Below are 126,422 nucleotides of genomic sequence, written 5' to 3' on the forward strand. Positions count from 1 at the left end.
ACCTGGAACTTACCGTAAGGAAGAGTAATAAGGAAACTAACTCTCACCACACAGTGGGTAAGAGTTGACATGGTGCTGTGCAGAGGTGGCCATGGGAACACTGAGAAAACTTCAAATCAGATTGGGGTCAGGGAAGATTTTTCTGGAGGAGGTTTCAGTGGCCTGTTTTTCTGCATATGTCTTCTTCTGCCAGTCCATTTGTCCCCCCATGTCCTATTCCATATTTCCATTTGCCCAATTCATCTCTGTCCATCTGTCTCCTTACCTAGTGTCCATCTACAAGCCATCTGCTCATCTCTTTGTCAGTTGAAGAATTTGGTTATTGTCTAACTGTTGATCTATTGGTCATTTATCTGTGTGTCTCTCTTCTGTTGGTTGGTGTATCTCCCCAATCCTCCATTGCTTGTCTGCTAGTTTGTCAGCTGATTTGTGTAGCAATTGGGGTGCTTCTGGCTGCAAGTAACAGATAACCCTACCCAAAGTAGCCAAGATGATAAGAAAAATATTATCTCACGTAACAAGAAGTTTGGGAGGAAGATTCCCAAATTGGTTGATGTGGCCTAAAGGCATCATTCAGCACTCAGATTCTTTTCACATCTCTCCTCTGCTGCCGTTGGCATGCTAGCTTCTGACTCAGGAGAAACCTCAAGGTTTTGAAAAGGCTGCAGCACCTCAGCACAGTACCTCTTCACACAGCAAAGTCCAAACTTTGAGAGAGAGCACATCTCTCCCACAGGTCCTTCTATAAGTGTGAGGCAAAATTTCTCCAAAGGAAGTCTCCTTAACAGACCTCCTTCCACATTAAAATGGTCAGAATTATATCATATGTCCATTTCTAAATAAATCCCCAGCAAGGGGAATGGAAATTACCATGATTTTTCTGAATCAACTAAGAGTAACCTCTAGGGCACAGGAGGGGTTCAACCCTCCCCAAAGGACTTGGTCTCCAAACACCAAACAAAATAGTGAATTCCATTAGTGAGGAAGAAGGATGGAACATGGGGCATGGTTGTTGGTTAGGCCTATTCTGTATGCAGAGCTGAGCTATATACCCATTTTTTCTGTGCAATCAGCTGTCCATCTATCTGTCTATCAATTGGTCTACCTGTCTGTTGGTCTTTCAGTCACTCCTGGAGATAGTCTGCCTGCCTGACTATTCATGTCAGCCTGTGTGTCTATCTATATATCTATTTATCTGTGTCTCTATTTGTCTTTTGGTCTGTCTATAAATAAATCTGTTCATCAGTTTGTGTTTAGTCAGTATGTCTATCTGTCTCTGTCCATCCATCCATCTTCAGTTTCTGTCCACTACTGCCCTTCTCTCCCTTACCTATCCCATGTTTAACAAATGGATAGTTCATTTCCTTTTTCCCACCACAGAATAGTCTGAAATAACTCTTCAGACTCATTGCTCCAGACAAAGCACAGACCACGCGGCCCGCAACGCCCAGCAGGAGAGATGGCGGCAGGAAGAGATCACCATAGCTCCCCCTGGCTGCCCCAGGGAGCGGTGTCCCCCTGCTTTCCAGGTCCTGCCCAGAGCACAGCTGCCCATGGTCCCTGCCAGTGGTGGCCAGGCCCTCCCTAAGCTATCAGAGCTCCCAGAGTGATTTTCTCTATTCATTCATTCTTGAATGAATATTTATGGTGTACCTACCATGTGCTAAGCCCTTTCTTAGGTGATAGGGATACAGAAGGGATACAAGGGTTCTGTCCCCATAGGACTTAAAGTCTATGCATAGACATAGCCACACTTATACAGGCGTATACACCATGATGGGTGCACACACAAGTTCACCAATATATATTTATAGACATACACAGACACACAGACACTGCCAGGCTCTGTTGAGCCTAATATGTGTATGGCCCTTAAGTTAGTGCTATTCCAAAGCACATCTTTTTTTTTTATCCTCACCCGAGGACATTTTTACATTTTTTGTTCAGATAGAGTGGGAGGGAGAGAGAGGAAGAGAGAGAGAGAGAGAGAGAGAGAGAGAGAAACATTGATGTGAAAGGGACACATCTAGTGGCTGCCACCCACACGACCAACCAGGGCCGGGGACAAACTGCAACCTAGGTACGTGCCCTTAATGGGAACCAAACCCGGGTCTCTCTGGACCGCAGGACGATGCTTTAACTGCTGAGCCAAACTCGCAAGGGCCAAAAGCACACCTTACACACACACACACACACACACACACACACACACGTGCACACATTTATACAGTTGACTGCCCTGGGACCCCAACAGCAAGGCACAGGAAAGTGGTAAAGGATTATTTCTGTCCCACATCTAGTCTTAACTCCCTGCATAACCTTGACCATGCAATGTACAAAAGGGGCAACATGTGGCCCAGAGATGACCAAACCCCTCATTCCCTTGACCGACTCGACTCACACTTCTTTATATGTAAACGCTGCTTCCGATTTGTCTCTCACTGAGAACATTTCTCTCTCTCCTCCCCTCTCTGCCTGTCTGGATCCCTTCATGTCTCTGGAGGCTCCCCCCTGACAGTGCTCCTGTGTCTGTGTTTCCCTTCAGAGCATGACTGAGTCTGGGAACAGCGCTCTGTCTTTGTGTGGTATTTGAGTATTAGGGTAGAGTGTTTGAGTTCATGTCTGAGTATATGTGTGAACTGCTGTGTATTCCCATGTGTTTCTGCTGTGGGTCTCTGAGTATTTTTATCTATGTGTGTATATCCACACTCACACACACACACACACACACACACACGGATGCGCACTTGGCTCCCCTAATATGCTGAACGGGCCATTACGCCTCTTGCATGTGGGGCTGGGAGTAGGTGGGGAGGGGGGACAGAGGGAGGCAGCAGGATTCTGTAAGAACATTAAATCCCAAATAAAGTAGAAATATTTTTTAAAATTACCGACTTCCCGTTTTCTCCGAAATGGAGTGAAACGAGGCTGGTCCCGAGGCAGGGGCTCCACGGGGCCAGCCACTGGAAAGGGGCAGCGCTTTATTTTTTATTTTTGTAATAAGAGGAACTGAATTAGAAAAAACGGGGAAGGAAGAGCAGAGTCAGATTGTTAAAGGATTCAATGAGCTGTGGCCAATGTATTCGAAAGGTGCTTAAGGCAGCAGAGCCGCTCACCAAACACACACTCGCACGCAAACGCACACACACAGCCACACACAGCCACACTAAGGCACCACACACCACCATCACACTCACACGACCGAGACAAAGGCACATTCAACCACACTGGCTTTGGGACACACACCCAGAGACACACACAGGGCACGGGGACACAGCGCCCATCCCCACACACAGCCAGTGCGCATTCCAAGATGGACATGTCCATTAGGTGCCAGGGAAACTCACAGACACCTCGAGACACAGACTCGTCTGTTGCAAACAGATACACACAATGAGGCAGACACCCAAAGGCAAACACACACATTCACAGTCACACAGATACACTCACCACTCTTGGGTCCACACAGATATTTTCATATGTTTTACTACAACTACGAAATACACATCTAACACCTGTACACCCACTCACACCGCACACAACTCACCGCACACAGCTCACACTCACTCAGATACAGGTTCCCTCACCCAGGCACTCCCTGTGACTGACACTCAGACACTCAGGCCCCCAGACACACCCACACCATCACACCGTCACCCAACAGACCCACGCGCAGTTATTAACCATGATGACGCACGTTCATAGAGAGATTTACAGTTGACCATTTATTTCAGTCTATTTAAGCCCCACAATCATCCTGTGAAACAGAGACCCTCTCCCCCCTTTCGAGAGACTGCCGCGAAGCTCGGGGAGGGTAAACGACCTGCCCAAAGCCACACTCCAGCAACAGGCCAAGCCAGGACGCCAGCCCCCAGTTTTAAAATTTAAATTCCCACATGCAGGGAGCTGAACTAACAAAACACACGCAGTCTTGCTCATATGGTCTCATGAACCCAGCCGCACGCTCATTTGTTCACACAGGTTCGAACGCACACCCCCGACAACAGCCAGTGTGTGGCGCCGCACAGTGCCACAGTCTCACGCGGGCCTCCCCTTCCACCTCCCTTTCTGGTTTTCTAGTGGCTTCTAATCCTGCCTCCCCAGATAGACTGAGCTCAGGAAATTTCCCAGTGGGCAGAGTGGGGGCAGGAGCCAGGCCCTTCCTCTGAGCGAGCCCTGCGCCCTGCGAGCCGCATTCCTCCCGCTCCCCCAAAGAAACCCCGCCTCGTGGCCGCGCCGGCCCCCTCCTCCAGGGCCTGGGAAAGGTGAGCTCCCGCTTCCCTCGCCCACTCCTCCCACACATTCTAACCAAGGGGACATTAAAAAGTGCTGACAGGGCAGGGGAGAGCCCACCTGCCTGCCCGCCAGTCGGGCCACTTTCATCTCCACCGCCTCCTACCACAGCCGCCTTCCCAGGCCTGCCCTCCCCCAGGTCCCTCTTTATTAATCTGGCCCCGTCTAGCCAGTCCCGACCCGCCCAGTTGCCCCCAGCACCCTTCTCCCCTCCAGTGCCAGAGGGGGGGTAGCTCTTATGCCCCAGCATCCCAGGCCACGCCAGGCAGAGGCTCCACTCCCCACATCAGTCATCCCGGGGCCATGGAGAGGACCTCCAACAGTCTCAGAGGGGCTCGGTCTCCTGTAGATTTAACAGCAGGAGCTGGAGGTCTCCTAAGCACCCCACAGACACAGCCACATCACACCAACCGAACCTCACCAAGCCAGGGCACGCGTGCCACACACCCACAGTGCCACGTTCACACCACACACAACACACAACCTCCCACCCAACCCAGCCACAACCACTGTTGTTACATAGAGTGATACACAGCACCCACAATGACAGCCACACACAATGACACCTAGAGGAGACTTACACCGACAGCCGTACGATAAGTTACCCACATGGCCATCATTTATGGCGCCACAGTCAATGCATTCTCCTACAAGCGCTCACACACGATGACACCAGCATCACACACCAGAACATATTATCACCCATCGTGTGGGCTGCCCGTATCAATAATCAAACGGTTACTGGCTCATAGTGGCACTTAATAACTTAATATTTATTGAAGGAATAAACGATACAGTAACAACAGGTTCACCTACCACACTGCTCATGTGTACCTTAGAGCCGAAATGCACACGCCACACAAGTGGAAAGAAGCCCTGTGAAGAATGCCCACGCAGCATGTGACTGACTGATGTCGGGAAGGCAGACAGAAGCAGCAGATAGAATGAAAGGAACCCCGCTTGGACAGGGTGGGGGACAGGGCATTCAGTTACCTTTTGCAACTGGAGACATCTTTTTGAAACCCAAATCTAATCCTAGAATAAAGCTCTTGCACGTTTTAACAGCCTGCGCAGCCCGTCTGCTCTGTGACCCCTGCCTGGCCGTCTGACCACAGCTCCCAGCTCCCCTCCCTCCAGCCTCACTGGCCTTTGCTCCTTCCCTCGCCACTTCATTCCCTTCCGCCACAGGGCTTTGCATGTGCCGCTCCTTCTACCTACACTGCTTTCTCTCCTCTAGTCTCCTGGTTTACCTTTAGCTCTTGGTTCCAGGTCGCTTTCTAACTAGGTTAAGCCCCCCATGCTATAGACTGAACGGTGTGTTCCCCAAAGTTCATATGTCGAAACCTAATACCCAATGTGATAGCGCTAGGAGGTGGGGCCTTTGGGAGGCAAGTAGGTCACGAGGGCAGAGATTAGCGCCCTTATAAAAGGGCCTCCCTCACCCCTTCTTCCACGTGAGGATGCGGAGAGAAAACAGTCATCTATGAACCAAGATAGGCTCGCACCAGGCATTAACTCTACTAGTGCCTTGATCTTGGACTTCCCAGCCTCCAGAACTGTGAGAAATAAACTTCTGTTGTTTATAAGCCACCCAGTCTTTTCTTTCCTCATTGTCCTAGCAGCCTACGGACACCCCACTTACAAGTCCTTCTTATCACACGGTTGATCTCCCCTAATGGCACTTTTCACAGGAGGTTTTTCTGGCCCCACTGCTAGACTGAAGCCCTATGAGGGAAGATAGTGTCAGCCTTGGCTTCCATTGACTCCCAGAACGGGCACCTACTAGTCCTGAGGGCGTACTGTGTGTCCAGAGCACAGTAGGTACACAATGAACATTTGTCAAGTGAGTGAATGACAAACACACAGTACGTAAACAAACACTAGAGGCACAGCTCAGCCAGAAGTTAGTAAGTCCCAGAATGCCAGAACTGAGAGGAATTTGAGATAATCCTGGTTTTGCTCTTGAGTGTGAACTTGGGCAAGTCCCTTCATCTCTCTGGGCCTCACTATTTCTCATCTATAAATAAAGACGTCAGACTTTCATCCGGCCCTTGTGGCTCAGTGGTTGAGCATCGACCCATGCACCAAGAGGCTGCCAGTTCAATAGGGCACATGCCCAGGTTGTGGGCCTGATCCCTAGTGGGGGACATGCAGGAGGCAGCCAATCGATGTTCTCTCTCATCAATGTTCCTATCTTCTCCTCTCTCTAAAATCAATAAAGAAAAAAAAAAGACGCCAGACTTTCAGGGTGTGCTCTGTGGAGCTCTAGGGACTCCAGGAGCATCCAGAGCTGCTCTGGGCAGGAGCAAGGGCACGTGAGCTTCAGCCACAGCACTTCTGTTCTTGTCTGTGTGTGTGTGTGTTTTCAGAATTGAATAGACGGTTCTAACGTTTAAAATATTCTTTGAAATCCCTGGGCTAGTTTCCTTCCAGAATATAAAGCAAAAAATGGTTCTAAAACAGCAAGGAACCAGAACACGTGCTGCTTTTTATCTGCAAAGTTATCTAAGTGGACCCCCCATCTGCAGAATCGACAGAGGAAAGGAGCAATAAGAGTTGAATGAGCCCAATTGGAGGAGGATTCTTAGAGGAGAGGAGTTTTCAACATCCTCTGCTGATTCCTAACTCTGGTGACAGACTCAAAGAGACCAGGGAGCTGGGGGTGGGGGCAGGGATCAGGGCATCACTTTCCAGAAGGGACTGTGATCAAAGCAACAGCCAAAAAAGGCAAGGCGGGCCTGAATAGGGGTAGCAGAAGACACGGGGAGGGGGGGGGTAGAAGGGCACAGGGTGGTCCACAGCTTTGTAAGAAGCCCACATGCACTGAGGAAGGCAAACAGGAAACTCTAGCCCTGTCACCTAATGGGAGCTGAATTCTCCGGGAAAGGGAAAGTTGAGGGTGCAGGAGTCTGGACCCTCCTGAGAACCGCTGAGTCCGGAGGGCAGGGTAGGAAAGCCAGACAAATCAGGAGGTTACAGAACAGGGCTGGTTTTCTGTGTTCCTTGAGGCTGGGGCAGAGAATTTAATCGAGCTGGAGAAATCCACTACTTTGTACCTAAGGTGGGGGTGGTGCCTTGGGAACCCCTTAGCTCCGAGAACCACGCCCCCTCTCTCGGGTACATCCTCTTCAACCCGCCTTCAGAACCACAGCTCTTCAAACTCTCTCCAACTCCCAAACCTGTCCTGCCCACCAGCCATCTGTGGCTCCACTGTTGATCTCCGGCCTCCCCCCCACTACTGTCCCGAAGTCACTTGCTTCGGAAGCAGCCAGCCCCTAGGCCTCTTCTCTGCTAGTGATGTCCTTCTGGAAGCTCCCTGCTCTCTCCTAGTGGCCTGGCCTCGCCCGTTCTCTCCCAGCAACTCTCTCTCCCTTATCTGTGTAAAGGGCCCAGGCTCAGTCTGAAGGTCTTCAGTGCTTCCCCTCCACACTGTCTTCCCAGGACCAACTTATCTATAAGCAGGACTCAAATTCCACTACAATCCCATAGGAATGGCCCTCAGAGGGTCCTGTTTTGTATGTGTGTTGAGCAGCATGGGTCCTCAGTGGATGTGGATTAGTGACTCCCAAACTGGCACTTCAGTCCTGACTTCCAACTGGCATCTCCAGCTCCTCACCAGAGGTCTCCTCCCAGACTCTCCATCATCACCTTAAATTCACTGTGATCCCTTAAGTCATTAACAAGCCTATCCCTCCCAGAATTCCTTCCCAGGCCATGTGCCTACTAGATTCAGCCCAGCCCACTCTCCAGTCAGGCATCTTCACACTGGGCTCTCTTTCAAGTGACCCACGGTATTGCTACTCATTTGCACACTCCAGCCCCAAACCCAACCCAGCTCATGTGCCTTTCCTGCCAGGGTTTGGCCCCACTCCCCAAATGGGTCCCTAGATTCTCCTCCTCCCACCCAACCTCTCCCTTAGCTCCATGAGAGATCTTCCTAAATATGTCCTGACCCTCGTTCAGAACCCCATGGCTTTCCACCTGGAATACTTTTCTCTCCTCCAGTCTCCTCCTTTACCTTTAGCTCCTGGTTCCAGGTCACTTTCTAACTAGGTTAAATCCTCCATGCTCTGGACTGAATGTTTGTGTCCCCCAAAGTTCATAGGTTGAATTCTGCTTCCTGTCCACACCCTTCCGCCTGGCCCTTTGGGGTTTGGTTCCAGCCTACTTTTGCAGCCTTGCCTCTGCCCTCTCCTACAGGAAGCTTTTCGTCCGATAGGTTCTGACTCTTCCCAGGCCCTGATAGACCTCCAAGCTCATTCCAAATGCCCGACACTCGCTAAGCTGCTCTCATCTCGGAAACTGCTAGTCCTCTGAGCAGTTCAGTCCCCAGCATCCATTCCTGCTGTTTCTCCTGTGCATTCTCCACCGGGACATGACTAACCACTGTCAATACTCCTGGCTCCTGCCCACTGAAAACCAGTAGCTCCTCCAAGCCCTTGTGACAATAAAAATGTTCCTGGTTGAGAACAACCAGTTGGATGCTATTCTCTCACCTTTCCCTCCCTACCTGACCCTCTCTAAATTACCAATATGCACCAGAACCTTCTTTCAGTTTCCCCCGAGTCCTTAGCTTCTGGCTGGAGTAATGACAACAACAACAGTAATAATGATAGTAATAATAAATAGCATCCCTTTAAGTAGTACTTTCACAACATACTGCTTTAAGTCCATTCTATGTATTAATTCATTTAATCCTCACAAAAATCTATGTAATAGTATTACTATTATCCTTTTCAGATGAGGAAAGTGAGGGAGAAATTAAGTAACTTGCCCTTTTTATCAACTACTACCTACCTAGTAAGTAGTTGATAAAAAGGCATATCAGAAAGCACAGGCTTTTGCCCTGGCTGGTGTTCTCAGTGGTTAGAGCACCGGCCAATGCACTGAAGGGTTGTGGGTTTGATTCCTGGTCAAGGGCACCTACCTAGGTTGCACGTTCAATCCCCAGCCCCAGATAGAGTGTGTGCAGGAGACAACCAATCTATGCATCTCTCTCAGATCAATGTTTCTCTCCCCACCCCTCCTCCTTCCCTTCTACTCTCTGAAAATAAGTGGACAAAATATCTTCGGGTGAAGATTAACAACAACAACAACAAAACAGCACAGACTTTAGAGTCTGAAAAAACTTTCAAATGCCACCAACTGGCTGTGTGACCATGACCAAGCTACTACTTCTCTCTAAACCTCAATTTCCCCATTTGCAAAATGGTAATAATAACACCTAATTCATGGGAGGGGGGCAGTCCTGGGAGGATTAAGTTAGTTAATATAGAATAATGTTTGGCACAAAGCAATGCTCCCTTTCTGCATCTCTTCCTGTTCTTCTCTCCACACCAGAGCCCACCTCAGATACTTAAAAATAGTAACAGTGGTAATGCCTCACATTTGAACTCAGGCTCTTGACCCCCACACGCATGGCTGCCCACATTGTTCCATTGAGCCCTCCCAGGCTGGGCTCCGGCAGCTGTCCCCCAGGGAGGCCCCTCACTGCTCTCGCGGTGTCCTGGCCTCTAGGCTTCTAGGATTGTTGTAATTTGGTTATACCATGGCTTGCTGCTCCATCCTGCTCCCCAAATGCAAAGCATCAAATGTCCAGACTGTTCCTTTGATCCCACCCCTTCCTCTGTGTCCTTTCAGCCCAGCCCTACCCTGGCCACCCTACTTGAAGGAGCAGATCTTAACCTTGACTTCAATTTTTTATTTATTTGTTTATTATTTATTTATTATTTTTTAATCCTCACCTGAGGACATTTTTGCATTTATCTTCAGATAGGGCAGGAGGGAGAGAGGGAGGAAGAGAGAGAGAGACATTGATGTGAGAGAGACATTGATGTGAGAGTGGTTGCCACCCACATGACCTCAACCAGGGCCTGGGACAAACTGCAAACGAGGTACGTGCCCTTAATGGGAGCCGAACCCAGGTCTCTCCGGTCCACAGGCCAGTGCTCTAACTGCTAAGTCAAACTGGCCAGGGCTTGACTTCAATTTTTAGATCAAAGCTTTGGCTCAGCCAGAGCCCCATAACTTCACCCCTTTCTTCCCACCTGAAGACTTGGCCTCTTCCAGGCCTTGGCTCCCTGTCCTTCCTTTTCCTTCTAGAACTTGGCTATTCTCCATGTCTACTCTTTCCAGTAGCTTGTGTCTTCCTCTCCAATGGCTCCTTCTCCTCTGTCCTCTGTCCACACATGTGCTCCTCTCCCCTTGACTAGCAAAGCTTTGCTGCAACTTCTTTTTCAAAATATGGGCCTGTCTCCAGTCCTCCGTGTATTTCTCAAAGGATAACTTACAGTTGTCTACCCTTGCTGCCCCTATTTCTTCTCCACCAACGCACTCTTTAACTCCTATCATTCTGTTGACCTCTTTAAAAAATTATTTTTTTGCATCACCATTTATTCCCTCAATGCCCTTTTCCCCCTCCCCCCATAAATCACAACACTGGTGTACATGTCCGTGAGGTCTCTGTTTTGCTCAGTCCCTCCACCACCTCCCCCCAGAGCTGTCTGCTTCCTCTCTCTGAGTCTGTCACTATTTTGCTTGGGAGTTCATTTTGTTCATTAGATTCCACATGAGTGAAATCACATGATACTTGTCTTTCTCTGACTGGCTTATTTCCCTTAGCATAATGTTCTCCAGGTCCCTCCATACTGTCGCAAAGGGTAAACCTTTCTTCCTTTTTATGGCCGAGTACCATTCCATTGCGTAAATGTACCACAGCTTCTTTATCTGCTCATCTACTGGTGGACATTTGGGCTACTTCCAGATCTTGGCTATTGTAAACAATGCTGTAATGAACACAGGGGTGCATATATACTTTTGAATAAGTACACAAGGGATCCCTTCTCTCCACATCCTTTCCAACACTTGTTTATTGCTTTATTGGTTATAACCATTCTGACAGGTGTGAGGTGGTATCTCATTGTGGTTTTAATTTTCATTTTCTTTATTAGTGATGTTGAGTATTTTTTCATATGCCTACTGGCCGTCTGTATGTCCTCTTTGAACTGTCTAGTCAGGTTCCGTGCCCTTTTTTTTTTTAGTGAATTCATTTATTTATTTTTAATTTTAATTTTTTATTTATTGTTGCAGATGTTTCTCCTTTCCCCCCCGACACCCTCCTCCCTATCCCACCCCCCACCCCGACCCCACAAGCATTGTTGTCTATGTCCATTGGTTATGCATACATGTATATAAGTTCTTTGGTTTATCTCATCCCTCCCTCCCACCCCCTCCTCTGAAGTTTGTCAGTCTGAACTGTACTCCTTTCTATGTCTCTGGGACTATGAACAAAAAAAGATGACGAACAAAATAGATTGTTGACCTCTTAATCACCAACTCTAATGACTTTCACTGGGTCCTCAGCCCCACCCTCCTACACCAAACTCCTCTTCAGAGTTTGAGTGTGTGACCACCCTCCTGTGTCCCCCTCCATTTCAATGACTTCCAAACCCTTGGTTCCACTGCTGCTTACCCGGGAAGTGCTTCTCTGGCATGTTCTTACCTGGCCCAGAAACTCTCCTCTCCCCCCGTCTCGGGGGTGCTCTCTTCTGCTCCTCTAGCTTCAGTCCTCACTGTCACTACTATGAGCCCAACCCTAAGTTTCTTTCCCCTGGCTTCCAGCCCCGTACCTCCTGCTGCAGCCAGATCTCTCTGCCTCTCTCTCACTCTGCTCTACAGTGGTCCCAGCCCCCTACCCAAGCTGGTCTCTTTACTGTCCTCCAAACCTCAGATGAATTCAGGGCTCTGTAGAGTTCCTCTCATGTAGACAGACCAACATGCCCCAGTCGCTCATCCCAATATTTTTTTTCCCTTCATTTTCCATAAAATCATAGTCAGAAAACACTAAAAAGAAATCCTACCCATTATAAGATGCAGCTCGTGGCCCTTGCTCTAGGGAGCCTTCTTGTAGGTGTTCACCCACCTCTGACCTCCTAGGTGTTTACAGGCAGAGCCCAGAGCCCACACAAGGTATCTGCTCCCCAGCACCAAGCAGAGGGAGACTGCATCAGATGGAATCTAAGTTGTCTTCCAGTTCCAGTGTTCAGGGATTTGAGATCTGAGGATTCTTTCTGGAATGTTCCTCTGGGAAAGTCTTCAGAATTTCTGGAAAGTGTTTTCAGTGAGCAGACATCCACATATGTTCATGAGCTACTGATAAGAGTGCCCTCTTTTGGGGAGTTGAGACCCGGGAGAAACCAGGCAGGTCAAACATTATTCTGTATATGGATGGAGGTAAAGGTGAGAGGAGTGTCTTAGAGACCGAGGCCCTCTCCTCCAGTCAGTCAGGAAATCCAGAAAGGGGCTTAAAAAATATCACTGAATAAGCTAACCTTCCACTACACACACACACACACACACACACACACACACACACATCCCACCCATATCCTCTGGGGACAGGAAAGTTCCCTCAGATTGCTCTTAAGAAACATTATTCTCCCCTCTTACACCAAAAAAGAAAACAGTCATAAGCCTGGGCTCAAGTCCTCACCACAAATCCCAAAGCATGGCTGCCCCCATGGGGCTTCGTGGAGCATCACAGTCTCCGTCAGTCATCTGGAGAGCAAGCCTGTGTGCTCTTGTAAGCCCACCACCCTCATCGCCACACTGTCCCCCTGCTGGGCTCCAAGAAAGCAAACTAAAGCATTCTAAGCAGCCTTGTATGTCCTAGGTCAGTTTCTCAAAGTGTGATGAGAGGACCGTGGACATTAGAACAACCTGGTTAAAATGACAGATTCCTGAACTCCGTCAGGAACTATAGTGGCTGGTGGTGAGGCCAATAATCTGCATTTTTAACAAGCTCTTCTGATGACTCCTTAATAGTTCAGAATCATTGCCGTAAATGCCTTGTTCAGTCAATCCTAACAACTGCATGCACTTGGCAGTGTTATTCAACTTAGGACAGTAAAGGAACGCGGGGAATTTGTGCTTCTCCATGAACCCCACAGAGAGGTGCCTGGGAACCCCCCTTTCATAGGAGCAGCCCTCTGCACTGCGAGCTCCGTGTTGGGCAGGCAAGAGGCCAAAAGCAGAGTAGCTAAGGCCAGAATGCATGGCCCTAACAGGAGCCACATCTGGACTCCACGTGTCTACTGCAGGCAAGCTTTTCCACGCCCAGTTGTCTTCTTGCCACAGGAGAGTCCCCAGGCCAACGGCACCTAAGCAGAGACCCCCACGGGCTCCCCGCAGTGGGCAGTGTGGAAAGTGCAGCTGCGGCCTAGCTGCCCAACTGGCTCCCAACAAGGTTCAGGATCCTCTGCATGGAGCGAGGGCGCCACACTGTGACCGAAGTGGGGACTGCACGACCCCGGGGCGAGTACTGGAAAGTTGGTGCTCCAGCTCCAAATTTGCAGGTCTTTTCCACTTCACCGCCCCATTGTCAACTCACTCCCACACTGATCCCCATTCTTAGTAACTCCTAATTTCCAACTTCAGGAAGACCTGGGATGAGATTTACAGGCCAATGCCTTTGAGTCCCCACAAGAAGTGAAGAAAAGCAGCCCCCATATTTTCTACCAAATCCCAGAAAAGTGCTCCAGATACAACTGTATTTCCCTGAGGTGTCAGATTACACACCCCTGCCCTTCATTCCAGAACCTCAGCGTCATAGAATTTCGGGCAAGTTTCTGGTAGTATTCAGAATTATTGCCATGCTGGCTGCTTGTCCAAAATTTTCTCATTTGTCACTGACCTTTAAAAAAAAAAAAGACCTCAGCATTGAACCCAGTATTCCAGAGGTAGTCTGACAGTCTCAGAAAGCAGTGGGGTATGCGCCTCCCTTGATCTGGCTGCTCCTTTTTGGTTAATGCAATTCATGACCGTGTTAGAGGTTTTAGCAGTCACATCACACCGCTGACTCATATTGAGCTTGCAGTCAACTAAACCCCCCAGGTCTTTTCATCATGAACTGCTGTCAAGCTGGGCCCACCCCCCACCCGGTACTTATGTCATTGATTTTGTTTTAACCTAAGTGCAGGACTCTACATTTATCCCTGTTAAATTTAATCTTGTTGGTTCCAGCCTGTTGAAATCGTTTTGAATCCTAACTCTTTCATGCAAAGTATTAGCTGCCCCTCCTGGCTCTATCACCTGCAAACTTGATGAGCTTGCCGCCTCCGTCAGTTGTCAATAAAAATGTCAGACAGGACACAGGCCCCGACTGAACCCTAAGGCATACTGCTGGAGACTTCCCTCTACTAGGCTGACATGGCTCCATTAATCAACCCTCACTGGGTCTGGCTCTTTACCAAGCTACATCATCCTTTGGTTCAGATGTTCCTGCTACATCTATAGATATTTTGAGAGGCTGTCAGTTACATTGCTGAAATTTCTCCTGCCACAGGCTGTGGCCCCAACTCCATGGCCATGCCTTTTTCTACTCTCTAAATCTCTATCATTTATTTAACCATACCTACAGGGGCTTATAGACTTCAATGGTGCCCCCTCTGGCATCTCTTGAGGTGTTAAGATGTTTCTGACCTTCAGGACCTCTCTGGACATAAACAACTGTTGCTATTTCCTATCCCATCACCTGACCTCTCTGAGACCTTATTCCCAACACTTAAATTCTCTCTCCTGCCACCTTCTCTTCTGCCTACAAATGCGTGCAGTGGCCTCCCTTACTTAAACAGCCTTCTACTTACTGGCTGCCTTCTTAAACTGTATTTGACTTCTGTCTCCCATCCCAATCACTTCCGACTTCAGCTGCCATATCTCCTGAACCTTCAGCAATCGTCCAAGTCTCACTTGAGTAACCACCCTGCCCAGTGAGCAGTAATGGGGAAGATGGGGCCAGGGCTTAAGAGTCTCTCAGAAGACTCACAACCAAACCTGAGAGATCAGAGAAAATCAGGCTTGGAAGCTTCATAAAGCAGAGAGCCTGGGAGCCCTCACACACCAAAGTGAGGCTGTGGTCAAATTACAAGGTGATTAGAAAGTCCACAGGAACTGAGACGTGAGGTTAGAGCCCGGGCAATTGTCCGGGCAAGAGAAGAGCTACAACCAGTCTGGTCACAGACAAGCGCAGCAAACACGAAGAAGTCCAAGCCTGGGAACTTCTTAGATATTTCCTATAGGGGCTGACACCAGCCCTGGGCCCAGGTCAGATGGGAAGACAACCCAGGTGGAGTGGGAAAAATTAAACTATAGTGGGCGAGGACTGCACTTTTCCAGAGCCCTTATCCCATAATATAAATCAGCTGTTGGAACCTCAGAGAACCTCTAGTTCAGGGATCACACGTTCAAAAATCTGTGTGGGACAGAGGTCACAAAAGTCAAATAAACAAGGTATAAAGTACCAAAATGAAGAGTAGCGACAGTGGTGAGCTAGAAGGAACACGCCCAAAGGGGTAGTAGCTACTCAGCTCCAGACTATTGTAGTCACACGGGAAATGTGATTTTATTGTTGCCAGATTTGATTTTCCAGAGAGGCCAAAAATCTAGTTTTTTAGATGAAAAGTTTACCTTAAATGTTGCCAACTAATTTTTTAAAAACTGTCAAAAACATGCTGTAGCTGATTCGACCCATGGCAGACATCTTGTCTGCTGCCAGTTGCCAAGTTCTTTGACAGGCTTAGTGACTTGGGTCTGTGGGAATACTACTTTGAGTTTCCCTGTGAGACTTCTGATATTTATGAGAGTTACTTTTGTGCATAAAAATAATCATCCAGAAATTACTTTGGTTTTAAAAGTTATATTCAATTTTCAAAGTTACATATTCAAAACCTAGTTCTTATCTAAGCTTTTAAGTCCAGCTTTTACAAACTTTATTATTTTGCTTATAAAACAAAGTTTAAGTAAGATTAATATATTGCATTTCCTTAAGTACTTCATTTATCTAAAACAAACCTTCACAATTACTGTGTTCCCAATAAATTAAGTTTACAAGTATAGCAAATCTTAAATCATTTTAAATGTTCCAAAAGTATACAGAAACTTAACAAGACTTCAACTTAAAATTCAAGTCAAAATAAATTACTCAACACTCTTTTGTTGGTATTACAAGGTAAACCTGTTAAACTTGAGGCAAATTCTCTTCCACATGTCAAAGATAAAATACAGTCTATATTCCTTAGAGCACTGAGAAATGCTGTGGTTAGATGCTCTTAAACTTGTCTATCCTTCATTCTAAGTCCTCCAACAATAAAAGATGCTTAGTGGTCAAGGAAACAACTGATGTTGCCCCATTATTTTTTGGAGGTTGCCTTCTCAGATGGCTGAGATTATAAAGCAATCAGAAACATGGGTCGGGCCACTGACTGGATTCTAAGTTTTATTTGTGGCCTGTGAAAGCCCTATCACAGGACCTCCATTACTTAGAGAGGTGGTCACCAGATCATACCCCTGGGTTTGATGCTCTTCATTGCATAATTGCATTTTCTCACAGAAGTCTAGATCCCCACCTAGGCTTCCATATACCTTGATTGGGTGATGCATTTCCTTGGTTCTGAAACACTTGTCTTTTCATCTTGATTTCTGCTTTGTTTCTTTTTTTTGTTTTTTATCCTCACTTGAGGACATTTTTGCATTTATCTTCAGATAGAGCAGGAGGGAGAGGGGGAGGAAGAGAGAGAGAAACATCGATATGAGAGAGATACATTTACTGGTTGCCACCCACACGACCCCAACCAGGGCCAGCGACAAACTGCAACCGACGTACGCTCCTTAGCGGGAACCAAGCCCAGGACTCTCTGGTCCGTGGGCTGATGCTCTAACCGCTAAGCCAAACTGGCCAGGGTTCTGCTTTCTGCTTTCTTTTTATATTCTTCCTTTACGGGAGGGCCACTCCTCCAGGTATTAAGATGACAGCTGGCTGAGTGCAGGACTTCTCACAACTCTGACTTGTAGTCACGATTCCCAAGGTTCTCCTGCAGACCTGCCCTGTCCTCTCCTCCACACTGCACCTCCTTGATTGGCTTTCCCTCTAGCACTCAGAACCTACTTTCTTTCTTGAAACTCTCGTCTCTCAACATCACCCTTCCTTTACCCACGCCCATGCCAACTAGATGACCATAATAAGATCCCCACTCCATTTCCAACGTCAGAGTCCTGTCCCCTTCTCCGTGATTCTTCCCCATTCACACTCCTATTTCTTTAAGGTCATGAATCTCAACTTCATCTCATGTCACACCTAAATTAATTAGTATAATTCTGTGCCATACCAAAAATATATTTTTTGCCAATCTGACAAAAAAAAAGGTATAATTTTGGTTCATTCACACTGGATGGTTGTGTTGGCTATTGTAATTTTTTGACAATCCAAGGGAAAAGAGGTCAGCGCCCCTGACTAGTAAGGTATTGCAGGTTTTAAAAAAACATTATTTTATTTTATTTTTTTTGGTACCTGCCCCTAGCAGGAACGGAACTCAGGACTCTCTGGTCCGCAGGCCAACACTCCAACTGCTGAATCAGGGAGCATGCTTTAAAAATTCTTAACATACCGGTTGAAAATTGCTGTTTTAGGGCAAGTGACCTCACCTTAGAAGATAAGGGAAAACTGATATTACTTGTTTACACTAAGGCATGGACAACTGAGTCCCCTTTATGCTGGGTAAACTGGACGCTTCCGAAGGAGAAAATAAGTGAAAGAAAGGGAACTAACATTCACTAGACACTTCCTAGGTAGGCACTAGGCACTGGGTTGTTCCACTTGAGGTGTCTCATTCATTCTCCACAGTCACATGAAGAGGCCCTGTTGAGAAATCAAAGCTCAGAGACAGTGAATAATCTGACCATCTCAGTTTGGGGAATGGTGAAACCAAGATTCAATGCTAGCCCATGTAATTCCAAAACGTATGTCTTTCTGACCACACTGTTTTTCCTCCTTAAATCAAAACAAAACACTTACTAGTCAAATGTTGGTAGAGTGGAAAAACAACATTTCAGTTGTAAATGCCACTTTACTGTTTCCTGCTAGAAGCATGGGAGACTCGAATCTGGGGACTCCTAAAATTCTGTGACCCACCCACTCTGGAAAAGCCCTCGTAAACCCCTAACATAGTGCCTAACTTAGACAGCATTTTCACAAACATGGTCCCAACCTTGTAAGGAAGGTAGCAGTAACATTAACCAATTCTAAAGATGAGGGGACTGAAGTAGAAAGACAAATATGCCCCAAGTTACCCAGCCTGTGAAAAGTACATCTAAGATTCACACATAAGTTCACTGTCCCAAATCTTGTGTTCTTTCCACTCAGCCAGTGTCCTCCACAGACCCCCTCCTGCCCGTCTTTGTTCTTCTAGGAATTAGGTGGTAACCTAGAGCCTAGGTCTCTGCTTCTGTTCAAGACCCCATCCAAGCATCTTTCTCTCGTCTTTCATGGATTTTCGGTCTCTTTTGCAACCTTATACTCTTCTCCATTTTGCCTCCCCCACCCCAACTCATCTCTGATTCCACTTTGAGCATCTTGAGAGTCAGAATAGGATCAAAAAAGCCCTGTTGCCAGCAGTTTCTTTCTATTCAAGCACTAACTAAACTGTCCACAGATACCCGGTCTGGTAGTAAACTGTTTTCTGGTGCCCACACTGAACAAGGTGTTTTAAAAACATCACCACCACCCTCATAATGTTGCAAACCATGTGCTATTTCCCACCCCTTACAGGTGAAGTGGCCTAGACCTAGTCACCTTAACTTACCTAAGGTTAGAGTCAGGAAGAGGCAAAAAGAGATTCAGACTCAGGAGTCATATCCAAGGCCTTGTTCTTATCAAGACATCACACAAACCCTTGTGAGAAGAGTGGCCACACTGATTGTAAAGTGGGTGGGGTTTTGCTCAAATATAGTCACAGGCTCACTATTCAAAATCTCAAAGGGAACCTTCTCAAGCCCATGGTCCTGCTGCCTCTACACCAGCACGGCAGCCTCTGCACCAATCTCCTGGGCTCCTGCCTGCGCCTCCACCTGCTGTGCGGCCAGCTCCCACCTTCAGTGCCTCTCATCCCTGGGGGGCAGCAGGTCTGAAGTCTTCTATTATTACTGACAGTATGTTTCATATATTTTTAATACTAAAGAAATTTTGTAAAAACATTCTCCAGCTAAAGGGGGTGTTAATTAGTCTCTGAGTCAGAGGTCATTAAGAGGGGGTAGGAAGTGATAACATGAACTGGAAAGTTTATGCTAGTATGTCTGCTCTGCTGATGAGCTGACTAGACTTTCCCTGATTCTAGAAGCAGGACCTTAAGTTAGAAAGCTAGATGGGAAAGAGAGGTAAAGGCCTTGAAAGAAAGAGGGCTGGGGCCACTGGAAGCCAAAGATGACTGGGTCTTTGCTATGGGAGTTGCTCTGCTAAACCTTTCTTAACACATTTTATTTCATGTAACCCTGACAAAGTAGGTAATGTTACCCCCATACATATAAAGACAAGTTTCAGGCAGTCTGTCATTGCCTAAGGTCACACAGCCTACCAGATTTAAGATTCAAAGCCAGGTATGCAAAACCCTCATTCTCAACCACTACCCTATATTGCTATATACTCAAGATACTAAAAACCTAGCCCAGATGTTGGGTTAAGGAGCAGAGCTTCCCTGAAGGATAAGACTGGCCTCAATGACCAAGTGAATAGGTTTCAAACAAACTGAATACAGGAATATTTTCTGGGGCCAGAGGCTTCTAAGGCCAAGGGCCCAATAAATCTAGAAGCAAACAGGTGAATGTAAGGTGACTATAGAATGGCCTGTAGTCCAGAGACAGCTTAGCACAAGCTAGAAAGGGGTCCTTTTCACCTACGGACTAGGGACCAAGGCAAGAGGATGCAAGTGGCTACAGAGGGGAACTATAGAGAAGCTGATTCCAAGCGGGTAGGGGGCAGAACCTAAGAGACCAGTGGGACCTAAGTGTGGAAGAGGCTGAGAATTTCAGGCAGCCAGAATAAATCTCAGGCCAAGTTCTGAATAACTGGGTCCGGCAGCTCTTCCAAGTAGGGTGGTAGGGTAGTTCCAGAGGCCAGTCTTCTGAGGAAGAGGGACTGCAAATGACCAAGTCCAATCCATCTGGACCCCAGGACAAACCTGGGCTGAAAACCAAAATGATTTTCAAAGCTTTCTGTGGCTAACCAAAGGGTTTTCTTCTTTGTGAGGTCGATTGCCTGGTTGATGATCCCTTCCCAGGATTAACAACACCCTTCAACACGGAGGAGCAGAATGTTTTAGGACTGGGAGAAACAGAAGTCAGAGGAGAAATTCCTCCCCAACCCATGGTTATCTTTCAGGTGTATCAGCTTGAAATGTATGACTTCCTGCAGGAAGCCTACTGAGCTTGTCAGGTGCTGCTCCTCTGTGCATCTGTAATGCTAACTGCCTGCTTGTTGCCCCCACTAAATTCTCAGAGCACGTGGGTAGGAACAAGCACAGGATCTGGAACAAAAATGCTCAAGGACACGCCACAAATGTTAGCTATCAAGATCCCCGTCTTGCCCTGGTTGGTTTGGCTCAGCGGTTAAAGCATTGGTCTGTGGACCAAAAAGTCAAAGGCTTGATCTGGTCAAGGGCATGTACCTCAGTTGCAGTTCAGGCCCTGGTTGGAGTCGTGTGAGATGCAACCAGTTGATGTGTCTCTCACATCGATGTTTCTCTCTCTCTCCTACTCTAACTGAAGATAAATGGAAAAAGGGATTAAAAAGAAAAATTCCACGCCCTGGCCGGTTTGGCTCAGCGGTTAGAGCGTCGGCCTGCGGTCCTGAGAGACCTGGGTTTGGTTCCCGCTAAGGGCGCGTACCTTGGTTGCAGTTTGTCCCCGGCCCTGGTCGGTTGTGCGGGTGGCAGCCACTCGATGTGTTCCTTTCACTTCGATGTTTCTCTCTCTCTCTCTCTCTCTCTCTGTTCCTCTCTCTCCCTCCCACTCTACCTGAAAAAAAAAAAATTCCTGACTTAGTTCTCTGAATTCTCTTCTGAATGCCCCTCCTTCCTAGAACAATCCAATTTAAATATATCAAGGGACATGGTATAAAACTGAACAAAGGGGACCCAATTTGACTGCCACGGTGTCTCACAGAGGTTGGCAACAGCTTCTCCAGCTGTAAGGGGAACTCATTCAGCTGCCCTCACCCCTCACACAGGGTAAGGCGAGCTCTTACCTGACAGCTTCTCACCCTGTCCCCGGGCTGGTATGGAGAACAGTCAAGTCTGACTGATGAGCCAGAAGACATCAGGCACTTTCTTTTCCCACCCTCCAGGGCCAGTTTAGGTACCAAGGCTCTTCTGTCTGCCCCCCGGCTCAACATGGGTTTCTCTAGGGTGTTTACTTTATTCTTCCTTATGCTTTTATTGAGAAGGGAGGAATCACTGGAAATCTTAGGAATCAATGAAATCAAGTTTTGAATAAGTCACATAATATAACTCTAATCACCACCACCACCACACCATTTATTAAATGCTTGCCAGGCAGGCACTGTGCTAAAGCTTTACATGATTTCGATTAATCCAACCACCCTGAGGTAGATCTTTTCAACACCCCTTCCCTACCACACATACCACTAGAGTGAGGAAACAGGATCAGAGAGGTTAAGTCAAACCCAGCTGGCAAGTAGGAAAGCTAGAAATCTGAACCAAAGACATCTGACTCCAAAATCCATGCTTTTAAACACTATTCTAGAATGTTTCTCACTAAAGTTATGAGGACACACCCTGCTTCCCAAAATACTACCCAAAGACCAAATTTTAGGTGGGGAAGAGGTGAGGCCTATTATTAGCTATTATACTTAAAACACCTGGAGGAGTGAAGAGACAGTCTGGGTATAAGCTGACCAATGGGTCCATCTCCTGCTGCTCCATCTTCCAGGGCCTTTCTCATCCAAGATCTCTACTCCTAAAATGAGACTACTCAATATATGCTGTTTCCTACCAGCAAATACTGAAATGCAGAGGTAAGCTAAACTTGGTGACTCAGAGCATCGTCAAAAACACCTGAGAAATTAGGAGACATTCACAAAATGCCCCCAATCCTTGAAATGCTTGACCTAAGGCACACAGATGCATTTAGATGGAAATACTTTGGTTCTTCCACCCTGACTTACCAGGCCACACTCCTGGGGATTCTCCTGTCCAATCCCCCCTCACTTGTTTTCCACTGTTCACAACTCTCCAGGTACCCTCCCCTCACCCATCTCTGGAGGCCTCACTGACCACAGGCCCCTGAACCTCAAGGCTGCCAGAGTTAGAGGCTTCATCCCCCAGAAATGCACCCAAAGTTTTCAGCAGGGCTCTGCTGAGGATCTCAAGACCTGTGAGGATTACACAGAGCTGAAGAAACAGCCACCGGAGTTAGAAAAGCTAAACCGAGATGCACAGAAAGGATAAAATGGCAAGAGGACAAAAAACACAAAGAACAAATGGACTAACCTTGCCCTGGCTGGTGTTCTCAGTGGTTAGAGCATTGGCCCGTGGACCAAAGGGTCGCTGGTTCGAAGCCTGGCCCTGGTCAGCATGCATGTGGGAGGCAACCAATTGATCTCTCGCTCATTGTTGTTTCTCTCCAACCCCACCCCCAAAATTAATGGAAAAAATATCCTTGGGTGAGGATTAACAAAATAACAACCAAAAAAAAAACAGAATAAAAACAAACAAATTAACTTTGGGTAAATGAACAGACTTTCACAGGTCAGAAAAGGAAGATGACTCTAAGATTAATAGCAATGAGAAAGTCTATCCAAACACTTGCAATCTGGAGCGTCTGAGAAAAGGGCAACTGTTTAGGAAAAAGGACCTTGGTGAAGGGGTTGCTGAAGAGACTGGGCAGGGAAGGCTTAGGAGGAGAAAATGGGGGAGCTCTGGAAAGGGAAGCTGGAACATCTATTCAGCAAGACAGCAGGGACTGGAGGACAAGCACTTGAGGTACCAAAGAAAAAAACATGGGCTGAAATCAGGCCAGGGGCTCTGGAACCCCGAGTCACTTCCAGGTACATCCCAGCATCCACCCCGTTAGGGTAAAACTGGTCACTGAGGCCCATTTCCTGCAGCCCTACAAACTCTACACTGGACTGTGATGGGTAGAAAACCCAGAGAGAGTAAATTTACCAAGGGAGCACCATCCTTGGGAAGTTAACATTTTGAGAGAAACAAACACATTCCAACACCTGCCCCCAATCCTTGAGGGCGCCTCGAAGGAACCCACCACATACCAAGTCACAAAACAGGAATGAATACCAACTGGTGCAAATTAGTAGTCTTAGAGTCTGAAGAGACAGCAGGATGAGAGGAGGAAGTGTGGAGACCTCAGAAGATCCAAGTTGGGGCTCCCCACACCCAAGACTAAGCCTTTTGGTTAATCTCATCACCTGCTCACACATCTGGGCAAGGGCCTCCGTGCCCTCCATAGAACTACAGCTGCACTGTGGGGACAAATCAATGTTGCTGGGAGTCCTGGGGCTCTTTCTACTGATCCTCTTCCTCAACAGTCTCTAACCTTGTCCTCACAGGGTGCACGATACACAGTTTCATAACCTCTGGTGGTTGCACGTGGTTTCTTCTCCAACTAAGATAAAGACCTGGAAGATAAAGACCAGGTTTTCTCCACACACTGCAATGTAGGAAAGGAACAAATACTTGCCACTGATTGGGTGTCTGGGAAATTGATTACAAAAACTTTTGCAAACAGCACTCAAAATGACTTCACTGTTACGCTTTACCCTATCGTTTGCAATTGACACCATCTCTCTCTGTTGGCCCACGCCTGCAGATGTGTTCCTGTATCCACCTCAGGCTGGAGACTGGGCCCACCCAGTCTTTCTTAAGAAATACCAGCTCAGCCTGATTGTAGGAACAATAAAAGGGTACATGTTGGGAGGGGGGGGGTGGCGCAGAAGGGTCTCCCCACACTGGCTGGTCCATTGATAAGGATCCTTCCCCTCTCTGTCTCCTAACAGATTCAGATTAATGATGGCTCATTCCTAATTGTCAAATTTCTTTTCCTTCATCCTGTGTCTAATCACCAGTGACAGAAACCATTACGCAAATGAGAGCAGACGACTTCCCCCAACTGTTCATGTTGGTAAAAACCTTGTAATTTAGAGCTCAGATTTGTAAGGGAAGCTGGTCTCCCCCAGGCATCCTGGGCATCTGCTCAACTGATGCCCAGAACAGCCCCTCCTCCATCCCCAAACTCCAATGTCCCCTCCCCCTAGTATGACTTCACAAAGTATAGTTTCCTCTGTACCTGCTGATGTAAAATGCAAGGTTGTAACATGACTGACCTCCATACAGGCACAAACCCGACTTTCCCATGCTATCTGCCTCCACAACAGGGGTAAGCAACAGAGCAAAAATGTTTCCTCTGCCCCAAGTAGAATTTGAGCCCAAATGGCCCTAACCTAGGTAAGTAAAGAGCTTCAACCTCTTACTTGGGGGAAAAGGAAACAGCAGAACATGAATCAATGTTCTTAGTGATCACCTAGAACTAGGTCTTCAATTCTACCAATGCAGAAGCACGCTGGGAGAAGTTATGAAACCTATTCAATGACACACTAGTAACACAATGGGATCTAGAACTCAGTCTCCCCATAGCTCCTTCCAGCACTCTTAACTCATTATATGGCTCCCTGGCAGTTTTCCCCAGATGTCTTTACTTCTCACACTCTTGGGCTAAGCCTGCCTACACCAGACAGTGCCCAGTGGACTGAGACCTGAGGTTGGCCTGTAGTACAAGGGAGGAGGTAAACGAACCAAGTTTGGTGAAAAAGGAGCAACGGGGGGTTTGTAGCCAAACAATACTAGGTTGGAATCCTGATTGCTGCTAATCACTTAACCTCTCTGAGCCCTGTTTCTTCCACTGTAAAATGAGAACGCCTACCTTGCTGGATAGTGAGGAACAAAGGTAAAAGCACTAGGCACACATTAGGTGTCTAACAGTCAGGGTCACTATTATGTTATCCAAGGATCACAACCAATCCTGTGCAGTACCTGCCCCTCAGTCCCCTTAGGTCAGACCTATGTCAGCACAGCACCCACCAGGGACCGGCTGAGTGGCACATACCTCCCTGCTGCACATCACCCACATCTTTGCAGGCTGAGCCAGGAATGCAGCAGACCTGCTAAGGAGAACAAAAACTATCTTTCAAAATGTGGTTGTGGTCAAGTTTACCCTCTTTCTGCCCGTTTTCTTTGTGCATTCCTCTTTCCCAAAGAGATAGAGGGAGGGAGATCACTGCAATCAGATTTCCCAGCATTGGCTATATTTGAAAGAACTACACTTGAGAAGGTACCGTGTTTGCACACACACTGCATCAGAGAATCCCGGAATGAGGTACTAAACACCTCTCCCTAAAATACACACAGGTGCACATGCACACGCACATCCTCTCAATCTATCAGTGCACTGTAACTGTAAACTGAGCTTTGGGGGTAAGAACCACAGCTCAGACACCAGAAGTAAACCTTTGGCAAAAAGAAAAAGGAAATAAAAGAAAAATATATATATAAATCCAGAGACTCCACTCCCCTTTCCTTCCAGAGAGAAGGGACAGAGAGATGGAAGTGGAGGTGACACGACACAGGACCACCACACCACCCGACTCCAGCGGCCCCACTTCCACTGAACAGATGTGAATGATGGCCCTTTGAGTTGCACAGTACACAGCTGCCCAGTTGTAAGCTGCAGCCCTGAGAGGGGTTCCCGTGAGTAGATATGAACAGAAAATTACACTTCCGTGCTCCACCAGTTTACCTGACTTTTGAGGGTGTTTGTGGAACATTACAGTGGGATCTGGCAGAGGCGCTGGCTTTAAGAGACAAGGCTACATTTTTGTCCTTGCCATGAGGTGGATGACAGGTGGTGAGTTAGCTGCCAAACCTGACCCGATTTTGTGCCTTCATCTAGGAAGCTCCATAGACACAGAGGATGTAGCCTGGGCAGAAGAGGCTCTAGCCAGTCAGCCTCAAGCAGGTTGCAGTGATACCTGACCAACATCCAATGACTATAGCTGAGTTTTAAATCTTTAGGTTAGGTCAGGCAGTACTGCCCTGGGATTCCCACTGTATGCCCCACTGCACAAGGTTAAGCAGTAGAGAAACTTGGTAGAGAGGCAGGCCAGTGTGTGTACACACACACACACGCTGCACAGAGGCGTGCACCCATAGAACCTAGAGAAGCCATTGCTAGGAGGACTCCCTTGGCACCCAGTATGTGGAGCAAGAACTGGTGCTGAGAGAAGCTGTATGTGTCTGCAATTTGAAACTTACGCACAAGTTCTTGGGTCCAAAGACTCTATGTATGGCTTGAGCATGAAAATCCAAGTTGGAACTTAATTCTCTCTCATAGGAAACTCTTTAGGCTCTCAAAGCAAACCTTCTTCTCACTCTCCCCATTAGTCCCAGTAGCCATTCCCACCCAGCTTAGAGGCTAATTCTGTCAAACCTGAAGAAAGCCGACTGACCTAAACATCAGGATAGCTCTGCCCTGCAGCCCAGATGTAGCAGGCATCCAAGAGCATCTCCTCTATCTCAGGCTGAGGCACAGAGGTTGCAGGAGATAGGTCTGAGAGCCAGAGTGGGATCTGGACCCAGAACGGTGCAAGGAACAGAGACACATGTGTGTGTGTGCATGCACATACACGCATACACACATCCCGAGGTTGACAGACTGACACACACAGACATGATGACAACCAGAAGCTGGAACTCCACACACTGAATGCAGAACTTTAGGGGGGGGCAAGGAGGAAAGGTGCTGGGGCACAGAGACAAGGGTACAAAGTCCCTCCAAATAGGAGTGGCATGCCAACGCACTGCCTTGCCCCAAACACCTGCCTCCAGGGCTATGGCAAGAGTCCAGTCCATTAAGTGCTGCGTGCAATACTAGTGCTTGGAGTCTCCTGTCCTCATCAATGGAGCGGTGTAGACGAGTTAGCAGTCACCTGGCAGGAGGCTTTGACTCCTGGCAGGCTAGTTGTATCGGCCCTTGATCATTGTGTTCAACAAGGGCCCCACCTGTGAAAAGACATGAGGAGCCAGTCAGAACTGCCTGTTCCCTGAATGTGGAGCTGGACAGGGGTGTGTCTAGAGACATCCAATGTCCAGCCAGGGCAGGGACAGGCCTTTCATTCAATCTCACAAACCCTCTAACCAATTCTCTTCCTGTAGGTCAATTCAGTATCCTGGGGCATAGCTCTCCCCTCTGGGTTCATTATCTTCCCTCTCACAATACCCTTATCTGTAAGCAGCACCAAACTGACAGACATAAGGTCAGAGGAGTTGATAATTCCCAAACACCTAAGAGTGTTTGCCTGCATGTTTCTTAAATGTGCCTAAATATGTTACATGTCTTTATATTCTGAACCCTGTAATTGACACTAGCACCATCTCCCAACCCCACAGGTCCTCTGGATTGCTGAGGATAGCCACGGGGCGGAGGCAAGAGTGTTACAAATACAAAACTCCCCCATTTGCCTGATGGGCCACTGGCATACCTGTGTGAGAAGCAGGTCTCAACATTACCTAGAAGAGCCTTGGCACAGCTGGGAGAGTGTGAGATGCTTTACTGTTCACTTCCTGTTCCAGAAGAATTCCCTCTGGGGTCCCCAGCTGGCACACAAGCCCCATGGGGAACATTACCACTAGCATGGAACAGATTTATAATTGATCCGCCAGTCAAGCCCAGCTCTCACCAGAAAATAAGGCGTTTCTGAATATACTCATAACCTCTATGGAGAGGACACCAGATACTAAAACAGAGGAGCTATGGAGAATGTGACACCGATCCTAACTTTCCCTGGTCACTGCCCACTGAACCATAAGAGTGCCACCTTGGGGCAGCCACATACCTCTTGTGGGTTCCCCAAGGCTTCTCCAAGCATCTTCTCAATGTTTCTCATTATGGCCACTTTCTGATGGGCTTTGAGAGGATATTCAATTCTCTTAGGGGTGGGGGCGCCCTGCAAAGGAATCAGCAGCTCAGGAAGGCTTCAGTGTCACCCGCTATTCCTAGGCACCATCCTCCCTTCTAAGAAAACACAGCTCAAGCCCATCCCTCTTCATATCCCCAAAGACCTGGGAATCACTCCAGAGATAGCCAACCTCCCCACTCTGCCCCCAACAATGTATTAAACCTACCTCACCCCAGTCCCACCTAGGAAAAAAAGCCGATATTCACCTTATACCAGAAGTTCACAGTGATGGTAATCCCCCCATTTAATAATGACTCTATGTGATGCCACCTGCAAGAAAATAAATAAGCTTCTGTTTGCCACCAATACTTTTCAGATGGGGGGGGGGGATTACAGTGGGGATGGGGGGTATGGAAACCTAGGTGGAGTCCAGCTAAGGGAAATAATGAAGATAGTTTCTTGATGCTCATCCTCTTAAACACACCCTGGGCTAGAAACAGGGTTGTCATTTCCCCCATGGCCATTTTGCTCATACCTGGATATGCCAACCTTCCTGTAGATCACATAAGATCAATCTTGCCACAACTCATAAGAGACACAGATAAGGCTTTCCAAGAAATGGGAAAGAATCTCCCAAGAAGTCCCCAGTCCTAACCCCCTCCTCACCAGTACATTGGGATGTAAAGAACATCACCAGGACCAACCACTGTTTCGTAACCAACCACGTTCTGGAAATTGGGGAACCTCTCGTAATCAGGATTGTCAAAGTCCACCTGAAAGGTCCAAGAGAAAAAAAGAAAAAAGAATCAGTCAATTACGAAATTTTTATCATTAACTACTATGTGAAAGTTACTCTGGTAGTACAAAAAGTTGCCTTAAAAAAAAAAATTACTTTAAAATTTATATCCAGCAGAAGACACAACACACATTAAACATACACACACTCTCTCAGAGGATGATGTAAGACAGGCCAGGCTCAGTGCTGAGTGATAAAGAATCCTAGGCTTCAGTGCTCCTGAAGTCAGAAGCCAATCATCACAGTTTTCAGGTCAGAAAACCTACGCATGGCCTGCAGATATGAAGAATTAGGACTCATCCTTCACCCAGACCTTCAGAAACTTTCTCCCAAACACACATTTTTACCAGTCAAGACTCCTACATGAAGTAGTTAAGCAGCTTTCACCTTAAGAAAAGAACCTCTCTGGTTAGCCACAAAGTCAATCATATACCTCACTTGGATCCAGAAAAGATATTAAGTTTCACATCTCAATTCTATTCGCCCTTTTTATCAAAAAGTAGTAGCATCCATGACAAAAGAAAGTAATTATTAAATCCAAATGTCACACATTTTGTTCCAGTCAAACAGCGCAACCTGACTCCATCAGCATCAATGACAGGGTCTGCCCTCCAGAATTACCTCTATGGGGCTGTTTACACTTATAAACATCTGGGGACCACTACAGGGGGCCTAGAATATACAGGGCGGGACAGAAGTAGGTTTACAGTTGTAAGTACATGAAACAGAGTTTATTCTTATTAATTACTGCATTATTTTCCATATGAAAAACTATAAATCTACTTTTGCCCCACCCTGAACGAGCTACACTGTGAAATTATCTTGAGTTTGTCCAAACCTGATATACTACCACAAGGAAGGGGAAAGACATGCCAACCTTGGATCCCCAAGGACTTCTATACCTTCCTCAGACCACGAGCTCACCTGGCTCTGTCTGTCACATGGATGATGAACAGGATATGGGTAGAGGCACTCAAACTGATCCGGAGGGAATAATATGCATCGCTTGTAGCCCTTTATCTGAGCAAAGAAGTTCTGTTGTTCATCATAGTGAGCAGGTGTCACGTTTCCTGTAAGAAGAAAGACATTTTCTTATTCACAGCAGTGCCTCTATTGCACAGACTGGGACATAGGACCCAGTGCTGGAGAGAAACCAGTCTGCCCACTCAGCTAAGGGTTCCTAATAAAAAAAATTAGGCAGAATCAGGAAAATGGCATTAAATTCTCAGCAAATTAGGTGTTACACTTCTTTAAATATATACATTTGAGTGCATATCTTATTTTAAAAAACTTTATTGATTTTTAGAGAGAAAGGGAGAGGGAGAAAGAAACAATGATGTGAGAGCAGAACATCAATCAGCTGCCTCCTGCATGCCTCCTACCAGGGATCGAGCCTGCAACCCAGGCATGCGTGCTGACTAGGAATCAAACCAGCAACCTTTCAGGGCATGGGATGATGCCCAACAAACTGAGTAACACCATCTAGGGCAGTGTTACACTTTTATTCAATAATAAGTCTAGCAATAAGCATTCAGCATCAATTAACAAAGTAGACTTTCTTAATAATGGCTACTGCCTTATTGGAAGCAATAGCACATTGAAATGATACAAGTCTAGCAAAGTAATACATTACATATACTTATACTCTTCTTGACTATGGCAATAATTCAAGGGCAGCAAAACAAGAGTTGGAAACAACTGAAATGACTGGTATCAACAATGCATGCATGATCTTCTTTGATGGAATTAACCAGTCATTTTTTAAAATTACTAACCAGTAATAACCAGTCATTATTGATTTTAGAGAGAGAGGAAGGGAGAAGGAGAGATAGAAACATTGATGAGAGAGAACATCGACTGGCCACTTCCTGCATGCCCCTCACTGGGTATTGGGCCCACAACCGGAGCATGTGCCTTGACCGGAAATCAAACCCGTGACCTTTCGGTGCATGGGTCAGTGCTCTGCCACTGAGCCACACCAGCTGGGTTTAATCAGTCATTTTAAGTTGTATGAATACATACTTACTTTGGGTGGCTCTTTTTTTATTATTTATTTTGAGAGTACATTTATTAAAGCTGGGAACAGCCCTGACTGGTTTGGCTCAGCAGTTAGTGTTGGTCCGCGGACCAAAGAGTTGCGGATTCGATTCCAGCCAAGGGCACATACCTTGGTTGCGGTTCATCCCCAGCCTTGGTTAGGGTCATGAGGGAGGCAGCCAGTCGATGTGTCTCTCTTACATCTATGTTTCTTTTTCTCTCTCTCTTACTCTGTCTGAAGATAAATGGAAAAATATCCTCGGATGAGGATTAAAACAAAGACTGGGAACAGTAAAACAAAGAAGAGCCTAAGATAGAAGAAGCAATAGGAGAGAGAGTATGCGGGGCTACCTCAGCTCTCCAGAAAGGTTATGGGAAGTGAGCCAAGGCGCGACTGCTGTCAGGTCACTGGAGAGTCAGAGAAAAGGAGGCCTTGGAGACACATTCAGGGGATTAGCCTGGGATGAGCTGCCACTGCCCACTGCTACCCTGGTTGCAAGTCTATGGAAACTCATAGTTTAGGAGATACACACCTGTGGGGGAAGAGGAGGAGGAAGGGAAAGGCAAGGGCATGCTCCTGGGTGGGAGGGAGTGCGGGACTGGGTAGCTCTTTTGGAGTGTAAGGATTCTAAACCTTTCCTCCCACTTCAACTCTTCTTAGAGAAGCACTGGGGCCGTTGATTCTCGTAGGGGTAAGCATATCAGACTCCTAAAGAGTGCTGTATAATTTGAATAAGGCAAATTATTTTAAATGCCACCTTGAATTAGTTCTGCCCTACTATGTGCTCTATCTACTTTTTAACTGGGACCATGTCTGTTGTTTATCCTTGGCACAATCCTGGAAAACTTAAGGGCCCTCTGCAGGGCACAGAGTGTAGAATACATTCTCCAGGTCTGCCTGGGTAGGCCAAGACACCTGCCTTCTTAAGTGCTGAGAGTCCCTAGCATCCCGAATGGGGATTTCCTCTCTCAACTCTACCTAACAAATTCACTTGCCTGCACTCTACCACAGGATTAGAAGGCAACAGAAAAATGCAGTCAAATAAATCAGAACTGGATCCCAGTAGATCAACCAAGAGTTGGTTTCAAAGGGACAGGTTAAGGGTCAATCCATAAGCTGCATCACAATCTGAAGAAAAGATAATCAAAGGGGGAAGAAAGTTCAGAGCTCAGTGGTGAATGACAATAAATAATTACTCTGCTTCCTTGTTCAACCCAATTTATTCACCATTTACTAAGTATGGGCCTGGCAATGAACTAGTGCTGGCAACAAGTAGTGAGATAAGTAGCTCTCCTTCTTCTGACTGGAATTTAAAGGTTTCCCCTTTTATTCAAAAGAAAAAAAAACACACACACAAAAGAACATATTCACATACTTGCTTATGTGTGCATAATATTCTCTAGCAGGACACACAAACAACTAATAACATGCGGTGCCTCCAGGGAGGGAAACTGGAATGCTGGGAATTGGACTGGAAGAAAGATTTATTATTATATACCTATTTATACCTTCTGAATTTAACCCCATGAATGTACTATCTGTTCAGAAGTTAAGGTACAGTTTATATTGGAAAAATACAATCCTTCTTCTACTGGGATAAAAATCTTTTGAATACAGACAGATCCAACAGAGAACAGCAATATTTCAGAGATCCTTAATATCTGAGTATACCATTCACACAGTAATTGAGGAAAGGAAAAGGAAATTTTTTTTAGAGTGTATAAAACTAGCTTAAAGACAACATAAATTATCTTATTTCATCTTCATAGCTATTTATAAAATACTATCATGGTCTTTTTGCAGATGAGGTGGCTGAGGCTTGGAAAAGTTAACTGACCTGTTCAAAGTCAAGGGGCGAATAAACAGTGCACACAGGATTAGGAACCAGGTTTTTATGACTCCAAGCTATGCTGCTTTCTGAAAGATTTCTTACCTTCCATGCCGATGAGCAGCAGATTGGAGGTCAGCTGCCCCCAGCCACGCTTTCCCTGTTGCTTATTAATCCAGTTCCAGTTAAAACCCAAGAAGTCCATGACAATCTTCCTGCCCACAGTGTCATTGAGTGTTTGCTGCAGATACAACCTATGTTCCCCAAGAAGAAGATCCCATTAGTGCACATACACACAGTCCCTTGGCATGGCTTCCCCAAATCTGGAAATCTGAAGCCACAGAGAACAACCACTGTCATGTGAATCTTAACCAAAATGGATTCTCACAGAACTGAATCCTTACCTATCCTTCTTTGGACTCTGTTCAACACCAAACTTATTTTAAAGAAGTGATTCTTAACTTTTTCTGGGTCACAGCATAAATCCTTTAAGAACACAAGGAAGGATACCCATAAAAATGCACATACACACAGAACTTTCATACAATTTCTTTCACAGATTCCTCAAAGTCTATTGAGGCCCTACAATGATGAATCAGCCTTCCTCCAGAGACTCTTAGGGCCCAACACGTCCCATCTGGCCCTCAATGGCTGTTGTAATAGAACATATTACTCTTCACTAGGAGCTAATTCCTTCCCTGTGGGAGAGTTATTCTTTTGTACCCCCTTGAAGCCATTTAACTAGCTTTGCTTATTTAACTTGGTTTGGCCTATGAAATATCCACAGAAGTGACTTGTGTTGCTTCCAAACTGTAATTTTAATAACCAGTACACACTACCACCAAATCTTTTTCCTCTGCCACAGCAACAGTTTCAGATAGTAGCTACTGGGCCAATATGGGTTCCAAAGTGAAAAAGATGATGTAAGAGCAGAGCTTCCTCCTGTGCTTGCTAAGGCAGCACATACACTAAAATTGCAACAATAGAGAAGATTAGCATGGACCCTGCACGAGGATGACATGCAAATTTGTGAAGCGTTTCATATTTAAAAAAAAAAAAAAAAAAAAGAGCAGAGCCTCCTCTAGGTGACCAGTGATGAACGTGTAGTGTGAGTGAGAAATCAAGTGGCAGGGCTCTGGCTCTAAGCCCAGTTTATCTTAACTGATTCAGCTACCTACAACTGAAGGAAGATACCTCATCGGGCTTTCCACAGGCCCAAGGCTCCTAACACACCTGAGGAAGATCAGAAGTTACTTACAGTATGTGAAAACCCAGACACACTTAATCAAGCCTCACTAGAGACATTAATAAGGGGACAAGCTGGAAGACAAGATAACAGAAGCAGCCCTTTCCTGTTCCTGAGAATGTAACTTCAAAAGGCTCAAAGATATCTCAGTGCCTAGAATCAGGATATTTAAGGCATCTTTAACTAGAAATCTTAATAAGCTGGAAACATCAGCTAACTTTTTGGGGAAACCTCAACACTCAAATGTAACCTCTGGACTCTTCCCAGGGATTATAATATACATACATATACAAAAATTTGGTTAAATAACTTAAAAAAAAAGACAGGACCACTTACGAAACATGAATCTAAACAATTTCTGTTATACCTAAACAATAAATACTCAAAAAAGCTCACAGAGGATGCTAATACCCTTTACCCCAGAATCACAACCTGTACAATTATGCGTGGAGTTGGCTGGTGCTAAAGTCAGCCGGCAGGGAAAAATTTGCACAGGAAAAAATTCTTCCTTGAATCACCCATAAATACAGACTATATTCATAGCTCATACAAAGTAAGGGGAAAATGCTATCATGATAACAGATAAAAAAGTTAAAGTGACTGAGAATCCAGAGGATTCATGTGTCTTATCTCATGCTCATTCCAGTGTATGTGTTCATTAAATGGAATTAGACTCCACCAGCACTGTTTAAGTAGTTCTCAATCTGAACACTGATGTGTGTATGTGTGTGTTCACACGTGTACATGTGCACATTTATTTACATGCTGTCAATTTTGAGGAAATTAATCCATGAGATGACTCAACTAAACCAATCTTTATAAGACAAAAATAACAGATCAATCATAGTTCAGACTCTGGAAACTCTTTTAGTCATTAGTCAAAGTCCTATCATTGTGATAATTGCTAAGTGTCAGGAAGATGGAAAAAAAGATATTTTAAATCTATTCACTTAGCTGCATAAGGCTAACAGGGAGTCAGGAAGAGAACTGAGGCAGGAAGGCCAGGACTGGGCACCAGATGTGAGCTGGAGATGGTCATTCACCATGAAGTACTTAGTGAAAGCAGACACTGTGTTGTATAGGACCTACCTAAGAAACTGTCCTCATAAATAGGAATAAAAGCAGACAGAAAGAATCACTCCTGTGTGTCGTTTGCTATTGCCAGTACAACGTGGAACATCAACAAACGACCCTCGCCCCAATCTAATCTGATCTTCCCTAACCTAGAGGACCCTAATATCCTTCACCCCAGAATCACAATTTATATAACTCTTCAGCTTGAACCATCCCCAGCCAGCCTAATAATTTAGGCTGCAAACTGTTTATCTTAAGGCAAAAATCCAACAACAGACATTTCTGTTTGGCCCCTTGCAGTATTTTTAAAAATTTGAATTAGCTGCACACCTTTAAAAGTAAAAAAGATTTTAAGTAAAAATCCTGACTTCTGGCTTCTCTTGAAAAATCACAATTATCTGGCAATTCTGAAAATGAACTCCCAAATGGAAACAAGTAATGACTTCCCACTTTGAACAGGATGTATGCACTCAGCCTCACAGTAGTTTTTGCCCAAATAACTTCACTCATGTTGTTCACCTACCTGACCCTTGCAAGCAACTGTGACTCACTTTATGAAGATGACAAAGAACTAGAAAGTCAGTTCAAGTATCATCGTTCCCTCATCCCTCAATTTAGAGAACTCACCCAACTCCTCCATATCTTCAAACAAGTACAAGAAATTAAAATATATGCGTTACAGCCAACAGAAAACCATCACCTGGGAACTTACCTCTCTTCCCCTCCTCGCTGCTGTATATCCTGCAGTTTCTCAACAAACTCATGGAATTTCATTTCCTCCCTGTTGGACCTTGGCTTAAAGTTCTGGAAATTGGCCATCTTCTTCTCGTCGTAGTACAAGAACTTGTGGGTACTGGCATTGTACACAGAGAAGTCTCCGTTGCCAATATTCTCTCGCAGGTATTCAAGATCCCATTTGAGGGCAGGATACACAAGATTTGTGTCGGTCAGCACCACAGGCTCCTACGCGAAACCACCAGGTGAAAAAAAAAATCAAATGAAGTCGTCCCGAGGAACTGGGTTGGTGGATTCTGGTACCATGATTCCAGCTACTTCCCAACTTCAGAGTAATTTCTCCTGTTAACCAACAGGAACCCCTCAAGTCCCATTTCTTCTAGCATCCCTCTCCAGCTCTCCTCAGGCCCTAGTTCCCGGCCCAGCCAGTCCCCCACTTCTATCAACTGCGCCTTTGACCTCTCCTCCTAACCTGCTCCCTCCTCCTCTCCCACTGGGGACGCGGCCCCGCCTCCTACCTCATTCTCGATGAGCTCCTCCGCCCGGGGGTCGCTGTGACTCAGACGTGGGATGGGCCGGGTCGGGAAGCTATAACTGCGCAGTTGGGACTCATTCCAGGCAGGGCCGAGGGCTTCAGCCTCTTCCCGGGGGTCTTCAGAGCCTGAGGCCGCAGCCTCCGTCGCTGCAGCCGCCATTTCCGCCGCTAGGGACGGCCCCACCGGAACCGGAAGCTCCGCCTATTCCTGATAAAAACACAACAGAAACCGTAGAGATGGGATGCGAGAGAGAGAGCGGTCCAGAAGCACTGAAAACGCGGAGCCATGACCTGGGGGAGCGCCTCCTAAAGGTGACCAACAGCTCTACACCCTAGGCTCCGCCTCTGAAGACCTGGGCTAGATATGAGTCCCGTTGTATAGGGTAGCTAACCTGGTTAACCAATTCACAAAATATTATTGCTGCCTCAGTGTGCCCAGGCCTACACAAAAGGCAAAGAAAGAATTAAGGTCAATGAGCCATTAAATTTCACACTAATGGATTGGAAGAGAAGCAAATTCTTGACCTACCTAAGGAAGTCAGAAGGAAAAGCAATTGTCAGATTGATAAATGTTGGGCAAAGGTTGGGCTCTGAAGCCCTAGGCAAAAGATATATGGCAAGTTGAATTCTTTTAAAATCAAATAAGTTTTTTGTTTGTTTGTTTGTTTGTTTGTTTAGCATCATTTGATTTTTCTGTGTCATCTCTTCTACATGAACATATTTTTTGCTGTGGGACCAATGTTATTATAGTTGCCAAGCATGAGCATCTCACATATTCAAACAATTCATATTGATTATAAAAGGCTCTATCGATTACCTTTATTGCTTACTTAGTTTTATGGCTGGCTGTCAGAGCTCAAATTCTAAGATGGATCCAAAGACTTTCATCCCATGGGGTACATATCCTATATAAGTTTCTCCCTTTGAAGAAGAGCAAGGCTTATGAATATGATTGGGTCTCACTCCTACAATGAGGTTATGTTATATGGCAAAATGTAATCAAGGTCCCTAATCAGTTCACTTTGAGTTCATCAAAAGAGAAATTTACCCTGGGTGGGCCTGACCTAATCACTCTAGCTCTTTAAATCCAGGTCTAGAGGGCAGAGACAGAAGTGAGAGAGATTGGAAGCCACAGAAGATGTCCTGCTGGACTTTAAGAAACAAACTATATATATGGCAGAGAATGCCAGGTAGTCCTAGGAGCTGAGAAAGACTCCTGGTTGACAGCCAGCAAGAAAGCAGGGACCTTAGTCCTACAACTGCAAGGAACTGAATTCTGCCAAAAATCAATGAACTTGGGAAAAGACACAGAGGCTCAGATGAGATAGTAGCCCCAACCAATACCTTGATTTCAGCCTGGTGGGGCCCATCCAGGACTCCTGACTCATGGAAAATGTGAGATAATTAATTTGTGTTATTTTGGGCTGCTAAATATATGATACTTTGTTTATGCAGCAATAGAAAACTAACACACTGGCTTAACTATGTAATTATGCCACATAGTAATTATGCTACACCAAACTGATAATGGGGTTACCTCTGTGGAGGGTTTGAGGGTGGGGGTGGCAATCAAGGCTTTAGTTTTTATCTGCAATGTTCAAATTTTTACAATAACATATTAATATAAAATATTGGGAATTACAAATAAATTAGACTGAGAAGAGTCAAGTGACTAAAATCTGGAATGAAAGAAGGGACATTGACTGCAAAAATGAAAAGGCATATAGGGGAATACTATATGCACACATTTGTATGCCAAAAAAATTAGATAACCTAGATAAAATAGAAAAATTCTTAGAAAGATACAAACTATCATAACTGATTTAAGAAGAAACAGAAAATCTTAATTGATTTATAACAAGCAAAGAGATTGAATTAAGAATTTAAAAAATGCGCCCTGGCCAGTTTGGCTCAGCGGTTAGAGCATCGGCCTGCGGTCCAGAGAGACCCGGGTTCGGTTCCTGCTAGGGGCATGTACTTTGGTTGCAGTTTGTCCACGGCCCTGGTTGGGTCGTGCGGGTGGCAGCCACTCGATGTGTCCCGTTCACATCGATGTTTCTCTCTCTCTTCCTCTCTCTCCCTCCCGCTATACCTGAATAAAAAATGGAAAAATGTCCTCGGGTGAGGATAAAAAAAGAATTTAAAAAATGCTCCACAAAGAAAAGGCCAGGGCCAGATGGATTCACTGATGAACCCTATCAAAGATTCTTTTAAAAGTACTGACACTGCCCTGACCAGTTTGGCTCAGTAGTTGGAGCATTGGCCTGCGGTCCAGAGAGACCCAGGTTCAGTTCCCGCTAGGGCATGTACCTCGGTTGCAGTTTGTCCCCGGCCCTGATTGGTCGTGTGGGTGGTGGCCACTCGATGTGTCCCTTTCACGTTCATGTTTCTCTCTCTCTCTTTTCCCCTCTCTCTCTTTTCTCCTCTCTCTCTCCCACTTTATCTGAACAAAAAATGGGAAAAAGTGTCCTCGGGTGAGGATTTAAAAAAAAAAGCGAAAATAAAAGTACTGACACCAATCCTTCACAAACTCTGCTAAAAAAAAAGAAGAGGAAGGGACATTTCCCAACTCATTCATTGAGTCCAGCATTACCCTGACACCAAACAAAACAAAGACATCTCAAGAAAATGAAACTACAGACCAATATCCCATATGAATATAGATGCAAAAATCTTCAACAACATACTAGCAAATCAAATCCAGCACCATATAAAAAGATTATATAGCATGACCAAGTGGGATTTATTATAGGAATGCAAGGTTGGGTCAACATCCAAATATTAACAATATTAATAGAAGAAAAAACACAAAAATCTTAATAGACACAGAGAAAGCTTTGACAAACTCCAACACCTCTCAGGATAAAAATGGAGTCAAGAAAGTGAAAAGAGTCCATTTATATAAAATTTCCAGAATAGGCAAATCCATAGAGACAGAAAGTAGATTAGTGGTTACCAGGGATTGGAAGGGTGCAGGGAATATGCTAATGGTATGGGGTTTCTTTTTGGGGTGATAAAATTTTTTAGAATTAGTGATAATTGCACAACTTTGTGAGTATACTAAAAAATAACTTTATTATACACTTTAAAAGAAGGGAAATTTGCCCTGGCCGGTTTGGCTCAGCGGTTAGAGTGTCGGCCTGCGGTCCTGAGAGACCCGGGTTCGGTTCCCGCTAAGGGCACGTACCTCGGTGGCAGTTTGTCCCCGGCCCTGGTTGGTTGTGCGGGTGGCAGCCACTCGATGTGTTCCTTTCACATCGATGTTTCTCTCTTTCTCTCTCTTCCTCTCTCTCCCCCCAACTGTATCTGAACAAAAAATAGAAAAATGTCCTCAGGTGAGGATAAAAAATAAAATAAAATAAAAAAAGAAGGGAAATTTTATGCCATGTAAATCATATCTTAATAAAAATAAATAAATAAATTAGACCAACTCTGTTTTTTGACCCAAATTAGATCAGGGCCTTTTTATTGATTGAATACAGATAGTGTCCAATCATTCTGAACATCAACTATTTATTTTATTATTATTTTTATCTTTATTGTTGAGTGTATTACAGATGTTCCTCATTTTTTCCCCATTGACCCCCTCCTCCCCACTTCCACCCCCATCCTGCCTTTTCCCACACTGTTGTCTGTGTCCATTGGTTATGCATATAGGTTCTTTGGTTTATTTCTCCCCACTCCCCAACCACCTTCTCTTTGAGGTTTGTCAGTCTAGCAACCAATTTGTTCTTCTTAATTTTTTCACCTTTTGCACCCATTCTCCCAAACCCCCTCCCATCTGGCAACCAACAAAATGTTCTCCTTATCTATGAGAATGTTTCTGTTCTGCCTGTTCATTTTGTTTGTAGATTCTATTGCCGATAGATATGTATTCATTGCCATTTTGTTTGTTCATATATTTTATCTTTTTCTTCAAAAACACCCTTCAACATTTCATATAATAATGGTTTGGTGGTGATGAACTCCTTTAACTTGTTCTTGTCTGGGAAACTCTTTATATGGCCATCGATTCTAAATGACAGCTTTGCAGGATAGAGTAATCTTGGTTGTAGGTTCTTGCTTTTCATCACTCTGAATATTTCTTGCCACTCCCTTCTGGCCTGCAAAGTTTCTTTTGAGAAATCAGCTGACAGTCTTATGGGAACTCCCTTGTAAGTAACTAACTGCTCTTCTCTTGCTGCTTTTAAGATTCTCTCTTTATCTTGAACCTTTTGCATTTTGATGATGATGTGTCTTGGTGTGGGCCTCTTGGGGTTCATCTTGCTTGGGACTCTGTGCTTCCTGGACGTGTATGTCTGTTTCCTTCATCAAGTTAGGGAAGTTTTCTGCCATTATTGTTTCAAATAGGTTTTCAATTTCTTGTTCTCTCTCTTCTCCTTCTGGCACCCCCAAGATGCAAATGTTGGCACACTTGAAGTTGTCCCAGAGGCTCCTTACACTATCCTCATTTTTTTGGATCCTTTTATCTTTTTACTGTTCTGATTGGGTGTTTTTTGCTTCCTTGTATTCAAAATCGATGGTTTGCTTCTTGGCTTTACCTACTCAACTATTGAGTCTGTGTAAATTATTCTTTATTTCAGTTAGTGCCTCCTTTGTTTCTGACTGTGCATCCTTCATTTCTGACTGGTCCTTTTTAATGCTCTTGAGGCCCTCACTAAGTTCATTGAGCATCCTTATAAGCAGTATTTTGAATTCAGCATCTGTTAGATTGCTTATCTCCATTTCGCTTAGTTCTTTTCCTGGAGTTTTGTTCTGTTCTTTCATTTGGGACTTGTTTCTTTGTCTCCTCATTTTGGCTGCCTCTCTGTGTTTGTTTCTGTGTATTACTTAACAAGAGGTATGGGGCTATCTGAGACCAGATGCTGCTCGTTTGAAAGAATTTAGGAAAACCTGAAGCAGGATCTAAGACAGGTCAATCCTATGGTTAAGTAACTGGCAACAGCTTGGGTGGGCCTGAAAGTTGGGTGGGGTGGGGCAGGGCCTCAGGGAGTGACCAGAGCAGGGCTACCAGTGTGAGCCAGGTTGCTGGAGTCCCAGATATGGTGGCTGTCTGCCACCCCAGGGGAGGGCTCACCAAAGGAACAAAGGCCTCTGACAGCTATTTGTCCTGGAGAAAGCCCCCTCTCCAGCCCTTGCTCCAATACCAAACAGCTCAGTTCTTCCCTGTATGTCTCTGGCGCCCCTCTAGCTGCCTCCCCTCCAAGCTTAAAGGGAGCAAGTCTGATAAGTCTGTGCGCAGGCCCTTTAAGAGGAGCTGCCTGGGGCTTCAGCCACCTCAGCCTCACTGTGCCTGTTTCTGCTGATTTTTCCAGGCAGAAGTTATGGGGACTGCTCTTCCTGGCACTGAAACCCTGAGCAGGGGGCCTGGTGTGGGATGGGGACCCCTCAGTCCTCAGGGAGGACCTTCCCAGCCGAGGTATCCTCCTGATTTTTATCCGCCACACGTGGGTGTGGGACCAGCCCGTCAGCCTCCACCCCTCCTACCAGTCCCAATACAGTTGCTTCTTTAATTCCGTAGTTGTAGGACTTCCATTCAGCTTGATTTCAGGCCGTTTTGAATGATGGTTGTTCTGTAGTTTAGTGGTCGTGGAGGATGTGATACCGCGTTTACCTACACTGCCATCTTGACCGATTTACAGGAGGGCAAGTTGCTGTGAAGAAGTCCTCCCCAAAATTTATATACCGAATAGTAAATATATGTCTTTATTGCTCTGATATATATTTGAGAATATCTACAAGTTCCTGGAAATATGTGCATATTTACACTGTGTACACTATGCAAATTCTACTTGTGAAATAAAATGAAAACATATTCATATGCAAACATAACAATGTCCCCCATTCTTCTATTAAGCTAGTGTTTGTTGTGTTCCGGTTTGCAATGTATTTGTTTATCCAAGTCCGGGCAAATCTTTGAGGCTTTATGCGGGCTTGGAAAAGCTGCCTCTGGAGATAAGATTGATTTTATACTTGTTGGGTTAAGATGACTGGGACATTCGTATGTAAACAAAGGACTGAAAATGAGAAGCCAGTTCGAGGCTGATTTACCCGCTGCACCGCACATCTAAGTAAAAGGGATCAACCAATTTGGAAAACAGAACAAGAAAAAGCAACACCAAGAGTTTAATTTGAAGAATGATCACTTTTGGGGATGAATGGAGCAAGTGCCAGTAAAAGAGAGGAAAAGGCAAGCTGTCAGAGATTAACACTGTCTCACTTTACTTGTACAGCTCCTGGGGCAGGTGGGCAGCTGTCCACATGAGGTGCTCAGGTTCTGAGTCCTCACTATCCTTGGATGCGTCTAAGTCAACTGAGGGAGAAAAAGAGACACTACAACCTTAAATATCAAAGCAGTGACCTGCTTGGTTTCCTCCCCTTCCAGTTTTCCCTCTCCGCCTCTATGCCTTCGCACATCTTACCTTTGGCTTCTCAACACAGCTTAAGCCCCGCCCTGTTGAACCCTGAAGACTTTTCTTCACTACTTGCTTTGCCGTCGCGTTTGGCCCGGCTCAGCCACCGTGACAGGCCTTTGCGCATGTGCGGAGTGAAACAGAGAGAAGGTCAAGATGGCGGCGGCCGGGGCGAGGGTCCTGGGAGTCCGATGGCTGCAAAGGGCAGCCCGGAACGTGGTACCGCTGGGTGCACGGACAGGTCCGCGAGAAAGAGCGAGGCCTCAGTGTGGGAAGGGAATGCCTCAGGGTTGGTGTGTCGGGGGAGGGTGGAGTTGGTATATCCAGAAAAGCGGGTGGAGGGTCTCGCTGGTCCCTGGAAGTCTCGGGCTCCGGGCTCCGCAGCCACTGCAGCTTGAAATCTTCGGGGCGACAGGCAAAACGAGGTGCCTCTGACCTGCCCTTGTCTGCCTTCCAGCCTCCCACATTACCAAGGACATGCTTCCGGGGTCCTATCCCAAGACCCCAGAAGAATTGGCTGCCGCCGCCAAGAAGTATAATATGCGGGTGGAAGACTACCAGCCGTACCCAGATGATGGCATGGGGTGAGGTAGAGAGGGTCTGCTTGCACCTGGGTAGTGATGGGGGAATGCGGCTGGGTTAGGTAGTTCGACTCAACCTTCCCATGACCCCTCAGAGTCAGTGGTGTGGGTGCTTTTCTCGGTGGAGAGAGGTGGGAGGGGGAGGGGGAGCAGCTGCAGCCGAGAGGACTTTAATTTTCTCCTTGGCTCGGGCGGTTTCCTCAAATGAGGATGCGAGGTTTTAATAGCTCCCCGAGGACCCCTGAATAGCAGGAACCTTCCTTGGCTCCTTCCAGAGCGCAAGGTTTCATTTGGATTGAGCATCTGCTGGGCTCAGGTGCTGTCGTCCAGGCACGTGACCAGGCTGGAACTGGAATCCTGTCAGGAGAACCTTATTTGTAGATGGAGTGCTCTATGTTTGTGTATATTTCCCCTTTTAAAAATGTCACTACTGTTAGGGCTGTGGAAATTCTAGCAACTGTAAAGCAGATTAAACAGCCAGTTCCCTTATTCCAATTGATGTTACCGACCCCCCCACCCCCCACCCTGTGCGCGCCGAGCCACATAACATGTCTATGGTTAATCATCTGAAGTGATTACTAGCACCCTCATTTTCTGTCCTAGCATTACTCTTTCAGTTATGATTTCAGCAGCTCCTATTTATTTTGTTGTTTTCCAACTACCTCCTGTGATATATGTCTGGTTGTCATCATTTCCTATGTCTTTTATTGTGGAGAAGAGCACCCTTGATAGCCCTCTGTATAAGTTGAACCTGGATTTGTTGGGGAAAACCCAACTTAGCAAGAAGTCCTATGAGGTGTTTGAAACATGAAGATATATGCCAACTCGGTGGTTGAGGAACACAGATGCTATGAAAAGAACACTTTTGTAATCTGTATACCCTTTTTGTTTTTTCCAATTAGCTGGGTGGCCTTGGGTTCAGACCCTAAACTTCGGTTTCATTCTCTGTCTAATGAATAAAACAGAGTGATGGATAACTAGATGCCCTTCTAGGCCTAATATAACATTATGTGACTTTTTGTTGAAAGAAGGTAAGAAAAACTTACGATATTATATAATGTTTCAGAGTTTGACATGAACTTTAAATACAATTTGGACTTCTGTGGTTAGTTTTGTGCTTAGTGACTACAAATTGAGATCTTGATTTCAAAGTCAGTTCCTCTGTCCTTAGGTAAGGCAGTTATCTCTGTCAGTTGGTTTCTTTGAGATGAGACTGAATTATCTGAGAGACACTGCCCAGAGCCCCTTCCAGAAGTTCTTGCTGTCTCTCAGGTATGGCGACTACCCAAAGCTCCCTGACCGCTCACAGCACGAGAGGGATCCATGGTATGAGTGGGACCACCCAGACCTGAGATTGAACTGGGGTGAACCGGTAAGAGAACTATATCCCATATAACCTTTCTTCCTTCTCCCTAATATATTCCTGGATTCTTTCTTTAGCTCAAATGGCATTTCTCTGTCCAAGTAACACTAAGGTTTTCTGCCCAAGGAAGCAAAATCCATTGATCTGAGATCTGAGGTTCTATATGTGGCATGTGGAATGGGACTTCTAGGAATTAACAAGCTCTGTAAATTTCCATGATTGAGCTGTCTCTGGTCAGCAGTACCTAACCATAAACAAGCATCTAGTCCTGTGGGCCAGAGTATCTCAAATTTGGCTCTCAGAATATTGCCCAGGGCAGTAGAATGTCTTTGTCAAGCCCTTTATCAGGCTCTGATCATTCTGCTTGCTTTTGCAGGAAGAGCAGTATGTGACAGTTATCTGCCTTTCTGCCTTAGATTCACTGGGACCTAGATATGTATATCAGGAACCGTGTGGACACGTCCCCCACGCCTATTTCTTGGAATGTCATGTGTAAGCACCTCTTCGGCTTCGTGGCCTTCATGCTGTTCATGTTTTGGGTGGGGGAGACGTATCCCTCCTACCAGCCCGTGGTGAGTATCTGAAAAATGCTTTCTTGGGCACATTTACTTAGCCCTGTTTCCTGAGGGAATGAATTCTTTGGAGTAGAGATCAGCCAGTACCAAGTTTGACTTCCTTGTAAGGCCTATAGAGGGCCTTACGCATTGGCCTGGCACAAATACCAGAGCACTGCTCTATGTCTACATCTTTGATCAGCCTGAATTTGAAGAAACAGTTTAGGACTCCGTGAGGAATGAGAATGTGGAAGCCAGCCAGTCTCTCGAGTTGCCATTTGGGGACTGTACCTTACCAATTATATTCATCAAGTGATCTTTCAAGGTAGAGTCATGGAATCTAGAGTTGAAGCCTTATCCTTTTTGGAGGTGTGAAGAGCACCTCTTACGGGGTATTGGAAGCAATTAAATGTTCACCACAAACGTAGATGGTTATATTTTGGAGAATGTAAAAGACAGAAATAATTCTGTCTAGCTTTAAGGAAGTTGAATTTGAGTAAAAAGAAAATTTAGGTAAATGACATGATGAGCAACATTTGAACAGATATATAGGAATTTGGCAGTTTTTGTGTATATATGTGTGTAGTGAATGTGCTAAGGGATTTGAGGTGCTGTTAAGGAGAAGGGTTAAACTAGATGCTAAATATATATATATATATATATATACACACACACACACACTTTAGGTGGTAGGGAAAAGTTGGAGAGAACATTTGGAGCAAGAGAAGACAGAATGCAGGAAGGAAAAGGAGAGTGAGTTAGCTGGAGTGGAGCAAGCATATAAAATAATTCCTAGGTAACTAGCTGCATCGGTTACCTGGAGAGCTGCTAAAAATTCAGCTTTTATTGCATTGCTACGGGATTTGGACTTGATGGTGTAGTAGCACATTAATTCAACAAATATTTATGAAGCCCTTGCTGTGTACCAGTTCCAGACCCTGCTAGGGGTTGGGGATACAGTGATGAGTTGGTCTGCCTCTAGGCAGCCAGGAGCGATGTTGGGTTTTTTAACAGAAGAATGACATAATGAAAGCTAGGTTTTTAGTAAGATTAATCTGGGAGTAGTCTACAGGATAGATTGTAAGGAAAGGAACTGAAAGCAGGGAAGCTGCTGTATTTGCAGTTGGCTACTCATTGCTACCTCTGCAGAGATAATCAATGTCCTAATGGTAGCTGGTATATCTGTGTGCACTGACACGAGCCTTCCTACCAAGCCCCAGGGGCCCCAGGCTAGAGAGTGCACATAGGGCTGGTGTGAGCACTAACTTCACTTCAGGAGACCAAGAAACACAGTGGCTCTTCCATTTTTCAGTTCTGTAAGCACATCACCCTTTTTTCCTCCCCTTGAGCTGTGTTCTCTGACAGCTGTTTGTTGGTAAAGCCAGCAGCCCCTAAAGCACGTCCCAGCCGTGTCTCCTCTGTGCTTTCCCTCACTGCTGCTCCTGCACGCCTCATTTGCTAGGCCACTTTAGTGGTGGAACCATTAGAGGCTGAGTGACTTAAAGGAGATTGAGTCTGTCTTGACCTCGAGAGAGTGGGATGGATGGATGCATCATCTCATTTAGAAAGCTCTCCCTGGTGCTCTCTCTCATTCTTGCTCTCGCTCTTGCTGTCTCTCTGTCTCTCTCTGTCTCTCTCTCTCTCTCTCTCTCTCTCACACACACACACACACACACACACACACACACAGTGTGGGCACCACTTCTCTTACAATCTAGGCTTTCTCTCTGCCTTGGGCTGAGCAGGGAAGAGGAATGCTCTTTCTGCCATTCTAGCACAGCTGGGTCTGACCAGAGGCTACCACACACCCATTTACTGTGCATGACTATTAAACTCAGAGTGGGATGTAGCCAGGTATTGGCTGGATGTATGTTGTTCTTGCTGACCTGTGTTTTTTCCTTAGGGGCCAAAGCAGTATCCTTATAATAATCTGTACCTGGAACGAGGCGGCGATCCCACCAAAGAGCCTGAGACTGTGGTTCACTATGAAATCTGAGGAGGCTTCATGGGCTTTTTGCCCCCTAGTTGACTCCCTCATTCCTAGTTTAACCTTAATGAAATCTCTAATAAAACAGTGCGTGGTATCTGTGCCTCATTTTCCCAGTAACTGCCATAAGGAACCTCATACATTTCTCTTTTTTTCTGCCTGCATTGCCTCCCCACCCCAGCTCCCACCCAGAGATTGAAAGGGTTGGGGGTGAGGGTAGTTAAGCACAAGAAGATGTTAATTTGTTAACTTTGCTGGGCCTGTGACAGTAGTTGAGATGCTAAGGGTAGCTCCTTTTCTCATTTACAGAGTTGAGGAAGAAGGAAGATATGTTCCTTACTTCCCAAGTTGGAACAAAAATTATTTCCCATAAATAAGCCTTTTCAATAATAGTGGTTAGCTAATAAAAAAAATTGTACTTGCCCTGGCCGGTTTGGCTCAGCGGTTAGAGCGTCAGCCTGCGGTCTGGAGAGACCTGGGTTCGGTTCCCGCTAAGGGCACGTACTTCGGTTGCAGTTTGTCCCCAGCCCTGGTTGGTCGTGCGGGTGGCAGCCACTCGATGTGTCCCTTCACGTCGATGTTTTTCTCTCTCTCCCTCCCACTCTATCTGTATAAAAAATGGAAAAATACCCTCGGGTGAGGATTAAAAAAAAAAAAAAAATTGTACTGTAACATGTTGTAAATACATTATAGGATAAATAGGTGTTTTTGAACTGGCCTAGGGCTGTGACTGCCTCTAATTTTACTTCTCTTATATAAATATGTATCTCTTATTCCAAAGCAACTTCTGAATCCTAGCTTCTTATAAGCTAACATTACCTATATTTATGAATTAGAGGACAGTTCAGTGAGTTACTACTGAACCTATGGCTTTTGTTGCCTTCATGATTCATCCAAGCTCCATTATAGCCTTAGAAAGAGGAAAACCATGTTTTTGAGAGTCTGTCTCAATGCAACTTATGTTCTTTTCTTCTTTTGGTGACAGTTTCTTAAATTACAATCACATTGCTGAAAATCTGACCCATAAAAAAAAGCATACATTTAATAGCCCTACAGAAGCAAGTCCATTCAAGTTAGGAGATGAGGGGTCCTTTAGTGGTTGTCCAGGCAGTGAAAAACTTATGAAACCAGGGTGTGGGTACTTCTCATGAAATGCGTCTTTGAAAATCTTTACTGTCTTTTTCTGTCTTCATTCTCTGTCCTTTAGAGCATTTGGTAATCATTTAACAAACATCTGTGTGCCTCATATATACCAGACACTGAGGCCCTGGGGATATAAAGTTGAACAAGACAAAATAATTGCCTTCTAGTAGTTACCTAGAAGAGGAGACTGGCAGTTTAGAAACAAGGTGAAAAGAATTTATAAAATGGGTGAATTGAGAGAAAAGTACACTAGAAAAACAAAAAAACTATGCCCTGCTTGAAACTGACCTTATGGCTTAGGTTCAGATTTCTTGCAGAGCACTTCATCAGTGACTCTTCTGCCTCATCCCCTAATTTGATGTATTGCCTGAGGTTCAGTTATCAAACCTGTTTACTTCTCTTCAGGTCTCATCCACTGTTGTGGTGCTAAGAAGTTCAAGAAATACTTAAGTACTTAGTGCAAAGAGTGGACAGGCACAGATAATGCCCTACATTGTCTTCTGTCCTGACTTGGAAACTCCTAAATCTGCAGGAAAGGAAATCTAGAGTGATGTCACAATGACTCGAGGGTCTGTTGTTAGATAACCGGCTCACCATCCCTGGAAGATATCAGGCAGGAGTACGGTGGAACTCATGCATTAAATGGAAGTTTTGAATCAAATAACTTAGATCTAAGATTTTCAGCTGCCTACAGGACACTTTATTTGGAAATGCCATGATTCCCTCAACCAACGTAAGAAATATATATGATCTTTCCACCTCCTCTTCCCCAAGTCCTTTATCAGGCACAAAAGCCCATCCAATTTTCCATTGCCAACATTGCCACTATATTAATCCAGGCTTCTATCACCTGATACCTGGGTTCTGTTAGTCTAATTTGGGTCCCTGCCTCCAGCCCTCTGTTCTCTTCCTGAGTGGATCTGTATTGCTAGTCTCAAAATACAATCTATATCTTATTGCATCCTTACCCATAATTTTCAATAACTCCCAGTTATCTGAGTTGAATTGGTATTTCTCAACCTGTAACCAGCCTATTCCCTAACCTTTAGCCTCTTTTATACATGGTATGAGAAGTGACAGGGCAGCTATTAGCTGGTTGGGCCCCTTCCTCCTTATTGAGACATTACCCAACTTGCAGTTCAGCTCAAGGTATAACACCTGTCTTGTGTCCCTGAAACCTAGGAAGCCCCTGGTTTACAGTACCTTGCACTGTGCACGCCTATAGCCTCTTAATTATTTCAACCAATAGTTTTGGTCACCAGTTGGGCTACAGTGTGTCACAGCTATTTATGGCCTCGATTGCTTTTTACCTTTCAATTAGGGTTCTACTGCGAGCTCCTGGAGCTAGGGCCCAGTCTTCTCTACTTAAATAAGGAGAAAATGAAGGAGTATTTTCCCTTTTCAGAGGCTGGCTTCCGAGCCTAGCTCAAATAGAATAAACCAGAATTTCCTGGTGGCAGGATCTGATCCCCTGTGGCAGAACTGTTCAATCATCATAGGACAGGTGAGGGAGGCATATTAGCGGTTGGACCAAAGAGTCCTGGGTTTGGTTCGCGCTAGGGGCACGTACCAAAAAAAAAGCTACAGTCCTAGCCCTGGCCGGTTTGGCTCAGCTGTTAGAGTATCGGCCCAGAGAGGCCCGGTTCTGCTAAGGGCACCTACCTCTATTGCAGTTTTTCCCTGGCCACTGTTGGGGTTATGTGGGGGCAACCAGTCGATGTGTCTCTCTCCCTCCCACTCTATCTGAAGATAAACACAAAGATGTCCTTGGGTGAGGATAAAAAGAAAAAAGCTTCTGTCCTATTACATCCTCTTGTTGGGTCCCAGCCCAGTTCTCCATTCCCAGCTTCCAGGCGCGTGTGGGCTGCGATGCCCTGCGGACCAGGACTACTTTTGGCCCTCCACAGCCGCCGTCCACAGCGCCCAGCTGAACCCCAAAGCCCTTTGAGAAGACCCGCACGGCCTCCGGCTCCCCCGCCTGAGCTCTCCCGGCAGGTTGGTTTCCCCGCCACTCTGGGGCCCTAAGAGCAGAGACCGAGCTCGGAACCTGGAGCGCCGCTTCTCCCTCGGGAGAGCGCCCGGGGGCAGCGCGCCCTCTGCGGAGACCCCAGCTTTGGCTAGTGTGCCCTCACCCTGCGCCCTCCCCTGGACCCGGCTCCCCTCCACCTGCCGCGCCTGGTCCCTCTTCAGCGCTGCCCTCGCGCCTTCCCATGCGCCCTGGGCCCTGACCTGGCTCGGCCCCGGGCCCGCTCCCAGTCTCTGCACCTGGTCGGGGGGAAGGCCGGTCACCATTGACCCCCGCGCGCCGCGCTTCGGGGACGGCTGGGAGGAGCTGTGCTGACCGCCCTCCATGGAGACGGGACTGCCGGGGTAGCAGGTGCCCTCCGTCATTGCACGAGTCTGTTCGCTCTTGGTTAAGGGTCATAGCTCTCCCACTTTCAACGCCCCCTCCCCAGCCGTTCTGACCCTAGCGGGAGTACTTTTTTGTGAACAGATGTCTTTGAACAAAGTAGATTAAAAGCCTATTCCCAATTTCTAGACTGTCGGGATTTAAACACTTTGTGGAGTTTAGTTTGGTTTAGACTATTATGATGGTTAAAAGCACTGGGCTCTGGAGGCTGATAGGGGTTCCTATCTTGACCTACCCAGTTTTTTTCTTCGTCAAATGGGAATGATAATAGTATTTACCACATAGAACCATAGTGAGAATTAAATTAATTATATATGTCAAGTGCACAATGCTAATAGCAACTTCTACTTTTGTTACGATCTTTTCCCAGAAACGTGAAAATGGTTTTGACCAGCAAGTGGCACTGGTAACTATATAGTATGATGTGTAGGGAGTGTGTCAGAAGATTCCTGATGTAGCCTCCAGTGTTCAGAGACTTACTGGAAATCTTGGCTAAACTTTCTTCAAGATAGAAAGTACATTAGAGATTAAGTAATACTACTTTCTGTTTTTGTAAATTGAGAAGTAATCTGAGTGTGGCTTGCTAAAGCATGTGGCAGTGAGTCCCAAGTTTCTTCCCACATGTTGTGTTACTTTTTTTTTTTTTTTACTTTTCTGCTGCTTTGAGAGCTCATTGGGATGGTACCTTGAATGTGCGTTAGAATTAGGTTGGAAACCACAGAGTTTAAATGGATGTCTGCATTCAGCAAATATTATCAAGCACTTACTGTGTGTCAGATGTTATTCTTGCACTAGTTATAACATGATGAAGAAAGCAGACACAGTGCTGGCTCTCATGGGGTTTACTTAGTGGATGAGACCACCAATGTAAATGTAAATAAATATATAATTATAAATTGCTACAAAGAAAAATACTGAGGTTGTTTTGATTGGGTGGCTTACCTCTAAGGCAGTGGTTCTCAACCTTCCTAATGCCTCGGCTGTTTAATACAGTTCCTCATGTTGTGGTGACCCCCAACCATAAAATTATTTTTGTTGCTACTTCATAACTGTAATTTTGCTACTGTTATGTCTTAGGCGACCCCTGTGAAAGGGTCATTTGACCCCCAAATTGGTTGTGACCCACAGGTTGAGTACCACTGCTTTAAGGGGATGAGAAGCCGAGCCCAGAAAAATGTGATAAGGAGCCAGTCATGCAGAGAATAAAAGGAAGAACATTTAAAGTACAAGGAACAAAACTCGAAAAAGCTGTAAAGTGGGAAAAGGCCAGGAAGTTTACAAAAGCTAATGCAGTTGGAGCACAATGAGTAAGGGGAAAGTAGCAAGAGATGAAGTGGTAGGCTAGAGCCTTTGAGTGGAGCCATAATAAGGGGTTTGAATTTTATTCTGAGTGTGATAGAAACCATTGAAAGATTTTAAGCATGGAATGCCAAAATTTCATTTTTTATTTTAAAAGTTCACTCCTGCTGCTATGTAGAGAATGAATTGGGTGATGGTATGAGTAGCAGGGAGATAACCAATTAAAAGATTATTGAAGTAATCTAGGTGAGAGATGATGGTATCCTCAAATAGAGTGGTGGTGGTGGAGATGGAGAAAACTAGACAGATTAAGATACATTTTGGACGTAAAATCTGGAAGACAATGACGGATTAGAAGGAGATAAGGGAGAAGGAGGGGATCAAGGATGATTTTCAGGTTTCTGGGTTGAGCATTTGGGTAGATAGTGGTACCATTTATTGAGATGAAGAACACCAGAGAATAACAGATTTTGGGGGGAGAATATGTGGGATAGAGAATTCCATTTTAGACAGACTAACTTTTAGGTATCTGCTAAATCCAAGTGGAAATATTTGATTAGCTGTTGTATATAAAAACTTGGAACTCAGAGAGGTATGTATTGGTGATATAAATTTGAGAGTCATTAGCATATGGATGATAATTAAAGCCAAGGGAATTGACAAAATCACTGAGAGATTATCTGGTTTGATTGTTATCATTACCATGGGGCCTGTGGCAACCAGTGTGGTTGATTATATTTTTGGATTTAAAGCATTAGATTTTAGTAATTGGTTAATTGAACTGACCTTACAGATACGCAGATGGTCATGTGTTTATCACTCTGTGTTGCCCTGAGATGCCCTATCCCGTGATGGAGAGAGGGAAACAAGATCTTGTGTCCACAGGTACTCCCTGGATCTGGCCCTTAAGCTTGCTGGTTTCCGTTTTCAGTGAGCTAAGGGCCATGTCAGTTTTCTGCCACCTACAGGTCAGACCATGAAGCTCAAGGAACTTGAGAGGCCAGCTGTCCAAGTGTGGAGCCCAGCCAGCCAGTACCCTGTGTATCTGGCCACAGGTATAGTAATACTGTGGACAAGAGCCACGGGAAGAACATAGATCAAGGGAAAAGTTAGTATGCAGAATTCTTTTTCTTTTTTTTTTTTAATCCTCACCCGAGGACATTTTTTCATTTTTTGTTCAGACTGAGTGGGAGGGAGAGAGAGGAAGAGAGAGAGAAACATCGATGTGAAAGAAACACATCGAGTGGCTGCCTCCCGCACGACCCAACCAGGGTCGGGGACAAACCGCAACCAAGGCACGTGCCAAGGTACGTGCCCTTACGGGAACCGAACCCGGGTCTCTCTGGACCGCGGGCCGACGCTGTAACCGCTGAGCCAAACTGGCCAGGGCTAGTATGCAGAATTCTTTACTGAACATGAGAGAAAGCTTTAGAATCATGGGGTTGGCTCACAGCATAAGCAAGGGGATATTAGATGGTTTTGGTACCTGGAGGCAGCCTTAAACTATGGCTCAAGGCTAAGGCACCTCCTGCTTTTTTTGCAGTTACCATTTGAAAAAGAGTATACTCAGTCTTATCCTGTTTCTCCTCCTTTCCACTCACTAACCATTTTTACCCCAAATCCATGCATATTTTGTTGCTCATACGCTGCCTCTTCCTAACTTTTCTTGTGCCTAGGAACATCTGCCCAGCAGCTAGATGCCTCCTTTAGCACAAATGGCACATTGGAAATCTTTGAGATTGATTTCAGGGACCCTTCTTTGGACTTGAAACGCAAGGGAGTCCTTTCTGCCTCAAGCAGGTACTATGTCTGTAGTGTTGACGGGTATGCAGGGCAGATCCTGATGCAGACCCTGATGGGGAATCCTGGGAACAGTGTGTGCTTCTCAGGGCTCATGAGGAGACAAGTGAGGGAAGAAGGACCCTCACTAAATTGGAGAGAAGTTAACTCTGGGTTTATTTTACAAAATGACTTTAAAAGCACCCACTCCTTCCTGGTCAGCAGTAGCAGTGTTAGGTAGAATCATGTGACAAAGATGCTTTACATAAGCCTGGACCTGGTCTCTCTCTGGACCCAGAGATATTGACTCCACCCCTCAGCTCTTGTGAAGATAAAAACCTTGCACAATATCCTCCTCTTCTGCCAAATGAAGGAGGACAAGTGATCCTGTCCTCAGGGCTGTCAGGGACTGATTGGTTCTCAGGGATCTCATGGCTCTGGCAGGCCAAAGGGCTGGCATTCACTAGCATTCACTGAGCACATGTATACATGCCAGGTCCTCAAAATTAGCCTAAGCAATAAATAATATTATCGCCATTTCACATAGGAGGGCACCAAAACTCTGAGAAGCTGGGATTTAAGTTTCCACCTGTCTAACTCCAAAGGCTACCTTCTTACCATTATTCAACTACTCTTTTATAGGTTCTGTAAAGATGCCCTGGCCGGTTTGGCTCAGCGGTTAGAGCATCAGCCCTGCGGTACAGAGAGACCCGGGTTTGGTTCCCGCTAAGGGCATGTACCTCGGTTGCAGTTTGTCCCCAGCCCTGGTTGGGTCATGCGGGTGGCAGCCACTCGATGTGTCCCTTTCATGTCGATGTTTCTCTCTCTTCCTCTCTCTCTCTCCCGCTCTATCTGAATAAAAACTGGAAAAGTGTCCTCGGGTGAGGATTAAAAAAAATAAAAAGGTTCTGTAAAGATGACGCTTACAGTCTGAAGCAGTGGTCTCCAAATTTTTGTACCATCGGAAAAATGGGAATCACTGTACTTAAGTCATATATTCAATATAAATAATGTACATTTATTATTGTCCTATTAATAAAATTCAATGTATATCATTTTTTAGATTAAAAATATGAATCTTTTTCTTACAGCTGAGAAAATTATCTTGCCCATCCCAGTTTAGAATACAGTGTTCCATCATCTTGTGAATTTTTGGGCCCATCTGCGAGATTAGTGAGGACATTTAGAAAGAAGTATCCTCTTCTTTATTTTCATGGTTTAATCTAATAATGAAGATTAGTTATTTTTCTCTTTTTCTTGAGCCCCTGTATTACTTTATGGCAGTATCCATATTTTTCAGTTTTTTACATATCTCTGTATTTCCAGTGTTTGTACCTTTTGACGAACAGGCACTAGAGTGTTTACCAATAATGATGAGATATTCTTAGCCTCTAAGCAAGCAGTTCAGAAAGGGCTCCTGATAGGGGTGAGCGAATTCAATAATGTTTGTACTCTTGGAGGTAAGAAAAGGGGCAGTGGGCAAGGGGGTCTTATTCTTGACCAGCCAAGCAGCAGCTTCAGTACAGTAGTGATTCCTTAGGCTTAGAGTTACTAAAAACGAGGCATTATAATTGCTTAAGAAACCTTGAAATTGAAACCTAAGATCCACGTGGACAGAGATTTTTGTCTGTTTTATTCACTGCTGTATATCTAGCACTAGAACACAGCTCTGCATTAGGTGCTTATAAATATTTGTTGAATGAAGATAGAGTGGGAGGGAGAGAAACATCCACAATCGATGTGAGAGGGACACATCGTCTGGTTGCCTCCCGTACGACCCTGACCAGGGCCAGGGACGAATGCATCCAAGGTACGTGCCCTTTGCTGGAATTGAACCCGCAACTCATTGATCTGCGGGCTGATGCTCTACTGCTGAGCCAAACCAGCCAGGGCTCAAACTGAGAATTTACCTACCACTTCAGTTATAGTTAGTCTTCAGTTAGTCTAAGAGCTTTTCAAGGGTCATGACCTGTTTGTTTTGCAGCCAACTAGGTTGAAGGGACACTTTTTGAAATGTTGGCACTGAATGTGGGAGTCATTAACTTCACCTCATATCCTGCTGGAACCTGCAAGGATTTATGGACTGTCACCAAAGTAAATAGCACAGTTCACTGTGTTATAATTGTTTCCAAAGATTTGTTCTCATTCCCAAAGACCTAAGGAATTACCTTTGACACAGTCCTTTTAGGTCCTTTCTGAAGTAATCATCTTAGACACCATAGGGTATAAGACACCCACTTCTCTCTGTTCCAGCCTGGGTTAGGTCACTTACTCAAAAGTTAAGATCGCGAACTGTTGATCAAGATGATCAGGGTAGATGAAGGGCTGCCCATCCTTTGCTTTATGCTTTCCTCTTTTCTTTTGTGTCATCTGCATGGTTAAGTGGAAAGCACAGTTGTGTTGGGTTGCAGCCTTGATGAAAGCAATGTAACTTTGGGCAAATGGAGTTCTGTCAGTGGTCTCAGGTTTACTCACTTATATATAAAGAAGAAGCATTACAAGATGACTTCTAAGAACCCACTGAGCTTGAAATTTAGGTCTTAGGTTCTTTTTCTAGCTTAGTCCCCCCACCCCCCTTTTTGGCCCACTAAACATATACTTTTCAAAATCTCCTTTCCTTTGCCTGCCCTTTTCACCAGATCCATGCCTTAACCACATTTGAATCCTGAAAATCCCCTTCTCAATCCATGATGCATCAGAGAAATATCCATTTAGAACTACCTGACTGAAGAGAAATGTTCTGAAATACTGGTATGGATGTAGATTAGGGACAGCCAAAGAGAGTATGTGGATAAATGTCACTGGATGCAATCAGGATCCATATGGATTAGCATGTGCATTTGACTTGTTAGATGAATCTCACTCAAGAAGCAAGGTTTCTGGGAGAATAATACATTGTTTAGGTGTTGACTTTTGATCTGAGAACATAGCTGCTGAGGCTGAATGATGTCAGAGGCCTACTGTCCACCTCTGTCTATACCGAGGTTCTAGATCTCTGAGTGGCCTCTGTAACCTCTGTAGGACCTATCCTGTAGTAACATGGAGAAAGTAGGTGATCTGTCTTCCAGTAGTTTTACCTCAGTTCCACCTTCTTTGGGAGCACTTTGACCTCTCTTTGGGTGCCTGTGTAAGGGACAACACCAAGCAGAAAAAGATCACTTTGTATACTTTTCTCAGTTTTCCTGATTCTAAGATTTGCCTTCTTTCTAGAAGACACCAACAGAATAGAAAGAGCGTGGGCTTTTGCTGTTGGACAGACCTGGCTTCGAATCCCAGTTTTGCCATCTACTGTCCTCTCGGGCATGTTATTTAACTTCTTTGGTCCTGTTTTCTCTGCTGTAAATCCAGGATATATAGTAGGCATGTAATAGCTGGCACATACTATGCATTCAGGAAAGTAGTTGTCTCAAACAGCCATTGCTCCACTCCACTGTCTTCATTCTCGAGCTTGGAGCACAGCCTTCACCACTCTACGTGTCTGTTAAGGAAACTTGGAGTTCCTCAGCTATTTTGGACTGGAGGTGGACAAATTCATTTTCACTTTAGGTTACTCACACAAGACTGAAGTTTTCCAAAAGGAACCTTTCTAAGCAAATAAAAGCAAAATTTAAAACAAAAATGTACATAAATTATAGCAAGAATACAGTACATATTCCTAGTCGTCAGGTAACTAAAGCTTGGCCTCGGATGAGCTTAGCTGGTATGACGTTATGATCTCACAGGCTTCAGTTTATTCTCTTCCGCCTTGTCTTTTGCTTTTCACCAGAAGAATAGCAATGAGCTGGTTGTTAGGGCCAGTTCTATCCTTATGAAGTTCAACGTCTTCCCTGACCGGCATGCAGTCTGATGTATCTAGCACAGTTGTTCTCAATCCTGGCTGCTTGTTAGCGTTACCTGGAGGGTCTTGCTAAATATTAAGGTTCTGAAGTCCTGTCTCTGGAAATGCTGCTTTACAAGATCTGGGTAGGCATCAAAAAACCTGTATTTAGGTGCCATCCATCATTCTGTGATGTCCTTTGGTCTCCATTGTTGCTCATTAACCTGGGAACTCTTTTTTTTTTTTTTTTTCCTTTATTGATTATAGAGAGAGGAAGGGAGAGGGAGAGAGAGATAGAAACATCGATGAGAGAGAACATCGACTGGCCGCCTCCTGCATGCCCCTCACTGGGGATTTGGCCCACAACCTGGGCATGTGCCTTGACCCGGAATCAAACTGGCGACCTCTTGGTGCATGAGTCAATGCTCAACCACTGAGCCACACTGGCTGGGCAACCTGGGAACCTCTTTAGCAGAGAATTCCACTTCTATTCTTATGTTTTGAAAGTTCCCATCTTCCCATACAAACCCCTCTTCCTATACCTTCCCTTAAATCTCTTAGTTTCTATTTTCAGGCCAAGGTCATCTTTTTTAAAAGTATTCAAACATAATAAACAAGTTGCAGATTAGTACAATGAACAATTGTGTACCTTCACTTAAATTCATCAAAAGTTATTAACATTTTGTCACATTTGCTCACATGCTCGTGTGTGCTGTCTTTCTTGACACACACCCACAGCTATTTCTTGTCCCCTGTCCATTTGCAGAGCAGAGATGATCAACACTCCTGAATGATCAAGTCCCTGTCCTTACTTGAATTGTCCCACATGTTCCCACTCTCCCAGGTGTTCTCTGTCACATCCTATTCAGGTTCCAGCTTCACCCTCACTAGGGAAGTGACTAACATAGGGACTATAGTTGCTACATGCTTACAGAAAGAAAATCTTTTTGTTACACCGTGTTCTGCATTTCAGCCACCCTAGAGTAACTGGGTCCTCTTCTCAAACCCTTTGGTGACTGTCCCCTCTTTGACATCTCAGGTACCTTTTACTCTGGTTTGTAGGTCATGTATTCTGACCATAGTGAGGTCATTGCACTTCTTCTACCATTCCCATGTGAGTTTTTCACTGGCCATACCCCCCTCTGGTTCCCACACGACCTCTTATGGGCTTCTCCAGTTATTTTGTGGACTTGCCCTCTGCCCACACTGACCTCTAGCCCCAGAATGCCCTGGCAGCCTCTTGAGTGCGTATGGAACACATTCTTCTGCCCTACTAAGACCAGACAACCTTAGAAAACAGCCTTTCTGACAGTAGCTTTAGAGCCACCATTTGTGTCACTTCTACTATTTTTTGTTTTTCAGATCTGTTGGGAGTGGCATTCATTAAGAATATATAAACTTAAAATGTACAATTCTATAATACATCATCTGTATATTGTATTGTGTGCTCGCCACCCAGAGTCTCATCTCCTTCCATCACCACATAATGAACCCCCTTTACCCTCTTCATCTTCCCCCCACTCCCCTTTCCCCCTGGGAGCCACAATGCTGATGCACAGCTTTGCTGTTTTGCTTCCGATGCTAACCTAGTTTGAAATGGTGCTCAGCTCTTTACTTCTGGCAGGTTGGCTCTGCTCTTAGGACTGGCCAAACAGGTTCCCGCCTGGTCACCCCACTCAGTTGTTTTTTTTTGCTGACTGTTCATACAGTGTGAGAACATTTTATTTTATTAAGGGATCTGTGAAATCTGACTTCTCTGAAGGGTTGTGTAAATTTCCTTGGCTAGCAGCTGAGAAATGGAGGATAGACCTCTTAGGAGGCTATGGGGATTTCACATGCCTTCTCCAGGGGTTTGGCAGAGGACCTACACTTGTTTGTAGGGGACCCAGGGTTCATCTTTTTTAGTTTTTAAATTTTTGTAAGACGCTGGCAGTGTCTTGTTAGAAGCATCCTCAGAAAACCAGAAAAGTGTTTGCCAAGAGGTGTGTTTATTCTTCATGCCTCTATGTCTCTAGGGCTGGCCCACTGTTGCCATGTAACAGCTTTTAAGCTAGTCACATGGGAAAGATTTGGGGTGGGGAGAGCCTTGGGTTTGTTCTCACTTCTAGTTTGAGAGGGAAGAGGGGACAGCAGTTCTTGGTCTAGGGAATCTGCTTCTCGACAGGTACAGGAAAGTTTGGATCTTCCTCTAAACAGAAGACAATATAGATCTCAGGCATTAAAATAAAATGGGCCTGACTTTGATCATTGATTCTGTCACTTCCTAGCTGGAAAATGAGGATAAAATTACTAGCTGTATATGCAGAAGCGTCATAACTTCTCTGTGCCTCAGTTTCCTCAATTAAAAGTGGAATTACTAATACCTTATGGGGTTATTGAATATTAAATCAGTTAATACATGTAAATCATTTAAGATAGTGCCTGGTACATAGGAAGTATTCAATAAATGGTAGCTATTGTTATTTGAGTTGTGAGGATTGAGTGAAGTAGTCTATTTGAAGTATTTATCGCTAGGCCTATATAATATTAACTTTAAAAAAAAGCATCCCCACATAACTTTGAGGCAGTGGCTTCCCAGCTTCTAGTGTAATATAGAGGGAATATTTTTTCAGAGAAGGAGCAGGACCAGGCAGAGGAGACCTTCATTCTGTGTCTGGGATATGAGGAAGACAGGCAGGTCCCAGCTAGGGGTGGGGATGCCCGTATAATGGCAGAGGCTGGCACAGATGCTTACTGACAGGGACCTGAATTGGTGCTAATGCTAGTTTCTCCTCTTTGTAGGTTTCACAAGCTGGTTTGGGGAAGCTTTGGCACTGGGCTTCTGGAAGGCTCCGGGGTTATTGCAGGCGGTGGAGACAATGGCATGCTTACTCTATACAATGTGACCCATGTCCTGTCTTCCGGGAAGGAGCCTGTGATTGCCCAGAGACAGAAGCACACGGGGGCTGTCGGAGCCCTTGACTTTAATCTTTTTCAGGTACTGCATTTCATTTGGTCCGACATGGCCAAGCCCTCAAGCAGTAGCTCTGAACGGAAGCATTCGCTCATGATCTTCATTCTGTAACTCTGAGCCCAGCGGGGAGGCTTTGGAAACCTCACACGTGGGTCTCTTTTGCCCTCTCCTGCTCCCATCTCTTCCTGGGATGCTGGTCTCCAAAGACCTGTTATTCACACAGGGTAACCTCCTGGCATCAGGGGCCAGTAATTCTGAAATCTTCATTTGGGATTTGAATAACCTGAGTGCGCCGATGACCCCAGGATCCAAGTCACAGGTGAGGAGGCTCCCGGGGCTACTGCTGACATGTGCAACTTGCAGCTGACTTTCCCAGGCACAAGTGAATTTGGGAGGCAGCCAGACCATAGGAGATTTTAGGCTTTACCACTGGAGGGCAATAAAGCTCCACAGACAATGTGCCACCAGCCAGATGATAACAGGGATGGGCGTTGGGGGTGAGAGGTCTGTGGTCATTAACTATTTTAGGGGTTTCTGGAAGGACATAAAGGAGAGCGGGGGGAGTAAGACATAGAGAAAAGGAGTGAGGGTGCTGTTTATCACTGTATAGCTTCGGCAAGGTTAAGCAGGCTGTGCAGAGGGGACCAGTGTAGGACTCCCAGATATACCCTTGTCCTTTTTGTGGGGAGGGTCAGCCTTGTCTCTGTATCTCATTTTCCCGTGCAGTTGGGGTCTCATGTGTCTCTGTCTCTTGAGTGTACCTATGTGTCAGTCTATAACTGGGCCTGTCTTTTTGCTTCCTGGCTTTTCTCTGGCTATACTTAACAGTATCGTGAGGTAAGTTAAGAATGAATTTGCTAGCACGTGTGCCCTAAAAGTAGCAGTGGCTTTTCTTCCTGCATCATTCTGGGGACTTGGGGTGTTTATGTTTCCCTCCCTTCCTCACCTTCCTCCACCTGCCCCTGAGGGCTCTTTTCAAGACTTGACTCTGGCCTCTTAGAAGCACCTGAGGGTAGGAGTAAACCCCAAGTGTGCCTACCATTGTCTCAGCTCCTCCATCAGTACCCGAAAGGATCCTCTCTGGAAAACTCAACTCCCAGCTCCCTGAGACTGTCTTGGTTTGGGTAGCACCATGGCTACAGATGGGCTGTCTGTGGGTGGGTGGTCCAGGAGCTAACAAGTTGTCCTTCACCCCCTACTCCCATCCTGTCTCCGCAGCCCCCGGAAGACATCAAGGCACTTTCTTGGAACCGGCAAGTTCAGCACATTTTGTCTTCTGCTCACCCCAGTGGCAAGGCAGTTGTGTGGGATCTCAGAAAGAATGAACCTATCATCAAAGTCAGTGACCACAGCAACAGGGTGAGTTATGGAGCAAAATACAGGCTTGGGATGTGGCTCTTCTCTTATGCCTCATCATTGCATTGCCTCCTCTCTAGGCCAGGGTTCTGTTTTCAGCTGTTGCACATGTGGATTCAGCCCCTAGCAGATTTCCTAACAGGAGTGAATGCTTAGGGGAGCTAAACAGAGCTGATATGGGGGCGTCTAATGCCCCTTACTTATTCAGGTCATCAGTAATTTGTTGATGGCTATGGTGTTCCCAGTCACCTAGAAGAGACACAAAACCTCTCCTCAGAGTGGTCCTATTCCAGCTGGGCAGAAAAGGGTTATAACCAGAAGAGGCAGGTTACATACCCACTGGAGTCTGCTTTGTTCACAGATGCACTGCTCAGGCCTGGCCTGGCACCCAGACATAGCCACTCAGCTGGTGCTGTGCTCCGAAGATGACCGTCTCCCCGTGATTCAGCTGTGGGACTTGCGCTTCGCTTCCTCGCCCCTGAAGGTGCTGGAAAGCCATAGCAGGTAGCATCTCAAACTTCATCTACACCCTTGGTGGAGAGCTGGTGATCTGGGGAGGGGACAATGAATGCCTTACTTTAGCTACCAAACATCCTCCCTATCTTCAAAACCATCCCAGTGAACACACAGTCACTCAGTCCTAGTTTTAGCCCCAACCAAGAGGAGTTCCTTTAGACCCAGAAGTTATGGAGAAGAGCCTGAGATTTCATCTGGCAATGGGAGTGGAGATGGGGTCATGAAAAATATTAGAGCCAGTGTTTAGTCCCCTAGGAGAGTCCCTAGGGCCCCACCTAAGGATAATGCTTTAGGTGATGAGGTTGTCCCCTCCAAGACTTCTCCTTAATGAAAGAACCTTGGCTCCTGTCTGTCCTGCACACAGCCCTGCTTCTGAAGCTGAGCTCTTGGTCCCACAGCAGAGAAAGCAGCCCCACAGTCTGTTCTTTCTAACTAAAGGGCTATGTTGCCTTTATACCTCCTTGAGGACTTTTGAGAGTTAGGTCCTCACTACCCTCCTGAGCTAAAAAGCACCCATAGGGATGAGTGCTTCTCTGATTCATGGTCCCTACTCTACAATCAGGAGAAGAAGGCCATCCTACAGTGACCTACGGGGGGGGGGCAGAGTGTTATAGTTACATTACATAGGCTCTGGAAATTGACTTGGGTTCTGGGGGCATGACTGCTGAAAATCCCTTAATTTTTCAAAGCCTCATTTTCCTCATTTGTAAAATGCAACCAGGCTGCTCATTTTGTAGGGATGAGATTTATCAGAGATATATAAAGTACCCTACTCATAGTAGGCATTCAGCAAATGCTAGTTCCTCCTTCCTTTTCAGGGGTATCTTGTCAGTGTCATGGAGCCAGGCTGATGCGGAGCTGCTGCTCAGTAGTGCCAAGGACAACCAGGTTTTGTGCTGGAACCTGGGGAGCAGTGAGGTAGGCTAGCCCTTCTGTGGGTGTGCTGGGTTGGGAGGTGAGACGGACGGTAGGGGAACCCAGCAGCAGCTGTGTGTTCTGGCCTTACCTATGTCAGGGTTTCCCTCCTGTTAGGTGGTATATAAGCTACCCACACAGAGCAGCTGGTGCTTTGACGTGCAGTGGTGCCCTCGGGACCCTCCAGTGTTCTCTGCTGCCTCCTTTGATGGTTGGATCAGTTTGTACTCTGTGATGGGTAGGAGCTGGGAAGTCCAGCAGATGAGACAGGCTGACAAGGTTTGGAGGGCTTAGTGGAAAATGCTGGAGGGAAGGGGAGGTCTCTCTTTGTGGGGAGAGAGCAGGACATAGGGCCTGGGAAGAAGTGAGGGTATTGCAGAGTGGGAGGGCAGGGCCCTGGGTTTCAGAGGGCACACTTTTGCTCCAGTGCCCATCTTCCTGGGGGGTTGTCAGTTCCTGCTACACTACAAAGGAGGCCTTCACTTTGACTTTTGTTCTTGGATGTTCCCTGTGGCATTTCAGGGACATCGGACCTCCATGCTGGGACCATTCTTTTGGAAGTATGAGTTGTCTTACCTTCCTGTCTTCTATATATCCATTTTGTGTCCCATTTCTCTGTAGATCTTAGAAGCAGAAGCCCTGAGGGAATCCCACAATCACTGTTAGTCTCCTGAAATGGGAGTCTGGTCTTTGTGGGCCAGATTAGGTATCTCAGGGATTCCTCCCAAAATGGAGTTTGTAGGTGGAGCTCCTGGCTAGGCCACCATTTCAGGCTGGTGATGCACGTGCCCTTTTGCCCCCAGATCTCTTCTTCCTTCAGTAAAGGCCAGCCTCTCCCACCACTGCAAGTGCCAGAGCGAGTGGCCCAAGCATCACTGATACCTCCTCTGAAAACAACGCCCAAATGGATGAAAAGGCCAGCAGGCGTTTCGTTTGCTGTGAGTGTAGTGTGTGTATGTGTGTGGTTGTGTGTGTGGGCGCTTATGAAGCCTACCGTGTACCCAGCATGGAGCTATGTTCTGCAGGAGATGTTTTTTCCATCTACCTACATCTCAGATTAGATCTCACTTTATTGCTCAAGCAGAGAGTTACGATAGCTTCCCCCTCCACTCCTTCAGCTGCTTACAGTCCTGTACAAAAGGAATTGATTGCTTTAGACCTCCTGGTTGTGGAGAACTGCCAGAGATTCCACCTGATTTTTCTCTAACCTTCATGTATCTGGAATGGGAGTGAGTTCAGCTATGCAAGGGTTAGAATACAAAGCAGGAAAGAAAAAAAATGTAGACTTTATTCTGTCCTCTTTGCGAAAACTTTGACCCCCTGACCCCATTGCCATGTAGGCTCAAAAGCCAAATGCACACAGAGCCCCGTTTACCCTTCCAGTTTTTTAAAAATATGTTTTTATTGATTGTTTTTTTAGAGAGAGAGAGATAGAAACATTGATGAAAGAGATAGAAACATTGATGTGAGCCCTGGCCAGTTTGGCTCAGCGGTTAGAGCGTCGACCTGCGGTCCAGAGAGACCCGGGTTCGGTTCCCGCTAAGGACATGCACCTCCGTTGCAGTTTGTTTCCGGCCCTGATTGGGTCATGTGGGTGGCAGCCACTCAATGTGTCCCTTTCACGTCGATGTTTCTTTCTCTCTCTCTTCCTCCCACTCTATCTGAACAAAAAAATGAAAAAATGTCCTCAGGTGAGGATTAAAAAAAAAGAAACATTGATGTGAGAGAGAGACATCGATTGGCTGCCTCCTGCATGCCCCGCACTGGGAATCAAGCCCGCAACCCGGGCTTGTGCCCTGACTAGAAATTGAACCGGGACCTCTCAGTCCAGGGGACGGCGCTCAATCTCCCAAGCCACACCAGCTGGGCAACCGTTGCAGTTTTTATTTCCACCTTATTCTCATGTGTTCTCAATGATCCAGATAAATATGACTCTCTTTTGTTCCACGAATAGCTCCCCAACTCTGCTACCTCCACCTGTACCCCACCTTTCTGCTTCTCTTTATGCCATTGAATCCTTCTACAGCCTCTAAAGGCCTCTTGCTTAAATACCATCCCCTTCGTGAGGCCCATCTTTAACCCTAGTCAAACTTAACCTCACTTCTGTCATCTCACAGATATACACTCCTGTAATGATTCGTTCTAACTGTACTAAACTTATTTATATGCATGTCTCGAGACCCTAGTCATAGACTCCTTGAAGATAGTGTTCATTTTTATCTCTAAAGCAGTACTTCTCAACTTTAATGTGCACACAGATCACCCGAGGGCCTCATTAAAATTCAAATTCTGGTTCACTGGGTCTGGGGTAGGGCCCAAGATTCTGATTTTCCAACAGGTTTCCCAGATGATGTCCTTGCTGCTGGTCTGAGGCATAGCCAGGCCCTAAAGTACCTAGCCCAATGCTTTCAATATCAGGTTTGAATTAAAAACAGGTGCAGCCCTGGCCGGTTTGGCTCAGCGGTTAGAGCGTCAGCCTGTGGTCCAGAGAGACCTGGGTTTGGTTCCCGCTAAGGGCCGTACCTCGGTTGCAGTTTGTCCCCAGCCCCGGTTGGGTCGTGTGGGTGGCAACTACTCGATGTGTCCCTTTCACGTCGATGTTTCTCTCTCTCTCTCTCTCTTCCTCTCTCTCCCTCCCACTCTATCTGAACAAAATATCGAAAAATGTCCTCGGGTGAGGGTAAAAAAAAAAAAAAAGTGCATAAAAGTAGAGGCTCTTGTTTTCAGAGCCAGCAGTTTTATTAGGGAGGTAAGACCAACACACCCAAGAGGCAGTGAAGTGAAGGATTCTGAGGTAAAGAGACCTGAATTCTTATTATCAAACTGTTGCTTATCAGCTGGGTAACCTTGGGCCAGTCACTTAACTCAGGACTTCAGTGTTCTTATCCGTAAAACAAGGATAGTGATACCTGCCTAGCTACGTTAGTGAATTGACATGAACCTCAAATAAAAATATATGTAAGCACTTTTTCCAGTACTATACTGGACACTGGCGACTTTGAACAGCTCCCTGGGGGATTTCAACATGGAGCCAAGGTGGAGAATTGCTAGAGTAAAAGACCTTTACTAAGCTCTGTGTTTGTGCTGAGAGCTTTACATAAAGTACCTAATTTGGTGAGAGGATGCTTAGGTTGAGGTGTTGTGGTGGGTAAGGGCACAGAAGCAGGAATGAACTGGGCACTCGGGGGATGTGGAGCAAGCACATACATGAGCAGGGAGAGAGGTGCTACAGGGGCAGGTCTGCCCGGGATTTTGGAGGATTTTGTGCATAACAGGCAGAGGCGCTTCAGATCTCTCCTGTGGCTTTATGAAACCATTACAAGCTCCTGAGTAGCAACAGGTTCAGGTACAGGTGAGGCTTGGCTTGGAGGAGGAAAAATCCTAGAGGCTAGCAACCGATTCCAGTAATCTGGTGTACTAGCAATGGGAACGGGACAGAGGGACCTGCATGAGACACATGGAACAGGAAGAGGTAAGACTGTGTTGGTTGGCTGTAGTGAGTGTAGAGACTGCTGACGCCCAGGCGTGTGGTCCAGGTGACCGGGAGAGGGGCAGTGCCAGGACAAGTGAGGAGGAGATGAGTGCCATGTCACCACGTGCTGATTTAAGCTGACGGTGCTAAACATGCACAGGTGGTTTTGGTATGGGGGCACATTTGCTGCTCAATTCCTGACCCTATTCCATCCCCAGGAGTTTTTTTTATTATTGATTTTCTATCCTAGGGTTGACCAATATATAGCCTTTCCTGTGATGTTGGTGTTAAGTTTCAGCTCGAAGGCATAACCTCTGCCCTTCTTGTTTTTCCTCACCAGTTTGGGGGGAAGCTGGTTACCTTTAGCCTTCCCAGCATCCCTGCCCATCAGGTGCCACAGCCTTGCCTCCGCCTGGTCTTCATCAGTCAAGTCACCACAGAGTCTGAACTCCTGATGCGGTCAGCTGAGCTGCAGGAGGCCCTGGGGTCAGGAAATCTCCTCAGTTATTGCCGGAACAAGATCCAGCGAGCATCAGTGCAAAGCGAAAAGATGTTCTGGCAGTTCCTGAAGGTAGGAAGCCTGAAGGCTGGATGCTCAGAAGTGTTCCCCAAAGCTTGGTAGTCCAGCCTCTGGCAACACCAGGAGGCGCATAACCAGGCTGTGACCCAGATTTCAGAGGCCCTAACTCCTGTTAGGTTTTTTCTATTTAACACTCACTCTGAACACAAAATCTCAATCTTTTATGAGACAGAGGCTCAGAGACCATTTGCGCCTAGGAAAGGTGAGGAGTACAAGTGACATTTGCTCTTTTTGCTACTATTGCTCATGTCCTGGATGCTCGACCGGAGTCAAGGTGAAGGCTTTCATAGTGCCATGCAAAAGGTCAGACAAGGGAAAGGAGAAGACAGGAAGTGAAAGGAAGGGAAGAAGATTAGCTGAAAAGAATATATATCATAAGAAGGCTTTGAGTTTGTTTCAAGTAACCCAAGGCAAGTCACTGTGGTGGGACTCGGGGCTCAAGCCCCACTCTGCTCTGGAGGCATGGTTCAGTTACTGTGCTAATGTAACTTCAAGTTGTTTACGACTCCAGGAGGAGTGCTACAGCGATCAAAGGAAATGAGCAAATGAGAGGAGAGGGCAAACGGGAGAAAGAGAAACACCTGATCAGACAGGCAGTGAGAGGGTTATTCAGACCTTTAGGCTTGTAGACAAGAATGCAGCAAGGACAGGGCCTTGTCCCAGGGCGTTTGAGAAGGATTTGGAGTCTGTGCTTCAGACATAGTAGAAGTTAATAAAGGTAGACACCAAGAATGTGGGAAGGAGGAAAGGATTGACAAAGATCATCAACTGTAAAGTGAAGCTAGAAAACATGTGGGAAGAAAAGAGAAAGGATGCCTTAGTTATAAGCAGGATACAGGTAATAGCTCCAGGAATGGTGAGGTGGGAAAGAGAATAGAGGGAGTGATCAAGAGAGAGGGAATGATCAGTTCAGCCTTTTTACTCAGGCAGTGGTGTCCATAGGGCAGAGGGAGTCTAGTTGAAAAGCTACCCAAGAGCTATCCATCAGGATGGTCCTGAAACTGACTGCGGATGAACATTTCCAAGGGAAGACCATGGAAGAAGGAGGGGCCTTGAAAGACTATGAGAAAGATGGTAGTCAGTTCATGGCCCAGTGTAGGATAAATGAAGGGCCCAGACCAGTGAACCAGATTAGGGTATGGCTTCAGGAATACTTGGCCCTCAGTATCTGTACACTGAGTGGGTAAGCTGACTTTGTTTACTGTATCCATGCACCTTCCAGTAGGAGCCTTCTCAGCTAGACATTTAGACTCAGGAGACTGACTTGATAGCGTCTCCTAAGAAAGATGTAGGACAGGAACCACAGCCTGTCAGCTGGGCAGCATCAGGTGCTCCCTTCGGGGGCAGTCCATGCAGCAGTGCAGTTTTCTTCAGCTCCCTGAAGGTAGTGCAGGTCAAGGAGTTGAGATGTACATCAAGCAGTGTAAGTTGCCCTGGCTTAGAAGCCTCAAGCCCACAAGAGCCAATATCTCTTGTACCAACTCTAAAAGTATAGCTTCTAGGGTCTCTGCAAGGGATCTGTTCAGTTACAAGGATCCTTGCAATCAGGGAATCCTAGAGCATGATGTCCACATTGATTATAGTTTATACAGTTCCAGTCCAAATGCAATTTACTAATCACAAGTAATGCTGCCTAGAAACATAACTAACATTTTATTCTTATCAGGTTACCAGGGTAACAAATGTAGGAAGTCAACTGAAGATTCACTTCTCATGCAGAAGAGGGAAAAGGTTTTGTTAACACTATGCCCACAGCCCAGCAGGAATCAAATCTGGGGAGAAAAAAAGGGAGATGGTACTGACCTTAGTAGGGCACTTAAGGCAGTACAAAGAACTATGTCCAGTTTTAGCAGGAGAGGGTTATGTACATTCACGTAATGGAGGCTTCTGTGTTCTGTGGTTCCTTAGGTGACCTTGGAGCAAGACTCCAGAATGAAATTTCTAAAGCTCTTAGGATACAGTAAAGATGAGCTTCAGAAGAAGGTAAGCTGCTTTCACATTGCAATTATGTACTTTATATGCAGATGAGAAGAGAATCCTGTCAATAGAAACCATCTCAGAATACCTCTTCTTGAGCTTCACTAATGCATATACAACATTTGACCTGGAGTTAGGCAATTTCCCAGGAAAATAGCTCAAGGATCTATTAGAGAGTCTAGTTGGTGGGGTTCAGAGGTGGGAAGAAAGCATAATGCACGTTTGACCTTCTGCTGGGGAGAGTGGTACTCGTAGGTCTCTCCCTACAGGTGGCCACGTGGTTGAAGAGTGACTCGGGGCTGGGTGAGAGCCTTCAGCCCAAGGGAGATGACCTCAACAGTAACAGACGACAGGCCTTCTGCAGCCAGGTGTGGTAGGAGCCCAGCCAGCCAGACCTATGGTAGCACAGGAGACCTGCTTTTAGGTCATTTTCCCCTTCCTGGCCCTTTGCTTTGCTCTAATGAAGTGCTCAGCTTCTGTAGAAGTCTTCAGACTCCTTTCTTTCTTGGAACCACAGTGAGATACAGAGTCCATAAGCTTTTGGGCTGGGAGTGGAGCTGTGTTTTAACCATGAACTAGAGCCCTTCCCAAACCTTATCTGTGTATTCTTTTAGCTTTACCCATTGAGGGCCAAATAAGAGTTCCCAGAGAGAGCTACTAAGCCAGCTCTCTGTGTTTGGGGTTCATTTTCTAAGTAGCCACCTCTGTCCTTCCTTGTACAGGCCTCCAAACACACCACAGAGGAAGTCTCTGCCTCCTCAGCCTTCTTTGATGAGCTGGTCCCGCAGAACATGACTCCATGGGAGATCCCCATCACAGAAGGTACCCCGATCCTGAGGGAGAGAAACCCTCTGCATGGGAGTAGGTGGGCTCAGAGTTCTCAGACTTGAGGACATTTCCTTCTTGTCCCTTGCCTCCCGCCTCCCTTCCACCATCACAAATGCTGGGTGGTTCTGTTACTGGTTAGAACACTCTTTGTTAATTTTCATGGATTAGTAAAATATTGTTTTCAATTCCTCTGTGTTCTTGCTCTAAGGATTGGGACCCTGTTCTTGCTGAGCAGTCACACATCACACCTGTGTAACTGCCACATGAGTTACTCCCTCATTTGGGGTTCTCTCCCTAGAGAGTAACCATTGGACCTGGCCACCCCAGGATACCCCACTACATTTTATTGTTGAGGAATTTAACTTAGGAGTTTGTTTGGAGCAAGAGAAGCTGAGTGATGCAGATGCAGGAGGTGTGCTGTGGGCTCTGCAGGTGACAGGAAGCTGTGGTCTGAGGGCAGGTTAACGTGGGGGGGTGCCTCTGCCCGCAGACGTGGATGGACTCCTGAGCCAGGCTCTCCTGCTTGGTGAACTGGGCCCTGCTGTTGAGCTGTGTCTGAAGGAAGAACGTTTTGCTGATGCCATTATCCTGGCCCAGGCTGGGGGCACAGATCTGCTGAAGCAAACACAGGAACGCTACTTGGCCAAGAAGAAAACCAGAATCTCCTCGGTAACTGCCCACCATGCAGGAGAGGCGAGGAGGGCATTAGTTGGATTTTGTGAGGTGGATGTCCACACCCTGGGCCTGGTGTTTAGAGGATCTGCCGAATTCTCTCTCTTCCCACTCTACCCACCCTGACCTCACCCCGAGCCCCTAGTCAGTAGTCTAACAGGAAGCCTGCTCCTGCTGTCTGTGCCAGATAGGTGGCTGATAGCTTCCTTCCCTCTCTGCCATTACAGTTGCTAGCCTGTGTTGTTCGGAAGGATTGGAAGGATATGGTGTGCTCCTGTAGCCTGCAGAACTGGAGAGAGGCCCTGGCCTTGCTCCTGACATACTCGGGGCCAGAGAAATTCCCTGAGCTTTGTGGTAGGTGGCCTTAGGTTTCAGGGTGGAGTGGTGTGACTTCAGTGTGGAGTCAGTGAGCATGCGGATGGAGGAGGCAGAAGAGCAGCCCAAGCCCTGGGAGGCCAGGCCATGTTATCAGAGCCAGGTCCGGTTCAGCGGGGAGCCAGAGAAGGCAGTGCATGCCTCTACTTTCATTCATTGTCCTGTTTTACTTTTTCTTGTCACATCTTGAAGCAAGAGCTTTGCCCTTCATTGTAGAGCAGGGCGAGCCTCTGTTGTCCAAAGCCACTGTGGCTACTTTCCCAATAGCTCATGCTTCCTCCACCCATTTCCACACAGGAAAAGGAGAAAGAGCAAAGGGATGCTGCGACATTAAAGAAGTTTCTGTCTCTCTACAGACATGCTGGGTACTCGCATGGAGCAGGAGGACGGCAGGGCGCTTGCCTCCGAAGCCAGGCTCTGCTATGTGTGCTCAGGGAGTGTGGAGCGGCTGGTGGAGTGCTGGGCGAAATGCCACCCGGCCTCATCCCCCATGGCTCTACAGGTACCCCCCTGCAGGGCACTGGCCCTTTATTACAGGCCCTTAGGAGAGGCTAGAGGTAGGGATGTGCAAGGACATCAGAGCGAGTCTTCTAGGCCCCCAGGCTGGAGTCAGGATATCAGGGAAAAGAGAAGGGCCCTTAAGTCTGGGACCTTCTCTCAAGGATGAGCTATCACCCCTCCCCTCCTTTTCAGTCAGATTCTGAGCAGAAGCTACTTAGATATTAAACTTCATAATGTTTTTCTACTTCAAATTTGGTTATACACGTTTATTCTATATTTGGATAATTGTGAGCCTGGGCCTTCTATTAGGTGCTATGAAAAATTCTGTGGATCTAAATAGTACCGGACACTCTGCAGGTGACCAGAGAAGATGGGGGTCACAGACTTATGGGGAGACAAAGTCACACATAAAACAGTAGTATAACTGAGCCTGAAATTGCTGATGACCTAGCAGAAAGGGTAAAGAAAGCAAAAAATAAGAGAGGCAGAGATGTAGGAGAATCTGAGATCCCGATAGCCCCACTTGAGGCCAGTGCTAAGAGCTCAAGAAGCGAGGCCAAGTGGCCCTTCTTTCACTGTCGTGTCTGTTACATATCATCACCTTCACCTATTGCCAGATTCCCTCCTCCCCACAGTGCGGGTGTCCCCAGGTGAGCTGCCTGGGCTTAGAGACCAGGATATGCTTTGAAGAGGGCTGACTACCCTCATCCTTATTCCTCTAGGACCTGATGGAGAAGGCAATGGTTCTGAACAGGAGCTTGGAGCTACTGCGGGGTCCTGATGGTATGAGCCCAGGCCCTGCCACAACCTACAGGATCACTCAATATGCCAACCTCCTGGCCGCCCAAGGCAAGCTGGCCACTGCCATGAGCTACCTACCCAATGACTGTGCTCAAGTGAGTGGGGCCATGTGGAAAGAGCAAACCATTTAGTTCGATCATCTAACACTGGCTGAGCAATTCCATGTTCTAGGCACTTTACAGAGTGCTGAAACTCCCAGACAAATAAAAACCAGTCCCTCAGGAAACTCTCAATCTTTTGGGGGAAATAAGATGTCACTAGTGCATAGTGCCATAACAGAAGCTTATACTGAGCACTGTGGGACTCCAGGGAAGGTGCTGGTTTTGCCTGCAGAAGTGAAGGAAGGCTTCTGAGTGGTTAAAATTGTTGAGCTGAACCTTCAAAAAGAAGTAACTTACCAGCAAGCAGATACAGAGTGATCTAGGCCCATAGAACAACAAGGAGGGAGGCTTTGCAGGGAGTAGGGGTCTGTGAGTCATCTAAAGTGGCTAGAGTGAGGGTCAGCTGCAGTTTGAATGCTGTATGGGCCAGGCTTGTAAGAGAGGATGTTTGCTTATTTTAATTTCATTTAACTCGCCTCTTCGTTATTATAGCCACCGATTCAGCAGCTGAGAGATCGGCTTTTTCATGCCCAGGGTGCTGATGTCTCGGGCCAGCAGTGCCCCCCTTTCCCCTTCCCCCGAGTCATTGTGGGAACTACTCCCCACTCTAAAGAGACATCATCTTGCAAATTGGGATTCCAGCCTTCTCACCAGGTAACACCTTGTTTGTTCATTGATTTGTTTACTCATTAAAAAATACTAATTGATGTCTACCAAGTGCCAGGCATGGTTCTGGGCACTTGGGATACATTAGTAACAGAAATGATAAGAATTCCTGACTTCACAAAGCATAGATTTAGTTATTTTTCTAGTAAGTGTTTATTGAATAAATGCTAGGCTCTTAGAAAGGTGCCCAAACCATGATCCTTGCCCTTAATTAGCTCATAGTCTAGTGGAAAGGTAGACATGTAAAAAATACAGTAAAATTAAATGATAGGGGTATGATAAGATGCCACGGGATCATACAGAAGAAAGCAATTTACTCTATGGCAGGTGGGACGTTTAGGACTTTTTCAGAATGAGTATAATATTTCATCTCAGTCTTAAAGATTAAAAGTTATTTAGGCAAAGGAAGGGGTAGGTGAAGGCTATTTCAGGCAGAGGGAACAGCATGCACAAGAGCATGAAGAGAGTGAGCAAAGCCCATTTGAGGAACTATTAATATTTTAATGGCGCTGCAAAACAGGTCTTTGTGGCAGTGGAGTGGGCTTAGATGAAGCTGGGGTAACAGGAGTTATATCAGGAAGGACCTGGCAATCTGAGCTAAAGAGCTTAGACTTGACCCTGAAATTGATAGCAGTCAGGAGCCATTGAATAGTCTTATGCAGGGGAATGACTAACTCTGTTTAGGAAGGGCAAGGCTAGAGGCAGGAGGCTATATAGAAAGATATGATGAGTACATTAAATAACCTGAAGCTGGAGAATGAGGTTGGATTTGAGATATTTCGTAGGTAGAATTAACAGAAATTGGTGATAATTTAAAGGAATGTGTGAAGTAGGGCGACAGGACCTTAGGTTTCTGGCCAGATGGATAGGGTGTTGTTAATTTATGATACCAGGAGCCTACTGCAGGGGCTGGGAAACAAAATCCAATGAGATTATAAATGAGGTATCAGGCAGAAGCTCTGATGATTGATTCATCCTGTGCATCTTGTCCCACCTTCAACTCCAATCCTAATTTTCTTTCTGCCCTTCCCCTTCTTCCTCCTCCCTCCTGTTCCTTATTCTTCTCTTTTTCCTCTGTCTTTCTATTCTGAAATAATTGTAGAGTCACAGGAAGTCGCAAAGGAATGTACTGGGAAGTCTCATGCATCCCAACCCCACCCCGCCCCATGCCAACATCCCACAACAACCACAGTACATATAATAACAAAACCAATAAATTGACATTAGTACAATCAATCCACAGATTTAGATTTCACCGGTTTTACATGTACTCGTGTGTGTGCGCGTAACTGTGTAAGAATTTGTCTTTTCATCTTTTTAATAGGGCCCTTCACAGAGCAAAAAATTTTAATTTATAGCATCCAATTTATTATTTTCCTTCTATGGATCTTGCATTTTGTGTCAAGTTCAAGAGCTCTTGGCCTAGTTCAAGGTCCCCCAAATTTTATCCTGTGTTCTTTCTAGAAGCTTTGTTTTACATTTAAGTCCATGTTACTTTGAATTAATTTTTATGCAAGGTACGAAGTTTAGGTTAAGCTTCATTTTCTTGCCAATGGATTTCCATTTATAGAAAAAGCTGTCCCGCCCTGGCCGGTTTGGCTCAGCGGTTAGAGCATCGGCCTGCGGTCCGGAGAGACCCGGGTTCGGTTCCCGCTAAGGGCACGTACCTCGGTTGCAGTTTGTCCCCGGCCCTGGTTGGTCGTGCGGGTGGCAGCCACTCGATGTGTCCCTTCACGTCGATGTTTCTCTCTCTCTCTCCCTTCCTCTCTCTCCCTCCCACTCTATCTGTACAAAATATGGAAAAATATCCTCAGGTGAGGATAAAAAAAAATAATAAAAAAAAAAAAAAAGAAAAAGCTGTCCCTCCTCCATTGAATTGATTTTGCTCCCTTGTCAAAAATTCATTAGGCAGCCCTGGCTGGTTTGGCTCAGCAGTTACAGTATTGGCCCCTGACCAGAGAGACCTGGGTTCAGTTCCCGCTAAGGGCATGTAGCTCAGTTGCAGTTTGTCCCTGGTCCCAGTTGGGGTTGTGTGGGTGACAACCAGTCGATGTGTCTCTATCACATAGACGTTTCTCTTTCTCTCTTCTTCCCTCTCTCCCTCCCGCTCTATCTGAAGATAAATGCAAGTATGTCCTCAGGTGAGGATTAAAAAAAAATTCATTGGACATATTCATATAGATTTATTTCTCAGTTCTCTATTCTATTCCATTGATCTATAAGTTTATCCCTCTGCCAATACCACTCTGTCTTGATTACTACCTCTGTATAGTATGCCTTGACATGAGGAAGAGGAATTCCTCCACTTTGTTCTTTTTCAAAATTTTTTGGGGTATTCTAGGACCTTGCCCTTTCCACACAAATTTTAGAATAAGCTTGTCTATGTGTACAAAGAAACTTACTAAAAATTTGATAGGAATTGTATTAAAACTATAGAAAAATGGCCCAGCCAGTGTGGCTCAGTGGTTGAGCATTGACCCATGCACCAAGAGGTCGCCGGTTCAATTCCTGGTCAGGGCACATGCCCAGGTTGTGGGCCTGCAGGAGGTGGCTAATCAATGTTCTCTCTCATTGATGTTTCTATTGCTCTCTCTCTTCCCCTTCCTCTCTCTCTCTAAAATCAATAAAGAATAAAATATTTAAATATATATATATAGAGAGAGAAAAATGTAAGGATAATTGACATATTTACCATGCTGAGCCTTTCTATCCTTGAACATGGTATGTCTCTCCATTATTGTCTCCATCAGCATTTTATCATTTTCATCATATAGATCCTAACATGTTTTGTTCATTTCAAACCTAAGTACTTAATTTTTTCTTTAGCAATTTAAAATCCATTGGCATTGTGTTTTTAATGTTGGTTTCCACTATTCACTGTCAGTATATATACAAATGCAGTTGATTTTTTGTGTGTTAATCTTGTATCCTGTGATTTTTCAATGTTCAGTAATGAATTTCCAGAACTCACTTATTCTAGTATTTTTTTATGGATTCCTTGGGATTTTCTATGTAGGCAGTCATGTTGTCTGCAAATAGAGTTTTATTTCTTTTTTATTCTTACCAAGTAGTATGCTTTTAATTTCTTTCTCTTGCCTTATTGTAGTACTAAAATGAGAATGGTCATAGTGAACATCTTTGCCTTGTGTCCAATCTTAAAAGGAAAATATTCAATATTCCACCATTAATTATGATGCTAACCATAGGTTTTTTGTATACACTCTTTTCTCACTTTTGAATATTTTTAACCAAATATATAAAAATGTTATCTTTTCAACAAGTGGTCACAAAATATATTTATAAGATATTTTGCATCATTTTCTCTGCTAGTCTTCCATATCCATTGTGATTTTTACATGTATTCACTCTTATTGAGGCTGAGGAAATTTCCATCTATTTCTGGTGTACTAAGTCATAAATCAGTGTTAAATTTTGTTAAATGTTTTTCTGCATCATTTTATGTAATCAAATAATTTTTCTTCTTTAGCTTGTTGTTATGGTGGATTACATTGATTGATTTTTAAATATATTGAACTAGCCTTGCATGACCAGGAACAAATTCCACTTGGTTGTTGTATATTATTTTTTAATATACATTGTTGGATTTGATTTGCTAAATTTTACTGAGGGTTTTTGTGTCTAAATTTATAAGAAATACTGGTCTGTAGTTTTATTTTATGCTGTTTTGTCTGGTGTTCGTATCATGGTAGAACTGACCTCATAAAATGAGTTAGGAAATTTGAAGAGATTGTGTAAAATTTGTGTTAATTCTTTGATGTTTGGTAAAATTCTCCAATGAAATGAGGCCTCTAGGGATTTATTTGGGGAGGACCTTTTTAATTACAGTTCTAATTCCTTTAATAGTTATAGAACTATTTGTTATCTATTTAATTTTGACTGAGTTATAGTAGTTTTTAGTTCTTGAGGAATTGGCCCATTTTTCTAAATTGTCAAATTTATTAATGTAAAGTATTTTTGTAGTATTCCTTTATTATCCTTTTAATGGCTGCAGGGTCTATTGTCATATTCCCTGTTTCTTCCCTGATTTTTAAAAAATTTCTTTTAATAAAATTTTTGGGGGTGATGTTGGTTAATAAAATTAAATAGATTTCAAGTGTACAATTCTATAATACATCATCTGCATATTGCATTGTATGTTCACCACCCAAAATCAAATCTCCTTTTGTCACTATATATTTGACCCCCTTTACCTTTTACAGCCTCCTCCACACTCCTCTTTCCCTCTGGTAACCACCATACTGTTGTGTCTATGAGTTTTTGTTTGTTTATTTGTCTTGTTTGTTCATTTGTTGCTTTCAGTTTTATATCCCACATATGCGTGAAATTGTATGGTTCTTGACTTTTTCATCTGACTTATTTCTTTTAGCATGATATTCTCAAGATCCAGCCATGTTTTTGTAAATGGTTGTATTTCATTTTTTCTTATGGCTCAGTAGTATTCTGTTGTATGTATGTATATCTTCTTTATCCAATCATCTATCAAAGGATACTTTGGTTGTTTCCATGTCCTGGCCACTATGAATAACGCTGCAGTGAACATAGGGGTACATATATCTTTATGAATAAACATTTTTACATTTTTGGGGTAGCTATCAAGAAGAGGGGTTGCTGGGTCATATGGTAACTCTATTTTTAATTTTTTGAGGAACCTCCATACTGTTTTCCATAGTGGCTATACCAGTTTATGTTCTCACCAGCAGTGAATGAGGGTTCCTTTTTCTCTACAACACTTGTTATTACTTGTCTTTTTGATAATAGCCATTCTAATAGGTGTGAGGTGGTATCTCACTGTAGTTTTGACTTGCATTTCCCTAATAGCTAGTGAAGTTGAACAGCTTTTCATATGTGTCTTGGCCATTTGTATGTCTTCGTGGGAGAAGTGTCTGTTCAGGCCCTCTGCTCATTTTAAGGTTGGATTGTTTGGTTTTGTTGTTGTTTGAGTTGTATAAGTTCCTTATATATTTTGTTTATTAACACTTTATTGGAGGTGTCATTTACGGTATCTTCTCCCATTCGGTTGATTGCCTTTTTGTTTGTTGATAGTTTCTTTTGCTGTGCAGAAGCTTTTTAGTTTGAGATAGTCTCATTCATTTATTTTTGCTGTTACTTCTGTTGCTTTTGACGTCAAATTCATAAAATCCCTCCTGTCCAAGATGAAAGTCCAGCCCTGGCTGGTTTGGCTCAGTGGTAGAGCATCATCCCATGGACCAATGACTCGGGTTCGATTCTAGCCAAGGGCATGTACTTTGGTTGCAGTTCGTCCCCAGCCCTGGTTGGGATTGTACAGGAGGCAACCAATCTGTGTCCCTCTCACATCGATGTTTCTCTATCTCTTCCTTTCTCTCCCTCTCTTTCCCTCCCACTCTATCTGAAGATAAATAGAAAAATATCCTTGGTTGAGGAATGAAAAAAAAGATGAAAGTCCATAAGGTCTATGTTTTCTTCTATATAATTTATTGCTTCAGGTCTTATATTTAGATATTTGATGCATTTTGAGTTAATTTTTGTGTACAGTTACAAATATCAGTCTAGTTTCATTCTTTTGCATGTGGCTTTCCAATTCTCCCAGCACTGTTTATTGAAGAGGCTTTTTTTTTTCTCCCCACTATATGTTTTTGGTTCCTTTATCAAAAATTATTTGCCCATATACATGTGGGTTTATTTCTTGGCTCCCAATCCTGTTTCATTGGTCTGTGTGTGTGTTTTGTGGCCCGTACCATACTGTTTTGTTTTTTTAACCCTTACCCAAGGATATTTTTCTATTTATCTTCAGATAGAGTGGGAGGGAGGGAGAGAGAAGGAGAGAAGGGAGAGAGAGAGAAACATCAGTGTGAGAGAGACACATGGACTGGTTGCCTCCCACACAATTCTGACCAGGGCCAGGGATCAACCGCAGCTGAGGTACGTGCCCTTAACCAGAATCAAACCCACAATTCATTGGTCCACGAGCCAATGCTAACCGCTGAGCCAAACTGGCCAGGGCAACACCATGCTGTTTTGATTGTTGTCACTTTGTAGTATAATTTGAAGTCATCAAGATCAGTTATTCCTGATCTTGATAACTTGTGTCTTCTCTATCTTTGTTCGTTTTTATAGAGATTTACCAATTTTGTTCATTTCTTTTGAAGAACTAGCTTTTAATTTTTTTCTATCGTTTTTCTATTTTCAATTACTTACCTTTTTCCCCTTTCTAAGTGCTAATCCTTTTTGCTCTTCACAGGTTCCCACTCCATCTACAAGGCCAAGGATTTTCACACTTCAGTCATCACTAGTGACACCCTTGGTACCTTCTCATCTTGGCCCTAATCAAGGCTCCAGAATGCAGAATATAAGAGACTGCAGGGCACCTGAGTCCCAGGGAGCTCAGCCTTTGCCCCTGAGCCCTGCAGTAAGGCCTGGTGAGTGAGTGAGTGATCTGTCTGGGTAGAATATAGAGGAAAACATTTGGCATGGCCAGCATGGATTTGAGAGTCAGTGTGTCTACGTAGTGAGAGGAGCTTGGAATTTGAAGTCAGAATTCCCAGTACTATCACTTACTGACTTTGTACCTGTGAGCAATATACTTAGCAATATACTATTTTTTTTTTTTTAAAGTAAGAGTAGTTGTTATATTGTGGGTCATTTTAAACCCACAGGATTGTTTTGAGGATCAAATAAGTAATACAGTTAAAAGTACTTTGTATGTGGTATATATCCATACACATGTATTAATTAATCATTTATTATTATTATTATTATTATTATTATTATGTTTTTAAAAAATTATTATTGCTATCTATTCTCCCATCATGTTCTCTGAGTCTCTCCAAAATTGAAATTTGGTGGCAAAAGACCTGTTTCTGTTCTACTTCAGCTTTATCTCAGCCACAGCTGTTAAGAGGGCAAAGGGTGCAAGCTCCTAACCCCATGGGATACCTTGGAACATGGCCTCTTCCTGGTCCCCCTCCACCCATGGCACCCTCAGACATTATGCAGCCTGACTATGCCTCCCTGCCCGAGACCGCTCGACTGCTCCCTTTCCTTCCTGTGAGACCACCAAGTCTCATCCCTATGAGCTCCCAGCCCCCCGCCCCTCCTGTCAGCTTCCCTGCAGCACACCCTCCTGGAGGACCAGGTGCTCCATGCTCTAGCATCATCCAAACCACTGGCATCTTGACTCCACATCCAGGTCAGTCTTCTTTCCATGGCCTTCCTTCTCTTAGTCATTGCCTCCCTCTCCTTCCCTCTCCACTACCGCCTTGGGAATCTCAAACCAATGAACTGGGGCCCCTTGGCTTGGAGAGTATGACTGGTCAGAGGGAGGTGTGGTAGAGTCCAACTAAAATAATTTTGATGGCCTTCAGACTAAGAATTTCCAGTGTTCCTGACCATGTCTCTAAATACTTATAACTTTGTATTATATAGGACCTCAAGCTTCCTTGAAAAATGCTCCAGCTCCCAGAGCAAACCTCCAGAGGAGTCAGGTCAGTCCACCTCCTCACCCGTTTCCTCATACGTTTACCAATGACCCACATTTTAGTTCCTTACAGAATTCAGCCCAGTCCTTCCCATTCTCAGGCACGCATTCTTCCCTCTCTTCCCTCACTCTTCTCCCCTCAGCTCCCTCCTCTTTCCTTCTTACATGTACAGGGTGGAGCAAAAGGCTTATGGTTGTGAGTAATGAAACACAGAGTTTATTCTTATATTATTATTTATTAATTAGTGTATTATTTTCCATACAAGCAACTATAAACCTACTTTTGCCTTTTCTGGGTTTCCCACTCGCTATTCTGTCCCCTGTTCACTCATAACTCCTGCCACTCTCTCAAACCAGGCCTGGGGAGTCTCTCAGCTTAGACTCATGTGCCTCTCTTTCTCTCTCTCTAGTTGCCAGAGACATTTATGTCCCCAGCACCAATTACTGCTCCAGTTATGAGCCTCACCTCTGAGCCACGACAGATCCTCTCCTCACGGCCTCCCGTCCCTGGTGTGGATCATGCTCCCCCTGGAGCGCCCGGAGAGCTCGGCCTGCAGGTGAAAATGTGTTCTCCTTCCCTCTTCCAGCCTTCCTTGGGTATAGAAAAGCAGGGGGCACCCTGGCCAATGTGGCTCAGTTGGTTTGGTGTTGTCCTGTGCACCAGAAGGTTGCTAGTTCGATTCCCAGTCAGGGCACGTGCCTGGATTGTGGGCTAGATCTGTAGGGCACGTGCAGGAGGCAGCTGATCGATGTTTTGCTATCACATTGATGTTTCTCTCTCTCTCCCTCTCCCTCCCTCTCTCTATAAAAATCAACAAAAAATCAGGAAGGGGAGTGAAGGAGAAGGGAAGGGAGGGGAGGGGAGGGGAGGGGAGGGGAGGGGAGGGGGAGGGGAGGGGAGAGAAGCAGGGGGCTTGGTAGAAGGACTTTATTCCTAAAGGTGGAGTCAGCTATGAATTGGGGAATGGGGAATTCAAATGTCCTTAATGTAGAGAGTGCCCCCTCCCCGACTCTGCTACGCTCTAGTGAGAACAGTGTTATGCTGTGTCACTGAGGACTAGTCTTAGGGAATCTACGAGGACAGCTTGCCTATCTATTTTGTCACCCCACCTCTTCAGCAGTGGCCACCAGAGAAGATGGACAGGAAGGAGCTGCCCCCAGAGCATCAGTCCTTGAAAACCAGCTTTGAGGCGCTTCTACAACGCTGCTCCCTGTCTGCCACTGACTTCGTAAGTGCGAACCTTCCCCACAATGCCCTCCTCATACCCTTAGCCATTTCCAGGACCCTTTAGCTCTAGGTCAGGTCTTTGTGTGACTTTTTTCTCACTATCCCTTGACATGCTGTCTGTATCTTATACTTATTTGATGTCCATTCGGGGGGTTGGAGCGGGGAGTACTTGTCTAGTCTGAATTCCAGCTCCTTGTTAGCAGGACCCAGCAGCGTTGAGACTTAACTCTGGGAAAGGCAGCAGGGAATACTCAAAGGAGGGTGAAACCAGAAGTAACCATTCATTCATTCACTGGCTGTCAGCTCAAGCAAGTCACTTACCCTCTTCAGGCCTCCATTTCCTCCTCCGAAATGAAAGAAGTAGCCTCAAGTCATTCTGGCTCTAATCTACTCTGATTCTTTTGTTTTCTTTTAATTTATTATTTTATTTATTTATTTTGTTAATACTCACCCAAGGGTATTTTTCCAGAGTGGAAGGGAGGGAGGGACAGAGAGAGAGAAACATTGATGTGAAAGAGACACATCGATTGGTTGCCTCCCACATGACTTCAACCAGGGCCCAGGATTGAACCTGCAACCCAAGTACTTGACCTTGACTGGGAATCAATCTACAACCCTTTGGTCTGCAGGCCGATGCTGTAATCACTGAGCCAAACTGGCCAGGGTTACTCTGCTTCTTTATAGTCCTGTGTAGTATTAGGCTTAGGGGCTAGAATCAGAATACATTTTCCTTCCTATAGAAGACAAAACGGAAGCTGGAGGAGGCAGCCCAACGTCTAGAATGTCTGTATGAGAAGCTCTGTGAGGGGACAGTAAGTACACTTAGTGATGCTCCCCTGCCTCCTGCCCTTCCACCATCACCCATGTGTCCCCTTCGTTACTCAAGTGTCCCCTCCTCTTAGGTCTCACCAACCTGGGTTCCCCACAGAATACATGCACCTTGCCTGGACTGGGCTCCAGAACTTAAGTCCTCTCTTATCCCTTCCATGCAGCCAGGGTAGGGGTGGTTTGGGCTTACTAACCTAAGGGCAATCCCTCCACAGCTTTCTCCTCATGTCCTGGCTGGGCTCCACGAGGTTGCCCGATGTGTGGACGCAGGAAGCTTTGAGCAGGGCCTTGCAGTGCACGCCCAGGTGGTGGGCTGCAGCCGCTTCAGCGAGGTCTCCAGCTTCATGCCTGCCCTGAAGGCTGTCCTCACCATTGCTCATAAGCTGCACGTGTAAGCCAGGCAGCCTCTCTCACCAGGAGGCCACTTCTGCTGTTACTTAACTGTTCTCCCTGCAGAAAAGGGAATTTCAGAACAGGTTGTTTGTTTTTTTCAGCCTTCCTTCTTGCTACCAGGTATATGATGCTGTAGGCTTGGCTCCAAACTGGCAGAGTGCCTGCTTTCTTCCCCTGTATGCCTGGCCTTCTAGGATCTGTCCAAGTCTTGCTCAGCCCCCGAGGCTGAGCACAGAGGCAGTTCTGTACTTCCCCTAGTACTGTACTCTGGGCCAGGACCTGAGGAAGGACCTGGGCAGGCTCTCTTCTCCACCAGAGATACTCTGAGTGGCTTCTAAGAGGGTGAGCAGGATCCAAGTCTACCTCTGCTGTACCTGTCTTTTGGGTCTTTTGTTTTTCACCTTCTGTGGGTTATGAGCCTGACCTTACCTTCTCCTTGCCTCTGACTTCATATTTCCAGGTCTATATTTCTCTGAGCCACAGAGGCTGGAGTAGAGTTGACTGTTCATTCTTTGAACAAGTCATGGACATGAGGGATGGGTGCTGAGCAGAACCAAGAGAAGGAACTATGGCCCTTTTCAAAAGGAACATCTCATCTGCCAGCACTATGAAGGGTGGGTGAGGTTAGGTGGAAGGGGGTACACTGCCTTTTGCTGGGAGCTGTCTTAGCCTTGAGATAGGAACAGAGGGACCGCTGCCAATGGGAAACAGCCCCTGACTTGACCTGTCTGAGCCCTGGTCCAAGGTCATGGACCATCCATTCTGTGCGTATGAGCCCAACTCTGGAATAGGAGCCATGTTAACAAAAGACTCTTAGCACTACTCCTCAAGGTTGGGAGGCCCTTCCCCCCTCAGCCTCCACATGTCTCAGGGCTGCCTTCTCTGGCTGTACTTCCACGGTTGGATGCTGCATTTGAAGCACTGGTGTGCAATAAAGCGGCTTTGATTTGGTTTCCTCAGTCGTCTCTCATTAATTGCCTCCTGGGCCCTATTTTGCCCTTACCTCTCTTTCTAGCCCTCTTGGTTCTTGTTTCCTGTACCCCAATAAGGAAGAGGAGAGGCTTGGGGACAAATGGGGGAGTCAAGAGAGTTGAAGAAAGGAGGGTGTCACCGAAATACTCTCTCCTTGCAGCATTTGTGGCCATTTTGTGTGTGTGTGTGTGTGTGTGTGTGCGCACGCGCCCGTGCACATGGGTGTATCTCCATCTGTGCCTGACAGTCGGCTCCAGGGTTTTCCCCACACCACTTCAGGGCTGAGCTCAGCTGCACAAAGGGGCTGGGTGTGAAGCCACTGGGTCCTATCTCTAATCCTATGTCGATCCTGTCATGTCTGCAGGCTAGATGTGTGTTTGGGAGGAAGGGATTGTTAGGCAGTATTTGTTTGTAAAGCCACTTGCTCTTCAGATAATACTTGCACTAACTTCTATTGATGAAGCAGTGTGAGCCCCAGCAAAGTTCTTTCCCAAAGTGTCTTTGAAGCCAAGAGCCCATTGAAGGGAAGAAAGGCTGGGAGAGGGGATTAGTTTGTTCAGCAGCTGTGAATTTCAGTGGGAGGTTGATGAACTCTGAAGTCTTTGTTTAAATTAAAGGGGGGGAGAAAAAAGCCGCTGTTGGAGCAAGAGCCCCACTTGGGGCCCTGAACTAACACAAGGAGAAGTCTGAGCTGCAGGGAGCTGTGTACTGACTGCGAAGACTTTTCCCAAACACTTTCGGAAAAGGTGTTGTGAGAAGAGAAGGGGGCGGAGTGGGGGATTAGCATGTGAAATGAAGTTTTCATTGACTCCAGTGGGGGTAAGAAGGCTATTTTAATGGCATTTTGTTCTCTTATTTTCTCTTCTTGAGCTCTTTAGAGATATTGTTTTGCTAAGGCAGGCTTTCTTCCCCTTTCTTTCCAGTCTGCGGATTGCCTCTATGGGAGCCAACATAAATATTTCTCCTCCAGGAATGCGGGTTAATTAAAAGGAAATGAATGAGTGGAAGCATCCAATCCAGATCCACAATAGGCGAGTGCCCTGTCCTGCCCTCCCCTCCTACCACCACCAGCACCACCAGCGCTGAGCGCGACCCTGTCTCTGTCTTTGCCCTAACCTGCTGCTAAGGCCAGTTGAGGCTGGGATTCTTTTCAAGGAAAGAAAGCCCTGCCTGTGTGTAGGCGTACAGGCCAGGGACAGGAAGGAGACAGTGTTTTGCACCTCCCCACCCCCAGTGTCCTTGTCACTTCTCAGGACCTCCCTTTGCTTCTATCCTCCTAAAGGGTTCACAAGAGGAGGAAAGGGGCCTGGGTTTCACTAAGCACCCCATGGTAACTTGCTGGTGGAACAAGCCAGACATCATTCGCAGCATCAGTTTAAATCTATAAAACAAGAGGTTTGATTAGCTGACTTCAAGGTGTCTTCCCAAGCAGCCGTTCTGGAGTTGTCCATGTTTGTAAAGGGGTCACAGCCCTGGTGACTGAGTCTAACAGAGAACCTAGACTCCATGAATGCAGGGAGGGCGGTGTGGCTCATCACTCTACTTCCACTCCAGTGTTTGTTGAGTGCACGAATGAATGAATAGTTAAAGCAAGAAGTGGGGTGGAGAGCAATACAAATATAAGGTAATTCAGTAATGTTCCCTTTATAGCACTCAAATGAATCTGGTATCAATCATATCCATTTGGGAATACAAAACAACTCATGAAGGAACTTGCTGGCAGTATGACATGTTTTGACCTGCGATAAGTGACCTGGAGTTATCAAATATGAAGCACAAAAGTTCTCCTACTTTTATGCCGAGAGACTCCCCTGGAGAATGCAGCTTTCCTTTACAACATTGTGCTTTTTTATATTTTCTAGCTGCCTTGCCAGGTCTTCTTACTGCACATTATCAAATAACGCCGTCAAGTGGGACAGCCAGGTTGGCATATGCTGCTGCTTGATGAGAGAAGGAGGGCAAGTTGGGAGACTTAATGAGGCCCAGGTCAGAGCTGGGGAAGAAGCAAAAGCCTTTTGCTGATAGAGCTGAAATGAAGCACTAGGAAACCCTGAAGGGAAGATTGTCCCCAATAAGGAAGGAAGGGGAACCTGTCTTCTCATAAGTATTAGTAGGACCAGGAGAGGTGTAGGAATGAGGCCAGGGCTTTGGGGTCTGCCCTGGCCACTGTATCAGTTTGGAACATGGGAGCCCTAGCCCTCTGACATTTTGGCCCCAAAAGTCTTGGCCCCTGGTACTTACTTGGAGTCACACTGCCTCCGTGCTTTCTCCTGCTCTGGGAGAAGCAGGATGAGGTTGTCTAGCATCTGACCAGTTCTGCTGCTGAAGAGCAGACCCAGGGCTGGCCTAGGGGAAGAGAGATGGCTGGGAGGCTCCTCAGGCTGCACAGTGTCTGTCAGGGGTTGGCTCTTTCCTTCCCAGAGCCCTCTTTAATAAGGAAGTCCCTGCTGTACTGCTTCTCTCCTGAGACAAGAACCAGGAGACTCAAGCACCACAGCAGCAAGCTCTTACTACTGAGTGAATGTATTAATGGGAGATTTATGTGGCTGGTTTACTAAGCCTTGGCAGATTAGCCTCAGTCAGGCCAGAGCAACTACTTAGCTCATCAGGGAAGTGAGGCCCCAGGAGGATGGTATTCTGGCAAGGTAGGAGGGAAGAGAGGGCCAGGCCTAGAGGTTGTATCTTCCACCTGCCTTCCCTGTATTCCCAAGAATAAGTTCAATACCTGGAAAAAATGGGGGGGGGGCACATATCACAGTGATTGCAATAAATTAAAAAAAAAATTAAGGTACTGAACTTCCTATTAGTACTAGTTTCATTGCAGGAAGTTTACTTATTGAAGGAAAGCATCCAAGGCCCTGAATCCTACCTGTTTGAGAACCAGGTTACTGAAAAGGAAGGGTCTTAGCTTCTTATGACCTGCCTTAGAGGTGCAAACCAGGGAAACTGGCTTTGTTGAGCTCAGTCTTGGCTCAGATGAACAAGGATCCTTGGGGAAGACGAAGAGGTAAAGATGGTTGCTGGGAGGAAATAGGTTAGGGGCAGGGAGGTTACTTCAGAGGGTAGGAAATGACTGGTAATCTGACCTTACATAGTTCCTAGACATTGTGGGTATATGTCTGGAACACCCTGGGTGATTGTCAGGAAGGTCACTGTCCCACTGGTAAAGTCCATTAGAGACGCTGTCACGAGAATGAGTAGCACCCTTGGTTTTCAGCAAGGCAGCACCCAGGGTTCCCGCTTTCCTCATCGTCAACCCTTCCTCTAGGAACCGTGCCCAAAGACATGCTTTTTCCTGGGTCAGTTTTCTCACTTTCTCTTCGGAAGAAGAGGGTAAGGGAGTAGGGGAGAGAAAACAGCGATTCCTGGGGCGTCTATGTCAACAGTCAGCAGGGAATTAGAAGCACAGGAATGGCTCTGCAGAAGGAAGATGTGGTTGTGATAGAGACCTAGCAGCAGAAAACGGGGTGGGGGTGGGGGGTCAAGAAAATGGGCAAAAGAGAAAAGCCATGGCTTTCCCTGGACGTGTCCTGTATATTTGAGGAGTCTTCCTGTTCCTAAGGTTCCATAGGCTAAGTCCAGAGTTAGGGCACCTAGGAAGGGAGGAGGACCACCTGTCTCATACTCGTCCAAAAGTCACAGTTTCAAAGAGTTCTCAGACTAAGTGTGAGCTGTGAGGACGCTTCAGACAGCTCCAGAAGAGCGCAGCGGAATTGGGAAAACAGGTGGGAAACGGACACGCTCCGGAGACTGCATCGTCTCTCTCGGGACCCCTGGGCTTGCAAGTGCGGGATCCGCATTCCCTAGGTTCCTCTATTACTGGGGTCTCTAAAAGAGGCAGGGGCAAGTGGGGGAAGGAGCCAGGAGAGGAGACCCTTAGGGTTTTCTCGCGGGTTTGTGCGCTGCGCCCCCCCGCGGCCGCTCCGCGCGGCTGCAGAAGTACTTGGTGACTCGCCGGCGGCACTGCTCGCAGCGGACAGCGCAGCACCAGTGGAACTTGCAGTTGCAGCTGGACACGGTCTCGGCGCGGCGCTCCTCCACTGCTAGCCCGCAATCCCCGCAGAGCCGGCGGCAGCTGCGACGCTCCCAACGGCCCAGGGCCCGCCCGCGCCGCAGGCACTCGCGGCCTTCCGTGCCCAGCAGTCCCAGGGTTTTGTTCTCCAGGCAGTAGTCTGGGGAGTCCTCCAAGTGCACCAGCTCCCGCGTGGAGATGGAGCGAAAGGTGTCAGCGATGGCGCCGCGTCCTGCGGCGCTGTTGCCGGCGCCTTGCAGCAAGTCCACCTTGAGAGCTGCATGGTACTTCTCCTTCAGGTGCGCGCCCACCTCGCGGAATTCCGGCAGCTGCAGCCAGCAGGTCTGCGTGGTGCAGCTGCCAGACACGCCGTGGCATTTACACGTGCGTTTCATGGTGCCCTTCACCGCCTGAGGAGAGAGGAGTAAGCGGGCCAGGGATTGAGCGTGTGGGGAGTCTCTGCCTGGGGGGCAGGGCGGGAGAGGGGGTCTAGTAGTCTACATCGGGTATCTCGTTTTTCCAAACTGTTAAGAGTTGTCCTCACTTAAGGGGTGGTAGTGGATGGAGCCAGCTGCCTAACCCCAGGGGCTGCAGGATTCACCTTGCGGCCAGCCTCGTTGTTGTGCAGGTTCATGGCTGCCCGGGCGTCCTGTCCGGTCTCCAGGGCATCGACGAACTGCTTGGATATCGCCTCTCCAAAGCCCACGTTGTCGCTGCATCCTCCCCACAGCCAGCCTTGACCTCCTGGAAAAGAGCAGGGGAGGAAAGGTCGTTGAGCAGGCGGCACAGAACCTTCTAGGCAGCTGTTTCTGATTGGGTTTGGGGGATTTGGGATGAGGAAAGATTAGTTTCAGCCTAGATTTGTTTTTGCATTTTTGCGCGCCCACGTCCAGACAATCCTCTGCTGAGGACTCCAATAATGTAAGTAGTCGCCTAATGGAGTCTTTGCAATGTGCCCACGGGTCTTTCTACAGCCAGAGTTTCTGGCCTTTGGGCAGACTGTGCACGTGCCCGACAGCGACTGACTCTCGGAAAGGACAAACTGGCGTGAAAGGGGGTGAGGAAAGCGCGAGCATTTGGGGGGAAAGAGGAGCAATTGAAATAATATGGAACAACTCAGTTGGAAGTAGAGTTGGAGGGCAGAGAGGACAGTGGAGGTAAAGGAGACAGACAGGCAACATGGAATGATGTCCCCATTACGTTTGAGAGAGTGACCGGATTGATTCCACAGGGAGTGTAAAGGACAAAGACATGCTATGTGAACATACAGCAAAATTTTTCCCATTAGGCAGACCTTACCCCCTGGACTTTAAGAGAATAGTAAGAACTAGCTGTTAGAGTTAATAGATAACTACTGCGTTGTATAGATAACCACAGGGGTTTTAAGTGAATGGCAAGAACTAGCTGCTAGAGTTAATAGATAACCACTGCATTGTATAGATAACCATTGCTTTGTGTACATCGAAACTGCTGGCTCCCTCAGGCATAACAGCTAACCGCAAATATCTGCTTCTGTACTGCTTGCTTGCTCTCAAACCTTTAGCCCAAATTCCCTAACAGAAGCTAAGACAACTATATAAGCAACCTTCCCCTTGAGCTCGGGCTGCTCTCTCCTCTGCGTAGGATGGGGCAGTTGCGGCACGGTTAATAAAGCTCTCTTAATTTGAACCCAGTTCAGAGTCTGAGTCTGGTCTGTCTCGTTGGTCTACATTTGGAGATCTACAGCATTTTGACAAGTGAGGTCCCCCCTCTGGCAGGTTGACCTCCTCAGACTCCGGGAGACAGGTCCATCCCGGGAGCGGACGGGCGGTCTAGGGGAAGGCCTCGGAGAGACGTTCCTCCGCCCCGGACGCCATTCTGCCCTGGAATTGTCTCGACTCCAAATTCCATCTAGAGAGCATCTGGAAACCCTGGGCCCAGGTTCGGTTCAGCAGACGGGACGTCCCTCAGTAAGTCTGTTTCTGGAAACTCTGCAGAGTGAGGGGAAGTGGATCTGCTGGACGCAGCACAGAGATCCAGCCCCAGGGCCACAGCGAGACTTTGTTCGCTCTTGGCCCCGGTTCGGTTTGTCTGGCTTTTTGTCTGGCTTGTTTGTTTGTCCTTTTGTGTTTTGTGTTTCTGTGTTGTGCTGGTCTGTGTCCTTCAAAATGGGTCAGGAACTAAGACCCCTCTTCAATGTCTCCTTGATAACTTCTCAGACTTTTCCAATTGCGCCTCAGGTTACGGCATCTCGGTAGACCCTGGGTTCTTGTGCACTTTGTGCGAATTGGAGAGGCCCACTTTCCGGGTCAACTGGCCCTCCCAGGGCACTTTTGATTTAGGCTCTTTGTTTGCAGTCTGAGGCGTCATCTATGGGACTCCCGGACACCCAGACCAAACTCCTTACACTGATGTTTGGATTGACATAGCTACTGACAAACCTAATTATGTTAAGAAATGCTCTTGGCCTAATAGGAAGAAGATATTACTTGCTCAGCCACCGCGGAAACCTCAGAAGCCCTCGGCTCCTACTCCCTCTGGGAGACTTTACCCTGTTCTTTCAGGTCCCCCAGAAGACCCTCTCACTGACTCTTTGAGGCCACCCCCTTATTGGTCTCCACCACCCGCCACTACCGTGGCCGGAGAGGCTGAAGCCCTTCAGCTGCTCAGTCCTTCCCATACACGTGCTGGCAGCCAGCACCCCTTATAACCGTCCTCCACAGGCACCAGACTCCTCGGCTGCCGTCCTGCCCCTCCGTCAGGTTGCTCCACCACCGGGTGGAGACCAGAATCGGCCCTTCATCGTCTATGTCCCCTTCTTGACTAGTGATCTGTATAACTGGAAACAACAGAACCCCTCCTTCTCTGATAAACCCCAAGGTTGAATCTCTGTCCTAGAGACAATCTTCCACACCCATCAGCCCACTTGGGATGACTGTCAGCAATTGTTGTAGGTGCTGTTCACCTCCGAGAAGAGGGACAGGATCCACAGAGAGGCAGCAAACTCTGTCCTCGGGTCAGACGACCAACCCCTCACGAATCCAGCCCAACGAGGGGTCTACCTCCATACCCTTCGACCTGACTGGGACCCGAACACCGATCAAGGTAAGGAAGCTTTAACCCAGTATCGCCCATCTCTACTTCGAGGCCTCCCCGGAGCTGCTAGAAAGCCAACTACTCTGTCTAAGGTAAGCGAGACTGTTCAAACCGCAGGGGAGTCCCCAGCGGCCTTTCTTGAACGTCTCATGGAGGCTTATCGCCTCTTTACTCCCATAGACCCGGAGGCCCCTCAGAATAGACGGGCCATTAATATTGCCTTTGTCACCCAGTCGGCCCCAGACATTAGGAGGAAACTCCAGAAACTAGAGGGTTTTGAAGGAAAGAATTTTAGTGAGTTAGTTGAAATAGCTCAGAGAGTATTTAACACCAGGGACGACCCAGAAACAGCTAATATCAAAGGAGTCACAAAGGGATTCATAACCGCTCTTCAGGAGAATCAGAAAGAACAACGGGAAATAGGCCTAAAAACACAGGACAAGCCCACGGAAACCTCGGCCACCTCTTGACCCTAACCAATGTGTCTACTGCAAATATGGCCATTGGAAGAAAAACTGCCCTAAGAGGGGGGCCCGACAGAAACCTAAGGACCTCATCCTCCTGGAAGACACTGAATGAGGGGGCCGGGGCTCCTACAGATTAGGCCCCTGGGAACCCAAGGTAACATTACAACAGGGCTTTGAGAAACTAAAAACGGCCTTAATGTCTGTTCAGCCCTAGCTCTGCCTGGTATCACTAAGCCCTTTCAGCTCTTCCTCTCTGAGACTCGAGGCATTGCCAAAGGGGTCCTAACCCAATCATTAGGGCCTTGGAAGAGACCAGATGCCTACTTATCTAAGAGATTAGACTCGGTAGCCTCTGGCTGGCCCAGCTGCCTGGGAGCCATAGCAGCTACTGCTATTTTAGTTAAAGAAGCTTCCAAGCTGACTCTAGGGCAAGGCCTCCAGATTACTGGGGCGCACTCTGTTGAGGCTCTCCTCAAGAGCCCTCCAGACCGGTGGATGTCTAAAGCCCGGATCACCCAATACAAGGTACTCCTCTTGGACTCCTCCTGAATCCAGTTCCTGAAGACCTCTGCCCTCAACCCGGCCACCCTGCTGCCTGACGATGGCCCTCAGGCTCCCTTCATGAGTGCTCAGACATTCTTGAGACTCTAACTAACCTGAGGTCTGACCTACTGACAACCCTCTTCCAACTCCAGAGCGTGCTCTCTACACAGATGGAAGCAGCTTCATCCGGGAAGGGGTCCGGTATGCAGGAGCGGCGGTAGTCATGCAAGATAAGGTCATCTGGGCCCAGGCACTAGGGCACGGGACTTCAGCTCAGAGGGCTGAACTAATTGCTTTAACTCAGGCTTTAAGATGGGCAAAAGGGCACTGGCTGGTTTGTCTCAGCGGTTAGAGCATCGGCCTGTGGTCCAGAGAGACCCGGGTTTGGTTCCCGCTAAGGGCACGTACCTCGGTTGCAGTTTGTCCCCGGCTCTGGTTGGTCGTGCGGGTGGCAGCCACTCAATGTGTCCCTTTCACGTCGATGTGTCTCTCTCTCTCTGTTCCTCTCTCTTCCTCCCACTCTATCTGAACAAAAAATGGAAAAATGTCCTCAGGTGAGGATTAAAAAAAAAAAGATGGGCAAAAGGCAAATCAGTAAACATCTACACTGACAGCCGGTATGCCTTCCCCACAGCCCATGTCCATGGGGCCCTCTACCAAGAAAGGGGACTCCTAACCTCAGGAGGGAAATAGATAAAAAATAAAGAAGAAATTCTTGCCCTCCTAGAGGCCATTTGGCTACCAACAAAAGAGGCCATTATCCACTGCCGGGGCCACCAGAACTCTGACACCCCTGAAGCTAAGGGGAACGCCTTCGCCGACCAGACAGCCAAGGAGGCTGCCCTAAGACCAGTGGGGCCATTTGACATCCTTCCTGTCCTTGTGGGAAAAGCCTCCCCAAGGAGCCCTCCTATCCCCAAGAGGAGGAAGAACTTGGATGGAGGCTCAACTACAACCAGGGGCTGTGTGGCTGGAGGCTTCTCCCCGACGGGAGGATCCTCTTGCCTGCGGCCCTGGGCCTAGAGCTGATCTCTCAGCTCCATCAGGGCACCCACCTTGGCAAGACTAAACTCTCCAGTCTCACAGCTCAGGACTTTTATGTCCCAAACCTCAACAGATGGGTAGAATCTGAAATAAGGAGATGCCCTGCCTGTGCCCAAGTCAACTCTCACCCTTGGGAAACAACAGACCTCGGGACCCGAGAACGAGGCACAGCTCCTGGTGACCACTGGGAAATTGACTTTACTGAGGTGGCCCCTGGCCAATATGGCTGTAAATATCTGCTTGTTTTCATAGATGCCTACTCCGGCTGGACTGAGGCTTTTCCTACCAAGACTGAAACTGCAACCATGGTAGCCCGGTCACTGCTCTCTGAGATAGTCCCCCGATTTGGCCTCCCTCTAGCTCTGGGGTCTGACAACAGCCCAGCATTCATTGCTAAAACCACAAAATTGTTAGCTAAAGTTTTAGGGATTACTTAGAAATTGCATTGTGTCTACAGGCCGCAGAGTTCAGGACAGGTAGAGAGAATGAATAGGACATTAAAGGAAACGTTAAGCTCCATCTTGTGACGGGCGACAACTGGGTAAAGCTCCTTCCTTTTGCCCTCCTTTGTGTATGCTATACCCCCTTATCTTAAGGGTTTCGCCCCATTTAAAATCATGTTTGGCCGACCTCCCCCTATTCTACCCAAAATCGGGGACGAGGTCTTAGCCAACCTGGGTAACCATAACCTCCTCAGCTCTTTGCAAGCAATCCAGAGGCTGAGAGAACAGACCCGACAGCTAATCAAGGATGCCAGACCCCAACCGGGGACACCCCAGATACCACCGCACGACTTCGCCCCAGGTGACTGGGTCCGGGTCAAAAACATCAGCCTGCTTCCCTCGAGCCTCGCTGGACTGGCCCTTTTCCTGTTATCCTGACTACGCCCACTGCTCTGAAGGTAGCAGGACGGGAATTTCGGATTCACCACACTCAGGTAACGAAAGCACACCCTGAGCAAGGGGCCTTACAGCGGACCGAGGATCCCCTGAAGGTAAAGCTCTCCAGGGTTTCCTCCCAGTCTCTTTCCTGACTCTGATCGCTGGTAAGGCGCCTACCCAATTTAGATGCACTCAACGGTGGCCACTGCTATGAAGGTACGGCCCCGCCTGACCCTCGGAGACCTACAAGGACAAGGGACATGCTTCATCATCGGCAACTATGGCCTAAGCTTTTCCTCTTATGCAAACTCATGGGGGGACACTACCACCCTAACCCCATTAAGCTCCTCATCACAAGAGCCTTGAGTCCTAACTGTACCCCCCAGGACTTGGTTTGCTTGCACCTCAGGACTGACTCCCTGCGTCTTTCCCGTTGAAACCAAAGACATGTATTCTTGCTAACATCATTCCACAGGTTTATTTCTTCTCTGTTTAGCCTTAGGAGAAACCTGTTGCTTTTATGCTAACCACTCTGGTGTTATTAGGGAAAGCTTAAGCCTGGTCAGAAAGCAGCTGAGCAAAAGAGAAAAAGCCCAGTCAGCCTCAGCCTCCAAGGTTTAGTATGAGGACTTATTCGGTTGGTCCCCATAGCTCACTACCCTTATCACTAGCCTTGCGGGCCCCTTAATCCTCCTCCTATTAACATTAGCTTGTGGCCCAATCCTGATTAATTGCTTAATGCAATTTTTTAGAGAAAGAATACAGGCTGTTAAGCTCATGGTCCTTAGCACTCCCTATCAAAGGCTAGCCACAATAGAAGGAATTAAAGACACCTTAAAATCAAGGATTTGATTTAACCCTAAGACCAGTGGGGAATGTAAAGGATAAACACATGCTATGTGAACGTACAGTAAAATTTTTCCCATCAGGCAGACCGTACTCCCTGGACTTTAAGAGAATAGCAAGAACTAGCTGCTAATAGATAACCACTGCATTGTATAGATAACCATTGCTTTGTGTACACCGAAACTGCTGGCTCCCTCAGGCACAACGGCTAACCGCAAATATCTGCTTCTGTATGTGCTTGCTTGCTCGCAGACCCTTAGCCCTTAACAGGGGCTAAGACAACTAACTATATAAGCAACCCTTCCCCTGAGCTTGGGGCTGCTCCCTCCTCTGCGTAGGATGGGACAGTCGCCACGCGGCTAATAAAGTTCTTAATTTGAACCCAGTTTGGAGTCTGAATCTGGTCTGTCTCGTTGGTCTACAACAGGACTGTTGTTCCTTTATCATTATTGTACTTAAGGAAACTGCTCAGTAGGTGAAGGAGGGCCCGGGCTATGGTAGGGTTAAACTGGTTTACCCTAATTTTCCTCAGATTTAGGAGAATACAACTCTTCTTCTCCCACCCAGCTACCCACCAAGCTTTTCATTCTTTAAGTGAACTCTTCTGGCCTGCCCTTTCCCGCCGCCAATATCACTACTCACCCAGTTGCCCGTTGCGGGAGTCATCACAGCCACAGTTGTCAAAATCTCCAAGGCTGCAGTTTCTCGTCAGGGTGTACATGACTCCGGCAGAACTGATGGCATGTACAAATGCTGTCTCCCGATTAGCTGGCAGGAACCACAAATTGGGTGAGTTAGAGGGAGGAGTTGCAACCCAAAGAAATACCAGTCGTGCTACCTCCCTTTAACACCGTCATTACCCTCTCCTCTCCCAGCTCCGTTTTCTTTCCCCACCTTTATAATGTACCTTATACTCTTCCAGGGTCTACTCAGCCCTGATCTCAGCTCTACTCTCTCCCCACCTATCTTTTCAAGTCATACACTTGATGATTAGGTGGCTAGGTTTTTGTTGACATACATGGTTGTGAAGGATTTAGGTGGGAAAGAGCCTGGGGAAGAAAGAGGAGATGAATCTGAAGACCAGGCTATCAAGAACCCATCCCCACTTCCTCCTGGAACAGTGAAGTCTCAGAGGCATGCGCCACCTCGTTCTGAAAAGAACCAGGGCTCCTTTATTTACTGGCATGGCCACTCTATCTTCTCCGTGGAAATCTGGTCTCCAGGTCTGTTCCCAGTTGCCTTGTACCTCTCTGCTGAGCCTGCTGAAGGAAGGGGCTAAGAGGAATGAGGAATTATGACCACTACCTACCTCCTGATGTTATTTATATTGTGAGGACGGCTTTAGCCAAATGGCAAGGTCCATTTGTTGAGCAATGAGGGTGTCGGGGAAGAAAGAAAAAAGCTCTGTGGGTGGGAAGGAGGAGCTAGAGATAGAGCAGAGGAAGATCCCAGAGAGGGAGATGACCTGAGAGTAAAGACCAGGTGAAGAATTAGGGTGTAGAGGAGGCAAGGGGCCATCCCTGGAGAGTGGTGCTCTAACCTGTGGCCAGGGGGTCCAGGGAGCTGTGGCCGAGGCTTTCCTTACCACTGCGAAGGCCGCCATGGCTGGACAGCTGCAGGGCTCTCTCAGGGCAGTTCCAGCGGTCCCAGGCAAACTGGTATTTGCATTCTTCAATACCGCTCTGGGCACCAGCTGCCACGCTGCTGGAGTAGATCAGGTAAGCCTGCAGGGACATGGGTCGAAATTTAGACTGACCGCAGCTGGGCTTGGGAGACATTTGCCCTTAAGTGGCCAAGCCCCTCTCTTCCTGTGCACTCTCCCATTGCTCCAAAATAATGACTTAAGCCCTGGCCGGTTTGGCTCAGCGGTTAGAGCATCGGCCTGCGGTCCGGAGAGACCCGGGTTCGGTTCCCGCTAAGGGCATGTACCTCGGTTGCTGTTTGTCCCCGGCCCTGGTTGGTTGTGCGGGTGGCGACCACTCGATGTGTCCCTTTCACGTCGATGTTTCTCTCTCTCTCTGTTCCTCTCTCTCCCTCCCACTCTATCTGTACAAAGAATGGAAAAATGTCCTCGGGTGAGGATGATAAAAAAATAATAATAATAATAATGACTTAAGCACTTAAAATATGGTATTTAATTTAACATCATAAATAACCTTGTGAAATAGGAACCATTTTATAGATTAGGAGTCTGAGGCTCAGAGAGGTGAAATAAAGCAATTTGTCCAAGATCTCAAAGCTAGTAAATAGTAGTTGGAATAAAATTCAGTTTTATCAGACACTAGACCTGACTTTATTCCTGCCTCTCCAAAGTGATCCCAAATTACATAACTTATAAATTTTCAGATGTTCTCATCCCATTACTGTCTTAGAAAATAACATTTTGGAACTGGGAATGTCCTTAGAGAGAATTCAGTACAATGCCAGGATTGTAAAAATGGAAAACTGCAGCCTAGCACTGTCCTGAGAAGGTTGTATGACTGCAGCTGGACACTGAAAGGCTGTCGACTTTTCTGGCTTTGGATATTCTGGCTATAAATTCAGAATCAATACTCCTGAGCTCTTGCCTTGGCTCTTCCACTAGTCTGCCGTTTGGTTTGAAATACGTCACTAATCCCTTCTGTGCCACAGTTTTTCGGTCTGTAATAATTACAGCATAAAAAAAGATGGCGATATAACGAAAAGAAATTGGCATGTATAGTCTTCAGTCAAGAAGCTAAGATTAGTGAAATCCAAACAAATCAAAGGATTTTTTTTCTTACCTTTGGACCAGTCATCAGAAAATTGTTCACTGACCTAGAAGAGAAAAAAAAAACCACAGAGCATAATAGAGATGCACCAACTCATTTCTGCTGCCAAGAGCTGTGAGGATTATTTCAGAAAATATCATTGATAGGAAGAAAGGGAACATGGTTTTGCCAAGGACATTTATGCATAAGGATCCTACGGAAGACAACTTATGTAATAAAAAAAGACTGTATACAAAAGGAGCTAGTTTTATGCTTCTTTGGATTTTTAAAATTGCAAATGCAACAATATTGGAAGTAATGTTTGGTTATTGTTTTGCCGTGGGTGGGAAGAGAGCTAGCGTTAACTCATTACTGTGTACCCGATGCTCTACTCTCAGCATTTTACGTGTCGATCTTGTTAAATCCTGACAATTGCAGGCATTATTATCCCCATTTTTCAAATAGGGAATCTGAGACTCCAAAAAGTATTTAAGGTCACCCAGCTAATAAGTAATTGAATCAGGATTTGAATATGGTATTTAATTTAACATAGTCCAGGTCTGTCAGACTCCACTGGACTCTGAGAAGAACACTTCTCTAATCAGAAAAATGTAAACAGTAGAATATCTTTCCAGGGATTGAGTCATAATTAAATTTCAAAAACAAATAATCTGACTCTGGAAAATAGTTTGGTCGTTTCTTTCAAAACTAAAAATAAACTTGTCATACGGCTTAGCAGCTCACTCTTCAGCCTTTATCTCTGAGAAATGAAGACTTGTTTTTACTTAGGATCTTATACTTGGATGGTCAATGCAACTTTATTCATAATAACCAAAAATTTGAAACCGTCTAAATGTCCTTCAAAGGGTGAGAGGTTAAAATAACTGTGGTACAGCCCTGGCCAGTGTGACTCAGTTGGCTGGGCATTATTCCATGCACTGAAAGGTTGCCAGTTCGATTCCCAGTCAGGGCACATGCCCAGGTTATGGGCTCCATCCCCAGTAGGGGATGTGCAGGAAGCAGCCAATCGATATTTTGCTTATCACATCAATATTTCTCTCTCTCCCTCTCTCTCTCAAAAATCAATTTTAAAAATCTTAAAATAACTGTAGTACATCCATACAATGGAATACGTATTATTCGGCAATGAAGAGGAATGAACAACTGATATATGCAACAACTTGAATGAACCTCAAAGAAAGTATACTGAGTGATCAAAGCCAATCTCAAAGGATACATACTGCATGATTTCACTTACGTAACAATTATGAAATACATCGTTATAGAGCTGGAGAGTAGATTACTGGTTTCTGGGAGCTAGAGATGAGGGATGGGTGTGGCTATAAAGGGATAACACCAGAGAGTCTTTTAAAAATTTTATTCTTAATCCTCACTGGAGGATATTTTTTTCCATTGATTTTTAGAGAGAGTGGAAGGGAAGGGGGAGGGGGAGAGAGAGAGAGAGAGAGCACTAAATTCTTTCTTGAGAGTATGTTTTGCTAGAGAAATAAACACCAGAGAGTCTTGTGATGGTAGAATTAAATGTCTTGATTGTGATGTGATTAAGCAAAGCTATACATTTGGCAAAATTGCACTGAGCTGTACATATATGTACACACACAAATGAGTGTCATATAAAACTGGTGGTCTGAGTAAACTGTATAAATATTATATTATAGAACTTTATAAATGTACTATAGTTGTAAGATGTTAACACTAGGGGAGACTTGTGTGAGACTTCCCTGCACATTTCTTTACAACCTTCTGCAAGTCTATACTTAGATAAAAATTAAAAAGTCAATGCTTACATACATAATCTGGAGTGTCAGAAATTTGGCAAATGGACTTCAGGATAGGCATTTGAAAATTAAACCAAATATGCTACCTATTATATTTCATTTCCCATTATAATGGAAGAAAGTAACATGGGAATCGTTACGTATTGTTCCATGAAATTTGGTGTACCTTGCCGTTGTAAAGGCCAGTAAGATGCTGGCCATCATCAGAACGCAGATTGGAAACTGAAGAGACTGAAAAAGTTCAGTCTCCTGTCAGAGGCCAAAAGAGCTTGACTGACTCTCTTCATACAAAATACACACAACACCTAAAATAGGGGTAGTTTTTGAAAAACAGTGTTATAAACTGGGAAACTGCCATGTGAGAGAAGATGAAATAGATTCGGAAAGAAATGTAATAGAATTTTAGAAAATCATAAAAGACTACATAGTCTAGAAAACTACAGCTTGGCAGGCAAAATTAAGTTGACTGAAAAGTACTCCTCTCTTGGGGGCAGTAGTCCCAGCAAAGAACAAAAATAAATTCAGCACAACTTAAATGAATTCACTCTTGCTAAAGCCGTTATGGTTTGCAGGTCAATTTCTGGTCCTGAAAGACTGGTGTCAGAGGAGTCAGCCAGGCCCTTTGCTTCCGAGATGGGCGCCTGAGCTCGCAGTGGCTCAGGAGGGCATTCTTCATGTTAGGAATAACTTTTAAAGACTCTTGGACATTACCAGGGCAAATAAATTTCATGGAACAATACAGAATGATTCCCATGTTACTTTCTTCCATTATAATGGGAAAAGAAATATAATCGGTAATATATTTGGGTCAATTTATGCCTATCCTGAAGTCCATTTGCCAGGCTAGTTCCCATTCCTCAGGACAGACAGTGTCAGGAAAGAAAGCAAAGCAACACCACAAAAGTCAAGTGTCAGACGAAGGAGAAAGCTTTGCCATGAGCCTGGGTGAAGAGACTTCTTGTGAGAGGATACTAGGTTGGAATCACAGGGAGTGTCGGGCAGAACACTAGCGGATTCTTCTTTCCTCAAAGGCCTTGCAATACATCAAGATTTGTATGACGTGCTGGTCTAGCTCAATTGATTAATCAGTCAGATTTAATTGAGCACCTGCCATGAGACATGACTGTCAGCCTTATTCGGACAACATTCCCATAAATTGCTTGTGTTGGTAACCCTTCAGTTATTTGCAGACAGATTGGAACTACTGTGGCTGACTGACTTATATTCAGAATATCCAGTATTAAGAAAAGACTCATGATAGATGTTAGTTAGACTTACAGTAATGATCATTTCACAATATATACACATATCGAATCATTATGTTGTACACCTGAAACTAATATTGTATGCTAATTATTCTCAAAAAGAATAAAAGACTGTTTCCTTGAGGTGAGCATCAAAGGAGGAGGACCTTGTTCTTGATTAATGCGACAGTGGCAAGATTTCCTTTTGGGGGGTAAAGTATAGTATAGACTACAGAACGCATAGTGAGTATGTGATGTCAGAAGGTAGAAAGAAAGCCAAAGAATAGGAATTGAAATGTTGTATAGGTACCACCTATGGACAGTTATATGATTGAAGGAAAGATGTTAACAAATGATGGAAGATGAAGATTTGTTTAGCAGATGGAGGCAGATCTCCCCAACATGGTACAAGCAGCACGTTCCTAGAGAGAGGTACAGGCTTCCCATTCCCCATATATACAACCACTGATGATACCACCCACATTGGGTGTCATTCAAAGGGTGTATGTCTTCTTGAACCCTTCCAATTATTCTCAGACATTTTCTTGAACTCCAGATTTGCATATCCAAATATATTCTTGACATCTCCATTTCAAAGTTTAATAGGCATCTCAAACTTAAATACATGCAAAACTAAACTGATCTTCACTGCCACCATCCCAAACCTGCTCCTTCTGTAGTCTACCCCCTCTAAATACAGGACAGTTCCTCCTTTTTGTTGTCAGACAAAAATCTTAGACTCATCTGAGACTCTTTTCTTCCTCTCGCACCATGTATTCAATCTGTCATCAAATCCTGCCAGATCTAGCTCAAGATATATCCAGACTCTAACCAGTTTTCAACACTCACTGCTGACTACCCTGGTCCAAGCTGTCATTCTCTCCTGCCTGGATTATTGTTAACACCTTCAGCTGATCTCCTTGCTTCCACTTTCTTCTCCCACATTCTATTCTCAAAATGATTAGTCCCTTTAAAGGATCCCTTTAAAATATAAACCAAATTTTTTCATTCTCTGCTCAAAATCTTCTAGTGGTTTCCTATCTCACATAGAGGGAGAGCCAAATCTTATTGTGGTTTATAAGATCGTATGCAGTGTGGCCGTCAGTTGTGCCCCGGGTCTAATCTTCTACTACTCTCCCCTTGCTTACTCTGCCTCAGCCATATGGTCCCCTGTTCCTCACACACACCAGGCACTGTCCAGCCTCCAGGTCATTGCAGTTGCTGTCCTCTTTGCCTGGAATGTTTTTTATCAGTTATTTGCCTAGCTTGGTTCTTCACCTGCATCAGGCCTTTTAATCCAATGTGTCATTCTCCTTGAGGCTGTCCTGAATCATCCTCTTTTAAATCGCAGCTGCTCCCACTTCTTTTCTATGCTGAATCATTTTTCTCCATGGCATTTTTATCATCTGAACACTATGTTTTACATCTTTATATTTTTATTCTTTGCCTCCTCCCACTAGACTGCAAGTTTCATTAAGGCAGACTCTTTTGAGGGGGAGGGGTCTGTTTTGTTCACCAAATATTACCAATGCTTTGAACCATGCTTGGGGGTACTAAGCATTTAATAAATATATGTTGAATGAAAGAACAAAGGAACTCACATTTAGGGGTGAGAGCAGAAAGAGGTGCTATCTGAGGAAACTCAGAAGGGCAACTATCTAGAGAGGGAAATAGGAGAGAATCCCTTATTCATGCCCATGGTCTTAACTACCGTGATTATGCACTGTCCCCCGAATCTTTCCCTCCAGTCCTGACTGTCATCTTGAGATCCAGAGTTGCATTTTCAAATGAATGCTAAGCTTCTCTACTGGGACCAACTGGGTCCCACTGGCCAGGAAAAAATTAAAAACTTTTGTGCTTCAAAAGTTGCCAAAAAATAAAGTAAAAAACCCACAGAACGGAAATATTTGCATGTCATCTATCTGGTTAGATACTTACATTTAGAACATATAAAAAGCACTTATAACCCAAATAAAAATGATCAGAGGATCCGCATAGACATTTCTTCAAAGGAGATAAATAAATGGCCAATAAATACATGATATGATGCTCCAACAAGAAAATCCAACAAGAATTCACATCCACTAAGCTAAAATATAAAAGACAATAACAGCTGTTGGCAAGGAGAAATCAGAACCTTCCTACATTATTGGTGGGATTATGAAATGATGTAGCTACTTTGGAGAATAGTCTGGCAATTCTTCAAAAGGTTAAACATGGAGTTATCACAGGACCCTGTAATGCCACTTCTAGGTATGAATTAATGAGAATTAAAAACACATGTCCAACAAAAACTTGTACATAAATGTGCATGATAACATTATTTACAATAGCTCCCAAATGAAAATGACTAAAATGTCTGTTGACTGGTGAAAAGATGAATAAAATGTGATATATCTATACAATGGAGTATTATTTGGCCAAAGAAAGTAATGAAGTACCGATACATGCTACAACATTGATGAATCTTGAAAAAAACCATTCTAAATGAAAGAATCCAGAAACAAAGGGCCATACACTATATGATTATATTTATTAAAAATGTTCAGAATAGATAATTCTATGGAAACGGCCAGTAGATTGATTAGCAGTTGCCAGGGACTGAAGGGAAGGGAATGCTAATGGACATGGGGTTTCTTTTCAGGGTGATGGAAATGTTCTAAAATTGTGCTGAGAGCTGCATGAGTCTGTGGATATAGTAAAAACCTATTGATATGTACACTTGCCCTGGCCAGTTTGGCTCAGTGGTTGGAGCATCAGCCTGCAGACCAGAGAGTCCCGGGCTCAGTTCCCACTAAGGGCACGTGCCTCGGTTGCAGTTTGTCCCTGGTGCCGGTTGGGGTCCTGTGGGTGGCAGCCACTTGATGTGTCTCTCTCACATCGGTGCTTCTTTCTCTCTCTTCCTCCCTCTCACCTCCCTCTCTATCTGAAGAAGAATGCAAGAAAAAAAAAAAATGTCCTCAGGGGAGGATAAAAAAAGAAAGAGTGCCAGTCCTCTAGCACCTAAAAAAAAAAAAAAAAAAAAAAAGTGTGAATTTATAGTATGTGAATTATATCTCAAAAGCTAATGTGTAAAAATCCTACAAATTCTTGAATAAGTCTCTAGTTCAAAAACCACAGCATTTCTTGAAGCCTCACAGCAACTTTTTCTGCCTCATATGAAGGTTTCCCTTTATTTCCTTATACTTCGCAGTAAGTATGAGCTGCCTAAATTATCTTTGTATCCCTCCAGTTTCTACTCTAGTCCTGGACGTAGTAAGTTCTTTATAACAAGACATTGAATTAAAGTTTTGAAAAAAAAAAAAAAATGAAAAAATCGTCAGATGCATCAGAAAATGTGAGGATAATAAGGACTGAAAAGAGATTTGGGGGGACATGAGAGGGAAGTGCCAGCTGATGTTCCCACTGATTTTCTAACATTGTGAGCAGATCACCATGCTTCATTAGCAGATGATCATACAAGAGCAGCAATGAACACTGAGTGTCTATACAGAGGTTGGTGTTATAATGAAAACTTTTAGCAAAGTCAGTATGATACACTTAATGCTAAGTATAATTGTTATAGTTCTTCAAAGTAATTAGGCATAAGTGGAAGCAATTTACATAAATAACTGTAGTTAGTTTTGCTTTTATATGCCGAATAAATTTTTTAATTTATTATTTTTATTTTTTTTAGAGAGAGAGGAAGGGGGAGAGAGAGAGAGAGATAGAAACATCGATGAGAGACAACATTGATTGGCTGCCTCCTATATGCCCCCCACTGGGGATTTGGCCCACAACCTGGGCATGTGCCCTGACCAGGAATTGAACCGGTGACCTCTGGGTGCATGGGTTGGTGCTCAACTTCTGAGCCACACCAGCCGGGCCCAAACAAAAAATTTAAATTGTCTCTTTTCTCTTTTTGTCAGTCTTCCAGTATGTATACTGACACCATATAAAATTTAATTTCCATCATACAATAATAGCTAACATTCATCAAGTATGGCAGGAACCGAAGTATCATCATTTATAATTTTTGTAGCAATTCCACGGGGGAGGTACTGTGTTATTTACTGAGTGCTTATTCTGTGCACACCAAATACTGTTTCAAGTGCTTTACATGTTTTAAGCTTACATGATTATCACAACAATTATATGAGGTAGAAACTATCATGTCTTCCATTTACTGACCCAGAAACTGCAACATAGAGTGGTTAGCCAGTGTCACACAGCTAGTGAAGTGGTAAAGCCAGGACTGGAACCCAGTCAGTCTGATTCGGGAGCAGCTACTCCTTCACTGTTGTGCTTTTCTGTAACCCACATTCCCCTTGCTCCTATTCCCATCCACTATTCCAGGAAGCCTGACCCCTGAAAAGTGCTTGGTAAGTATTTCTTGGAGGGCTCACTCATAAACAAGCCCAGTTAACTATCACATTGTCTCTGCCGCTTTTCTAGTCTTGCATTGCCCCAGCCCTCCCTCTGCCCCCATGTCCACCGGGCATCCATATGTGCCAGGCGTAGCTCTGCTTCATCTCGGTACCGCCACATCTCCGGGCATGATTTTTTGGAGACGGTTGCTGCTCATACTGAGTTTTATGCGTTTAAAAAGTGGGACAAACAAATGCAGCACATACATAATACAAGACTTTAGTCGTGGGGGACACTGCAGGGGGGAGGGGATATATGGAAACGCTGTGCACTTTCTACTCAGGTTTTCTGTAAACTTAAAACTTCTCTAAAAACAGCATATTAATTATTTTTACATGTAGGGACAAATGTCTTTTAATACTCTTTAAAGTTCAGCTTTTTTACTTGGGTATCAAAACTACCATTTGTGTACAAAAGTCTTACAGAGTTTTAGTAAAATAGTGTTTTCAGGTTTTTGCTTATAACACCCTCCTAGTCACCCTCCAACCCCCTCCAGTGTATTGAAAGTAAGGGGCTTGCTGACAAATTCAAGCGACAAGTTTCATTGCTGATCTTCTCAAATCTCTTCCTTTGGAGCAAATGCTCTCCTGGGAAGACTCCACAGTCACTCATTTAGACAAACTTCAGGGGCCTGCGGTTCTCCTGACCTGCCCATATCTGCTGAACCCGAGTGGTGGCCCAGCCTAGAGCCTCTTCAAAGGGTAGTCCTTTCAAAGGGTGTTATTCTTGCAAAGAAACAGGCCATTAAAAAGAATTAACTAGGGTCTCTCTGGTGTTCTGTGGACACCTTCCTGGGCTTAGCTGTCAGGGACTCATGCTAAAAGTGCCTTTACCCACCCAGGAGCAGCGGGCACTGGTCTTGGCACACTGGCCATTACTGATTCATCCACTCTGCACCTCTTCTTCCCCAAAGCAACTCTCTGAAGAATAACTGCCAGGGCACTTTATGGTTTCAGGGAAGACACTTTATTACCTTGGGAGCTGGTAGTTCCCATTGTCCCAAAAGCAAATACATGAGGACTAGGGTCTGGCCAGTTACCTGGGATAATTCCTCAGTGAGACTCAGACTGAAGCTCCAACCCTCCCCCTGTCCCAGGTACCTGAGGAGGATGACTCTGATGAGAGCATGTCCCCAGATATGCCCCTGGCCTTTCTGTTAGTCCCAGCAGTGGAGGGTGTGAGCAACAACCATGCTTCACCAACTCTCTCTAACTGTCAGGTGGCCGTGGGGACTGGCCTGGATAGGACTGGATTGTTTCCTTACCTCCTGTCTCTTGGTATCTGTCTAGCTTTGCTTTTTTTATTTTTTATTTTTTAGAGGTGTTCCATCAGTCTAGAACAATGGAGTGCCAATTGTCGTTTGTGTAAAACTGGTGAAGTTTGAGCACACTTCATGGATATTGTGTTGTATACATATAGTTGTAAGATGTTAACACTGGGGGAGGCTGGAGAAAGGTGCATGAAACTTTCCTGCACATTTCTTTTAAATCTTCTGCAAATGTTTAACTATATAAAAATTAAAAGTTACATACATATATAATCTGGAATGCTGGAGATTTGGCGAATGGAGTTCGGTAAACGCATTTGTAAATTAATCCAAATGGATCATCTTGTAAAGTGCATAAGAACCCATGGGGGAGTTGATTCAACAAGAAGATTCCTGGACCTCAGCTCCACAGACTTGTTGAGCAGTTTGTTTGGGGGGTGGGGTGGGGGTGCGGGGGGATGGGTGTAGGAATCTGCGTGCACACGTTCCTGAGATGGTTGCATTACAGATGAGCCTCAGAGTCCACTTTAAGAAGCACTGGTCCAGCGGGAGAATAAGAAGGTGCCAAACAAGCATCTAATTAATGCCTAACTAATCATTTGAGGACCCGAGAGACTCAAATTATTGCTTCAATCTTCTAGAAAATGGTCGCTCCAACTGCAATGGTAATAAATTGGTGGACATTCTCTTCTTTCCTATCTGGATAGAGCACCTTCTGGTTTTGGTGGCTCTCAAAGCTCTCACTGGTCACTGCCCTGAGGGGCTGGGTTTCTCTTTCTTTCCTTGCAGTTTTTCTTGGTAGTATAGAATGTTTTCCTGGCAATTATAGCTGACCTGTTTATGCCCATATTCTCCATACCAAGAATAAAATATTTGGGGGTGGGGGTGGAATATGCACCTACAAGGATTCTGAGTCTTCGTCTGAGAACCATAGTCCTCTAGGAAACATGCTGACTTCCTCCTCTTGTGGAAGGCTTTAATGCCATTGCTATTATTTTACATTCTTAGACCACCTCCACACTCTTGTCATCAATCCTTTTGTGAGCCTTTAATTCATTCTTTGGTCTATATATTTTTTCTACAAGCTTCTATACAAAGTTTCTTGATCTAGGGCACTAGGGCTAATAGCATCTCATCATTCTTCTGTTAATCTACCAATACTAAGAATTTGCAAGAGCAAACAGAGATCTCTCTCTCCGTCATTTATTCTGAGCTCTCATAATAATGCTTCACTGTGAGTAACTTCTGCTTTCATTAATCTGAGCTGGGTAGACAAGTCCTTTTGTCCTTGTCTTCACTACTGTCTGCCATAGCTCCCTAATGTTAACATTTACAAGTTCTTTCCTCTTCCTTTTATTGTGTGCCTAAATCCTTTTTAATCGCTTCATTGCTAAATATCTTTTCAACTCTTGTTAGACACCAGATACAGATGCATCAGTAGTTTTGAGTCTCTGGGTAGCCACTAAAGCAGAGCCCTGTGCACCTTCTATCGTTTTCCCTTTGCATCTGCTCTATGGACCAACACCACTGTGGCGATAAACTAGCCATAATCGAACCACTATACAAAGTTTCTTGATCTAGGGCACTATGGCTCCACAGCTTTCAACATTATGCAGCTTCTCTCATGGGCCAGACTGTCTCCTACACTGCCTATTCTATAACCTGTCTAAAAAATCAATTTTTTCTTAGGGAGCTGGGACAGGAAGGGAAGGACTTTGGATAAACCCAAATACAAATGTCACAGCTTCTCTTTTGGCTCTTGGAAAATCTCCAAGTTTCTTTCGTTTGTTTGTCTTTTTTGACCTACCTTGTATTATCCATATGTCCATGCACTCTATTTTTCAATCATTGTCTTTACTTGATACCATTTGAAGAAATGTTTAATCATTATGTGTTACTATTTTACCCCCTTAGGAAGTTCAAAAAAAATTGCAAGTTCCCATTTTCTTTCAGTTATGTCTAATGGATGAGAGGTTTAAGCCACCATTCAATGTTTCAACCATTTCTTCTTATTTGGCGGTGGTTCTCCAAACTAACACAGCCCTTGAGGTGCTTTGTAGCAAGCACATCATCACCTTCTGTGGCTATCAGTTTAGCTGCCACAGCAAGAACACGTGCCTGATTCCATATAGCCTGTGACACGGACGGGCACTGGGCCAGGAGTGCCAAGCACCGTGCTATCTTCAGACTTCCTTCTCCTTTGCATGACCAGGACCATGTTCACCGTCCAATTTTGTGTGCCAGACCCCCTCTCTCTCAGTATGGGAGTTTCTCCCCAGGAGAGCACTGATTCTAAGGCAGCGAGTTCTTGCAGGCCAGCCTCCCTGGTTAAGTCCCAGTGGTTGATGGAGCTTAAACTCCAGTTAGGATTCCCCTTTTGCCGTCCCCATACATATTATTATTTTTTAATTTCTTTATTGATTTTAGAGAGAGAGAAGAAGGCAGAGGGATAGATAGAAACATCAATGAAAGAGAACATAATTTGGCCACCTCCTGCATGCTCCCGACTGGGGATCGGGCCCACAACCTGGGCATGTGCCCTGACCAGGAATCGAACTGGCAACCTGTTGGTGCATGGGTCAATGCTCAACCACTGAGCCACACCGGCCAGGCCCTACACATACCTTTTTTTTTGATACGTGACCCTAGCGGGAACCAAACCTGGGACTCTCTGGTCTGCAGGCTGACGCTCCAACCGCTGAGCCAAACCAGCCAGGGCTCCCTATACATAGTTTTAAAAGGCAAAGTTTTGTATCTCTCTCACATCAGTGTTTCTATCTCTCCCTTCCTCTCACTCTAAAAAAAAAATCAATAAAAACATAAAAATAAATAAATAAAAATAAAAGGGAAAGTTTCTGCATATGAATGTCCAGAATTTGATGTTTTCCTTTCAACACCTAGGACTTGCATCTCAATACTTTCCCATCCCCCACTGTGTTCTCCGTCTATCCACTTTCCTCACAAGTCTTTGAATAACAGGTTTGGCTTCTCTCTACCCTGTAATCTCATTTCTTGAGGTCCGTAAAAAGTCTCTAGGTCATGAAGCTCTAGTCAGCCTACTTCAGGAGAGACCGTGTAATTATTATAATTTGGGGTGGTGGCCCAGAGGAAAGGAGAAGCGGTAGCGAGTGAACGCGGACTCACCTCTCTCTCTGGAGACGCAGCACAGGGAGAGCGCAGAGGTAAAGGGTGGAAGGGTAAGGCCAGGGGCCAGAGTAGGGAGCTGCCTGCAGCGGGAGCTAAAAGGTGTTCCAGTGAGCTTAGCGTGAACGTCTGACAGCCAGCTTTCTCTTCACTGAACTCACCAGATGGCTTGGGCCTGGGACAGCCCAAACACAGCTCTTTCTGAGCAAGTTTCCTTGTGATTCTCTCTATCTGCTACAGCATATGTCCCTCAGAACACACCCACACCAATATGCAGACACACACACACAATTACAGAGAAGGCAGGTCTTACTCATCACTGTTGAATAATATCCCATGGGCTCAAAGTTTTTCTCTACCCACTCTGACAATACCCAAAGATATTTAAGCTAGTTACAATTCACTGTACAATTAGAAAGAGTTAAAATTTTAAATGCAAATGTTTTTCAAGGGTGAACATCGTGACTAATTCTTATCTGTTGTAAAGTATTGAAATCAGGTTCTTTCCTACTTAGCTAGGGGAAGGATTAGGAAGTGGAAGTCCAAAGTAATCTGAAGTCTTATAGGGAATTTCAAAGACAAATTTCCTTCGCCCTGGCCGGTTTGGCTCAGCGGTTAGAGCGCCCGCCTGCGGTCCTGAGAGACCTGGGTTCGGTTCCCCACTAAGGGCATGTACCTTGGTTGCAGTTTGTCCCCGGCCCTGGTTGGTCCCCTGGTTGGTCGTGTGGTGGCAGCCACTCGATGTGTCCCTTTCACATCGATGTTTCTCACTCTCTCTCTTCCTCTCTCTCCCTCCCACTCTGTCTGTACAAAAAATGGAAAAATGTCCTCGGGTGAGGATAAAAAAAAAAAAAAAAAGACAAATTTCCTTCTTCTTACAAATCTGTCAAGAGGGAATACAGGCGATGTCAGAGGGGAGTGCTGTTTCAGTAGGGCAGTGGGACAGAAGCCAGATTACAGTGGGGGAACAGTTATGAAATGGAAGCAACACTGAGGTGTGTTGATGGCATTGATAGGAAAGAAAAATGCGGTGAAGATTGGGGCCAAGTGAAAGTTTTTTCAAGAAGAGTATAAAAGAAAAAATTAAGGAATATACAGGTTTAGGTCATATCCCCATAGCTATTTCACGGATTTAAACTTCATCTGTTTCTTCAAAGGGAATTCAGACCTACAACTAATTCTCTAGAAGTAATCTAATAATATACATTTTCTATATTATAAGGTAGTGCCTAAAATATATTTTTTAAAAGTCTTATAAACCAGTCGATTAAGAAAAGTTAAATAGATGTGTCAGTCTGGGTAGTAGTCCTTACATTAAAATTTACATTAAAATCCCCCATCATCTCAAATCCAGTCCTTAACAAATAATTACTGGCAAAGATCATATAGTAGCCTTCAGGACAACTGTGTATGATGGGTCTCTGCAAAACAATCTCAGGCAGATTCCTTCCCAGGCAAATCACCAATTTTCAAGGGATAATCTTTTCCCCCGAAAGTAAAATGTCATCTGTATTCTGGGATATTTTATAGACAGATAGGCTGTCTTTCCTCGCCCTCATTTCCTTCCTTCTTTATGTATTGTAGCAAACTCTGCTGAGAAACATTGAGCTACAAGAAAAGCACTTCAGCACTTAGCATTTAAATGAGGACTCTAACTGGGAATAAGCTGTACTCATTCTCTGTTCCGTGGTCTCTAAGTGAAAGCTGCTAAGGAACAGCTCAAGCCACTGTTCCCAGGAAGCCGGGGATTGCAGGAACCTCGTCCAGGATCATTACGGCAGCAAAGCATTTTGTTTTGTTTTCTGACCTTGTTACCTTGGTCCCTGTAGTAGAGACTTTAGAAAATATTCACGTTCTCACTTGCATTGATGGGCGCAATAGCAGTTTAAGTCAGGATCAAGAGGTAGGTGTACATGGTAACTCTAAGAATTGTCCTATAAAACAACTAGGTGAACAATTCAAGGTAGGAAAATGGTCAGGCTTTGGCACTTTGGTACCATTTTCACTACTTAATGGAACAAAATCCAAAAGATGGTAAAAAAAAAAAAAATGTCCTTTCTTCAATCTGATCCATCCATCAATTTCTGGTGCCTTTAACTAGCCACAGCTCAAACAGAAACCAACTCAAATACATATTTAAATGAATTCTCTTTTTACCAATTTGTGTTCTTGATTTTTTACCCCAAGGGGGGTCAAATCTGTAAGATGTTCCCCAAGATTCACTTTAATTACTAGTACCAGATCTCTTGGACACAGGATTGGAGGCTCTTCCTCCTATTTTGAACCATGGCAGTTTTTGGGAAGATTTAGACTAAGAGGATATGTGCAGTTGAAAATGGTGCAGAAAGTATACATGAAGCAAAATTAGCGAGGAGTTGATAACTGTTGAAGCTGAGTTATGGGGGGTTTATTACATATGCTGTTCTATATTTTTTAAAAAAGAGAAAGAAATGTTCATAATGTTAAATTTAAACAACAGAATACTCCGGAAGCAATAATCTATGCAATATGGGCTCCACCAGACACTTTGGATTAACATGAAGAATTGCCAAACAGGATATTAAGGCCAATATATTGGTTTGCTATTTATTATTCTGGATATTGGTATGGAATGGAAACTTCAAAGTCTGATATGGTGAACCTGAAGAGCCTGAGTAAAGAAAAAGGACTGAGATTTATGGTAGCAAAACAGAATTACAGGGTTTTTTTTTGTTGTTGTTGTTAAAAATATGTATTAAAAAATGCAATTTTCCATATCTAGTTGCATATATGGGAGAATTACAGAATTACAGTCTTGAATGAAGGGGAAATTCTTCCTTATGCAGGATGGTTTAAGCTTGTCCTGGAAAACACAAGAATCTCATCTATGGAGCCGCATAGCAATACTGAACTATTGGCCTATTTACAGGGTCTCCCGAGACTACTGGAACATAGCCTCGGTCTGTGCTGGTACAGGAGCATGCTGGCGTTGGGAAAACAACCTATTAAGGAAAGGGAATTTGAACTGGATGGATAATGGTGAATTTAAATGACCCCTTTATGGTCTGATTTCTCTTGGCCTGGAGAAAACTCTGACCTAAGAAGCATGTAGAGAAATGATATGATCAATAACAAGGACCTACAATGAAGATTGAGAAAAACAAACCATAAAAGTTTGACTTATAATGAGACTAGTGAGTCTGTCCGGAATGGATGATAGTTTTTTTCAATAGGCCCTAGGAGTGTAGGTATATTTCAAATGGGAGGCAACGGGGAATGTTATTTATGTGAACCAAGCTCAGAGTTTCCCCCCAACTATTAACCCAATCTGATCTTTTATCTGGGAAGAAAAAATCTGCTTTCTGGGGGAAAAAAATGAGGGTTTATCCTAAGTAAAATTGTATTGACCTCTTTTTCTAAGTCTTCTGAGTTCTCTTCTACCTCTGATGGAAATAGAAAGAGTTAATGGAGCCCAGAAAAAAAGGGATTTTATTAACAGTTTCAAGAGAGACTAGCATTACTCAGTATAGAGCAGCAGTAAAACAATTGTCCCAGCTGGGTAAAGGGGAAAAAAGTGAACTCCTTCCATGGAGGAGAGAGTGTTTGGATTGAACATCCTTTTCTTCTGGTCCTTTAAAAAAATATTCCATTTATCTCTATATAATATCACAAAAAGGAGATCCTTCTTTGTGTCACATTATCATCCACACACACACACAAATAAAGATACCCTGCAGAGCATCCTCCTCTTCCCTTATACAAACTGGTGTTGTAAGAAAATTTGTAATAAAGTGTCTCCTCCCAATAGATTATTATTGTTGTTATTATTTGTAGCAGGAGAAATAGAAACTCTGAAAGGAAAAACTGTCAAGTTGTTGAGGAATTCAATGACAAAACTGGGAACTAAGCTTCTCTGATCATGTCTCAAGCCCTTAGAACTTCCTACACCGCAGCTCCTAACCTAGTCCTGCTCAGAGTTACCCATGAACCCCTACTTTTCTTTTCTTTTTAACGAACTATGAACTTTTCTTCATTGATCAGGGAAGCTATTAGGTATGTTCATCTCTTACTGGCAGATTATTTTCCAGATTCCAAAGCAATTTCCCACATCTGACTTTATTTCCCTAACTTCAGAGATTCCCAGCCTCTGTGAAGATGAGGGTTCCTAAGCTTAGTGGATCCTCACTTGATTGCCCATGTTCTTTATGTATCTGTTAGTAGGAAAATTCAACAAAAACTTAATAGAAAAACAAATTACCATGAATGCAATGCTTTTTAAATGAGTGTGTATTTTACTAGTCATAATATACATTTGAAAAATTGTTGCACATATACACAGAGAATAATTTTAGTTATCGATGATGCTTGGTGAGAATATGGATTCAAAGACCTGCCCCTCCCCCCATCAATAACTGAAGCCTTTGCTACTCAGAGATTTTGCATGTCACCATCAGATAAAACTTCAAGAGCCATAGATAGGTTACTTTAAAAATATAAACATAGAGAACCAAGGGATGATATATTTCAAAAACTGCTTTAAAACTCAAAGATCTCAGATAAAGTCTTGCTCTATTGCAGAAAAGAGACCGACTCTGTTTAAATCCTTTGGAAAAGAGTAAAGGTAGTGACCTCTGTTAGGAATGTGAGCAGAGTCATGATTCACCTCTGTGTCCCAGTGCGTCTTCCTGATTTGGTGGCTGAGTTGAGAGAGAGTGAGAAATGGACAGACTGGCAAGACCCAGTATCATTATGAGACATCATTTGGAGTCAAATGAAGGCACCAGTTAAGGAAAAACATGTTCTAGGTCCATTCATTCCAGATGAATAAATGTATTAGAAGTGGAAAGAAAAATTGGTTCATTTCTGGCCACCATTATAACTATCGCCATTTGCTTGGCTGTGTCATGCTTTCCCATATTGTTTTTTACTTTTTTTGGAGCCATTAAGAATTAAATAGCCCTGGCCAGTTTGGCTCAGCGGTTAGAGTGTCGGCCTGTGGTCCGGAGAGACCCGGGTTCGGTTCCCGCTAAGGGCACGTACTTCGGTTGCAGTTTGTCCCCGGCCCTGGTTGGTCGTGCGGGTGGCAGCCACTCGATGTGTCCCTTCACGTCGATGTTTCTCTCTCTCCCTCTCCTTCCTCTCTCTCCCTCCCACTCTATCTGTACAAAAAATGGAAAAATATCCTCGGGTGAGGATAAAAAAAAAAAAAAAAAAAAAAAAAAAGAATTAAATATATATATATTTCTTGTTACTAAAGGATAATGCTTTCAAAAGGGTCCCAACAAGAGAAAATTGTGAAGAATGCTTCCCTCCCCCACCCCCACCCCCCAGTTATTTTACTGAGATACCTAGTAAAGCTGCATATTGTAGGCACATGTCATTTTTATTCTTCCCTTTTCAAGTCCAGGAATTTCTGTTGATGGACTCTTTTAGACAACAATTTCAAGCAAGCCTACAATTGAACAGCCGTGCAGAAATTGTGGTTCTCTTATTTGTTAAATGCTTTTGAGGTCTTCACATAAAAGGTTGATAATGAAGTGCTAAGAGAAACATCTGAAAGGCTGCGGTTGGTCAGATTTCTCTGTATAGCACAAAGGGAAAGATGACCTTACGCAAAACCCTGATAGTTCCATTATAAGAATAATCAAGATTGAATATTAAATTTAAAAATCACTTTTCAAATGCTACCAAAGCCAGGCTCTTGGCAAAGTACATTTAATTCAAATTGGGGCTTATGGAGTGAAAGGCGATTAAACTCTAATTGCATTGTACAAATGTGTACATTTTTTCCTCAAAGTCAGGCAAAGCGAGAGGGGGTTCTTAAACCCTGTTTTTAAATTAGAACTTTCTTTCACATCTCTTTTTTCTTCTTTCTTTTGAATTCAGACACTTGAATTTGGACAGACAAGCAACCCAGCCACCTTTCAGTGTGGCTGTGTCATATCGGAATGAAATGAACATGACCCCTCCAGCAGGGAAGGAACACACAGTAAAGGTATTTTTAATAGAACAATTCTTCACACTGCCCTGGTGACTGGGGAAAGGAATCTCGTGTTTCTCTTTTGCTGATACTGAATCAGCTGAAGAATACCATGAACATCAGTAGAAATGCTCTGAAATAATCTCCTCTCTCTTTTGTCTTTTTGTTCTCATGAGGGAGAGAGAAGATTTTTTTTGAACATGAAATATTTCATTAAAATACCAATTAAAAATTGACCAAGTATTTGGTGGTTCAGTTTCTAATCAAATGTTGCCAATTATTGCATTAACTGGCAAATTGTTGTATTAATTTGGCATAGTTTTTATAAATTCTCTAATAAAGATGGTTATACTCATTACTAATAGGAGTACACTCTCAATTAGCACAGGAGCTGATTTCACCAAAGAAATTCCCATTCTTGCTTCCCTAACAGTTATGTAGCTACTGGATTCATATCTTGGTTAAATAGATGGTCAAAATAAAACTGACAAAGAGATTGAGCTGACATCTTAATTAAGGAGAAACTCCAAACACCCTAGCAACATTCATTTTCTAGATCTTATGTCTGTATGTTGTTGCATACTTGCTTATTAACTTTTCCATGTATAGGTACTTTGTGTGGTTTCCAAGAGCTAAGTGCAAATGATGATCATATCATCTATCATTTGTGCAGTGGTTTATAGTTTACAAAGCACTTATGCACATGTTATCTCATTTTCTGAGCAATTTAGAAATGTAAATTGAATAAATTAAACAACTTTGTAGAAAAGTTTAGGTTTCTAAAATATTTTATTTTGAACATGTTTGTTAACCCAGTACCAGCTTAGTAGCTCAAGTTAATTTTTAATCTCTAGGAAGTGATGATATGAGCTGTTACTTAGAATATTCTGAAAACATTAAAGTCAGACAGTATAAAATAAGGTCCCATTGAATTTTTGTCTTCACCTCAAAGATCAGATTCAATACAGAGTAGAACTTGCTTTGAACCACCTTCCTCTTCTCCACAATGCTGAAATCAGGATTTGGTAAAAAGTGCTAATTGTCTTTCCCCCCAAACTTAGAATATTTGATATAGCAATTTAGAAGAATAGGAACCCCCCATCTTTTCATTCTTTTATTGGAAGGGGTCTAAAGATTTACTGAAATCAGCCACAAATTTGGAAGAACCCTATCCCTGGAACAATTTTCCCTAGGAGAGATCCCAAAGCGTCCTACGTTTCTGGAAATGAAAGTGAGCTCTCTCCCATCTATTGCATGCATTTACCTAATTCTAAGTTCCAGGTTACTTACCAGGTATGGCTGAGTTGGAAGACACAGGTGAAAAGAAAGATGCACATAGAAGGCTTCATAAGCAACATAATCATCTGGAATAACAGAGATAGAAAATTCTAAAAACTTGGGAGACAGGGTGGTAAGTTGGGGAAGTATTCTCCTCGTGGTAGTGGGATGGAATTCTCCTCAAACCCCAACTTCCTTGGTGTGTAAGCGATCCCAAACAGAGTTAAGGGGAGGTGAAATGGAGCTGCCAAACTTCCAAAGAAGAGATTATCTACTTAATTAAAGTTTTTTTTCCCCTCTAAGTCCTTCAGCCAATCAGAACTCAAAAGCCAGAGAAAGATTGAGTCGATCAAAAGAACACTCCAGGATCCTCTCAGACAAATGCAGAAGAAGGGGACGAGGAAAAGGGACAAAGAAAGGAACACGAAGAAAGAGGACAAAGAAAGAGGGGTGGGGGGAGGAAAAGAGACATAGCAAATCCCCTCCACATAATCACCGCGTGGAGCCTCTCTCCTCCCTCTGGCCAATGCCCTCCCACCCCACCACAGCCTCCCCCACCACGCACACTCACATGCAGATGCGGACACAGAGAGGGGAGCCTGGTCCCCAAGGGGATTTACAAGGGACTGTGCTTTCCTGGTTGTCCTTTGTAGGGCTTTGAGACTTAATTTGCATTTAGGATAGCTCTCTTCAGAGAAAAATATACCATGTACTAGGCGAACCTCAGCCCTCTGATTTGAGAATGTGGGAATAGGACCCAACCATCTCTGATATTCTTCCTCTAAGTTAGAGAGAAGCTTAGGAAACTTTAGGGTGCCTGATGGTTCCTTCCTTTCCACTTTACCATCAGACACTTACTTGTTGAACATCTATTACATTCTCAACCCTACCCTTTGCTACAAATGGACTATAAATCATATAGGCTGATTTAGGGAAGGTTTTCTGAAGGAGACAGAATTAGAAATTCAAAGAAGGGATGAGATTTCAACAGACTGCCAAATTTTCTACCCTCTTAAACTTGGCCAGTGAAGCCAGTAGGGCACCCAAGCCTCCTGCTCGCCATCTCTGAGTTGCTGTCCCTTCTGACCCAGTAGAGAGGAAGGGTCACCTCAGTCACAGTGCAGGGGTCTTCAGAGGGCCCCCAACTTACTTCCACATGGCCACCTCTACTTTAGCATCTACATAACCTTTCTTCAGGGCCCCCGAGAGACAGTGGTCCATCTCTGTATTCTTCATTTTATCCTTATTTCTCTTGCTTCAGAATTCCCTCTGGCCAGCTCTACACTGGCAAACTGAACTGGAAAATAAAGAATTATTAGATTAATTAATTATCTAGATTATTTAGACCATATTATTGTAGGGGTCTTCACCTGAATGTTTTAACCAGGCAACTTTGTTACCCACTTGGAATTGTCTAGACCAATCTTAATTTGGGATTCTTTATTGTGAGATGAGCTTGGGCAGTATTGACTCCCACACAAACAACTTTAGGTCCTTCTCTCTCTCCTCGCCCAACTTTATTGAAGTATAACTGACAAATAAAATTTGTATATATTTAAGGTGTATAACTTTGTTGTGAGAACAATTAAGATCTAGTCTCTTGCCCAGCCTGTGTGACTCAGTGGTTGAACGGCAACCCACGCACCAAAAGGCCACATGGTTTGATTCCCAGTCAGGGCACATGGCCAGGTCATGGGCCAAATCCCCAGTGGGGGGCATGCAGGAGGCGGCCAATGGATGTTCTCTCTCATCAATGTTTCTCTCTCTCCCTCCTTCTCTCTCTAAAATCAATAAAGAGCCCTGACCGGTTTGGCTCAGCGGTTAGAGTGTTGGCCTGCGGTCCTGAGAGACCCGGGTCCGGTTCCCACTAAGGGCATGTACCTCGGTTGCAGTTTGTCCCTGGCCCTGGTTGGGTCGTGTGGGTGGCAACCACTCAATGTGTCCCTTTCACGTCGATGTTTCTCTCTCTCTCTCTCCCTCCCACTTTAGCTGAACAAAAAAATGTCCTCAAGTGAGGATAAAAAAAAAAAAATTTTTTTAATAATAAATTCAATAAAGAAAAATTATTTTAAAAAATAAGATCTGATCTCTTAGAAACTTTGAAGTTTATAGAATCTTCTTAAGCTCCTCTTATCACTTTCAAATCCTAGCTCTGCAGTTTTCTCTTGTATACTCAAATCAAGGGTTCCATGTAAAAAGGAATCACATTGGTATTATTCCTCTAAAAAATGAATTATATTACATTATTCAATAACTTTTAATATTATATGTATTTGAAAATAAAATGTTCTTAGGTCTCCTGGAGTTTTATACCAGCAATTGATATATTGAAGCATTTACAACCAAATTTTTAAATCTTTCTACCCTAATTTATCTTCTGATGATGTTTGTTTGATATTATTATTTTAGACCCCAAAATGTGGAAATTAAGGTACAGGGCAGAAAAGCAAATACTGAATACTCTAAGTGATACTACTCTTTAAATTATTATTAACGTCCCCTGCTATATTGTTTTATCCCTATTTAAAACTTTGATAGTGGCATATATTGACTTTGTGATACTTTTTTCTGAGAAGACACAGAACTGTTCATTTGTCTATATATTCTACTGGCAAAAACTTAATGGCCTCTGATGTGTCAGGTCCTGTGTAGGACCCTGAATTATGGGGGTAAGGGAGGCTGTCACCACATTTATAGTCTTTTAGAAGACACAGACTAGTAAATACTCAAAAGTGCTAAAAGAGAAAAATGCCTGGAGCACTATGAAAGCATAGAGGCCATATACAGGAAAGGGAGAGAGGCAGAAATGCTCCCTAGAATATGTAAAGACATGGTTCAATCTAAAAAAAAAAAAAATGAGTAAGAGTTATCAGTAGTGACAGAGAGGAAGGGATTTCTACATGGAATAATAGAGGTTTTACAAATCTGTGAAACAAGAGGGTACATTTGGAGAACTATGATTAGGCTGACATGCTGTAATGTGTATGACTTGGAGATAGAAAGAAGGTTAGAGAAATCAGGTAGGATGCAGGTGGGTAAGGGCCTTGTGCTAGGGCGTTTGGATTTTATCATGAAGGCAGCTGGACACCATCAAAGGGGATTAAGTAGATGTGTGACATAACATTTGTATATCAGAAGAATTATTCTTTTGGCAGTGATGAAAGATGGCTCAGATGAAACTACAGGTAGAGACAGTTTAAGGTCATTTGCAGAAATCCAGGTGAGAAGAGACAAAGGCTGACCTATGGTAGTGAATAAAAGAGAATGGAATTAGACAGCTATTTAATATCACAGAGGCTGCCAGTATTGAATATTTGCTTGGCACTTCATACTCATTAAGTATTCAAGATTCAGTTGTTAATATTTAATCTATTGTTCTCCAAAGTATTTTTTAAAAATCTATTATTAAAGTTGATCTGAGGACAATTAATATTTAGATAAAACCATCTTTTTAGATTTAATCAGGTATCCCTCCAAAACACCCCCACTGTATAAACAAAATAGAAATATTTTAATATATATGTTAAAAACTAAATTTATTTAATATGTAAAGAGTTATTATAAAACATTTGAATGAAAAAAAATAGCCCGCCCTGGCCGGTTTGGCTCAGCGGTTAGAGCGTCGGCCTGTGGTCCGGAGAGACCCGGGTTCGGTTCCCGCTAAGGGCACGTACCTTGGTTGCAGTTTGTCCCCGGCCCTGGTTGGGTCGTGTGGGTGGCAACCACTCGATGTGTCGCTTTCACGTCGATGTTTCTCTCTCTCTCTCTCCCACTCACTCTATCTGAACAAAATATCGAAAAATGTCCTCGGGTGAGGACAAAAAAAAAAAAAAAAAAAAATAGCCCTATTTAAGAATGGCTAATTCATATGAATAAGCTCTTTAAAAATGAAGAAATAAATTACTCAAAACATCAAAGTTACAACTAAACCACAGAACAACCATCATTCAAAACCGCCTGAACTCAAACTGAATGGAAGTCCTACAACTACGGAATTAAAGAAGCAGCTGCATCGAGACTGGTAGGAGGGGCGGAGGTGCGACTAGCTGGTCCCACACCCACGTGTGGTGGATAAAAATTAGGAGGACACCTCAGCTGGGAAGGTCCTCCCTGAGGACTGAGGGGTCCCCGTCCCACACCAGATGCCCCGCTCAGGGTTCCAGTGCCAGGAAAAGAAGTCCCCATAACTTCTGGCTGGAAAAACCAGCGGGAACTGAGGTTCAGGGAGGCTGAGGCGGCTGGAGCCCCAGGCAGCTCCTTAAAGGGCCCGTGCACGGACTTATCGAACTCATTCCCTCTAAGCTTGGAGGGGAGGCAGCTCGAGGGGCACCAGAGACATACAGGGAAGAACTGAGCTGTTTGGCATTGGAGCGAAGGCTGGAGAGGGTTTTCTCCTTGACAGACGTGCTGTCAGAGGCCTTTGTTCCTTTGGTGAGCCCTTCCAGGCGGCAGCAGACGCCGTCATATCTGGGACTCCAGCAACCTGGCTCACACTGGTAGCCCCGCCCTGGTGACTCCCTGAGGCCCCGCCCCACCCCACCCCACCCAACTTTCAGGCCTACCCAAGCTGTTGCCAGTTGCTTAACCATAGGATTGGCCTGTCTTGGATCCTGCTTCAGGTTTTCCTAAATTCTTTCAAACAAGCAGCATCTGGTCTCAGCTAGCCCCCTACCTCTCGTTAAGTAATACACTGAAACAAACACAGGGAGGCAGCCAAAATGAGGAGACAAAGAAACAGGTCCCAAATGAAAGAACAGAACAAAACCCCAGGAAAAAAAACAAAACGAAAAGGAGATAAGCAACCTAACAGATGCTGAGTTCAAAATACTGCTTATAAGAATGCTCAAAGAACTTAATGAGAACCTCAGTGAACTTAGTGAGGGCCTCAAGAGCATAAAAAAGGACCAGTCAGAAATTATGGATGCACAGTCAGAATTGAAGGGGGCACTAACTGAAATAAAGAATAATTTACACAGATTTAATAGTAGAGTATGTAAATCCAAGAAGCAAACCATCGATTTGGAATATAAGGAAGCAAAAAACACCCAATCAGAACAGAAAAAAGAATCCAAAAAATTGAGGATAGTGTAAGGAGCCTCTGGGACAACTTCAAGCGTGCCAACTTCGCATCTTGGGGGTGCCAGAAGGAGAAGAGCGAGAACAAGAAATCGAAAACCTGTTTGAAACAATAATGGCAGAAAACTTCCCTAACTTGGTGAAGGAAACAGACATACACGTCCAGGAAGCACAGAGAGTCCCAAACAAGATGAACCCCAAGAGGCCCACACCAAGATACATCATCATCAAAATGCAAAAGGTTCAAGACAAAGAGAGAATCTTAAAAGCAGCAAGAGAAAGGCAGCTAGTTACCTACAAGGGAGTTCCCATTAGGCTGTCAGCTGAGTTCTCAAAAGAAACTTTGCAGGCCAGAAGGGAGTGGCAAGTAATATTCAGAGTGAAAAGCAAGAACCTACAACCAAGATTACTCTATCCTGCAAAGCTGTCATTTAGAATCGATGGCCATATAAAGAGGTTCCCAGACAAGAAAAAGGAGTTCATCACCACCAAACCGTCATTATATGAAATGATGAAGGGTCTTTTTGAAGAAAAAGATAAAATATATGAACAAACAAAATGGCAATGAATACATATCTATCAACAATGGAATCTACAAACAAAATGAACAGGTAGAACAGAAACATTCTCATAGATACAGAGAACATTTTGTTGGTTGCTAGATGGGAGGGGGGTTGGGGGAATGGGTGAAAAAGGTGAAGGGATTAAGAAGTACAAATTCATTGCTAGACTGACAAACCTCAAAGGGAAGGGAGGTTGGGGGAGTGGGAAGAAATAAACCAAAGAACTTATATACATAACCAATGGACACAGACAATACTGTGGGAAAAGGCGGGAGGGGGGCGGGAGTGGGGAGGAGGGGGTCAATGGGGGAAAAATGTGGAACATCTGTAATACATTCTACATTCAACAATAAAGATTTTTAAAAAAAAGAAGAAGAAAGTGACAAACTTGTTCAAAGTGGCTGTATCATTTTACACTTCTACCACCTCTGTGGGACCCTGACAACACTTAACACAAGTGTCAATGGAAGTGCAAAATGGTCCGGCCACTTTGGAAGACAATTTGTCAGTTTCTTACAAAACTACACATACTCTTACCTTACAAACCAGCAATCATGCTTCTTAGTATTTAACCAAAGGAGTTGAAAAGTATGTCACTACAAAAACCTGCACATGGATGTTTATAGCAACTTTATTCACAATTGCCAAAACTTGGAACAAGATGTCCTTCAGGAGGTGAAAGGATAAACTGTAGTACCTCCAGGCAGTGAAATATTATTCAGCTATAAAAAGAAATGAGTTATCAAGCCATGAAAAGACATGGAGGATGCCCTGATCAGTTTGGCTCAGCAGTTGGAGCGTCAGCCCACGGACCAGAGAGTCCCGGGGTTTCGTTCCCGCTAAGGGCACATACCTCGGTTGCAGTTTGTCCCCGGCCCCGGTTGGGGTCGTGTGGGTGGCAACCAGTTGATGTGTATCTCTCTCTCTTCCTCCCTCTCTCCCTCCTGCTCTATCTGAAGATAAATGCAAAAAATGTCTTCGGGTGAGGATTAAAAAAATGTATATATATATATATATATTTCAGTTTCTGTTTAATCTGTTTTATTTCTTTTTGGCTTTTAAATTTTCCCTTTTTTTCACCTTCTATTTCTTTTAAGGTGTTACCTGTTATATTTATTGGGTTTAACCTTGATACCTTTCTGCTCCTTATTGCTATCTGCTGTTGATTTTTCTGAAATTTTAGGATATATGAGTGTGCTGTTTTAAAAGATGGTGGCTTCCTTTCTGCAACTTCCTGGCATTGTTCCCTTCCCCAGTGTGACCGGACCTTCTCTTTCCTTGTCTCTATTCTCCTGATCCTGCTTAATTTTTATTCTACACCCAGAAATTTCTCCTCGGTGTGTGGCCATGCCCTGGAATGGAGCCGTGGCTGGTCAGTTTCAAGAGTTTACAGGAAAAAATAAAAGAGTTTACAGGAGCTAGATTGCCCTAGCCACTTCAGATTTTAGCATGGGCCTTGCGCATTCATTCACTAATAGGATTAGGCCAAGCTCCTCTAGTTTAATCTCTTGTTCTTAAATTGATTCACCTCACTTTCCTATTGGCTATTTGGGGATTTTTCAGTTTAGGGGTCTGTCAGATGTCCTGTGGCTTCCTCTGCTTTCTCCCACAGATGCTGAAATTATGCAGACATAGCTGTTGGTGATTTGCTCTCACCTGCCTGTATATAGGATTCACCGAGATACCTTGTCACCTAGTTTTGCAAAATGTGGTCCATAGGTTTTGGTTTTACTATCTGTTGCTCTCTTGGTTTTTATGTGGGGATTTGAAGAGATTAAATAACTATACTATGATCGCTGCCATCTATCTAATATCTGCATTTTATTTTTGGAAAAGAAATGTATACAAATGATCCATTCTAGTTGTTTAAAAAAAATAGATATATAAAATAAAAAGAGAATGTTCTTCTCTTCCCCGTTTCATTCTTCAGAGGTATTTACTGTTAAGAGGTATATATCCTTCCAAACATTTTTCTTTCCTTTCACTGGGGTGTGTGTGTGTGTGTGTGTGTGTGTGTGTGTTACTGCTTTACTATCTATATTTTTATTGCAATTGGTTTTTCTACTTGATTATACATTGAAGACATCTCTAAGAACTAATATGGTCTGATAGTTCTTGTAATTGATCACCATTACCAAGTGGATTTTTCTCTTAGGAAGGATACAAACTGCTCTGGTTGCTTTAAAAATAAACATTTAAACAGTGTTGAAGTCCGTCACAAAATAATTGATGGAATGTACCTGTAGTTGAGAATCTTGGCACTTAGGACCACTGGGTAAAGACCTCCTTTATGACCTCTAGTCTGCTTTGCTCTAAGAAAATCCTGTTTTGGGGATAGTCCAGGCTAGAGTAACTCTTTGAGCTAGGCTTTTATAAATACTCCTTTTCCTTTTCTTCAAGTGGGGATGTGATTAGTCTTGGGCCAAAGAAGAAGAAGATGATTACGTTCCACTCATGAAGCTCTAACACGGCATGGTGACCAGAGAATTCACAAAGTGACGCTCCGGGCTTAGCTCTACCATGACTGGACTAACATTGAGCAAGTCATTTGACCTTTCTGGGCTCAAAGAAAAATTGCATTTGTCTGGCAAATTGTTTCAAAATGCATCATAACTTACTTTTTTAAAAAAAGAAAAGAAGCTATGTGCCCAGCCGGTGTGGCTCAGTGGTTGAGCATCGATCTATGCACCAAGAGGTCGCCAGTTCGATTCTCAGTCAGGGCACATACCCAGGTTGTGGGCCCAATCCCCAGTGAGGGGCATGTGGGAGGTGGCCAATTGATGTTCTCTCTCATTGATGTTTCTGTCTCTGCCTCTCCCTTCCTCGCTCTTGAAAATTAATAAAGAAAAGAAAAAAAGAAGCTATGTAGGGCATACACTTTCCAGTTCCATTTGGTAAGCATCATTCCTTTTTTACCTTATACCCTGCCCTTTCATAGATAGGCGTGATCTACTTGGCCTCTGAAAGCTTTTGAGGTTCATACCCTGGGACTAGGTAATTTTTAAGGTCATGGTTTGTTAAAGTGAAGATTCCTGGGCTCCATACCAGTTTACTTCATCAGAATCCTGCAGCGTATCCTAGGGAACTGCACTTTTAATGTGTGCTCCTGATGGTTCTATTGCTCACCTGTCTGAAATCTCCTACTATATCATAAATTCCAACTATATCATCCTAACTTTACAGACAGAGAGACGGATGGGGAAGGGCATTGAGGATTAATAACTATTTTATCTACCTGCTGTAATTCTGAGGAGGGAAGGACAGTTTCCATACTTTTCTTTCATTACAGGTTATTGGAGGCAAGGCCGGGCCATTCTCCTCAAAGCAGGACATTAGGACACAGACAGACCTATGTATATAGTGAGTCATTAGATTACACAGGTCTTGGAGGGAGGTTCTAGAAGTCAAGGTGGTAGGCTCATATTACTACTACTGCTAATTGATAACATTTATTGAATACCATGTGCCAGGCAGAGTGCAAAGGACTTTAAATGATCTCATTTGAATCCTATAACAGCCTCCAGAGGCAGGTATGGACATCTCCTGTTACAAATAAAGGTTCAGAAAGGTTAGGTCACTTTTTCAGTGTCCCATAATTGATTAGTTGATGAGTTAGAATTCAAATTCAGTTCCAAAAGACAGATAACCTCTGTTTCCTAACTGGGTTGATCAGTACATAGAAGGAAGACAGTGATGCCTAGACTAGCGAATTATGAATCTGTTGGGTCATAAATTCTTTGCCCAAATGGAAGGGAGAAAGCACTGAACACAGGTGTG

The 126,422-nt window shown here is 44.9% G+C and overlaps 4 protein-coding genes and 1 non-coding gene across 7 annotated transcripts; 3 read left to right on the plus strand and 2 right to left on the minus strand.

Annotated features, from left to right (window-relative positions):
• Nucleotides 1-26,898: 26,898 nt before the first annotated feature.
• Nucleotides 26,899-36,566, minus strand: HIF1AN (hypoxia inducible factor 1 subunit alpha inhibitor). Its single transcript, XM_036264709.1, has 8 exons — nt 36,338-36,566; nt 35,797-36,047; nt 32,870-33,018; nt 29,823-29,968; nt 28,769-28,875; nt 28,369-28,432; nt 28,040-28,150; nt 26,899-27,206 (listed from the first exon to the last, which is right to left on the minus strand). The coding sequence occupies exons 1-8, from the start codon at nt 36,512-36,514 to the stop codon at nt 27,162-27,164; spliced, it is 1,050 nt and encodes a 349-aa protein (XP_036120602.1). The 5' UTR covers nt 36,515-36,566; the 3' UTR covers nt 26,899-27,161.
• Nucleotides 33,709-33,813, plus strand: LOC118632867. The gene has a single exon (XR_004960115.1). It is a non-coding gene; the product is annotated as a U6 spliceosomal RNA (small nuclear RNA).
• Nucleotides 36,567-42,873: 6,307 nt separating the features above from the next.
• NDUFB8 (NADH:ubiquinone oxidoreductase subunit B8) lies at nt 42,874-47,360 on the plus strand. The gene is made up of 5 exons (XM_036265911.1): nt 42,874-43,008; nt 43,225-43,351; nt 44,621-44,720; nt 45,128-45,283; nt 47,169-47,360. Exons 1-5 carry the CDS (start codon nt 42,924-42,926, stop codon nt 47,259-47,261), a joined length of 561 nt encoding a protein of 186 aa, XP_036121804.1. The 5' UTR covers nt 42,874-42,923; the 3' UTR covers nt 47,262-47,360.
• A 2,892-nt stretch (nt 47,361-50,252) lies between these two features.
• On the plus strand, nt 50,253-84,228 carry SEC31B (SEC31 homolog B, COPII coat complex component). 3 transcript variants are annotated; one of them, XM_036265156.1, is made up of 26 exons: nt 50,253-50,390; nt 53,073-53,159; nt 53,781-53,904; nt 60,482-60,677; nt 60,877-60,972; nt 61,872-62,012; nt 62,371-62,513; nt 63,344-63,443; nt 63,558-63,719; nt 64,244-64,378; nt 67,253-67,483; nt 69,401-69,475; nt 69,739-69,837; nt 70,192-70,291; nt 70,788-70,966; nt 71,197-71,323; nt 71,701-71,846; nt 72,568-72,741; nt 73,240-73,401; nt 79,655-79,832; nt 80,288-80,602; nt 80,839-80,897; nt 81,301-81,447; nt 82,009-82,119; nt 82,859-82,930; nt 83,162-84,228. In XM_036265156.1, the coding sequence occupies exons 2-26, from the start codon at nt 53,081-53,083 to the stop codon at nt 83,339-83,341; spliced, it is 3,531 nt and encodes a 1,176-aa protein (XP_036121049.1). In that variant the 5' UTR covers nt 50,253-50,390; nt 53,073-53,080; the 3' UTR covers nt 83,342-84,228. The 3 variants fall into 3 exon arrangements, with proteins under 3 accessions (XP_036121049.1, XP_036121050.1, XP_036121048.1); XM_036265157.1 differs by lacking the exons at nt 50,253-50,390; nt 69,739-69,837 and adding exons at nt 52,901-52,989; nt 61,482-61,490; XM_036265155.1 differs by lacking the exon at nt 50,253-50,390 and adding an exon at nt 52,901-52,989.
• Nucleotides 84,229-87,801: 3,573 nt separating this feature from the next.
• WNT8B (Wnt family member 8B) lies at nt 87,802-117,248 on the minus strand. Its single transcript, XM_036265686.1, has 6 exons — nt 117,019-117,248; nt 97,942-97,975; nt 96,765-96,903; nt 95,822-95,947; nt 88,925-89,067; nt 87,802-88,733 (listed from the first exon to the last, which is right to left on the minus strand). The coding sequence occupies exons 1-6, from the start codon at nt 117,090-117,092 to the stop codon at nt 88,188-88,190; spliced, it is 1,062 nt and encodes a 353-aa protein (XP_036121579.1). The 5' UTR covers nt 117,093-117,248; the 3' UTR covers nt 87,802-88,187.
• Nucleotides 117,249-126,422: the final 9,174 nt, after the last annotated feature.

The sequence above is a fragment of the Molossus molossus genome, unplaced genomic scaffold (genome assembly GCF_014108415.1).
Source record: "Molossus molossus isolate mMolMol1 unplaced genomic scaffold, mMolMol1.p scaffold_m16_p_17, whole genome shotgun sequence".
NCBI classification, from domain to species: domain Eukaryota; kingdom Metazoa; phylum Chordata; class Mammalia; order Chiroptera; family Molossidae; genus Molossus; species Molossus molossus.

Coding starts and splice junctions, on each gene's coding strand:
- HIF1AN (XM_036264709.1), bottom strand. CDS start 36,514: ATGGCGGCTGCAGCGACGGAGGCTGCGGCCTCAGGCTCTGAAGACCCC. Junction 33,019..35,796: donor CAGCGAGGAGGGGAAGAGAG/GTAAGTTCCCAG, acceptor TGGGGAACATAG/GTTGTATCTGCAGCAAACAC. Junction 28,151..28,368: donor CTGTGAACTTCTGGTATAAG/GTGAATATCGGC, acceptor ATTCCTTTGCAG/GGCGCCCCCACCCCTAAGAG.
- NDUFB8 (XM_036265911.1), top strand. CDS start 42,924: ATGGCGGCGGCCGGGGCGAGGGTCCTGGGAGTCCGATGGCTGCAAAGG. Junction 43,009..43,224: donor ACCGCTGGGTGCACGGACAG/GTCCGCGAGAAA, acceptor TCTGCCTTCCAG/CCTCCCACATTACCAAGGAC. Junction 44,721..45,127: donor GATTGAACTGGGGTGAACCG/GTAAGAGAACTA, acceptor TTTCTGCCTTAG/ATTCACTGGGACCTAGATAT.
- SEC31B (XM_036265155.1), top strand. CDS start 52,941: ATGCCCTATCCCGTGATGGAGAGAGGGAAACAAGATCTTGTGTCCACA. Junction 69,476..69,738: donor AAGATGAGCTTCAGAAGAAG/GTAAGCTGCTTT, acceptor CTCTCCCTACAG/GTGGCCACGTGGTTGAAGAG. Junction 82,120..82,858: donor CCCTGTCTGCCACTGACTTC/GTAAGTGCGAAC, acceptor TCCTTCCTATAG/AAGACAAAACGGAAGCTGGA.
- WNT8B (XM_036265686.1), bottom strand. CDS start 117,092: ATGATTATGTTGCTTATGAAGCCTTCTATGTGCATCTTTCTTTTCACC. Junction 97,976..117,018: donor TTCCAACTCAGCCATACCTG/GTAAGTAACCTG, acceptor TTTCTCTTCTAG/GTCAGTGAACAATTTTCTGA. Junction 95,948..96,764: donor CCATGGCGGCCTTCGCAGTG/GTAAGGAAAGCC, acceptor GGTTCCTGCCAG/CTAATCGGGAGACAGCATTT.